The sequence below is a fragment of the Molothrus aeneus genome, chromosome 30 (genome assembly GCF_037042795.1).
Source record: "Molothrus aeneus isolate 106 chromosome 30, BPBGC_Maene_1.0, whole genome shotgun sequence".
Lineage (NCBI taxonomy): Eukaryota > Metazoa > Chordata > Aves > Passeriformes > Icteridae > Molothrus > Molothrus aeneus.
Window position 1 is genome coordinate 3,261,773 of NC_089675.1, and position 132,085 is coordinate 3,393,857.

The following is a 132,085-nucleotide window of genomic DNA, read 5'->3' on the forward strand; positions in this document are numbered from 1 at the left end:
ACAGGCAGCTGGGCTCCAGCCATGCTCTCAGATCTCTTGCGCAAGGAGCTGTGCACAGCAGAATCATCAACACCAGAGAAAATGTGAACTCGGCAGAAAACATGGATGAAGACTGAGCCACACTCCGGCTTCGCATCTAACCCAGCCAGGAGCACGGAGGAGGTGTCGCAATGACTCTTCTCAGCAGCGCTACAACGCCATGTAAAGTTTGTTGTAAAGTTGAGAAGAAACAGGCCCTTAAAATTATACACCGAAACAGGTGATTAAACACCAAAACAGGTGACTCTTGCCCCAAGCCAAACCTCAAAGCGCTCCTGGCACAACACCAGCTTTGCACAGGCATTGCCTACTCAGCATCTTTATTTGGGCCAAACCCAGCCACAATTCCAGCTCCAGCACCCTTCAACGTGGGGAGAACCCCCTTTTTCAAGAGCTCACTGCCTTTCCTGGACCTCTTTCTCGGTCTACAGCTTCCTGTCCCACTCTAGGAACATCAGCAACTCCCAGAGGCTGTTGTGGGACTCCTGAAGCACCACTGACAGCATTTTCTGTCTCTTTGATCTCTCCAGGTGGTGGAGAAACCACAGATCAAACACTCTGGACTCCCCTCTCAAACCCTCGTGTAGGAAAGACATTTTTGTGCTGTTCTTGTGAGCCAGCAAAGGCTTCCCGAAGATAAGGAAAGCGTTGTATCTCCCTCAAGGAAGGTACCAAGGCTATCACCATGACAATGTGAAGAAAGAGAGAAAATCAAAAGATAAGGACTTTAGTTGGCTCACATGGCTCCTTTTCACCTATTGAGAGTTTTGTTTTGTTTTCATGACCAATGGGCAGTGTATGTGTTTGTTAAGCAAATGTAATTATCCTGTAAAACTATAAAGGCAACCTGTTGCTTTAATAAATAGCCCTATACAGCCTTCTGATCTGAGTCTTGGTGCTTGCACTGTGTCGTGCTCTATAGCAACACCCCCGCCTTGAGCTCCTCCAGATCTGTCCTGCTCTTGGAGCAAGGATGAGCCGCTGGGGAATTAATCAGCTTCTCAGGGAGAGGATGGTACCTGAGCTCATGGATGGGGATGAATCACACCTTCCCAGCCCGTCGTGTTCCCATGGCTGGTCAGGGATGGTACATGGCTCTCCAGTGCTCCCTCTGCTCTTGGGTGCCAAGCTGTGCATCCCACCTGGCCATCCCGCAGCCCAGGTGTGCACCAGAAGCAGGCGCTTGACCAACATCCTGATCCATTGTTACCCATGTTCACCAGCTCCCCCACCCAAGGGGCTCCTACCCTGCCACTTCCTCATCACAACTTGAAGACCATTCAGAGGCAGAAAACTCAGATGACTCTTATCCAGTGTTGGCTCCCACCTGCTACTGCTGATTCTCATCATCCATCAGCCCCTGTGGGTCTCTACTGGTCTGGCAACAGGGCACTGGGAATGTTCCTGACCAAGTCCCAGGGCACAGGTTTCGGCAGACCCTTTGCAGAGCTTCCAAAATCCAAGAGGGATTGAGAAAGTCCCTTTCCTAGAGCTTCAGGAATTGGAGTGTTGCCACATGTGGAGAGATGTGACATGGGCACCAAGGCACTGAGTGCCTCTGTGTGCCTAAAGCTGAGCCCAAAAAAACTGGGGCAGGGCAGCTTGTATTAGCTCAATGACTGGGAAGATACTGGAACTCTTTGTGCTGGAGCTTTCCAGATGCAACAATTGCAGAAATCTGCTGTGGGAGTAACTCTACAGGATTCTAGGGATGAACTGGATGATTCACTATGTCAGGAGATGCCTAAAAATTGAGCAGGCTCCTGTATTCCTGTTTGGTCTTCTGCTGCCTCAGTTACTGAGTGTTGTGTGAGCTGAGCATCCAGCATCCAGCACCCAGCACCTGGACTTGTGCCCTCAGGTGAGAGTCAGTCATCACTTGAGCTGTGATTGCTGCCCTGGTCCACCCTACCTGTTCACCTCCATCAAAGAACAGGTACGACACATTGAGCAGAGAATGACCCCCCCAGCTTCACAACAAGCTGCTTCCCAAAGCATGAACCGCCCTTCCCAGAGTGGCTCCCGAAGCATTGACACAACAACATCATGAATGTTCTCTGCAATTTATTGGGAATGGCAACATCCTAGGGAAGGAGGGCAGGACACACACACAGAGGAAGGGAGCTGGGGACGCAGAACAGGAGGAGAGAGGAGGAAAGAGGAGTTTTATACACATTTGCCAAAAGAAATGTACAACACAGCAAGGAAGGCAGGGCAGCCCCTCCTGCCGGGCAGCTCCCGGTGCCGGGACACCCACGGCATCGCCACCAAACCACCGGGTGGGACCAGGATCTGGGACAAGCTGGGCAAGAGGGACACAGTTCATCCCATTGCAGGACACCAGAGCTGGGCTTCAGGAGGCTGGGCTGCTGCCAGGGGGAGAGAGGAGGTGCTTCTTTCCTTGTCAACCTTCGGGGCTCAGAATCTCACTCCCGAAGATTTGACCGAGGTGGTGGTGACGCATCTCCGCACGGAGGAGGATCCCCCGCCAGAGCCGCACATCCTTCCGCTTCCAGAGGAGAAGCCACCAGAGTACATTCCTCCCCCCATCCCACAGCTGCCGCCCATGCTGCCTCCTCCAAAGCTGCTGCCTCCTCCGCAGATGCCGCCTCCTCCCATTCCTCCTCCCATGCCGCTGCCGCCTCCGAATCCTCCTCCCATTCCACAGCTGCCGCCTCCGAATCCTCCTCCCATGCCGCTGCCTCCGAATCCTCCTCCCATGCCTCCTCTGCCTCCAGAGACAGTCGTCCTGCCTACCACAGCTGGAAGAGAAGCACAGGTTACTCACCTGTTGCCCAAAAGAACAAGTTCTACCACTTCTGAAGGACCCCAGGGCAGATACTTACAGACATTGACGTTGGACATGCTGTCGTTGCACAGCCTGTGAGGGAAAATGGGACCAGTTATTCCTCTGGGAAGTGCACGGCTCTTCAGCTAAGAATTTCCTTTTCTTGTACAAGTTTATGTTTCTCAATTATTCTTTAAAAAAATCAGCAACCTATTCAAATTTTTTTCAGAATTTTCCAATTATTCTTTAGAGAAACAAGCAACATTCTTTTAAGATGGAAAACCCACTCAAGTATGTTTAAGCCTAATATAATTAATATATACTTGGGAATTAGAGCATGAATGACACAAAATCAGTCTTTAGTGTGGGTTCAAAAGTTTTAGCCACACATCTTATAATCCGTCAAGAATTTAGTCAAATAGATGCCAATTAGCTACCTGTTCTCCTCTCCCTCCAGCAGCTTCCTGTACATGGCAATCTCAACATCCAGTGCAATTTTGGTGTTCAGCAGTTCCTGGTATTCCTTCAGCAGGCGAGCCAGCTCCTCCTTGTCCTTGTTCAGGGCACATTCCAGCTCTTCCAGCTTCCTCCTGGCATCCTTGATGGCCATCTCCCCTCTCTCCTCAGCCTCAGCAATGGCTGCCTGAAGCTGCTGGTTCTAAGGAAGAAAAAACCAGTGTGTGAGATCCCTTTTCCCACCCTCTACTGGAGCATCCTCATGGCACAAACAAGAAGGAAAACAGACAGACATAATCTATCTTCTCCAAAGGGTTTGAATTTTCGTGATTACTTTCCCTCTCACCACCCAGCCCCATTCTGACCCAGCACACAGCTGTTACCCAATGAGGAGCTGATGGTCCCTTACCTGCTTCTTCACGTTCTCAATCTCAGCCCGCAGCCTCTGGACATTCCTGGTCAACTCCTGGATCTCAATCTTGGTGTTGCGGAGGCTGTCCCCGTGTTTTCCAGCAGTGTTCTGGAGCTCTTCGTACTGGAGAAATGGGGACAAAGACATCCATTAGGACCAAAGCTGACCAAAAGCTCAGGTGGTTCAGACAGTGGGGACTGTCCCAGGAGCCTCGAGCCCTTCCCAACTCACCCGGCTCTGGTACCAGGCCTCGGCCTCAGCCCGGCTGCTCTGGGCGATCTGCTCATACTGGCGCCGGACCTCCTCGATGATGCTGTCCAGGTCCAGGTGACGGTTGTTGTCCATGGACACCACCACGGACAGATCCCGGCTGATCGTCTGCATCTGGGACAGCTCCTGCAACCAAGACATGAGTCAGAGGCACCATCTCTTGAGGGGAGAGAAGAGCAGTAGCTCCAGGCAACCTCTCCAGATCAAATCCACAAAGACGCTCAGTCCAACCTCAGTGACTTTGGTCACCACACCCTCATTAAAACTTCACCGAGGGGAAGAGAGAGCTCCTACCTCCTCGTAGATGCACCTCAGGAAGTTGATTTCGTCTGTCAGAGCTCCCACCCTGGCTTCCAGCTCAACTTTGGTCATGTAGGCACTGTCCACATCCTAAAGGAAAGATCTCAGAATTAGACCATGGCTTCCGTTCATCGCACAAGAGCTGTTGGCTCTTCCTGTTGAGATCTGCCCATCTTGGAGCTGAGTCCTTCCCATGTCTTTACCTCCTGTCCCCCCTCACCCTATCCCTGCTGGTGTCTTCCAGACTCACCTTCTTCAGCACCACAAACTCGTTCTCAGCAGCCGTGCGACGGTTGATCTCCTCCTCATACCTGTGGCGGGGCAGGACAAAGTGAGACTCTGAGACCCCCTCGGAGACCCCTGGGGGTGCTCACCTGCAGTGGTCACTCCACTCACGGGGTCTCCTCATCAGCTCCGCTCTCCCCGCTCGTCCCTCCCCATCTGTCCCCGCACTCACTTGGTTTTGAATTCTTCCACGTACTGCCTCATGTTCTGCAGCTCTGATTCCAGCTGGCCCCGCTGTGCCAGGATTGATTCCAGCTGCCTCCGCAGGTTCTGGATGTAGTTCTCAAAGATCACATCCAGGTTCTTCCTGGGCCCTGATGGCCCTTGCTGCTGGAGCAGCTCCCACTTGGTGGAGAGCACCTTGTTCTGCTGCTCCAGGAATCGGACCTATGGCCAACAAAGGGTGTGTGAGACATTCACCAGAGAGACATCCCACTCCTAGGAGATTTGGGAGCCCAGGGAATCATTCCCCATCTATGTCTCATTCAAGTACTCAAGCTCCTGAGGTGCATGAGAAGCATTATTTAATTTATTTGTTATTAGACAATTAATTTTGAGTCATTCTGAACTTCTCCTCTGGGGACAAAGCAATGTTCCCCGTAAAGACATCATCCCAATTTTCCATAGCATCAGGATTGGACTTTGTCATTATCTTTCCAGCACTGAAGTCAAGAAAGATTAAATTTTTATTCCCTAACTGGCCATGCATTCTCTTGGGAGGGATTTTCTATTTCTTTGGCTTCTATTTGAAATTAAAATAATCCAAGAGTATTGAAAAGGGGTTTAATGCTCTGCAGTTTCTTGAATCAGTCTTTGAGAAGAAAGTTTCATCAAAAAGCAAATCCCAGCAATGAGAACTCTTAGGACAATTAAATTTACAGTCATGACTTTGCCCTGAATCACCCAAAATGAGGCTGCAGAAGTGCCTTGGCTAGACAATCCCCAGAATATCCTGCAGATGTTCTCTTTAATCTTCCATTAGCACAAAATCTCCTCTATTGTTTAGTGTTACTTATTAAGTAAACCTGACTAATTACAATTTGATGTTGAGGCATTGGTCTGACAACTCCAACAACTCTTCATAGGTGAAAAAATTCCCTGTCCATAGCCCAAGGAAGTTGTTTGACATTCCACCTCCAAAAAGACCCTGTCCTAAACTCTCACCTTGTCGATGAAGGAGGCAAACTGGTTGTTCAGGGTCTTGATCTGCTCCTTCTCTTGGTTTTTGACTTGCTGGATCTGGGGGTCGATCTCAACGTGGACCGGACGCAGGAGGCTGGGGTCAACTTGCACCGGCTGGATGCCTCCAGAGAAGCCTGGACCACCAAAGCCGCCCATTCCGCCCATTCCCCCACTGCCCATTCCACCACCAAAGCCACCCATTCCTGCCCCACCACCCATTCCACCACCAAAGCCACCCATTCCCATTCCTCCACCGCCCATTCCACCACCACCCATCCCTCCACAGCTCATTCCTCCACCAAAGCCACCCATCCTGCCACCGTATCCACCACCACCATAACATCCGCCCATGGCAATCCTTCTGCTGCCCCCCATGCTATGGAGGCTCCGGCTACTGAACCCCCCACAGTGTCCTCCTCCGCTTCCTCCCCGGGATGAGGAGTACGAGCTGTAGCTGATCTTGCTCCGGCCACCACCGCCTCCAAATCCACCACCAACAGCAGAGCAGGAGCTGAATCCCTTTCTTCCCCCGACTCCAAAGCTCATGCAGACAGACTGACGAGACATGGCTGGTTTCTTCCAAGCAGAATCAAAATCCAGAAGAGAAGAAAGACCAACAGAGTTGATGAAGGCAAAAAGAAGTCTGCAGTCTTCTCTGGCTCCAGCAGCTTCGGGCATTCCCTTTTATCCACTGCTGGAGGTGGGCTGGGACAGCTTGGGCGTGAAGGTGGAAAGCAATTTAGTATTTTCATCAGCACGGGGTTGTTGACAGATTCTCCATGAGCTTTGCCATATTTGGGACTTCCCAGAAACACACCCTGTAATCTAGAGGTGAATAAAAAAAGAGCTTCGAGACACGTTTCCATGACTAAGTGGACTCTCATATCTTTATGACATCTTGGAAATCAATTTTATTCATAAACCCCTTTTCTAAAGCCCCTCATTGGCTATCCAGCTCTCATTAGTAACTCCCAATAATTCCAGATAGAGATCTCCCTATCAAAGCTCCACAGAAAGACAAAAGTTTTGATGAAATCCCAGCTATAATATGGCTTTCACAATTCCTTACACACACCCTTAATCTCCTTTTTATATGTTAAATTGCATTTGCGTTTCAGGAGATGTTTCCCAATCCTGAATGGGAATTCATGACACCAAAATTTGAGGAGACTCAGCATATTCTCCTGCTAGAGAGGAAAAATATCTCCTTGGAGCATGTGGTGTCACTACTGTGGGAGTGTCTTCTGCCTGTAGACTGAATTCCCTCCACTTGCAACTCCGCAAATCTGGGACAACCAGCTGGGGCTTTGGATGATGCTGAAGCAGAGGGAAGAATGTGACTGGAATCATCCCACTCTCCTCAATGTTCTGAGGGTGACAGAGAATGACAACTTGAGGAAGAATGAAGGGACACATTGGGAACCCTTTGGCGACAATGTCAGGGACAGACAAACAAACACTATGGAGAAGGAGCGACAGATGAACAATTTGAAGTGGTAAGGGGTTCCTGCTACTCTGGTGAATCCCACGACCTCTGAATTACCTTTTTTTTTTTTTTTTCCCAAAAAATGAGATGACTGACATGGAAAAGCCTTCTGAGAAATGAAGCTGTTACAACCCCCAAGGCACAGTATAACCTTTTGCTTCCAAATAACTTATTGGGAAAGGAATGTGGTTTAGGAATGTGGTTTAGAAATGTATTTTATAGAATGTCTCTGAAATAAACTCTTTTTTGTGTGTGTGTTACACATAAATGAAATTTAATTAATTACAGAAAATACAAATAATATCAGTGGGTTCGAAAAAAAAGTAGATTTTAGTTTAAAAGGAAGCCAAGTCTGTAAATACTATATAAGAGGCGTTCTAAAGGTTTTATCTATCTGGATATTATCAATTAAATACTGGAATAATTTAATGAATTAAATAGAAAATGAATATTCACATTTTCCTAGAAAACAGCACAAGTAATGAAAAAATTACAGAAAATGCACATTCTAGCCCTTGAAACATGAATTTAAGGCCATTCAAAAGACCCATATATGAATGCAGAACTTGAGAAGGAATTTTCAGAGTCCCCAATGAGATCTAGGTAACTAAATGTGGTTTGAAAGTAACAAGAGGCATCAAAAACCGAAATGTCCCTGACTGTCACTGGGACAGGGGTACTGAGCCCCCCGGTCAACCTGGAACAGGGAGGAGAGAACATTCCCCTTGAGGGAGTCAATAGTTAGCCAAGGGTTATCCCACCCTCGGGAGACTCAACAGCTGGCCGAAGTTATCCCATTCCTGGGGGCTCAGTAACACTTGAACAGAGTTGTCCCACTCCTCGCTCCTGGTTGGTCAAGATTATCCCTCTCTCAAGGGATTCAGGTACGAGTTGGACAAGGATTGTCCCACCCTTGAGGGACAAGGTTATCCAGATTTGAGAGGGACCGATGGTTGGCCAAAGGTTGCCCAGGTGTGTGTTCCTGCAGCTGGAGAATGGACAGCACCCCCAAAGCACAGAGGGGACACCCTCCTTTCCAAAAGCAGGTGCAGTCAAGACGGGCTGGTTTCTCCATGGTCATCTCCCAGATGGACATTTAAGCTCTCCAGACCATCCTGCAGCCCAGCTCATTTGCTCATGACGAGCAGCCTGGGACAGCTGCAGAGTGGCTCGGGTTTAGGTGGAGAAAGCAGGTTGTCCCTTCTCCTGGCCTCCCTCCCAGCTGCCAAACCCATGGTATGAAGGCACCAGCACTTCACTGGAATATCCCACGAGGAGGTTCCACAGCAAGGAGGAAGATCTGCAAAGTCAGCCAGATGCCTGGGTGCTGACCACACTCAGCTCCTGCAGATAAGATGCCCAGACTGAGTCACTCTGACGTCTTCAGACAAGATGTGCAGATTATTCCAAACCTGGAGTCACTTCAGCCTCCTTCAGGTGAGACTCAACACCAAACTGATCCTTCAGATCTCTCACACAGGGAGTTGAACATGGTAAGATCAACACCAGGGAAAATGTGAACTCGTCAGAAAACATGGATGGAGACCAAAGCCATGCTCCGGCTTCGCATCTAACCCAGCCAAGAGCTTCCGTCATGGATCTTGCACAGAAGAGATGTACAACAACTCCTCACATGGCACTACAATGCTGTGTTCTGGATTTTAAAGCTGAGAAGAAAGAGACTCTTAAAATTAAGCACCAAAACAGGTGACTCTTTCCCCAAGCCAAACCTCAAAGTGCTCCTGGCACAACACCAGCTTCTTAGAGCCTTCTCAGCATCTTCTTGTTGGGCCAAACTCAGCCACGTTCCCCAACCCTGGCACCCTCCTGTTGGGCTTCCAATGGTATAATTGTCTCTTCCAAGAAGCCTGTAGTCATTCCCTGTTGCCTTTCCTGGACCTCTTCCTCAGTCTGCAGCTTCCTGATCCACTCTGGGAACATCAGCAACTCCCAGAGGCTGTTGTGGGATTCCTGAAGCGCCACTGACAACGTTTTCTGCCTCTTTGATCTCTCCAGTTGGTGGAGGAACCACAGCACAGCTCAGATCAAACACTCTGGACTCCCCTCCCAAACTCCAACCTTGAGCTCCTCCAAATCTCTCTCCCTCCTGCTCTTGGAGCAAGGATGAGCGGCTGAGGAATTAATCAGCTTCTCAGGGAGAGGATGGTACCTGAGCTCATGGATGGGGATGAATCACACCTTCCCAGCCCATTGTATTCCCACGCTGAAATCATGGCTCATCCTGGGGCAGATGAGTTTGTGGCTGACTGCAGCCAGTGGCAGGTGCGTCACCAACATCTTGATCCATATTCACCTGCCCTACCACCACTGCACACGGCAACACTGGTGCCATCTCCTTCACCTAATGCAGGTCAAAGTCTCCTGCACCTGGAGATGATCCCAAAGGAACCTTAGAAGCAGCAACTTAATTGCATTGGTTGGTCCAAGGGATGCGACACCTTCTGTCTAGTGGAAGGTGTCCCTGTTCATGGCAGGGGTTTGGAATTGAATGATCTTTATGGTCCCTTCCAATCCAAACCATTCCATTATTCAAAGATTCCAGGTCTCCAACCTGGATTCTTATTTCTCATTGTTCAGCTGGAGGATCCAGACCTCCACCATTCCAGATATAGGCTTGTGCCTTCAGGGGAGAGTCAAGAGCATCATCTGAGCTGGGGCACCTGCCCTGATCCATCCCCAACACTGATCTGCTCCCTCAAAACATAGGGACAGGCAGGAGAAAAACCCCCTCTCCCACCCTGCCCAGAGCAGCTCCTAAAGCAACAACACGACAATCGTGAATATTTATTTATCTGCAATTTATTGGGAATGGAAACATCTCGAGGAAGGAGGGCAGCCCACAGAGGAGGGGGGGAGGTGGGGACACTACACTGTGTCATGGGAGCTGGGCACTGAAGGACAGTTTTGTTCTCCTTAGGAATAGTCCAGGTGTGTGTGCGGTGTCCCAGGTGTCACTGAGAGCTGGGACTAGTGGACTGGAAGCTGTAGCTCCAGGGAAGGTGTGCTGGCAGCATGCCTGGGGCTCCCAAGTAAGCAAAGCTGCCCAGAAGCTCGACCCTGGGCCACGTCCTCCCTCCAGCCACTGCCTGAGATGCCCCCTCCCCAAGGGATGAGTCCCACTTGCCCCATACCCACTCTGACCCCAAAGGCCTGCAAAGGGAACAGCAGGATGGACACACACAGAAGCACCCCAGGGACACAGAACAGGAGGAGAGAGGAGGAAAGAGGAGTTTTATACACATTTGCCAAAAGAAATGTACAACACAGCAAGGAAGGCAGGGCAGCCCCTCCTGCCGGGCAGCTCCCGGTGCCGGGACACCCACGGCATCGCCACCAAACCACCGGGTGGGACCAGGATCTGGGACAAGCTGGGCAAGAGGGACACAGTTCATCCCATTGCAGGACACCAGAGCTGGGCTTCAGGAGGCTGGGCTGCTGCCAGGGGGAGAGAGGAGGTGCTTCTTTCCTTGTCAACCTTCGGGGCTCAGAATCTCACTCCCGAAGATTTGACCGAGGTGGTGGTGACGCATCTCCGCACGGAGGAGGATCCCCCGCCAGAGCCGCACATCCTTCCGCTTCCAGAGGAGAAGCCACCAGAGTACATTCCTCCCCCCATCCCACAGCTGCCGCCCATGCTGCCTCCTCCAAAGCTGCTGCCTCCTCCGCAGATGCCGCCTCCTCCCATTCCTCCTCCCATGCCGCTGCCGCCTCCGAATCCTCCTCCCATTCCACAGCTGCCGCCTCCGAATCCTCCTCCCATGCCGCTGCCTCCGAATCCTCCTCCCATGCCTCCTCTGCCTCCAGAGACAGTCGTCCTGCCTACCACAGCTGGAAGAGAAGCACAGGTTATGCTCCCATTGCCCAGTCACAGGCTCTGTCTCTGATAAAACAGTCTGATGCTTTTTCTGAAGGACCCCAGGGCAGATACTTACAGACGTTGACGTTGGCCATGCTGTCGTTGCACAGCCTGTGAAGGAAATTGGACATTTTAATTACCTAATAAAAGAGGGGTTGTAAAAACTTTAAACTGTGTTTTGACTGTCCAATCATTTTCCTGGTTCACCCTCGTAAACCACTTTGGAATCACTAAAAGATTGGAGGACAGAAGGTGTTGGCAATTCCTCTTTACAATGAGGTTTCTCCAGATTTGAGGTCCATTAAAAACTCAGCAGTGGCAGACATGGGGCAGCAGCTCTGCCACCTCTAGGGAGCCAGTTAAGGGTTCTGACCCCCAGAATATCCCACAAAGTATCAAGCACAACATTTACCCTTTAGCCCAAAGAATTGGTTTTGGATTTCAGTTAATATTCCAGGTGTAGATCACAGCACCCAATGAGAGCTCAGTTGTTTACCTGTTCTCCTCCCCCTCCAGCAGCTTCCTGTACATGGCAATCTCAACATCCAGTGCGATCTTGATGTTCAGAAGCTCCTGGTACTCCTTCAGCAGGCGAGCCAGCTCCTCCTTGTCCTTCTGCAGGGCACTCTCCAACTCTTCCAGCTTCAACCTGGCATCTTTGAGAGCCATCTCCCCCCTCTCCTCAGCCTCAGCAATGGCTGCCTGCAGCTGTTGGTTCTGGGGAGCATGAAGGGAGCTTTCTCAGACCTCATTTTGTCCCTAATGATCAGTCCTCAGACCCCCAAGAGGAGAAATCAGGAGGCAAATGAACATCTGCATGAAGTGAACTTGGGGTGACAGAAGGTTTCTGCCCCACTCATGGTCTTTTGTGATGCAACCTGCTGCCATCTTCCCCTGAGACACCAACCAGCCCCTTCCTTTCTTCATGTCCTCAATCTCATCCCTAAGACATCAATGAATCCCTACCTGCTTCTTCACGTTCTCAATCTCAGCCCGCAGCCTCTGGACATTCCTGGTCAGCTCCTGGATCTCAATCTTGGTGTTGCGGAGGTTGTCCCCGTGCCGGCCAGCCGTGCTCTGGAGCTGCTCGTACTGATGGCACCAAGAGAGAACAACCCTTCAGTGACACATTCCTGGTGCCTCCCCAGTTTCAAGGCTCAGGTGACACTATGAGGACCCACTGCACTGATGATAGCTGCCCAGCTCAGTGGTCAAGGTGGCTCTGGGACTCAGTCATGGGGTTTGAGCTTTGAAATGGATCTTAGTGACACTATAAAGCATCTCTTTGCTTCTGAAAAGTCACTTGGGCTGGAATTTTCTCATTAAGGTGCATTTTGGGCCATTTTTATTGAGAGGTGCCTTAAGTTTTAGTGTTCATATTGTCCAGATTCTGTACTGCATTAGTATATAACTCTGAACTTCATAAAAAGTGTTAGCAAGTTCTCCTCACAGTTTAGTAAGACAAAACAATCTTTTTCCAGCCCAAAAACCAAGCTTCAGGCCCAAAAAGCACAAATAACAGCGAATTGAGGAGCACAGTCTGGAAGGATGGGACTTCATAACCTGAAGCTGTAATTGGACAATTAACCTCAATATGTAAACGGACCAAAACCTGTAAAAGTGAGAAAACTCATGACCCGTTGTCCATCTTGGGTCCACCTTGGTAGCCCTGGCTGGGCTCTTGTACTGCCCAAGGTGTATCGTTTGAAGGCCTTTTTAATAAATACCTACTTTATTCCTTTAACAGTCTGGCCTCTGTTCTAGGCAGCCTCCCAAGGCATCAGTTTGTGCCACACACCTTGGTGAGTTTGGGACGCATTGGGAACAGTGAGTCAGATCCCTCAAAAGCAGTTCAATCCCTCTGGACCTTCCTTGCACCACAAGCTCCAGCCCCGTTAGCTTAAAAAGGTGTCTCACCCAGACATAAATTATTGTAAATAACCCAGCCACACCCAGGAGTCTCGACTGCTCCCTGACTCACCTGGCTCTGGTACCAGGCCTCAGCCTCAGCCCGGCTGTTCTGAGCGATCTGCTCGTACTGGCGCCGGACCTCCTCGATGATGCTGTCCAGGTCCAGGTGCCGGTTGTTGTCCATGGACACCACCACGGACAGATCCCGGCTGATCGTCTGCATCTGGGACAACTCCTGCAACCAATACATGAGTCAGAGGCACCATCTCAAGCCTAAATCCACCCAGACACCCCGTCCAACCTCAGTGTCCTTGGCCACCACACACCTGATGAAAATTTCAGCCCCCCAGGAGAAGAGAGAGCTCCTACCTCCTCGTAGATGCACCTCAGGAAGTTGATTTCATCTGTCAGAGCTCCCACCCTGGCTTCCAGCTCAACTTTGGTCATGTAGGCACTGTCCACATCCTAAAGGAAAGACCCCACAGAAAATAATATTTTTCCTCTTGGGAATCCTTCAGGCCTGTGGGAATCGCTGTCTGTGCTGAGGGTTTGATGTTATTCACTGGGACATCATTATGTTTATATATAATTCAGTAACCATATATGCAAATAATTAAAAATAAATAATGTTATGGTGTCATCCACTTATGCAAATTGAATATAAGGAGTTCCAGATATCAGCTGGGACATCTTAAAAACTCCACGATTCCCATTCAAGCAGAGGTAAAGCGAAATATTGAGGGATTATTTTGTGATGCCTGTGACTCACCTTCTTCAGCACCACAAACTCGTTCTCGGCTGTTGTGCGCCGGTTGATCTCTTCCTCATACCTATGGAGAGGAAAAGTGCAAATTGTATTCCTGGACTTTCCTGCCTAAGGCCATTAGAAACAAACTAAAAGGGAAAAAATCACTAAATTAAAATATTTAGGCTGAAAAACTATCTCCACTATCACCATAAAAAGCGGTGGGGGAAAATTAAAGTGACCAAAAGGCTGCTTGAGCTGCTCCTGGCTCTGCACTCACTTGGTTTTGTAATCCTCGACGTACTGCTGCATGTTCTGCAGCTCCGATTCCAGCTGGCCCCGCTGTGCCAGGATTGATTCCAGCTGCCTCCGCAGGTTCTGGATGTAGTTCTCAAAGATCACATCCAGGTTCTTCCTGGGCCCTGACGGCCCTTGCTGCTGGAGCAGCTCCCACTTGGTGGAGAGCACCTTGTTCTGCTGCTCCAGGAATCGGACCTACAGCCAAGACACAGAGGACCCACCATCATACAGGAACAGCTCCCACCAAAACATCTCTTGGATCACTCACAAAGATTTGTGTGGTGATCAGAGAACCAATAAACTCTGTTTTTTTAAACTTTCTGTTGGTGCCTAAGCTGCAAAATCAGGAAAAGAAGGAAATTTCTAATATTTTTCTACTCAAAGGAGTTTAAACACATTGCCCTTACTCCAAGTCTGTCCCCATCACAGGTAGTGTGGAAATCTGATATCCAGGCTAGATTTAAAAGCCTGGAGATTTGAAAGAGAAAAATATATAAATTAATACTTAAATGGGAGGTTGTTTGGGCAGAGAGTGGTGGAGGAGGGAGAATCTGTGCCCGAAACCTGCGGAGGTTGAAGGTGTTGAACCTGCTTGAGAGTGTAACCTCAGAGTAGAGCTTGGTGCAACAGGACAGATGAAAGCCCTGGAGACACGGCTTTGATCTTGTGTGGAGGAGAGATTCCCATCTCTTCCCTTAATGAAAAGGCTCTGCTCAATCTTCTCTGCCTGCTGGGATTTAGCTCCAGAAGGACATTTCTGCGCAACTGTAAAGTTCCTCCTAATTTTGGCCTTAATCAGGCACAATCCCCCCCTCTCACCTTGTCAATGAAGGAGGCAAACTGGTTGTTCAGGGTCTTGATCTGCTCCTTCTCCTGGTTTTTAACTTGCTGGATCTGGGGATCAATCTCAACGTGGACCGGGCGTAGGAGGGTCGTGTCAATCTGCACTGGCTGAATCCCAGGACCACCTCTCCCAGGTCCACCCATGCCAAAGCCTGGGCCACTAAAGCCACCCATTCCTCCACCACCCATCCCACCACCAAAGCCACCCATCCCACCACCAAAGCCACCCATTCCTCCTCCACCCATTCCTCCAAAGCCACACATTCCTCCTCCTCCTCCACCCATTCCTCCCCCAAAGCTGCCGAGACCCCCGTAGCTCCCACCAAAGCCGCCCATCCTGCTGCCGTACCCGCCACCATAGCACCCGCCCATGGACATCCTGGCGCTGCCCCCCATGTTGTGGAGGCTCCGGCTGCCGAAGCCCCCGCAGCGTCCTCCACCTCCGAATCCCCTGGACACGGAGTACGAGCTGTAGCTGCTCCTGCTCCGGCCACCACCTCCAAAGCCACCGCCAATTGCAGAGCAGGAGCTAAAGCCCCTTCTGCTCCCCCCTCCGAAGCTCCTGCAGACAGACTGACGAGACATGGCTGGTTATCCTCAAAAGAGCCAAGAATGGAGAAGCTGAGGAACTCGATGGGGTTGTGGGTGAGGAGGTGGATGGAAGAAGGGAAGTCAGTCCCTCTGGCTGGAGGGCAGCAGACGCTCCCTTTTATGTGTTTGTGGAGGTGGGCTGGGTCTGCATGGGCGTGAAGGAGGAGACAGGTCCTGTCTTCATCAGCGTGGCGTGGCTAAAGATTTCCATCTCCAATTTGCCAAACATTGACCCTACCCAGAAACACACCCTCTAATGCAGGAGAAAAAGCAAAAAAGATCCAAATGGAGCTCCCAGCACTCCATGACTAAGGAATCCTACACCTTGTGGAGCAGCAAGAGCCTCCCTGGGATATACAAGGCATTTTTTTCCACCTTTCATCCACTGGGGTTGTTTCCCTGCTTGTGTTTATCTTTAAATCTCTCACTCCAAAGCCCCATTGCAGGCAGGCATTGCGGTTTATGCCAAGTTGTAGCCCGACTTTCACAATTCCCAAAACACACCTAAGTTACACCCTCAGCCTTCTTTTTACTTGGAAAATTGCCTTTGGCTTGGAGAATTGAGTTTCTCAATCTACAGCCAGAGCTCAGCAAATTGCATTTTGATGAGGCTCTGCACCTTTTTGATAAATAAAACCTCACCAGTGACGAGACGTCGGTGTTGGCACTGGAAATTCATTTATTGTTGGACTAATGCATGTCCCACTGTCTTCATGCCAAGATAATCTCAGCACTGGTGAGGAAATACCCTATCCGGGAAACCTGTGTAAGATTTTCTGAAAGCTTCAGGACCATAAGGAGACACCAGGCACCGGCTGCCATGGTGGGACTTGCAGAAAAATGGAGGCACAGCCCCGGGAGTTCAGTGGGAGGAGGGATCCCAAACTTTGCTTCCCACATCACATGCCCTGGAACAATTTAAATGCAATTAATAGAGCTCAACTCATTTATAGAGATGTGAAAATCCGGAGAGCACAGGGCTTGGAGGAATCACCATGCTTTTCAGCCGTTTGACTTATTTTGGTGTTTATATGTAAATATATCTTTGTCAGATGTAGATTTTAGAAAGGCAGGAGTTTGTCGGCATCATCCAGTTCAGATCCCCAGCTGAGGGTGGATTCAGACTATGATCCCTCACAGAATTCCAGAATGGTTTGGGTTGAAAAGGACCTTAAAGCCCATCTCATTCCACTTCCTGCCGTGGGCAGGGACACCTTCCACTATCCCAGGTGGCTCCAAGCCCCCTGTCCAACCTGGGCTTGAACATTTCTAGGGATGGGGCATGCACCACCCTTCACAGAATCATGGAGTGATTCAGGCTGACTCTGTAAGTCATTTAATCCAAAAATCCATCACAGATCCACCCTTTTGCCTTGCTTGTCAAACAGCAATTAGTCTCATTTTCTTTTTTTGTAGAAAAAATAGATTTTTTTAATTACTTTTCAACATTTTAAAGCCACCTAGGCCATACTGAAGTCCAAACCCACAGCTCTGGAGACACCTAACTGTGCTGGCAGCCATCTGGTGCAGGTCTCAGAATTCTCACAGGACACATGTTAATTAAGAGCTTCTGGAAAATCCACACCAGCAACTTCTGGTATCATCAGATGTTTAAATACCTCTAAAAATATTGCCCTGACACCCATTTCCAAAAGTGCCTTGGGACCTGGATATGCAGCTAAACTGGCATTTCCACTGGAAAACATGACATTCCCTGTGTTTATCCCACCTCCAGGACCTGTGTGGGTCTGGGAGGACTCAAGGAGATGGATTAGGGGGGTAGATAAGGCTAAGAAAAATCAGGGAATCCTAGAATTGTTAAGACTGGAAAAGACTTTCAAGGTCATCAAGTCTTACTTTTGAAAAAATATATAATATCAAAACCTCACTGCGAGAGCAAAGAAAGAGAGGGGCTGTGGGTTGGACAGAGGTTTTTATAGGCAATAAATCAGAAAAATAGACAAGAAATCAATACACAGACAATAAAAATGGGGGCTGGGGCACTGCCCAGCCAAGACCCATCTTCCTCAGTGTTATCAAACCTCTGGTTATGCTTTCCTGGGGGATTTTTGTTGGGATTTTTTTCTCCTTCTGTGGGCGGGATGACACGATTTGAAAGTTCTCCTGTTCCCAGGGGAAGAGAGTTCCCGAGTCAGCAAACGGCAGAGCCCCAAGCGCCCATGGAGAGATAACGCAGAGCATTGAGTCACGGCCCTGGCTCCAGCCAAGCTTAGGAAATCGAACTGGAATTTGGGTATTGATATCCCCTCCCGGGTTCAGACATGATGGGCAGAGCTGGAATGGCTTGGTGGGAAAGGAGTGGAAAGATCATCCCATCCTACCCCTGCCATGGGCAGGGACTTCTTTCAGTAGACCTCACTGTTCCAAGCCCCATCCAGCCTGGACCTGGGCACTTCCAGGGATGCAGCAGGCACAGCTTTTCCAGAAAATCCATTCCAGGGCCTGACCACCCTCACAGGGAGGAATTCCTTACAGATATCCCATCTAATCCTGCCCTCTTCCAGCTGGAAGCCATCACCCCTTAGCCCACCATTTCAGGCCCTTTCCAAGTCCCTCTACAGCTCTCCTGGAACCCCTAGTGCAGGAAAATGACCTTCAGAGGTCACTTCCCACCCAAACTGTTCCACGTTGCTGTGAAAATAAACAGGCCTTGAATAACTGAGAGGAAACCGTGAAATCACAGAATCATGGAATGGTTTGGGCTGGAAAGGACCCTAAAGTTCATCTTGGTCCATTCCCTGCCATGGGCAGGGACAAACCCTGATGAATCCAATCCTATTTTCAGACCATGGAAAACATTGTCTCTCCTCCAACCAGAGGCAGGAATTATATCACCCTCTGTGTCCAGCCTGGGATAATTTTTCCCTAATTGCTGGTGCAATCCCAGGAACAAAAAGGGAGGGACTTGTAAGTATGTTTGTTGTAGCGACAGCCTTTGTGCTCCAGGAGAAGCCCTTTGTCTCTCCTCAGGCAGGAGTCACTGCTGGAAGCGACTTTGGATTGGGGTGACTCCGAGGGAAGTCAATGCCTTTTCATTCAACAGCACTTCAGGTCACTTTTACAACTCCCTGAATGTTTAACCACCACTCAAACCATGTCCCCACCCAAGCAGTGACAAGCCCGTGCTGGCAGCATTGTGACATTCCATTGTGACATTCCGCCTGTCACTGCTGGTACTGGATGTCTTCAGCCTTCACCAGCTCAGAATGGAACATGGGAGAAATGGGATGAGTCACCCCAAGCACAGGCTGTGGTTGGCCAGGGATGTGATTCAAGGTCTCCTGAGCAAGAGGTCAAACCACAGCAGGAGTTTGGGGATCGAAATTCATCCAAATACTCTGCTTTTGGGGAGAGGTGTGGTTTGATGGAGCAGGGGGGGAAGGTCTCCTCCCATGGTCTCAGTTACCTTTTGGAGATGCCTTAAGAGCAATCCATGGATCCTGGATGAGTGCAGACAGTAGGAAAAGCTGCAGGGCTGGCTCCAAAATAATGTACACCAAGGAATTAACTCCAAATTATTTGGAGGGGTGATGATTGCTCTTCCTTCTCCCACTTGGAGTGCACACAAAGAGTGTCCTGGGAGCTCCAGCTGTGGCACCCCAAGCTGGGGCCACCTCAGAAGACAGGATGGGCAGTTGTGTGGTCAGGCACAGTGGCCAGGGAGAGGTGGGATAGCTGGGGAACATCCCAAATTGGCTAACTCCAGCATGGAAAGGGCTTAGGAAGAGAAGGAAGGGAAGAGTCTCCTAAAATCTACAGAGTCTGAAAGTCTGCTCAGACCTGGTGGGGACAAGGGTGAAACAACAATCTCTGCCATGTCCAGGGATCCTGCAGGATACATAGGAGGATCCAGGGGCTGCTTCTTTCTCTCTGCTAGGAGTAGGCTCATTCCCAGGGCTGTCACCAAAGTCACCCCCAACTGTGTCACTGTCATTTTGTACCCAACATCCCTTCAGCCTCCCTGGTGAGACCCTCCTTATTCTGCAAAACTCACAAACTCCCCACATTTTTGGAGACAGAGGGGCGAGAGGAGACCCAGTTGCCCCTTCACCTGAGTTCCTTTAAATTCAGACTTCAAAGGGCAGGAGAAAGTCAGGAAATGTTTTCAGATCTCATCAGAAGATGAGACTTGTTACAACATGAAACTCTTTGGTCGGGGAGAAAACCACACCAGGTTTCTGCCTCTTATGTTTATTGGGGGATGGCACATGCCAAGGAGAAAGGCTTAAGCAAACACACGTGATTTTTCCCATGGTCCCAAGGAAAAGGTGAACCCTGAGTAAAAATAAACATTTTACAACAGGACGAGTGAAACTTCCAGGGGAGCAAACTAAAAAGTCAGTTGGGTGAGAAACATCTTCAGCCAAGGCACCAGGAGGAAATTCCTGTTTTGGAGCTCGAGCTGCGGCTGATGAGTGACATTGATTAAAGTTGCACCATGGCTGGATCCAGCACAAGAGCTTGAAAGAAGCCAAGGCTCCCCTGCACACTCGGAGCTGCGCTTGGATCCATCCCCGCTCCTGCCTGTGGTCGGGCGTCTCTTGCTTGGAGGGTGCTGGGCTCATCCCAGCCAGGTTTGCGGCTCCCCATGAATGGGCAGGTCCCGCTCCCAAAGGAGAGCTGGGCACCTTGATGTCCAGCAGCTGGATGGGAGCACGAGGGATTGAGCTGTTCTTGGCTGCTGTTGGGAATCTCAGTCCTTACCAGGTGGTCACTGGGGGGGTCATCGTGCAGTTTGCTCCCTTTCTCCTCTGGCTGCCGCAGTCAGGGGGTTGATCCCTTTCCTATGCCCTCCTGGTGGGGCCACTGTTCTTCAGGATGGTGCCAGATCCCCCCACCACCACTGAGTTAGATCCCCCACCCAGGGAGCCAAATCCACCCCCAGCACCAAATCCACCCCCTCCCAGGCTGAAGCATAAACCAGCACCGCCCGTGTTGCAGCTGCCTTTCCCGCTTCCAAAGCCAATTCCTCCTCCTCCAAGGCACAGTCCGCTGCCATATGCACCTCCCACAGAGCTGCTGCCGCCCACCACAGCTGCAGAGAGGAACAAAAGGACCAGGTTACCTCTGATGCCACCAAGAAGTGTGGGAGCACCAGTCCCAGCCCACCACACTCCTGTGGGAACAGTACTTACAGATGCTGACAGAGCTCTGGCACTCTCCAGACATCCTGCAAGGAAACAAGATGGAGTGTCAAATCCAGCCAGAGCATCTGGAGTGGTTCAACTCCATGAAGTCAGGATTGGTCCACTGACACAGCCACAGGACCACGGTCCACAGCTCATAACAACACTATTAATGTTTATGAAGACAATGGTATACATTTTTCCCATTGACTGATCAGGATACAGGGAATTCCTGCTGTATCCCACCCACCTGCACTCCTCGCCCTCCAGCAGCTTCCTGTAGGTTGCAATCTCCACATCCAGGGCCAGTTTGACGTTCATGAGCTCCTGGTACTCCCGGAGCTGCCGGGCCATGTCAGCCTTGGCTTTCTGCAGGGCTGTCTCCAGCTCGGCCAGTTTATCCCTGGCATCCTTGAGAGCCACCTCCCCGCGCTGCTCTGCATCCGCAATCGACGTCTGAATGGTCTCACACTGGAGGGCAAGGCATGGGGGGGATGAGTGGGGTGGGAGCAGCCAGTGAGAGATGCAGCCATAATCCCAGATCAGAGAAACATGTAATGGTTTGGGTTGGACAGGACCCTAAAGAGGATCTGGAGCATGCACAGGAACACCTTCCACCATCCCACTTTGCTCCAAGCCATGTCCTACCTGGCCTTGGACACTTCCATGGATGGAGCATCCATAACTTCTCTGGGCAACATGTGCCAGAGCCACTTAGGCTCAGCTATTCCCAGGTCCCTCCCATGCCCAACAATTCCCACCACACTTATTTTCCTTCAGGGAAGTTTCAAAAGGCATGACCAAGAGGTCCTCCCCATTGCTCCAAAAACATAACCCCCACCTGCTTCTTCACACTGTCGATCTCAGCCCGGATCCTCTGGATCATGCGGTTGAGCTCTGAGATCTCGGTCTTGGTGTCCTTGAGGCTGTCTCCATGCTTGCCTGCGGTTGCCTGCAGCTCCTCATACTGGTGGGATGAAGCAGGAGGAGCATGTTGAGTCCACTGTAACCTCACAGCTGCTCCCACATCACCGCAGAGAAGCCAAGGAGAGCAAATCGGTGCCAGGTCCACTCTGGATGGACCAGCACCAGCAACGTTCCAGATCTTGCATGGCCAGACCTGCTACCAGTAGCTCTCCCACCCCCTTGGACACTGGAGAGCCCCAGCAGAGTGTGCCACCCTCACCTTGCACCGGTACCAGGACTCGGCCTCAAGCCGGCTGCGGTTGGCGATCTCCTCGTACTGCGCCTTCACCTCGGCAATGATGCTGTCCAGGTCCAGGTTCCGGTTGTTGTCCATGGACAGCACCACCGAGGTGTCGGACACCGTCTTCTGCATCTGGGCCAGCTCCTGCAGGTAATGCCCAACCCGGATTTAGCCCTTCCAGAGCTTCCTTATGGTGCCACAACCCTCCCCCATCCCGGTTGCCCCACAGTACTCACGGCCTCGTAAAGACACTTGAGGAAGTTGATCTCATCCAGCAGAGAATCCAGTTTTCCCTGGAGTTCCACCTTGGCCATGTAGACTCCATCCACATCCTGCAGCAGAGATGGGATGAGAAAGGCTGCTCATCACACACCAGTTAATCTAAAATTTCATGGAACAGTCTGGGTTGGAAGGGACTTTAAATGCAATTCCACCCCCTTCCATGGGCAGGGACACCTTCCACTCTCCCAGGCTGCTCCAAGTCCCATCCAACCTGGCCTGGGACATTTCCAGGGGTCAGGCAGCCACAGCTTCTCTTGGAAATCCATTCCAGGGCCTCCCCCCCCTCACAGGGAAGAATTCCTTTCCAGTATCCCATCTATCCCTGTCCTCTGGCAGTGGGAAGCCATTTCTTGTGTCCTGTCACCCCAGACCATTGTCCAAAGTCCCTCTCCAACCCTCCTGGAGTCCCTTTAGTTAAAAAGCAAGGATTGACCTTCTTCAGGAGCACAAATTCATTCTCAGCTGCCGTTCTTTTGTTTATCTCCTCCTCGTACCTGTGGATGGGAAGGAGGGAGATGGAATCTGGCTGCTTGTTTTGGCTCAGGCTCAGGCTAATGAACATTGTTGGCCTCAGACTCATAAACCCAGCAAAAATAGATCTGCCATGAGGGAGATTTATGGACAGGGAATTGCACTTTGCCTTTCAGGACAAGCCCTGGCTCCTGCACTTCCAGCACCTGGGTGAGGAAAGCCTGGAAAGAGGAATTCTGGCTCTGCTAAAGGGAGTCCTGGTGCTTGCAGCCACTCCAAACTCCTTCTAGGAGATCCAAGAACCTTCAGCTCCTCACAGGTATTGTAGAATCTCCTGATTTGGAAGGGGCTTACAGGGATCATCGAGTTCAGCTCCTGGCCCTGCGCAGGACACCCCAGAATCCCAAATGGACTCAAATTTTCCAGATGCTTGTCCCCAAATATAAAGTCAATTTTCACTCAGCCTCTGGTTGATCCCAGGTCTTGTGGATTCCCATGATTCCCAGACTTCTTTGCCCAATGTTTTTTGTAATTCCTCAAGTGGATTCCTTTCTCCAGTCTTTGTTCTACTTTTTCAAACTGGACACATTTTATGTTCATATTTATAGACTAAAATAAATTATATATTATAATATTATAATAACTAACAGCAGGAAAATAGTCTTTACTTTTCCTTTTTTTTTTTTTAACTTCTTGTCAGCCTTCCACAGAAACCCTCAAATCCTGAATGATATTATGTGAAAGAATCATGAGGAAATCCATAAGGAAATTAGAGCTGGATTTAGAAACTGATTAATAAATTAAATCATAATGTCACTGATTCTTAAGGAATTCCTTCTTGAGGAGGACAAAGAGTGGAGGATCCTCCTTCAGGAAGAAGCACAATTCAAGCAATATATTGAGAAAATCTGAGAACAGTTGAAAAAAACCTTGAAAAAGCACCACTTTTCATCCAAACTCACTTTTCCCAAAACATTTTACATTTTCTAACCATCGGGGAAAAAAATCAATATTGATAAATATTATCAATATTTTTCATTTTTTCACTGTTTGAAGTGAGTTTTTCTCTCTGATTATTCACCACCAGACACTTCAAGCAACTTACTTTGTCTTGAAGTCCTCCACCATGTCCTGGAAGCTCTTCAGCTCTGTGTCCAGCTGGTGCTTCTCACTGGAGAGACAATCCAGCTGCTTCCTCAGCCCACTGATGTAGGTCTCAAAAAAAGGGTCCAGGTTCCTGCCCCCCGTTCCTGCGCCGCCCTGTTCCTGCAGCAGCTTCCACTTGGTCTCCAGGACTCGGTTCTGCTGCTCCAGAAACCGGACCTGAACAGGTGGGGAAAGAGTCAGATGCTCCCTTCAAAACCCCATCTTTTTATTGATTTTTCCCCCCATGTGCTTTCCATATTTTATTCCCATTTAATGTTTGATAACTCCCCAGTCCTACAGGACAGGTAGGACCACAGTGAATGGGGCAAGTGGGCAAAAGGGGGTCACATCCCCTTCCCAATTTTGGAGCTTCTAAACAGGAGAAACACGATGAACTTCATGGGTTTGGCATCTTCTTGCTCAAAATAGCCAAAAAAGTCGCAACATCTTCAAAATGGACCAAAACACCCAAAAAGTCCAATCATCTCCTTAAAAAAAGCCTAAATCACTACTTATCCCATCTTCTCCTTAAAAATAGTCCAAAACACCCCAAATCCCAACATCTCCATGAAAATATTAAAAAAAAAATCCCACCTTCTGCTTTAAAATAGCTCAAGTCACCAAAATCACATAATCTCCTTAAAAGAAGCCTAAGGCATCCAAAATCCCATTAAAAATAGCCCTAAACACCCAAAAAATTTCACCTACTCCTTCAAAGTAGCTCAATGTTCCCCATAAAATAGCCCATTTTCCCCTTAAAAACAGCTCTGAACACCTTCAGTTTATGGTGATCTGGGCAACTGCAGCTCTGGGTGCCGCTGGATGAGCATCTCCTGGTCATTCCCACCCTCCGGAGCCCATCCTGGAGTGAAGCCCCTCCAAACCTTGTCGATGAAGGAGGCGAATTTGTCATTGAGTTTCTTGATCTCCTCCCGTTCCTGTGTCCGAACCTTCTGGATCTCAGGGTCAATCTCCAGATTGAGGGGGGCCAGCAGGCTCTGGTTGATGGTCACCTCCCTGATGCCACCCGGGGGGCACGGCGGGAAGCCCTGGCCCCCCATCCCACCATCAAATCCTCCACCAAAGCCACCAAAGCCACTGCCAGGGCCTCCACCAAAGCACCCTACACCATAGCCCCCCCCAAATCCTGCTCCGGCCCCGAAGCCGAAGCCTCCTTGGCCACCAAAGCCTCTGCAGGCACCACCAGCACCCCCAAATCCTCCCAGGGAGGTGCTTTTACTGCCCCCCAGGGAATAGAGGCTCCTGCTGCTGAAGCCACCGGCAGTTCCCCGGCATCCTCCACGGGGCATGGAGCCAAACGTGACCTTGTTCTTGCCCCCGAAGCACACAGAGCTGGAGCTGAACCCCTTGCCAAGAGCACAGGACTGGCGAGACATGGTGAAGGGTCCCCAAAATTCTGAGCAAAAAGCTGAAGCTGGGGCTTGAGAGGCAAGAGAAGCCAAGTCTGTGGGAGCAGCTGCTGGGGCCCCCTTTTTATGGGCACAGGGAGTTGATCGGTGCCAGGGGGGAGTGGAAATGTCACCTTTTGGGGATTGTTTCATTCTCTTCATTGTTTTCAGGTTTGAAAGGACGCCCTCCTCACTTTGGCACAACCGTGACCTGCCTGCAAACACTCCCCAGAGTGCAAAGAAAAACAAAAGTATTGTTGGTGTTGGAGGCGAACTCCAACCCAAATTCCCTGGGCCATGGCCAAAGCCCCGTGAACTCTCTAATGTATCACACCCTCGAGGGAAACCCTTGTTTTAGCTAAATCTATCACTTTCGGCCTGACTCCAGTGGCTGGGTTCACTGAATTCCAACAAAAACCCAGGCTCCCAGGCACACCCTCAGATGCACTCAGTTTCAACCTCCTGCTCCGAGGAGGGGTGAGTGGGTTGTCCAAAGTGTTTCACAACTGGGAGCATTAGTGTTGGGCAGGGTTCTAAAACTACTTTTATGTCAATAAAGGTGATTTTAAAATCTTCTTAAACCTTCTGAAAGCATTTTGAAGTCATTCTGGATCTCTCTGAGTGATGGGTTGAGCTGGGTGAGACACACTGGGATTTGCAGAGACTGAAATATCCCAATATATCTGTGTTGGGCACACCCCAGCAGCATCAAGACTGTTCCCTGACCCACAACTTTGACAGGGGATCACATCCCTCCTCTGAGGAACCCTCCAGGGATTTTGTGATGTTTCCTGAGGGTCCCTGTGGATCTCCAGTCCCTCCATAGCACGTCAGCACATGGTATTCAGCAAAGCCACTCCCAGCCTACCCCATTGTTAAAACAACACAATTTAATTGCTTAATTGCTTTAAATTTCTATTTAAATGAGGTGTTGAGCTGCCTCCATTGAGGATCCCGGTTTATCCCACTGTTAAAACAAATAAAAAGCCTCAAAACTTCCCCCAACTCCACACTGCCAATAAAATCCAGCTCTGGATTATCCCGTTTATTGGGAGGGGTTTGTGGAACCAGTTTCAGCTGCAAGACTGTTTACCCCGGCTTTTTATTCACTGAAAAGATGTAAATCTAGGTCTGGGTGCATGTCCCGGTGTTTCCTCCTGAATCTCATTGGGGATTCCTGAAGCTCCAGGATTTTCAGCCCCAGGGAATTTGCAGTGCAGGGAACAGGGAAGTTGATGCTCTCCTTGAACAATGCGCGTCCTGCATGCCCCAATCCCACCTGGAAACCCCCTCCCACCCTCCGGGGTTCCCCAGCTTTCCAGCTGGAGAGGAGAAGCGGTTTGAACTGGCGGAAGAAGGCGGAGGCTGCATCTCCTCACCTTACGCAACCGGCAGATCAGCCCCAAAACCGAATGAACCTGTTGGAGCCTGGGCGGAGAGCATTCCTGCCAGGAGTTCCCAGGGTGGCTTCAGCAGCAGCTCCTGGCCCAGCTGCTGCCCTGCGGCCAGCCCAGCACTTGCCCAAGCAGCTGCTGGGCCAGCAAAGCCCTGCCCCACCCTGCCACCAAGGGGTGAAGACACCTCACTGGGACATGGGATCAGTTCCCAAATCCCTCCTGAACTCCAAGGTGGAGCATCTCAGATGCTCCAGCACTTGCCGGGATAGGAATGCATCAGGAGTAAAGCTGAGGGTCCAAGGTTGGCCACTGTCACCCAACCAGTGCTGGCCACCATCACCCACCCAATGCTGGGCAACATCACCAGCCAACATTGGCCACCATCACCCACCTAACACACTGGCACCCATGGAGGGCCATGCCCCACTCAGTGTTGGCCACCATCACCTACCCAACGTGGGACACCATCCTCTGCTCAGTCTTGGCCACTGTCACCCACCCAACACTGGCCACCATCACCCACCCAGCAGCTCAACTTCCCACCTTCCCCGTGTATCCTATGGGACAACCGTGCCCAGCAGTCCCAACCAGGGCAATGTGTAGCACAACCAGAGCCCAAATACAGCCATTTTCACCCCAGAACTGTGCTGGGACTGGGTCCAACTGGGAAAACCTCAGATCCGGAAACTCCTGGCTGCTCCGTTGGCAGCCACCGAGCTGGGAAATTGCAGGGCTGGGAGCAGGAGTGGTGGCGGCTGGAACAAGATGGAGTCCCGGGAGATCAAAGCAGGTGTTGCAGAAGACGGGCGGCACCTGGCACTGCCGAGAGCCCCGGGCGCCCCGGGATCCACGGCGGGTGCAGAGCTGGCAGCAGGAGCTCATGGCACCCCCAATCCCAGGGGTCACAGCCCCCAGGGGCGGGTTGGCTCATGCCTGATGTGGGGCCATTGGGGTCACCTCTCCTGCTGTCCCACTGCCAGGGGGGGACCCCACACCATGCCCAGCCGGAGGGAAAGCTGATCTGAGCCCCAGCGCTGGGAAACAGATCCCAGGGAAGGAGGATTGGGATCGTCAAGGAGGCAGCCCCAGGAAGGAGCACCCACTTGGACTTGACAGCCCCCCATGATCCCCATGAGGGGGTGAGGACCCTTCTGGGGGTCACAGGGTGGGGGTGGGCGCCAGACAGGGGCAGGGCTGACCCTGGGGATCCCACAGGAATCCACGTGAATATCCCATGGGAATAAAGACCCACGGGATACACAGGTCCCCCTGCATGGGCGGCAAACAAGGACACCAAAATGGGGTGAATTCAGTGTTAAAAGGGTCAGGGCAGGTGCTCAGGGTGGGGGGGAATCCCGTGTTTTTGAGGGAAAAACATTGGATTGGGGGGGTTGAACCCAGTAGGCCCCCCAGCTGCAGCATCACCAATTCCTGAGGGTGGGAAACAGGTGGGCTGCACCCCAGGCTATTCCTGCATCCATCCCTGCATCCATCCCCACCCTTCCTCCATCCCTCCCTCCCCAAGCCCTTGGGATCACAAATCCAGAACCACCCCTAAAGGGCCGGAACGTGCCCCAAAGCCCAACCAGGGTCCCAAAAACGAGACCACACCCCAAGCTACCGCCCCAGGCCCCATTCCTGGGGGTTCCCCAGCTCCGAGGGCACTGCACATCTCCCCCCAGGTAAAAAGGCAACACTGACTCCAAACGTGCTGAGTCTGGGGGTGCAGAGTCTCAGGGGCTGCGGGGGATCACAGGGAGGGGACGGGAGGAGGTTTGGGGTGCCGGGAGGAGAGGAGTGCAGGGGTGTGCGTGTGAAAGTACTGAGAGTTTGGGCGGCTCCTCCCGACGCTAATTACACAGTTAATTGCCCCAACAGGCCCCAGCTTGTCACTGCACCCCAAAACCCCACCCGGGTGGCAGCCAAGGGACCAACCCCCAATACGGGGCATGGATACCCCACTGTGGGGCAGAGACCCCCCCAAAAACACCCTGGACACATCTGTGTGAGGAGGTGCCCACCTGAGCACCTGATTTTGGGGGTCCTCTCTGTGGAGAGTTGGGTTTTGGGGTGAAGGAGCCCGTTCAGCAGGTGGATCTCTGGAGGGCTGAGCTTGGGGGGGGTCCCCGTAAAGACAGAGATGGGGGCTGAGGACTCCCTGATCCAGGAACACTTGGGGGGCAGGAAGTGTCTGTCTGAGCCCCCAGATTTTGGGGATCCCCTCCATGGGGAGGTGGTGTTTGAGGAGAAGAAGCCCATTCGTGGATTTGGGAGGTCTGAGCTTGGATGGACCTTCAGGGGTGGAAATGGGGGTTCAGTTTCCCTAGCAGAAAAATCTGGGGGGGGCACAAACCCCCAAGTCCCCCGGGCCTGACCTCATCCTCAGACACAGGGGGACCCCCCCAGAGGGCAGGGTCCCCCACATTTCCTCCATCACCCCTCATGAGGCCCCAGAACCACCCCCAACGGTTCAGCACCCCCAAACCCCTCACCCCACTCCCCCCATCCCAAGAGGAACCCAGGTGATCCCAGAAGGAGCAGGGACCTCCCAAAGCTGCGAAACCCAAACACCCTGAGCTCGACCCCAGACGCCGGAGGACTCCCATGTCCCCCAGAACGCCTCGAAGGCCCCGAGAATGGGCCCTAAGGGACCCCAGGGTCCGGGTCCCCTCTCTCGGCTCCTTCTCAATGCCCTGAAAGGCTCAGGGACTCCCCCAAACCAAAGAGGGCGCCCCCGGGCGGGTGAGTCACGGCCCCACCCATGGGATGAGCTGGGTCAGGTCTCCGCCTGCCCCACCTCCCCCTCCCCCCCCCCCGGCCTGGGGGGTCCCGAGGTCTCGGGCATGAACCCCCAGGGTGGGTTCGGGGTCAAACCCTGCATGGGGAGGGATCCCCGAGATGTCCCCGTGCCTCAGTTTCCCTCCCCGGCCACCTCCAGCACCCGCAGCTCCAGCGCTGGCAGGTTTGGGTGATGGGGGGGGATCAAATCCCTCCCCAGGACCCTGTGGGTGCCCCGGGACCCCCGAGGGTCCCCGCAGTGTCCCAGCGGGGAGGGGTGAGACCCCCCTGCCCCCAGAGACCCGCCCATGGTTGCCCCCTCCCTGGTTTGGGGTGCCCCCCCGTGGGGAAGGGGGCGAAGCGAGCAGGGGATGCTGGCACTGAGGGGGTCATGGGAGGGGTCCTCTCCCACCCCCCGAGTCCAGATGGCGCTGAGGGTGACACGGGGTGACATCCCGGGGGTCCCACCGAGCTGGAGGGCTCCAGCTCCCCCCCCACACAATCCCTGCCTCAGTTTCCCTGCAGGGTCCCCGTGACCCCCAGTTTCCAACCAGGAGGGGTCCGTGGGGCTCAACCCCCCCAGAACCACCCAGATCCCCCCCCCTCCCCACCCCCGAAGCCCCTGAGACCCCAGACCCCCGCTCGGCCGCACCCCCCCCCACCCCCCCCATCTACTTCTAGACCACCGCAGACACCCCCAGACCCCCCCCGACCCCCAGCTCCCCCCAGCTCCCCCCAGCCCCGCAGCCCCTAACACCCAAACCCCTCCGGACACCCCTAAACCCACCCCCTGCCCCCCCCCCCGGCACCTCCAGGTCCACCCCAGAGTCCCCCAGACCCTTCCCGACCCCCCCATAACCCATCAGACTCCCCCCTAACCTCATCTGCCCCCAGATCCAGCCCCTGGTACCAAACCCCCGCCCCCAAATTCTCCGTGGAGCCGGACCTGGCCGGGGAACCCCATTCCCAACGGGGACCCCCCATTCCCGACTCACCCCACTCGAAATTGGGGGGTCCCAACGCCCGGCTGCCCCCAGCCCCGCCCGCGGCTCCATTCCCGCTCCTCTGCCGCCCTCCAGCGCCCGCGAACCCCAAAATCACCGGGCCGGGAGGGCCGGGGGAGCTCTGAGGGCTGCGGGGGAGACCTCGGGGGTCCCCAAACCAGCCCTCCCCCCCAAAAAAAAAACCCGACACGGGGTCAGGGGGGCAGGAAGGGGGTGCAGGGAGGTGACCCCAATTTAACCCCCCGGTTAAATTGGTTTTTTAAGGGGGGGCGGTGTCAGCCCCCCCGCGAGCCGGCGCCCCCCGTCACCCCAAAGGCCCCCCAAAAGCTCAAGCCCGAATCCCAGGGACCCCGAGTGCCCGACCCTCGGACTCCCCAAATCTGAGGGGCTCGCGGTGGCTCTGAGGGAGCCCCCCCAGCTTGGGAGCAGCCCTCCCCTGCCCCCCAAATCAGGGAAGGGTCCCCAAAACCCCCGGGGTGCGAACTGGGGAGCCCTGAGGGCTCCGTGTGCTGCAGGACTGCAGCGCCTCCCCAGCTCCTAAATTAATTAGTGCTTAATTAATTAACCCTCTGCTGGCACTAATTACGGACACCAGGTGTCACCCCCCGGCCTGCGGATGGAACGGGGGGGGGGGGACACCCCAAAACCTGCAAGGCCGCCAGACCCTGTGGACACTCCCACCCCCCCAAGCCATGGAGGGACCCCCAAACCCTCCCTCCCTCCCGGGCCCCGAGGGCTTAATGATTAACGGGGGGGGGGGGGGGGCGGGGGGGGTCCCCCTTCCCCCCATGGCGACCCTCCAGGGCGGCTCCGAGCCCCCCAAAACGGCTCTGAGGCCCCCAAACCATGCCTCGTACCCCCAAATCTCCACCACACCAGCCCAAACAGCCCAGGGCACCCCCCCGACACCCCTAAACCAACTGGGGGGGCCCAGGACCCCCAAACGAGGCCGCTGCCCCCCCCCTCCCCGCTGCTCCAAAATGGGGGGGGCTCGGAGGGCAGCCAGGGGTTTTGGGGTGCGGTGGCACCCCGAGAGAAAAGGGCCCCACAAAGGCCCCCCAGAAGGACATGGGCACCCCAAAACAGACCCTGGTACTCCTGGATGAGCCCAGGAAGGGACCCAGGCACCCCAAAATGGATTCTGATGTCCCAGAAGGGGTCCTGACACCCCAAAACAAGCCCTGGCATTCCAAAACAGACCAAGGCACCCCAAAATGAGCTCTGAGGGCCCAGGGTAGGTGCTTGTACCCCCAAACTGACCCAGGTACCCATGAACTGGTTCTGGCACCCCAGAGGGTAACCAGGAACCCCAAAACAGACCCCAGCACCCTGAGATGGGCCCTGGCACCCCCTGAGGGAACTGGCCACCCCCAAAAAACCCTGGCACTCCAAGATGGGTCCTGGAACCCCAGAAGGGGCCATGGCCCCCCAAAACTGGGATGGGTTCTGAGATGCCAAAACGGTCCCAGGCAGCCCAGGATGGGCACAGACACCCTAAAACTGCTCTAGGCGTCCAAGAAAGGACCCAGGCACCCCAAAACAGGGATTGCTATCCCAAAACAAGTCCTGGCACCCCTGGAAGGGTCCTGACACCCCAGGAGGGACCCTCGTACCCCCAAACAGATATTGATAGCCCAGGATGGGTCCTGGCACCCCAAAGCACAGCCAGACATCCAAAAAGGGACCTGGGCACGTTGGCACGGTCACAGACACCCCAGGAGGGATCCAGGTGCCCCAGGATGAGTCCTGGTACCCCAAAACAAACCCTGGCACCCACAAATGGGTTCTGGCCCCCCAACACAGCCCCAGGCACTCCAAGATAGGTCCTGGCACCTGGGAGAGATCCAGGCAACCCCAAACAGGTATTGGCACCCTGGGATGGGTCCTGGCACCCCAAAACTGGTCCTGGCACCCCAGGATGGGGGCTGGGCACCCCAAGATTGGTCCTGGCAGCCACAGATGGGTCCTGGCACTCTAAAACAGATTCTAGGACCCCCAAACACACCCAGAGACCCCAAAACTGATCTGGCAACACCAAGACTTGTCCCAGTCTGCTAAGAAAGTCTTGGGAACCTCAAAACAAGACCAGGCACCCCGAGATATGGATCCCACCACACCCAGATTGATCTGAGCACCCCAATATCGTCCTGGCACCCCAAAACACCCCAGGCAGCCTGGGATGAGCCCTCCCCCACTCCCCTTCCCCCTCAATTATCAACACTCCCGAATTTCCAAGGTTTTATTCCAGCAGCAAGCAGAACACCCAGGGGAGGCCCAGACCTCCCAGTTCCCACCTCCCCGTCCAAGAGGGGACAATGGGGGGGGTTGGAGCCCCCCGGGGGAGACTGGCACTGGCTCAGGTCGTCAGCAGAGGGTGCCTGGTGTCCTGTCGGGAGCTGGGGACCCCCGGGAAGGGGGCCAGGATGGAGGGGGGACACACCAAGGGCGGGGCTCAGCAGGTCAGGACATGGGGGACCCCCCCAGGAAGGGAATGGGCTCAGCTGGCCTGAACGAGGGGGATGCCCCACCAAAGATCCCCCCAGGACATGGACAGGACCCCCCAGGAAAGGGGACTCAGCCTGGACTTGGGGGGATCCCCGGGCAGGAAAGAGGGGACCTGGGGGAGGGCTCAGAATGTCAGGACATGGGGGACCCTCCCCCCCACCTCAGAAAAGGGGGTTCAGCTTGGGAGGATATGGGGGAACACCCTGAGAAGGGGAAGCCCAGGGGTCTCAGCTGGGCTGGACATGAGAGACCCCCAGGAAAGGGGGAGGGCTCAGCTGGGCTGGACATGGGGACCCCCTCTCGGGAAAGGGGGTTCGCTTGGCCAGGACTTGGGGGGACACCCTGGGGGGGGCAGGGAACATGGAGGAGCCCCCTGGGAAAGGGGGGGTTTGGTTTGTGTGGGCATGGGGGACACCCCAGAAAGTGGGGCCCGGGGGGGGGTGGTCAGCAGGTCAGGATTTAGGGTTTGCTCAGGAAAGAGGGGGGCTCAGCTCAGCCAGCCAAGCCAAGGCCTAGGGGTCCCCCAGGAAAGGGGGTTCAGCTTTCCAGGATGTCGGAGGACTCGGACACGAGCTTCCCATCGCGGGTCTCAATCTTCTTGATGACGATAGCCCGGGATTTGAGGGGGGCCGTGCTCTCGGGGGGTGGGGGCGGCACCGAGTACCCTGAGCTGACCACGGCCCCCCCAAACACCCCCCCAAATCCCCCCCCAAAACCTCCCCCGAGTCCACCTGTGGGGAAGAGGGAGCAGCTGTGAGGAGGGGCACAGGGGGGCACCCAAAATCGGGGGGTTCTGGGGACCCCCCAAACTCACCCAGGTACCCTGAAGGCTTGGTGTGGATGCTCAGGTTCTGCACAGCAGCCTCCAGCCTGGGGGATCCGCCAGATAGGATCAGTGACGGGGTGGGGGATAAAGGACATGGCCTGGGGGGAAATCTGGGTGGGGGGAGGGTTGGAGGGGGTCCCCCAGACTGAGTGGTTTTTGTGGGAATCCATAAAATCTTGTCATAGCAGCCCCATCCCGTTTGTGTCTGTATATAAACTGCCAGCGCACAGTTTTGGGGGGAGAGGAATAAGGGACATGGTCAAGAGGGGGGAATTTGGGACGTTCATGGGATGTGAGACATGGGACATGCAATGTCCGTGGGACATGAGATACCCACAGGGTATGGGATGTGGGATATGGGATGTCCATGGGATATGGGATATGGGACGTGGGATGCCCTGGAATATGGGATCCTCGCAGGATATGGGACACGGAGTACAGAATGTTCATGGTATCCAGGATGAAGGGCATGGTAAAGGGGATGCCCATGGGATTTGGGATGGAGCATGGGACACCAGGTGTGAGATATGAATGCCCAGAGGTTATGGGATGTGGGATGCAGTGGGTTATGGGATGTGGGATGCCCATGGGATCTGGGATTTGGGACTGGGGCTTCCCACCTGCTCTCCTCGCCCTCCAGCAGTTTCCTGTAGGTCGCAATCTCGATGTCCAGGGCCAGTTTGACGTTCATGAGCTCCTGGTACTCCCAGAGCTGCCGGGCCAGGTCCTGCTTGGCCTGGGCCAGGGCCCCCTCCAGGTCAGCCAGCTTGGCCCGGGCGTCCCTCAGTGCCAGCTCCCCGCGCTCCTCAGCCTCGGCCACGGCCGCCTCCAGCCCAAAGCGCTGTGGGACAGGACACTGAGCCCAGCATCCCCCCAGACCAGTGTCCCCATCACCCAAAATCCCCAGTATCCCAATGTCCCTCGCCCCCTCAGTGTCCCCATGTCCAAGTGCACCCAGTGTCCCAGTATTCCATGTCCTGTCATCCTCTGTGGTCCAGTGTCCCTGTGTCCCAGTATTCCTCACCCCCCAGAATCCCTCATATCCCACTATGCCTCACCCCCCTTTTCCCACCAGTATTCCCAGCCCCCCAAAATCCCCCACATCTCCGAGCCATCGCTCTCTCCTCCCGTTTCCCGGATGACATGCCAAGGGATCCTCCGGAATCCAGTGTGGGGGTTCCCTGGGGGTGCTGGGGGATGTGTGGGGGAGGGGCAGGCCGTGTGCTTCCAAATTTCCATCCGAGTTGGACCCCAGACCTGGTTTTTCAGAGCTTCAATCTCTGCCTGGATCCACTGGATGCGCCGGTTCAGCTCCTGGATCTGGCTGCGAGTCTGGCGCAGGTCGTCCCCCTGCTTCCCAGCTGCTGTCTTCAGCTCCTCGTACTGGAGACACCAGACAGGGGTGGCAATGTGGGGCATCCCCCAAACCCACCAGTGCCCCAAAACGGGTAGGAAAAAGCTGGGATGTGGCCAAACTTGGAGGGATAGTCCAGGGTGGGATGCAGTAGGTCTGGCTGGGTTTGGGGCTGGGATCTTGGAGGGATGGAGATGGGGGGACCCCCCCTTTTTCACCAGCACCCCAAAAAACTGGGATGGAAGAGCTGGGATGCAGTGGAGACAGGAGGGATGCCCTGACAGGGATGTGGTAGCTCCAGTTGGAATTTGGGGGGTCCAGCTGGGTTTGGAACCGGGATCCTGGGGGAATGGAGATTGGAGGGACCCTTCTTTTCCCCCAGCACCCCAAAATTTGGGAAGAGCTGGGATTTGCCTGTATCAAGAAGGATGTTCCAACTGGGATCTGGGATCTCAGGGGATGGAGATGAGGGGACCCCTCTCTTCCCCTACACACCAAAACCAGGGTAGAGAGAGTTGGGGTGTGGCCACGCCAGGAGGGATGCTCCAGCTGGGATGCCATGGGTCCGATTTGAAGTCAGGGTCTTGGTGGGATGGGGAGGGGGGAGCCTAATTTTTCTACCAGCACCCCAAAAATTCAGCGGAAAGAGCCAGGATGCAGCGCTACTGGGAGGGCTGATCCAGCTGGGATATGGCAGCTCTCATTGGGATGTGGTGGATCTGGCTGGGCTTGAATCTGGGATCCCAGTGGGATGAGGCCTCCCACTTTCCACCAGCATCCCAAAACGGAGGATGAAAGAGCCTGGGAAGTTCTGGCACTGGGATCTGCACCAGGAATGGAGATGGGGCCCCTCCCTGCCCCGTGGCTCCCCAGGACTGGGATGATGCCAGGGGGAACACTTCAGGCTGGATGTGGCAGCTCCGGTTGGGTCTCAAGCCAGAATTTCTCCCATGCAGCAGCTGCTTCCTCCAGGGCAGGGAGGAAGATGAGGAGGATGAGGAGGAGGAAGAGGAGGAGGAGAAGGAGGAGGAAGGATTTGGGGCAGGGAGGAGGAGGAAGATGCAGCAAGGAGGAAGAGGAAGGTTCAGGAAGCAGGGAGGAGGTGACAAGGAGGAAGAAGGATTGAGGAACAGGGAGGAGGAGGATGGGGCAGGGAGGGAGGAGGATGAAGGCTTGGGAACTAGGAGTAGAATCGGGGAGCAAGGAAGAGGATGAAGACTTGAGAAGCAGAGAGGAGGAGGAGGAAAAAAGCTCAGGGCAGGGAGGAGAAGTAGGAATAAGAGAGGATGGGGCAGGGAGGAGGATGAAGGCTCAGGGTGTGGAAGAGGAGGAGGAAGTTTTAGGGAGCAGGAAGGAGGAGGAAGTGTCAGGGGGAGGAAGAAGAGGAAGAAGAATTAGGGAGGAAAGAGGAGGAAGATGAAGGTTTGGGGAGCAGGCGGAGAGGAGGAGGATTACTGGGTAAGCAAGGAGGAAGAAGGTTTGGGGAACAAGGAAGAGGAGGAAGAGGAGGAGGAGGAGGAGGAAGATAAAGGCTTGGGCAGCAGCAGCAGCGGGTGCTGTCCTGACCTTGACCTGGTAGAGGCCTTCAGCCTCAGCGCGGCTGCGGCCGGCGATGTCCTCGTACTGCGCCCGCACGTCCGCCAGGACCCCGGCCATGTCCAGCTGGCGGCTGTTGTCCATGGACACCACCACGGCCGTGTCCGACACCTGCGCCCGCAGCTCCTGCAGCTCCTGCACACACAGGGGGTGCCTTTAGCAGGGGGGCACCCCCTGAATCCAGGCACCCCAAATCCCAGGCACCCCCAAACCTCCTCATAGAGCTGCCGCAGGAAGTTTATCTCGTCCGTGAGGCTCTCCAGGCGTGATTCCAGCTCCACCTTGGACATGTAGGCTTCATCCACGTCCTGCAGGAACACCCCTGTCACCCCCTGTTCCCAGCACCCCAGGGACCCCCACAGCAACCCCTTGGTCTCAGGGACTCCCCCTATGTCGGGGTCCCCCCTCAGTGTCGGGGTTCCCCCACCTTTTTGAGCAGGACAAACTCGTTCTCCTTCTCCGTGCGGTGGTTGATCTCCTCCTCATACCTGGGCAGGGGGACACAAGGATGGGGGGAGACAGGGGCACATGGAGAAATGGGAATGGGGGACATGGGGACAGGGGGAACGTGGGGATATGGGAATGGGGGACATGGGGATATGGGAATGGGGTGACATGGGGACAGGGATATGGAGACAGTAGGGAGGGGACATGGTGACAGGGGGGACATGGGTCTATGGGGACATTGGGACAGGGAGGGATATGAGGATGGGAGGACATGGGAACATGGGGACACAAGGGGATGGGAGGACATGGGGAGGTGGGGACAGGGGGACAAAGGGACAAGGCGATGGGAGGATGTGGGGACATAGAGAGGACTTACACCAGGGATGTGGGGACATGAGGATACAGGGAGACCCAGGGACATGGTGGGGACATCGAAGGCCATGGGGACAGGGGGACACGGGGATGAAGGGACATGGGGGTGAGGGCACACAGGGTGGGGACACAGGCATATGTGGGGGAACACTCGGGGACACAGACGTGCCCTTGAATTCCTCCAGGAGGCTGCAGGTGTGGCGTGGGTGGCATCAGCAGGCACAAGGTGGCATTGGGGCGTTGTGGAGGGGTCTGGGGAGACATGGGGGTACCCGGGAGATTTAGGGGACATTTGGGGACACTGACTTGGCCTTGAACTCCTCGACCAGCCCGCGGACGTGGCCGAGCTCTGCGCGCAGCCGCTGCCGCTCCTGCCCGAGCGCCTCCAGCTGCCGCCGCAGGGTCCCCGCGTAGCCCTCGAGGAGCCCCCCCAGGCTGCTGCGGGGAGGGGGCTGTGCCCGCAGGAGCCCCCATTTGGTCTCCAGGAGTTTGTTCTGCTGCTCCAGGAACCGCACCTGCGGACAGGGAACAGCACCCCAAAACCAGCCAAAATCACCCCAAAATCACACCTGGGGGAAAGCAGGATCAGGGGCACTCCCATACCTCAAAATCACCCCAAAACCACCTCTACCCCCAAATCACACCTGGGGGAAAGGGGGTCAGGGGCACTCCCATACCTCAAAATCACCCCAAATCACCTCCACCCCAAAATCACACCTGGAGGAAAGGGGGTCAGAAGCAATGCCACTCCCCAGAATCACCTCAAAATCACTCGACATCCCAAAATTACCCCAAAATCACCCCTGCACCCCAAAATCCCACTTGGGCAAAAGCAGGATCTGGGGCACTCCCATACCTCAAAATCAGCCCAAAAACACCTCCACCCCCAATTCATACCTGGGGGAAAGGGGGAAAAGGGAATCAGAACCCCAAAACTACCCCCAAATCACCTCTGGGGGAATGGGTTGGGCTGGAGAGGGGCATGGAGTGGAGGGGGCGGGGGGGGGGCAGGGGGAAGATTTGGGGTCCTGGGGCAAGCTGGAGTCTGTGTGTCCTTGGGTAACTCAGGAGGGGGTTCAGAGTGTCCCCAAAAGGGGGTGTCACTGTCTCTGAGGGTCTCAGAAAGTCCCCAAAGGTGCTCAGGAGGTCCCAGCTGATCCAGAGGGTCCCTGAAGGGCACCCAGAAGGGCTTCTCAGTGTCCCCAGGGGTCTCAGGAGGGCCCCAAAGATGCTTGGGACGTTCCATCTGAGACTCAGGGGGTCCCAGAGAAGGTCTCAAGTCCCCAAGGGTACAGAAGTCCCCAGAGATGTTCAGGAGGTCCCAGGGTGGTCTCAATGTCCCCAGGTGTCCCAAGACGTCCCAGGTGCCCCAGGAGGTCCCAGAAGCCAGTCCCCAGGGTGGTCCCACCCCTCCTCGGGGTCCCCCCAGCCCCACCTTGTCGATGAAGGCAGCGAATTTATCGTTGAGGGTCTTGATCTGCTCCTTCTCCTCCCGGCGCAGCTCCTGCAGCTCGGGATCCACGGCCACGTCCAGCGGCGCCAGGAGACTCCGGTTGATGGTGACGGCCGTGATGCCCGCGCCCGGCACCCACGAGGGTCCCCCGAGCCCCCCGGAGCCGCCCCGGAGCCCCCCGTAAGGGCCGAGGGCCGGGGCCGTGCTCATCCTCAGCGCCGGAGCGGCCGTGAAGGAGCGGGATGAGAAGGAGCGGCCCGGAACGGCCGAGCTGCTCCGCAGCGGCTCCCGGGGGATGGAGACCGACATCTGAGAGGGGAGAGTGGGAACAGAGGCTGCAGAGAGCCTGCCAAGTGCTCGGGAGGTGCGAAAGGAGGGCGGCTGGAGGATGAGGAAGCTGGAGAAGATTGGGAGGAGGTTGGAAGTTGGGAAAGGAGATACGAGGGAGTTTGGAAAGAGGTTGGAAAGTGGATGAAGAAGGTCGGGGATGGTTGGAAGAGGGTTGGAGGAGGCTGAGGGGGATGAGGAGGCTGCAGGGAGGATGGAGAAGGTTAGAAGGAGGATGAGGAGATTGGTGCAAGTTTGGAAGAGGGTTGAAGAAGGTCCTCAGCTGAGCAGGACGAGGACGACTGGAGGAGGCTTAGGACGGCTGGAAGAGGCTGAAGAGGCTCAGGATGATGAGGACGGCTGGAGCAGGTTGGAGAAGGCTGAGGAGGGGAAGGCCGAAGGCCGCGCTCGGGGCAGGGAGGCTCCGGCGGCAGCCCCGGCAGGACCGGCCGGACGGGTCGGGGCAGGACGGGCCCGGCCGGGCGGAGCGGCCGGGCGGGTTCCGGGCGCCTTCCCGGTTTGGTTCCCGGGTTGGTTCTCGGGTTTATCCCAGAGCCGGGGGAGGAGAAGCGGGGGGAGGGACCGGAGCTTTAACCCCTTCGGGACGTGGGATTGGCGGGATCACCGGGATCCACAGGCATCGGGACGGGAGGGTACGCGGGGGTGGGCTTACCCCAAAATGCGGGTCCCTGTGCTCCCCATCCCCCTCTGTGCCCCTTCCCGAAGGAGGAGACCCACCAAGACTCCCTAGGGAGTGTCCCCAGCCCTTCCCCACCGTGTCCCCACACCTGAGTCTCCTAATCTGAGTCCCTGACTCCATGTCACCAAGTCCTGTCACCCAGTTTGGGCCCCCGACCCCAGTCCAGATCCCCCCAGTCTCAGCCCCCAACCCCTGACCCAAGCCCATGTCCCCAGCTTGTCCCCCAGCCTGGGTCTCCAGACCACTGTCACCACCCTGTGTCCCCCAGTCTGCATCCCCAGCACCACATCCCCAATCTGTGACCCCAAACTATTCCCACAACCCCTGACCCCAGCCCCTGTCCCCAAATCACAACATGGGACTCCAGTCACATCACTCCAAATCTAGCCTCAGACCTGTCCCCAGGCCTCACCAGGGCCTGTCCCCAGTGCCAAACTCAGCAGCAAAATAGGAAAAACATCCCCAAAATGGCATGGGATGGATGGATGGATGGATGGATGGATGGATGGATGGATGGATGGATGGATGGATGGATGGATGGATGGATGGATGGATGGATGTGAGTTCAGGTGAGGTCAGGTGTGTGCAGGTGGGTCTGACAGGTGCCATTGTGTGCAGTGGTGTCTCCTGCCCAGACTTGCCCGGCACGAGGGCGGCACACGCTGGGCACTGGGAGGGCGGCACCCACGGGTTTGGGATCCCGCAGCTGGGATCTAGAGGGAGGGAGCTTCCTTCCTTCCTTCCTTCCTTCCTTCCTTCCTTCCTTCCTTCCTTCCTTCCTTCCTTCCTTCCTTCCTTCCTTCCTTCCTTCCTTCCTTCCACCACTTCCTTCCTTCCTTCCGCCACTTCCTTCCTTCCTGCCTTCCTTCCTTCCTTCCTTCCTTCCCTTCCTCCCTTCTTTTCCTTCCCTCCCAAATCCATCCAGATTCCACCCGGGGGGGGTCAATAGGTCTGAGCAGCCCAGCCCTAGAGGGAGGGTCTCAAGCCCCCCCAGACCTGCAATGCCCAGGAGGGAACACGATCTGCTCCCCCCTCTGCCCCCCCAGGGGCTCCCACCACCTCCATCTCCCTCCCTAAATCCCGCCCGTCTTATCAGGAAGGAATTTCCAGAGATAACCCTGGAAGGGGGGGTAGGGTAGGTCCCAGACCCTGCAGGACACTGCCCCAGACCCCCAAGACCACCCAAGGAGCAGTGGGGACCCCTTAAGCCCTTGACGGCCCCAGCTGAGCCCCCCCTCACCATCAGATGGGGACACTGAGGCACGGAGGGACACGGGGGGAACACGGGGTGGCCGTGAGGTGACGGGGGGATGGGGGACGTTATGGGCATGAGGGGGACTCAGGGGGACACGGGAGGACACGAGGAGTGGACACTGGGGGATAGCGGGTGACACGCGAGGGACACACTGGGGGGATGTGGGGGACACCGGGGGCTCACAGGGACATGGGGGACATTTGGGGCAAGTGGGAGGGGGAACACGGCGGGGCGGGGGGACACGGGTGGGACACGTCACCCACCCGGAACGCCCGGAATGTTCCTGATAAGGCCCAGGGTGGGAGCAGCCCCGACACCCCCGCCCCTCCCCCATGCCCTTCAGGGGGTCCCAGGGGGTCCCCAAAGAGGGACGAGGCCACTGCACCCCGGGCGGGACCCCCTGGGACCCTTGGGTCCGGCACCTCAGGGACCCCGCGGGGAAAATGGAGAAAAAATAAGGGAAACGGGGCAAAAAGGGGGAGAAGGGGGAGATGGGGCAGAACAGGATAAAATTGGGCATAAGTGGGGGAAAATGGGGAAAAATTGGGCAGGAATGGGGCAAAACAAAGGGAATGGAAGGGAAGGAATGGGGCAAAGCGGAGAAAAACATGGGTGAAAAGGGAAATTGGAGAAAAAGGGGAAGGACAAAATGGGCAGAAATGGCAAAAAAAATGGGGTGGAAACCAGCAAAACTGGACAGAGATGGGGCAAAATCGGGCAACAAGGGATAAATGGGACATGAATGGGATAAAACAGGGCAAGATCAGGCAAAAAGGGTTAAAGCGGGACTAGAACGGGATAAAATGACAAAATAGGGCAAAAACTAGTAAAATGGGACAGGAATGGGGTAAGACAACAAAATGAGGCAAAACAGCAAAATGGGAAGATTTTGCATAAATGGAGTAAAATGAAGCAAAAAGACAGGAATGGAGGAAATGGGGAAAATGAGAAATGGGCAAAAATAGGACAAAAAGAAATAAAGCAAGGCTCAAAAGTGGGCAAAAATGAGTAAACGGGATATGAACAGGGCAAAATAGGACAAAATGGGGCAAAATGGGGAAAACAGAGCAGAACAGGCCAGGAATAGAGTAAAACAGGGGGTCTCAGGTCAGGCAGGGGCTGCAGCAGTGCAAAGATTAGTAGGGTGATGTGGGGCTGGCTATGGTGACCTGAAAAGGTGTGGGGCTGACCCTGCCCCACATCCCACAGTTCTGGGGCCAAGTCCTACTCCTTCGTCCCCCACCCCACAGTTATGGGGTCGATGCCATCATTCTGAACACACATCACAAATTCTGGGTCAGATACCCATCCCTCCAACCCTCATCCTACAAGTTCTGGGGCTGATTCCTTTCCCTCTGCCCCCCACCCCACAGTTCTGGGTCATACCCCTTTCCACCCACCCTGCACCCCACAAGTTTTGGAGTTGCTTCCCTTTCCCTTGCCCTGCATTTCCCATTTCTGGGTCAGACTCCCAAACCTCTGCCTCACATCCCACGAGTTTTGGGGCTGATTATTTTCCCTCACACCCCACTCCTCAGGTTTTGGGGCCGGTCTCCGCCGGAACAAAGCCCTGGGCTGGCTCCAGCCGCACCTTCCCTTCCCGGGAGCGAGGCCGTGGGGAGGTGCCGCGGGGCCGCTCCCGGCTATAAATCCCGGCCAGAATTCCCGCCCGGAATTCCATCCGTGCGTCCGTCCGTGCTACTCTCGGGCTCCCGCCGTCGTGCCGCCGTCCCCATGAGCTTCTCCCGCCGCACCGTCTATTCCAGCTCCGTCCGCTCCGGCGGGATCGGGACCCTCGGGACCCCCGGGATCGCCCCCGGCCGCCGCTTCGCCCCCCTGGGCAGCGCCGCGAGCGTGTACGCGGGGGCGGGGGGCGCGGGGTCCCGGATCTCCGTCACCCGCACCCTGAGCAGCGCCGGGGGCGCCTTTGGGGCCGGTTATGGGGCCGGCCTGGGGGGCAGCGTCCTCCTGGGGGGCTCCGGGACCGTGGCCAACGAGAAGGAGGCGATGCAGGACCTCAACGACCGCCTGGCCACGTACCTGGAGCAGGTGCGGAGACTGGAGCGGGAGAACCGGCGCCTGGAGACCCAAATCCGGGAGTTTATGGCCCAAAAGGGACCCAGCGCCCACGACTGGAGCCCCCAGTGGGAGCTGATAGAGGAGCTACGGGACAAGGTGGGCGCGCGGGGGGGGTTGGGGTTAAACATTAACTGGGGAGGGAGAGGGAAAGAGCTGAACTTTGTATCTGTGGGAGGTCTGTACGTCCCTGGGAGGGCGTAGGGGGGCTTGGGGAGGTCTGTAAGTCCCGTGGGTGGGGGGCTGGTGGGGGGGGGGGTTCTCCCCACGAGGGGAGCGAAGGGACGTGACCAAGGCCACCGCGGTGGGGCAGTGTCGAAGGAGTCCCCCCCTCCATTCTTACTCCGATTTTTGGGTAAATTAGACCCCCCCGTGTCCCCAAAGCCCCTCCTGGAGCCTCCTCAAGGTGACCGGCACCCCTCCCCCCCACACACACACCTAGGCCCCCCCCCGCCCCACCCCCACCCTGGGCTATCGCATTTTTTCCGGGGCGAGGCCCTGCAGGGAAGGGGGGCCGGGGAAGTCACCCTGCCACGGCGACGGTGACACGTGTCCCTGTGTCCCTGCGTCCCTGTGAGTGTCCCTGTGTCTGCGTGTCCATGTGTCCCACTCACCTGTACCCCCCATATCCATGTGGTCACCTGTGTCTGTGTCTCCGTGTCTGTGTGTGTCCACCCGTGTCCCCTCATGTCCGTGTGTCCCTCCACACGTCCCCCATCCGTGCACCCCCATGTCCACGTGTGTCCCCCTGTCTGTGTCTCCCCATGCCCCCCCCATGAGTCCCCATTTCCCCATGTCCACTTGTGTCCGTGTCCCCATGCCCATGCGTCCATCTGTCCCTGCATGTCCGTGTGTCCCCATGTCCGTGTGCCCCCTGTATCCACGGGTGTCCTCATGTCCCCATCCCAGATCCTGGAGAGCACAGTGGAGAATGCACGCACTGTGCTGCAGATTGACAACGCTCGTCTGGCGGCCGATGACTTCCGGGTCAAGTGAGGGAGGGATACTGGGGATACTGGGAATACTGGGAGTAAATGAAGGTGGGAACATGGTAGGAGTGACATGGGAATGAGGATGGAGTGAGAATGGGGATGGAAATGGGGGTGGGAATATGATGGAAAAGAGGGTGGAGATGGGGTGGAAATAGGGGTGGGAATGGGGATGGGGTGGAAATGGAGTTGGAAACAAGGTGGGAATGGAGATGGGAATAGGGGTGGGATTGGGTAGGAATGGGGATGAAGATGGAGGGGGGATGAGGGTGAGGATGGGGGTGTGAATGAGGATGAGGATGGGGACGAGATGGGGATGAAGACAAGGACAAGGATGGAAACAGGGGGATGGGAATGGGGATAAGGATGGTGAGGGAGATGGGATGGAGACCAGCATGGAAACAGGAGTGGGAATGGGAATAGGGTGGAAATGGATGGAGATGTGGATGGGGATGGGGACTAGGGAGAGAACAGGTGGCAATGGGAGTGAGGATGAGGATGGGATGGGGACTGAATGGGGATGGGTGGGAAGGAGGTGGGTACAGGGATTGGAATGGGGTGGAGATGGGACAGGGAGTGCACAAGGACAAGGATGGAAATAGGAGTGGTAATGGAGACTGGATGTGGACAGGGACAGGGATGGGCTGAGGATGGAAATCAGGATGAGGACAAGGTCAAAGATGGAAATAGGAGTAGGAATGGGGATGGGAAACTGGATGGGGACAGGGAAAAGAACAGGGATGGGGACAGCTGTAGGTTAGAGTTGGGATGAGACAGGAATGGGAACATGGATGGAGACAGGGATGGGACAGAACTGGAGATGAGGATGAGGAATAGGATGAGACAGGAATGGGAACGGGAATAGGGGATAAAAATGGGGATGAAGACAAGGAGAAGAATGAGAATGGGAACAGGAACAAAGATAGGATGAGTGGAGGTGGCAGAGGAGATGAGACGGATAAGAACATGGATGGAGACAGTGATGGGATGAGGTCAGGTGGGGCTGGAGATGGAAATGAGGTGAGGGTGGGACAAGGAGATGGGATGGAATTGAAAATAGAGATGAGGACAAGGATGGGAAGGGAAATGGAGAAGGAAATGAGGATGATGGGAATGGGATGGGGATGGGACAGGGATGGGGAGAAGGGTGTGTTGGGGATGGAAACGGGGCTGAGGATGATGGGGATTGAACGAGGATGAGGAAAAGGCTGTGTTGGGTTGGGGATGGAAATGGGGCTGATGATGGGGGTGGGGGACAAGGATACATCAGGGACAGAAACAAGGACAAGGACAAAGTAAAGAACGGGCACAAGGCTGGCTCAGCTCCGTGTCCCACCCTGGCTCTCCATTCCTGCGGCGTGTCCAGGTTCGAGGCAGAGCTGGCCATCCGCCTGTCGGTGGACAGCGACATCGCCGGGCTGCGCAAGGTCCTGGACGACACCAACATGACGCGGCTGCAGCTCGAGGGGGACATCGAGGCCCTGCGTGAGGAGCTGATCCTGCTGCGCAAGGACCATGACCTGGTGGGTCCAGAGGACTTGGGGGGCTCGGGAGGGGCTGTGGGACCCCAAACTGACCCATGCTGCCTCCAGGAAGTGCAGGACCTGCGGGTGCAGGCCTCGCAGTCAGCGCTGACGGTGGAGGTGGACGCTCCGCAGTCACAGGATTTAGGGAAGGTCCTGGGAGAGCTGCGGGCTCAGTATGATGCCCTGGCCCAGAAAAATCTGGAGGATCTGGAGAAGCAGTGGGGGCAGCAGGTAAGGAACCCTAAAAAACCTCAAATCCCACCCAAAACCAGCCCCGAAACGATCCTGGGGGAGCAGTGGATCCAGGACAATGGTCCTGGAGGACCTGAAGAAGCAGAGGGGGTGAGAGTTGGAGACCCCAAAGCCCTACCAGTCCACATCCAAGGGTCCCCATAGGGGTGTCCCCAATGAGGGGCCACTGGGGGGGGTCCCAAAAAAGGGGAAACCCCTTTTGGGGGGTGTCCCCAGGGTAGCATGGGAGGTCCCCAAAGAAGCCCCACAAAGCCAGGGGGAAGAGGGGTGGCACACCCAGGAGGGGCCTGGGTGGACACTCGTGACATTTTTAGGGGGAGTCCTGGGGTGAACTGCTCCAGGAGGTTCCTGGTCCAGCCTTGGGGACACTTTTGGGATGGCCTCTGTCCAAGGTGCAAGTTTGGAGCCCCTCCTAGGGCACCCACACAATGTGGGATCCCCATTAGGGTCCCATGCCTGAGTCTGGCTCTTCTTGGGATGGTCTCACTCCCCCACCTCCCCTCCAGGACTTGGGGTGCTCCTGATGGGTGGCACCAAGGCTGCTGCCCCCTAGACCCCAAGGTTGTCCCCAGGCCCCCCCAGACCCCTCCTTTCCCTCCCAGATCACAGAGACCACCCTGGAGGTGACGCAGAGCACGAAGGACCTGGACGTGGCACGAGGCACTGTTGGGGCCCTGCGTCGCTCACTGCAAACCCTCGAGATTGACCTTGAGGCCCTGCGCAACCAGGTACCACAAAATTCTCCAAACTCCCCAAAAAAACCCCAACCCGCCCCCCAAATCCCTCAATTCACAGCCTCACATTCCCAATTCCCCCTCCAAAAAACCTAGCTCCCCTTAATCCATGGCTCCAGAGCCCCAAAACCCCTCCAACCCCCAAGCCATAACTCCAGCCACACAAAGGCCATTTTTGAAGTCTTGACCCCCTCCACCAACCCCAAACCCTCTGAATTCCCCAGAACTCGGGGCTGGAGGTGGCACTGCCTGAGCCTGAGGCTCAGGGTATGGTGAACCCCCATAAGACGCCCTAATCCTCCCCTGATCCCCCCCAGAACACAGGTTTGGGGTCTGCATCAACCAATGCTCAGGGTAAACCCCCAGGATTTGGGGTGAACCCCTGCAAAACCCCTACATTCCCCTGAATGTGGGTCTGGAGTCACTGGCTGAGCCCAAGGTGACTCACCCCCCCATTTTCTTGGTGCAGATCCTCCAATCCCCCCATTTTAGGGGTTCTGGCTGCCCCAAAACCCCCTAATTCCCCCACGAACACCCCATAACACAGATTTAGAGGCTGCCATGGTCGAGGCTGAGGCTCAGATCAAAGTCAACTCCCCCAAAACCGCGTTAACCCCCCAATCCCTCCAGAACTTGGGTCTGGAGGCGGCGCTGGCTGAGGCTGAAGCTCGGGATGAACTCGGGGTGCTGACTCCCCCGAACCCCCCTAATCGCCCGGATTCCCCCAGAACGCGGGTCTGGAGGCGGCGCTGGCCGAGGCCGAGGCGCGGGCCGGGGCTCACCTGGCGCAGGTGCAGCTCCAGGTGAGCGCGGCCGAGGCAGAGCTGCGGGACGTGCGGGCGCAGCTCCAGCGGCAGAACGAGCAGCACCGGGAGCTGCTCGGCCTCAAGGACCGGCTCGAGGCGGAGATCGCGACATATCGGCAGCTGCTGGAGGGCGACGACGGCTTCAGGTTAACAGAGGGGGAACTGGGGAAGGGATCGGGTACGGGGGGGTTCAGCTGGGGGGAGGGAATTCAGATAGCGCCGGGGGGGGAAGTTCAGGTGGGAGGGGAAGTTCAGGTACAGGGGCGTGAGTTCAGGTCAGGGGAGGTTCAGGTGAGGGGGAGGAGTTCAGGAGTTCAGGGGGGTTCAGGTGAGAGGGAAATTCAGGTATGAGAGGGTTTGGGGGGGAGTTTGGTGGAGAGGGAAGGAATCCAGGTACGGGGTGTTAGAAGTTCAGGTGAGGGGGGAATTTGGAGGTATAGTTCAGATATGGGTGGTTTGGGTGAGAAGGGGAAGGAAGGCAGGTACAGGGGGTGGGACTTCAAATCAGAGGGGAGTTCACGTACAGGGGCTCAGGTGAAGGGGGGGAATTCAGGTTTTGGGGGAAGGTGAGCAAACAGAGCTCAGGTGAGGAAGTTTGGGGGGTGAGTTCAGGTATAAGGGCTCGGGGGGGGAAAATTCAGAGGGATGGAAAATGAGGTGAGGGGGAAATGGAGACAGAGGGGGGAGTATATGGGCTGGGAAGGGGATGGGAAGGGGATGGAAAAGGATAATTCCAGGAATTGAGTGTCCAGGTGCCGTCCCTGGCATGGGGAGGGGACACCCAGGGCAGATGAGACCCCTGTGATGAGGTGTCCAGGTCCCACCCACCAGTTACAAGATTTTGGGGACGGCCAGGGGACAGCAGTGACATCCAGGGGGATGATCCCAGGAGATCACATATCCCAGGTCTGTCCTTCAGGATGGCCTGGGGATGGGGACAATGGTGACATCAGAGGGGATGAGCCCCAGGTGTCCCAGTGTCCGGGTCCCAGCAGTTACAAGATCTTGGGAACAGCCAGGGGACGGGGTGACACCCAGAGGGGACAATCTCCAGGGTGCTGGGACACCCCAGCCCATCCCACTGGACATGCCATCTCCGTCACCTGTTGGGTGACACTGAGGGGGGGACACTACCAGCATGGGGAGGGGACCCCTGCGTGCCCCCACCCCTAACCGCCCCCCCCCACAGCCTGAGGGATGCCCTGGACAAGGAGACCACGGCCACCACGGCAGGGACAGGGCCCACCAAGCGCGTGATCACCGAGACCAGGGAGGTGAAGGTCCGCACGTACTGAGGGGGTCACCGGGGATCCCGGGCCCCCAAAACCCGGGGGGGGTCCCCGAGCTCCCCCCAGATCCAAATAAAGTGCTGATTCCCATGAATAGGAGATGGGATGTGTTGGTGTGTCCTTCCAGAGGGGGAAAACGGGGGTGGGGACATGGGGCTGAGACCGGGAGGAAACTGAGGCACGGGGTGTGGGGAGCTGTCGGGGGAGGGATGGATTCTTGTACCCCCTCCTTGTCACCATCCCGACAACGACCCCCGGTCGCCCACGCCCCCCCGGGACGCCCCTTTTGCCCCCTGCTCATGTCGGGGTCCCTGGGGGCGTCGACCTCCCAGAACCAGCCGGGAGGACCCCAAAACGTCCCTGTCCCCGCCGGCCCCGGGATCAGCCCCGAGCTCCGGGCGTCGTCCTGTCCTGAACCGCTCCCGGGGGGACACGGGGGGAACGGGAGCGGGGATCCCGGTGCGGTAGCCGAGGGTCCCGGTGCAGTACCCGAGGGTCCCGGTGCGGTACTCGGGTGTCTCGGTGCGGTGATCAGGGGTCCCGGTGCGGTGCTCGGGGGTCGCGGGCATCCTCGTGCCGAGGAGTCCCGGCGTCGGGAGTTCCTCGGGCGTCGGTGCCCGGGGATCCCGGCGCAGATGCCTGGGAGTGTCAGTGCCCGGGGGTGGCGGTGTCCGGGAGTCCCCGGGGTGTCAGCAGACCGGGGGTGTTGGTGCCCAGAGGGTGACGTGCCCGGGGATGCCGGGACTGGGGGTCTCGGGGCGCTGCCACGGGTGTCGGTGTGCGGGGCATCGCGGTGCCTGGGGCTGTCGGTGTGGGTGGGAGCCTGTATGCGGGGCTCCCAGTGACCGGGAATCCCGGGGCTGTCAGTGCCGAGGGGTCCCAGTGTCCCGGGCTCCGGGGAGTGACGGGGTCGGCGCGTCTCGGTGTCCGGGGTGTCGGTGCTCGGGAGTTCCGAGCAGCCCGGGAGGTGCCTGGGGCGCCGGGAGCTGTCGGTGTCGGCCGGTGCCCGGGGGTGTCAGTGCCGGGGGTCCCGGCGGTCCCTCCCCCTCCAGCCCCTCCCCCGAAAAACCAGCCAGCCCCAGGCCCCGCCCCCGGCCCAGACCACGCCCACGATTTTCGCCCCGCCCCCTGACAGGGCGCGACGCTCGTGGTCACGTGACGCCGCCATCCGGGTCCTTTGCCTTCTCTGCCTCGTCCCAACATGGCGGCCCCAGGTGAGCGCTGCGCCGCGGGCCCGGGCCGCGCCGGCCCGCGTGGAGCTCCGCGGGCACTGATGGCGGCACCGATGGCGGTCCCGGGGCTGCTCCGAGCGCCGTCGCTTCCGGAGATGGTGCTGGGGGGGAGGCGGTGGCGGGAAAAGCGGGGGAAGCGGCGGGAAAACCGAACCCCCCCCCCTTCCTCCTCCGCCGCGTCCCCTCAAGGCGGGCGCGCGCCCTTCCTCCCCCCTCCCGCCGCTTCCCATTGGCGGGGGTGCGCGCGCGGCCTGTGATTGACGTGCGCGCGCCGGGCCCCCCAACACCCCCCCCCGTCTCCCATTGGCGGGGGCGCGCGCGCCCGGCCGGTGATTGACGTGCGTGCGCCCAGCCAGTGATTGACGTGCGCGCGCCGGGCGCGGCCCGGCGCGTGCGCGCGGAAGGGGGGGAGGGGGCGACGCGCCCACGTGGCCGCGAACGGGGGGGGGTCGGAGGGGCCCCGGTACCGGGAGTTTGGGGGGAGAGGTGGGATCAGGCTCCTCCCCCTCCATTTGCCCGCAGGGGCTTCACCGGGACCCCCTTCCCGGGCCCGCGGTGCCCTTGAGGCTCCTCGGGGTCAATTACCGGGGAGGCGGGGCAGGATGTGACCCCTTCCAGCCCCTTCAGGGGTCGGTCCCGGCGTGAGGGAGCACACCAGACGCCCCCCAGTTCCAACCCGGCTCTCCCCTCCATTCCCGATCCCGCAGCATCTCCCGGGATCCCCGGCTCTGCTTGGAGCGGGAGGTGGGGTCCCGGTACCGGGGTGAGCACGGGGGGTTGGAAGGTGCCCCCACCCCACCTGGATCCATCCCTGTCCCGGCTTTCCCTGGGCCTCAGGTGCTTCCCGCATTCCCAGCAGTGTCCCAGGCTAGTTTCCTGCGGGAGGTTGGGTCACCCTGGGGCAGCTCTGAGCACCTTGGCGCTCCTGCATCCCAGGCTGGGATTCCCATAGGAGTCCAGGAACGGCCCCACACTTCCCTGAAATCCATAGTGCAGAGGGAAGAGATGGACTGGGAGAAGATGGAGCCATCCCGGGGGTCTCACACACCACCACCCCCTCCCAGTTCCCATGGGAAAACACCGGTGGTGGTGGTTCTCTCCATGCTGGATTTCCATGGAATAACGATTTCCAGGCCATTCTATGAGCAATCCGACCTCCATCCTTTTTATCCTCGTTAAAGCCCTTTGGTTGATTCATTAATTATTATTACCTCTGGTCAGGGATATCTGACTAGAAGCTCTGGCCATCCAAAAATTCATGATCTCTCCTTAAAAAAAAAGAGGGGAATATTTTTCCATGCCTTTCTCTTTCATGTCCTTGAAACCCATCAGTTTTGCTTCCCCTGGACCACTATTGACCTCCCCAAAATCTGATGGGGGAAGGAGGTGACTCCACCATTTCTTTGGGGCTCCAACCCCCCTGGCTCCACCCAGAGGGATTTTTCCTGGCAAATGCAGCAGTTTTTGCCAGGAAAGGTCCCAGATTCAGCGACAGAGCCACATGAGGGCAGCAGTTCCTCCCAGAGGGAGGGAATTGTAAATCCAAAGCCGCCTTCCAGGAAATACCCAGGTTTTCCAGGAGGGTCACAGCTTGTGCCTGGGTGTGTCCCCACAAGGGGTGGGATGGGGACAATGTTTCCAGTGGGAATAACAAATAAAGGGGGCTGGGAGGTGGCTCCTGGCCCCTGGTAGGTCCCCTCCCAGTGGCTCCTGTCCAATTCTGGTGTCCCCTGTCCCAGTCTGGAACCCCATCCACCCCTGTGTCTCCTGTCCCTATCCTGGGTCCTCATGTCCAGCTCCTCGTATCCCATCCCATGTCCCATCTTGTGTTCTATTCTGTCACTTCCTGTCCCCTCTTGGCTCCTCCTGTGCTGCCTCCTGTCCCATCCCAGTTCCTCATGTTCCATCCTGGTGCCCCACATCCATTCCTGGTTCCTTCTGTCCCGTCCTGGTGGTTCCTGTCCCACCCTGGTGCCCTCATGGCACATCCCAGCACCTCATGTCTCTCAGTGCCATATTCCATGCAAGTGCCTGTGTCCCATCCTGTGTCCCCTCCCGGTGCCTTCTGTCCCATCTCAGTACCTCATGTCCCATTTGTGTCCCATCCTGGTGCCTCATGTCCCATCCCACTGACTGCTGTCACATCTTGGTGGCTTCTGTCCTCTCTCAACTCCTTGTGTCCTATCCTGACACCTCCTGTCTCCTCTTGACTCCTCCTGTCCCATCCCAGTGGCTGCTGTCCCATCCTGGTGCTCTGTGTTCCATCCTAGCACTTCCTATCTCATCCTGGTGCCTTGTGTCCCATCTCATGTCCCCTCCTGGCACCTCATGTCCCATCCCAGTGGCTTCTGTCCTGTTCCAGCTCATCCCATCCCATCCCATCCCATCCCATCCCATCCCATCCCATCCCATCCTCATCATCCCATGTCCCCATCTGTCACCTTGTGTCCCATCCCAGGGCCTCCTGTCCCATCCTGGTGCTCCATGTCCTCCTGTACTGTTTCCTCCTGGCTCCTGCTGTCCTGTCTCATGTCCCATCCCAGCTCCTCCCATTCCATCCCAATGTCCCGTGTCCCATCCTGTCACCTTGTGCTCCATCCCAAGGCCTCGTGTCCCACCCTGGTGTCTTCTGTCCCATCCCATTGTCTCGTGTCCTATATCCTGGTGCCTCATGTTCCATGTCAGCTCCTCATGTCCCATCCCAGTGTCCCATGTCCCATCCCCATGTTCCATCCTGGTGTCCCCAGTCCCATTCCAGTGTCTCATGTCCTACATCCTGGTGCTTCACGTTCCATGTCAGGTCCTCGTGTCCCATATCCCATCCCTGTGCCTTATGTCCCACCCTGCTGTCCCCACTCCCATTATTCCAGTGTCCTGTGTCCCACCCCAGTGTCCCCAGTCCCTCTGCCCCCGCCCTGTTCCTGTCCCTGCTCTCATTCCACCTATTCCCACTCTCCTTCCCTCCCATTCCCACCCATTCCTGCTCTCATTCCCTCCTGTCCCAGCTCTCATTCCCACGCATCTCTGCTCCCATTCCCGCTCTGATTCCATTCTCATTCCCTCCCTGTCCTGCCCATCCCAACTCCCATTCCCACCATTTCCATTCTCATTCCCTCTCTGTCCTGCCATTCCCACTCTCATTCCCACCCTTTCCCTGTTCAGTTCCCCCCGTCCCCACTCCTGTTCCCGCTCTGATCCATGTCTCCGCTCGCTCCTGCAGCGGCAGCGAAGAAGAAGCCAAAGAAGGGGAAGACGCTGACGCTCACGGATTTCCTGGCTGAGGATGGGGGGGGCGGGGGGGGCCCCACCTACATCCCCAAACCTGTGAGCTGGGCCGACGAGACCGACGACCTGGAAGGTGAGCGTGGCATTCCTGGAGCCAGGATGGCATTCCCAGCCCTGGGGTTGGCATTCCCAGCCCCCAGAGCCAGGATGGCATTCCTGGAGCCAGGATGGCATTCCCAGCCCTGGGGTTGGCATTCCCAGCCCCCAGAGCCAGGATGGCATTCCTGGAGCCAGGATGGCATTCCCAGCCCCCAGAGCACCATCCCCAGGGCTAGGATGGCATTCCCAGCTCTGGGGTTAGCATTCCCAGCCCCCAGAGCCAGGATGGCATTCTTGGAGCCAAGATGAGGATGGCATTCCTGGAACCAAGACAGCATTCCCAGCTCTGGGACTTACATTCCCAGCCCCGAGAGCAGCATCCCCAGAGCCAGGATGGCATTCCTAGAGCCAGGACAACATTCCCACCTCTGGGACTTACATTCCCAGCCCCCAGAGCAGCATTTCTGGAGCCAGGATAGCATTTTTAGTCCCCAGAGTGGCATTTTCAGCTCTGTGATTGGCATTCCCAGTCCTAGAAGCAGTATTCCCAGAGCTGGAACAGCATTCTCAATGCCTGGGCACCATTCTGAGCTCTGAGGTTGGCATTCCCAGCTTCCAGACTGTCATTCCCAGGTCCTGGAACGTAATTCCTGCCTTCCAGATTGGAAGGCTCCAGGATTGGCATTCCTAGCTGCCAGTGGCATCCATAACTGGAAAAATCCACTGGCTATTCAGTTTTTGGGGAATAATGAAGCTGGGAGAGCCGTGCAAGTTTTCCTTAGGGATGGGACTCAGTGTCCAGCCAAGTGGGGGAGCAGCAGTGGGATATTGAGGTTTTGGGGACCGGATTCACCAGAGCTTCCCACTGAGCCAGGCTGGAATCCAAGCTGGAATGAACCCTGGAAAGCCACTCATGGGATTGTCTGTCCCTGCCTTGGGTGCTCTGGATGGCTTCAGGGCACCTTTTCCGTGGATTTACCAGTTGCCTCTGGGTGCCTCTGGATGACTCCAGTTTCTTCCCAGTGCCTCCGGTTGCTTCCAGCTGCCTCCATCTGGGTGGGCTGTGGGATGATTTGCTGCCTCCAGCAGCTGGCCAGCTCAGGATGGCCCCAGTTGGCCCCAGTCAGCTCCAGCTGGCTCTGGCCGTGTGTCTGTGCCCACATCCCGGCTTTCTCTGCAGTCTCCACCACGTGGCACAGCAATGACGACGACGTTTACCGGGCACCTCCGATCGACCGCTCCATCCTTCCCACGGCCCCGCGCGCTGCCCGCGAGCCCAACATCGACAGAAGCCGCCTCCCCAAATCCCCTCCGTACACGGCATTCCTGGGAAACCTGCCCTACGATGTCACGGAAGAGTCCATCAAGGATTTCTTCCGAGGACTTAATGTGAGTGACATTCCAGAGGGCAGAAATGCTGCTCTCTCTCTATCGGGCACCCGTATTCCATTGCCATGGGGCGTTTTCCTGGGATGTGGGTGTCTGTAGGTTGATCCTGAGAGAATCCCTTGATTCCCCAGCCATGGATCAGCCATTCCCGCTCTTCCAGGGGGATTGAGGAGCCTCCAGTGGGGGGGTTTCCCTGTGGAATCGGGTGGAGGTTAGACTGGGGGGTGGGGCAGGGTAGGGCAGCTGGTTTGCTCCCAGGTGGAAAGAAAACAGCATCAGGAAGCTCATGGATCACACAGAGGTGTTGAAAACCACAAATTGGGAAAAACCAAGTTTATTCCCATTTGAACCTATCCTCTTTTCCCTCTCCAGCTCTGTACCTGACCTTGGCCTTCCTCATTCCTTTTCCCTATTTCTTGGCATTTGTCATTCTTTAAATATAATTCCATGGACGTGTTGTGGATTCTCCTTTGGTCCAAGCAAGATCCTGGCTTTGCAAGAGGTTTCCCATCAGGAAATCCACCCCAGAAAAATCTAAGGGATGCTTTGGGGACCCTATGACCCCCTAAGATGTCATTTAGGAATGTGGCTCCTGACATTTCTCAGGGCTCCGATCAGTAATGAGCAAGGAGCTCCCACACTTTGGGAGCCAAAATCTAGGAAAAGGAGGTTGTGGGCTACCCTGTGTCCACGTGGGACTTGTGCTGGACACATCCAGGGCTGGTTTTCCACTGGAATGAGCTTTGAGATGGCTCCTGCTTCCCTGAGCCCGGGCAGGAGGCTGCAGAGCATACCTGGCCCTTCCCATTGTTCCCAGTGCAGCTGCCAGAGCTGGGATTCTCTTCCCAGTCCCTCAATCCAAAGATGTTGGAACGTTCTGCAGTGTTTAGGGTGGGACCCCTGTCTTCCTCTTTGTGCACGAGGAGCCCCCTCAATCCCTCGATATCCATGAGTTGCTCCATCCCAGCCTGCCACCCTTCCGCATTCCCCTTTTGGAAGCCAAGATCCTGAGGTGAGCTTCCCTGCCTTCCCTCCCTTCGCAGATCAGCGCCGTGCGGCTCCCACGGGAACCCACCAATCCCGAGAGGTTGAAAGGTTTTGGATACGCGGAATTCGAGGATATCGATTCCCTGTTCCAGGCCCTGAGCCTCAATGAAGAGGTGAGTCCAATCCCAGCTTCCAAGAGCACATCTCAGGGCCTAAAGGGGCTCCAAGGACCTGGAGAAGGGTTTGGACACGGGCCTGGAGTTGGTGGGAAAAGGGCAAATGGCTTCCAGCTGGAAGAGGGGAGGGTCAGGTGGGATATGGGGAGGGAATTCCCAGCCCAGCACTCACTTCCCATTGTTGTTCCCAGTCTTTAGGAAACAGAAGGATACGAGTGGATGTGGCAGATCAAGCTCAGGATAAAGGTGAGTGTCCAGCTGAGGACATGGGTCAGGCAGGGTAGGGATTCAGGGAGAGTGGCCAAGGGCCCAGCCCTGACCCTGCCCTGTTTCCTTCCTTTCCTTTTAATCTTCATTCCCTTTCCCACTCCTTTTGCCTCCCCTTGTCCCTGTCTGTGTCCCTGGCTGCCAGCAGACCGGGATGATCGCTGCTTCGGCAGAGACCGAGATCGCTTCCGGGACTCAGAGCGGTTCGAGAGCGACTGGCGCGCGCGTCCGGCTGCTCCCGATGCCTTCGATGACTTCCCCCCACGCCGGAGCGACGATGGATTCGGGGACAGTGAGTGAAGAGAATGGGCCCAGCGTTCCAGGCACTCCCTCCTTCCCCTGTGTCCTGGCAGCTAGCATTGTCCCAAGATGTAGGGGCAGCTGACACTGCTCTGCCTGAGATTAGGAACCACCTGAGCTCATTCCCACCCTGAGTTTGTTCATTTCCATTTGGAGCTCAGTCCCACCCTGAGCTTGTTCATTCCCCATTTGGAGCTCATTTGTTCTCAGCTCTCATTCCAACTCCAAGCTCATTCATTCCCAAAACTCTTCATTCCTACCTGAGCTCATTCCCAGTTTGTAAGGATGAATGGGGCCTCCTCCTTTCCCACATGGAGCACTGGGATTTTCCTCCTTCCTCGTGGAATCTGTGCCTATCCCAGTAAAACCCCATCCTGCTTCCAGGATATCGTGATCGCTATGACGACCGGTATCGGGACGGGCCACGGCGGGACATGGATCGTGGTTTTGGGAGCCGGGATCGCTACGACGACCGCAGCAGGGATTACGACCGAGGTGGGAATTCCCAAGGGTTCTCACGGGCAGAGAGAGTGGGAGCGAGACCCCGCCATGGCCAGCGAGTAACTGGGAATCCCCCAAATTCCCAGACTGTTGTCACTGGGAATCTGGGCTGCATTATCCCTAGTGACTCTCAGATGATCCGTCTCCATCCCCAGGCTACGATTCCCGAATAGGCAGCGGCCGGAGAGCCTTTGGAAGCGGGTACCGCCGGGACGATGACTACCGTGGCTATGAGGATCGTTATGACCGGCGGGATGACCGGATGGATCGGTGGAATTCCCGGGATGATTACGGCCGGGATGACTTCCGCCGTGAGGACAGAGGTGGGGTGGGACTAGGGCCGTTCCTTTGGGAATGGTGGGATATGATGGGAATGATCCCGTGGAAAAGGTGGGAGCAATAGGGAGTGGTCCCTTGGGAATGGTGGGATATGATGGGAATGATCCCTTGGTAAAGAAGGGATGGGGGGAGAAGGGTTCCTTGACAAAGGCAGGATGGTACAGGAATGATCCCCATGGAAAGGTGGGAAGGACACGGGATGGTCCCTCAGGAAAGGTGAATTAGGATAGAAATGTTCCCATGAAAAAGTGAAAGAGAATGGGAATGATCCCTTGGGAAGGGTGGGCTGGGGAAGGGGATGATTCCTTGGGAATGGCAGGATGGGACAGGGATTATGCTGTCAGTCTCAGCACTGTTGCAGGTGGGATCAATGCCCACCTGGATCTCCTGGCTCGTTCCCAGGTCCCACCCAGAGACCGAAGCTCAACCTGAAGCCCCGGAGTGCTCCCAAGGAAGAGGAAACTTCAGCAGCTCCCGCTGCCCAGTCCAGCCGGGCTGCTTCCATCTTCGGGGGGGCCAAGCCTGTGGATACAGCGGCTCGGGAGCGGGAGGTGGAGGAGCGGCTCCAGAAGGAGCAGGAAAAACTCCAGCGGCAGCTGGAGGACGACAAGAGGATCGACAGACGGCCCCGGGAAAGGTGGGAATGGTGCCTTGGGAAAGAAGGAATGGGATGGGGATGGTCACTTGGGAAAGGTGGGAAGGGCTGGGAGTGGTCTTTTGGGAAACATGGGATGGGTAAGGAATGATCGCTTGGTAGTGATGGTAGTGATGGGATGGACAAAGAATGATTTGTCACCCAAAAGGTGAGGGGATATGGAATGGTCTCTTGGGAAAGGGGGTATTGGCTAGGAATGATCCAGTGGCAAAGCGAGGGATGGGCATGGAATGATCCCCATGGAGGGGTGGGATGGAATGGAAATGATCCCTCAGGAGATTGGGGCTGATCCCCACAGAGAGATGGGAGGGACAGGGAATGGTCCCCATGGAAAAGTGGGATGGGTGGCAGTGATCCTTGGGAGTGGTTCGGGTGGGATGGCGTTCATCCTATGGTAAAGGTGGGATGGGGCAGCCCTTTCCCAGTCCCCTGATCCTATTTCCACCCTATCCCAGGCATCCAAGCTGGCGAAGCGAGGAGAACCAGGAGCGATCCCGGACAGGCAGCGAATCCTCCCAGAGCGGCCCCGCGGGACCCCCGGGAACGTCCACGGGCTCTGGCCCCACCGGCCGGAGTGAGTCGGGGTCCGGGGCAGCCGCAGCGTCCCAGCCCGGGGCGGCCAGCAGCTGCCACACGGGTTTGTGTCCCCCCAGCCACACGGAGGAGGGAGAGCGAGAAATCCCTGGAAAATGAGCCCCTAGGAAAAGAGGAGGAGCCACCCTCACCGCCCCCCAAATCCCGGGAGGAGAAGCCAAAGGTGATGCCGGCACCGCCTCCCAAGGAGAACGCCTGGATGAAGCGGAGCAGCCAGAACCCCCCCGGCAATTCCCAGAGCTCTGACTCGGAGCAAGCCTCCCCAACCAGGTGAGTGTCCCAGGAAGGAGTGGCCTGGGGGGTGCTTTTCCAGCCCTAATCATTCCATGGGTCCCTGCTTTTCCCTAGTGGAGGACCCCAAGGGCCAGGAGTAGGGGACCCTGACATTCCCAGGGATGATCCTGTAGTGCATCTCAACATTTCTGTTGCCTATCCCAACCTTTCTAAGGCCCATCCCAACACCCCTTTATTACAGAGAGGTTCCTGTGCACCATCCCAGTGTTCCTGTGGCCCACTCCATGGACTCACTGGCACATCCCAACATTCCTGTGGCCTGGGGATGCTTCTGCCACACATCCCAATATTACCGAGCCCCATCCCCGTGTTCTGTGGCACATCCCAACATTCCTGCAGCCCCTGGAGACTCTTCTGCTCATCCCAACCTTCCTGGGTTCCATCCCAGCATTCTTGTGCCCAATCCCAACTTTCCTGTGGCTCAGATATGTTCCTGTGCCCCATCCCAACATTCCCAGGAATTCCCTGTGGACAGACCATTCTAATACTCGTCCTCCACTCCAGCATTCCCAGGCCCTATCCCAACATTCCCATGCCCCATTCCCCCATGTCCCTTGATTGGGGCCATTCCAGGGACCCTCCCTGATGCCCCTCCCCCCTTTTCTGTCTCCCCAGTGGGGGCCCCTCTGGCCCCACCCCCCCTGGAGATGATGCGGGCCCCCCCAGGACCACCCAGAGGAGAGGTGAGAATGGGAGGAGGGGATTGGGAAGGCTTGGGATGGGTTTTGGGGAAGTCTTGGGAGCACTTGGGGGGCTCAGAAGGTGTTTAGGGGGGCTTTGGGGGATTTTAGGGGAGCTCAGGGGGGCGTGGGGGGGGGCTCGGGGGGAGGTTGGTATCAGGGGATCTGGGAGGGTTGAGGCATTTTGTGGGGGGTTTTAAAGGGGGTTGGGGGGTTCCAGGGATGTTGAGGCCTTGCTGGGAGGCTCAGGAGGGCTTGGGGAGCTCAGGGGGTTCTGGGGGCTGTGACCCCCCCACCCTTTCCCAACAGAGGAACTGAAGCCTGAAGGGGGTCGGGAGAGCAGCTCCAAGGGCCGGAGCTGCAGCCGTGGCCCCGCAGGAATGGGCGACCCTGAGAGGTGAGACCCCCCCCAAAACCCCCTCAGGAACCGGGAAACCCCCCCCCCCGGGCACACGGAATTTCCTGGGAATTGACCTCTGACCTCTGTTCCTCAGGAGGGACCCCCGGAAGGAGCACGAGCCAAAGAAACTGGAGGAGAACCCCCCCTCTGTAAGGATCCAGGGGGACCCAGAGAAAGGGGAGGGACCCCCCTCAAATCCCGGGTTTGGGGGCTTTTGGGGAATTTCACCATAACTGATGCCCCATGCCTCCAGTTACCAGCAGGGGCTGTGACCCCTCTTGGGGGTGACTGAACCCCCAGGGGACTTCGACCTCTCAAATCTCATTTTTTGGGGTATTTTGGGAAATTTCTGCTTTACTGTCCCCCTCCCTCTGCCCACCCCCACAGTTCAGCCTTGGGCAGTCTGAAACCCCTTTGGAGGAGGCTGTGAACTCCCCTTTTTGGGGTGCATGACCCCCTGGGGGTCTTCACCCCATTCAAATCTTGGTTTTTTGCGGGCTTGGGGATTTTTTTTTTCAACAATGACCCCCCTGGCCCTCCCAGCTCAACCACCCCAGCAGTTTTGGATTTCTCTGGCCCCTTTTGGGAGGCTGTGACCCCCTGGTTTTGGGATGTGTGAGTCCCTGGGGATCTTTATTCCTCTCAAATCCCATTTTTGGGAATTTTTCCTGGTTTTTCCTGCAGTTCAGCCATGCCAGCAAATACGCCGCGCTCTCCATGGATGGGGAGGATGAAGGTGATGATGAAGAAGGAGCTGAGTAAAAGCTTCCTCCCCCTCCTCCTCCTCAGCTGCCGTGGGAACCTCCGGAGATTCCCAAAAATCCCAACCTTGATCCAGGCGAGATGGAAATAAAGCCTAAAACTCATCAATTCCCTCAGCTACGGCTTCTTAAATCCCGAAAAAAAACCCCACCATGAACGAATGGGAATCACCCCAAAATCAGCACGGGGGGCGGGAGGGGTAATTCCAAGAGTTTTCTCGAAAGAAAAGCCCCCCTCTCTGTGTTTTCCATGGAATAAGGGGTGAGGAAGAGCTGGCCTTCCTCCCACCCCCTCCTCACTGGAGCCCCTCCAAAACAGGGATTGGGAGGCATCCAACCCCCCAATCCCCCCTCCTGGGATCCCCCTCTGCCTCCCATTTTCCTCACCTCTGGAATGTTGATTTCCCCCTGGACACCTTCATCATCCTCCTGCTCACAGGTGTCCCCCCAGTTCCCCCACCCAATTTTTGGGATGCAAACCCTGCCCTTTACACAGGAAAACCTGGATTTCCACCCCAGAACCTCAAGATACTCTGAGATTTTGGGATTTGGGGTGGGCTGTAAAAATGTGTAAAAAGAACCTTCCCAGGGGTTTTGGGAGGTCCTGGGGGAGTTTTGGGGTTCTCCCCCAGGCTGGGGGCTGTTTGTCTTCTCCAATAAAATGAGCTGAAAAAGATCAGAAAGGCCCCAAATCCTTCTGCCCTTCTCCTCCCCACCTTGGAGGGGAGCGGGGCAATTCCCAAAGCCCCCCAGGGGGAATTTCCTGTCCTGACATTGGTCTTCCTTTCTCTGGGCTTCCTTTTTCCTTCTTGCATCCTTCTCTTCCCTCATTCCATCTTTCCTCCTCCTTCCTCATCCTTCTTCATTCCTTCTTTCTTCCTGCCTTTCCTCCTCCTTCATCCTCCTCCTTCCTTCCATCCTCTCTAGCTCTTCCCCCCTTTCCTCTTCCACTTCCTTATTTATTCCTCCTCTCCATCATTCCATCTCCTGTTTCCCCTTCAGCTTCCTCTTTCCACCTCATTTTCTTCCTCTTTCCTTCTTTTTCCTTCTTCCTCCTTCACTTTTCTCCTCCTTCCATCTTCTTCCTCCTCATCCCTGATTCTTCATCCTCTTCCTCCTCCTTTTTCATTTTTACTCCTTCACCTTCATCCTGATCCTTCCTTCTCTTCGTCCTTCCATTCCTCCTCCGCCCCCGTTAATTAACGGTAATTAACTGGGGGCACGGGCACAGCACCGAGCCCCGGGATGCCGCCCCCCCCCACCCTTCCTCTTTCCCGGCTCTTCCCAACCGCTGGAATGCTGGAACCGCCTCCCCCACCGCTGGAATGCGGCCCCCCCCGCGGCGGCTCCGGCCCCACAAAGGGGGGTCTGTCCTGGCCGGGATGGGGGCGGGGGGAGGACCCCAAGGGCCGGGAGAATGGGATCCTGCCAACCCCAGCCGGGCTGGGACCTGATCAGGCCCCTCAATCCCCTCTGCACTTCGAAAACCTCAAACCCAAATTCTCTTCTTGCACCCCCAAAGGCCCCTCCCCAATTCCCCTCCTGATCCCCATTCCCCTCCCTGCACCCCAACGCCCCCTGCACAATAACCTGCACCCGAAACCGGCCCTGCACCCCAAAACCCTCTTTGCACCCTAATTCCCCCTTCAATAACCCCCACCCCAACGCCCCCCAAAACCCCTGTACACCAATTCCTCCCCTTGAAACGAGCTCCCCCCGCAGGGGCCTCGCAAGGGAGGGGTTTGGGGTCCCTGCAGCCCCTGGGGAGCCCATCCCGAGACTCCGTGGGGTCCCTTGAGCCCCTCCGAACCAACATCCCCCGGCCCAAGTTTGGGAGTTCCGTGTGCTGAGGATCCCCTTTCCCACCTAATCTGGGGGTTCCGTGGGGGGGTCTCAGCCTCCCCTTTCTCCTTGACTTTGGGGGTCCCCATGGGGTGGGTCTAGCCCCCCCTTTCCCCCCGAGTTTGGGGCTCCCGGGGGCCCGCGGGAGCGGGTTAACGGGGAGGGCGATAGGAGGAGGAGGAGGAGGATGAAGAGGAGAGGGCGGGGGCAGCGCCAGGAAGGTGCCGGGGGGGGGCTCGGGAGGAAATTTGGGGGATCCTGGAAGTGAGAAAGGGGGAAACTGAGGAACCGTCAGCAGAGGGAGGGTCACCCCGCGTGTCCCCCGTGTGTCCCCCCTGTGTCCCTCCCCTTGTGTCCCCTGTGATCCTCCCGGTGTCCCGTCCCCGTGTCCCCCCCGTGTCCCCCCGTGTGTCGCCTCTGTGTGTCTCCCGTGTCTCCTCCTTGGCTCCCGTATGTCCCTCCCGGTGTCCCCTCCCCGTGGCCACACGTGTCGTTCCCGTGTCGTCCCCCCCGTGTCCCCCCCGTGTCCCTGTCCCCCCCCGGCACGGGAAGCGGCTCCGGGCTCGCGGAAACGGCCCCTCCCCGCGCGCCTTCGGCCACGGAGCCGCTCGCGGGACCCGCGGGGAGCCCCGAGAGCCCCCCGGGAGCGCCTGGGACCCCCCGAGGTCCCCGCGGAGCCCCCCCCATGAAGCCCCCCGGGGCTGTGGGGACGCTGCTGCGCGCGCTCGGCCGCCGCGATGGCCCCGACACGGTAGGAGCGGGGGGAGCTCCCCGTGGGGGGGGGTCCCGCGGGGTGGGGACCCCCTCGGCGGGGAAGGGGGGGCTGGGGGCGTGGGGAGAAGCGGGGGGACCCCCCCGTGGCGCCCCCGTGGGGTTCCCGCTCCAGCCGCCCCCTCCCCACGCGTGACGCTGGGTGACCTCGGAGGGCGGGGGGGGGCAAAGTCGAGTCTGACCCTCCCCCTCCCCCTGCCGCCCCTCCCCATATTTTCCCACGCTCACCCCTCGCTTCCACTTTCCCTTTTCCCCCATTTTCCCCCATTTTCCCACTTTTTCCCGTTTTTCCCACGCCCCTCCCTCCCCGCCCACGCCCCCCCCGCTGCCCCCCCCCCCCGCACACGCTCCGACGCCCCTCCCCCTCCGTGGGAACGGCGGGGTCGTCCCAGGGGTCGCCGTTTCCTGGGCTGGTCCGGCCCCGCTTCCTGCGGGACGCGCTGTCCGTGGCCCGAGGCCAGAGGGGCCGGGGGGGACACGGGGGGGACACGCGGGACGACACCGGGGGGGGGACACGGGGAGGAAGGCGAGAGGACCCTGGCGGACACGGGTGGGACATGAGCGACCTGGGGGGGACCCGGGGGGACACGAGAGAGAGCGGGGCTGCCGCGGGAGGGACCGGGAATTCCGGGAGGGGCAAGCGGGGGGGGACGCGGGGACACGGGGAGTGACATGTGGGACACGAGGGGCTCACGGAAGGGACATGGGAGACACGGAGGTGGCACAGGGACGACGTGGGGGGACAGGAGCGGGATCCGAGAGAGGACACACGGGAGGACGGGGGAGGGCACGGGGGAATATTGGGGGTGACTAGAGGGGGACATGGTGGGGACACATGCGGGGACACGTGTGGCGCCATGGAGGGGACACGGGTGACACGGAGGAGACGCTGAGTGGTCAATGGGAAGTCATGGAGGGAACATGGGGGACAGAAGGAGGGACACGGGTGACACCGAGGGGACACGGGGGTGACACCTGGGGACGCGTGAGGGGTCAGAGGAGGACGGGGGCTATGCTGGGGGGCGACACGAGGGGACACGATGGGAACTGGGTGGGACTGGGGGCCGTACACGGGGGGGTCACCGAGGGGACCCGGGGAGGACACGGGGGGGGTTCACGAAAGAGACACAGAGGGTGACAAGGGGGGAGGACAAGGAGGGGACACGAGAGGTGACATCGGGGAGGACATGGGGGGACAAAAATGGGATCCGGGAGGGTCGTGAGGGTGACACAGAAGTGACGCGAGAGGTCGTGGCAGTGGCACGGGGAGGACGCGGGGGACAAGCGGTGACCCCCCCGTGTCCCCCCAGCCGAGGCCGTCCCCAGCCGCCCCCCACGCGTTCCGCGAGCGGAGCCTGCGCCGGGGGGCGCCCTGCGGGGGCTGCGGGACCCCCCTTGGACCCCACGGGCTCGTGTGCAGAGGTGACACCCCCGGGACACCCCCGGGACACCCCCGGGACACCCCTGGGTCACCCCTGGGACACCCCTGGGTCACCCCTGGGACACCCCCGGGACACCCCTGGGTCACACCGGGGGGGCTGGATGGGATGGTGGGGGGTTACTGGGGCCAGTGGAGGTACTGGGCAGCTCCTGGGGGCACTGGGAGGGCACTGGGAGGGCACTGGGCAGTTACTGGGAGCACTGGGGGGGCACTGGGTAGTTACTAGGAGCAATGGGGGGTTCCTTGGGTGGTTACTGGGGGCACTGGGGAGTTCACTGGAGGCAGTGGGCGGTTACTGGGGATACTGGGAGGTTGCTGGGGCAGGGGAGGGTGGGGAAGGGGGGGGTACTGGGGGCCCTGGGGGTCCCTGATGTCGCCGTTGTCCCCCCACAGTTTGCAAAGTCGCCGCCCACAAGAGATGTGAGAGCAAGGTACGACGGGGGGGGGCGTCACTCATGGGCGGGGGGGGCCCTTTTGGGGCTGGGGTCCCATTTGGGACGATCCCCGTGTCCTCCTCCAGGTGACGTCTCCGTGCCAACCTCTGCCCCCGCCTGAGCTGGTGAGTGGGGGGGGGCCGCGACCTCCCCGAAGCCACCGGGCAGGAACCGAGACCCCCCCAAATCCCCCTCGAGACCCCCAGACCCCTCGGACACGACCCGAACTCCCGAAGCATCCCCGGGCAGGACCCCCCGCACTCCCCTCGGGACCCCCAAACTCCCCAGGCAGGATCGGGGACCCCACGGAAGGGGTGAAACCACCCCAAGCCCCCCCGAGCAGGAGACGGGACCCCGCACCTCGGGAACCCCAAACGCCCATGTCAGGACCCGGCACCCCCGATATTCCCGCTGAACCCTAAACCCCCCAAATCGCCCTCGGGACCCCCCGGGCAGGACGCTGCCCCCTCCCCGGTGCTCGGGCCCCCCCAGACCCCGCTGTGTCCCTGCAGAGGCGGAACACGGCCCCGGTGCGGCGCAGCGAGCGCGTGGTGAGAGCCCCGAGACCCCCGGAACCCCAAAACCTCCTGGACTCACTGAGCCCCTCGTGACCCCTAACCCCTCCCTGTATCCCCAATCCCCCTCCCGGGAACCCCCCAATAGCCCCCCCGGGACTCCCAAAACCCCCTGACCCTCCCCAGGAGTTGGGGACCCCCGACCCCTCCCCCCCTCCCACCCCTGACATCCCCGTGACCCTGCGGTGTTTTGGGGACCCCTCTGACACCCCCCTTGGCCCCCCCTTACCCATCCATGACCCCTCCCGACCCCTCCGGACCCCCCTCATGTTTTGGGGACCTCCCTGCCCCTCCCCGTGTTATGGGGACACCCCAGGTCCCCTCGACCCTCCCTTGATTCCCTCAACCCCTCTCTATTTTGGGGACCCCCCCGACCCCCTCCTTTGTCCCCCCTTCCCCACCCCCGTGTTTGGGGACAGCCCTTAACTCCCCCCGTGCTTTGGGACCCTTCCTGACCCCCTTTTGCCCCTCCTCGTTTTTGGGGCTCCCCCGGGACCCTCCAGGGCTCCTCGCTCGACAGCGCCCCCCAGCGGAGCACCCTGCCCAGGTACAGGGGTTTGGGGGTGCTGGGGGGTCTGGGGGAATTTGGGGCGATCCCAAGAGGTTTTGGGGTGCTGGGCGGGTCTGGGGGAATTTGGGGGGATCCCAAGAGGTTTTGGGGCCCTGGGGGGTCGCGGGGAGGGTTGGGGTGCTGGGGGGGATTTAGGGCGCTGAGGGTGAGGTTCCCCCCGGCGCGTTGGGGGTTCTGGGGGTGCCCCCCCCCTCCTGAGCCGCTGCCTCCCCCCAGGACCCCCCGCGCCCCCAGCCCCGAGGCCGCGCCCCTGCCCCCGCTGGACCTGGCGTTCGTCACCGAGCGGATCCTGAGCGTGGCCCTGCCGGGGGGCGAGGGGGGGCCCGGGGCGCACCTGCGGCACCTGGCGCGGCTGCTGGGGGCGCGGCACGGCCCCAACTACACCGTGAGCCTGGGGGCCACCTACGGGGGACCTGGGGCTGCTGGGGCCAGAGTACTGGGGCTGCTGGGGGGGTACTGGGGCTGCTGGGGGGGTACTGGGGCTGCTGGGGGTAACTGGGGCTGCTGGGGGGGTACTGGGGCTGCTGGGGACAGAGTACTGGGGCTGCTGGGGGGGTACTGGGGCTGCTGGGGGGGTACTGGGGCTGCTGGGGACAGAGTACTGGGGCTGCTGGGGGGCAACTGGGGCTGCTGCGGGGTAACTGGGGCTGCTGGGGGGGTACTGGGGCTACCTGGGGGCACCTGGGGCTGCTGGGGGGGCAGCTGGGACTGCTGGGAGGTAACTGGGGCTGCTGGGGGGTAACTGGGGTGCTTGGGGGGCAGCTGGGACTGCCAGGGGGGTACTGGGGCTGCTGGGGCTGCTGGGGGCAGCTGGGGCTGCTGGGGGGTAACTGGGGCTGCTGGGGGGGCAACTGGGGCAACAACTGGGCCAACTGGGGCAAATGGGGCTGCTGGGGGGGCAAGTGAGGCAACTGGGGCAAGAGCTGGGGCATCTGGAGGGCTCTGGGGGCACTGGGAGCCCTGGGGGTGGGATAGGACACGGGGGAGCCGGGGGTGGTGGGGGCTGGGATCTGGGGGTTCCAGGGCAGTTTTGGGGCGCTCCCGGTGGGTCCGGGCTCCCCCCGACCCCGCGGTGCCCCCGCAGATCTTCAACCTGGCCGAGAAGTGCCGCGACCTCCCGCGCCTGAACCCCAAAGTGAGGGGGGGGTCCGGGGGTCCCGCGGGTTTGGGGGGTCCTGGGGCCGGTCCCGCGGGGTTAGGAGGGGGTGGGGGATGGTGGGGGTTCCTTGGGGAATTGCGGGGGTCTCGGGGGGTTGCGGGGGTCTCGAGGGATGGAGTTGGGGTCTCGGGGGCCTCCCGGTGGGTTTGGGGTGCCCCCGGTGGGTATGGGCTGTCCCGGTGGGTTTGGGGGTGTCCCGCTGGGTTGGGGGTCCCCGCGGTGTTTGGGGTGTCCCGCTGGGTTGGGGGTCCCCGCGGTGTTTGGGATGTCCCGGGGGGTTTGGGGGTGTCCCGGTGGGTTCGGGGTCCCCGCGGTGTTTGGGGTGTCCCGGTGGTTTCGGGGTCCCCCGCGGTGTTTGGGGTGTCCCGGTGGGTTCGGGGTCCCCGCGGTGTTTGGGGTGCCCCCGGTGTTTGGGGGTGTCCCGGTGGTTTCGGGGTCCCCGCGGTGTTTGGGGTGTCCCGGTGGTTTCGGGGTCCCCCGCGGTGTTTGGGGTGTCCCGGTGGGTTCGGGGTCCCCGCGGTGTTTGGGGTGCCCCCGGTGTTTGGGGGTGTCCCGGTGGTTTCGGGGTCCCCGCGGTGTTTGGGGTGTCCCGGTGGTTTCGGGGTCCCCGCGGTGTTTGGGGGTGTTCCGGTGGGTTCGGGGTCCCCGCGGTGTTTGGGGTGTCCCGGTGGGTTTGGGGGTGTCCCGGTGGTTTCGGGGTCCCCGCGGTGTTTGGGGTGTCCCGGTGGGTTCGGGGTCCCCCGCGGTGTTTGGGGTGTCCCGGTGGTTTCGGGGTCCCCGCGGTGTTTGGGGTGTCCCGGTGGTTTCGGGGTCCCCGCGGTGTTTGGGGTGTCCCGGTGGGTTCGGGGTCCCCGCGGTGTTTGGGGTGCCGGCTCTGAGCCCCCCCCGCCCCCAGGTGCTGGATTTCGGGTGGCCGGACCTGCTCGCCCCCCCCCTGGAGCTGCTCTGCTCCGTCTGCAAAGCGCTCGAGGGGTGTCTGGGGGGGCACCCCCGCAACGTGGCCGTGCTGCTCTGCAAGGTGCGGCCGGGGGGGGCTGGGGGGGCATCTCGTGGGGTCGGGGGGGCTGCGGACAGCGGGGAGGGGGAGGGGCACGGGGGGCACTGGGGGGGGCACTGGGGAGGGGCATTGGGGGCAGGGGGGGCACTGGGGGGGCACTGGGAGGCACTGGGGAGGGGCATTGGGGGCACGGGGGGCACTGGGGGGCACTGGGGAGGGGCATTGGGGGCAGGGGAGGGCACTGGGAGGCACTGGGGAGGGGCATTGGGGGCACTGGGGGGGCACTGGGGGTCCCTGGGATGCGCTCGGGGCTGTGGGGGGCACTGGGTGGTGCTGGGGAGACTCTGGGAGACACTTGGGGGGGCTCTCGGAGCCATGGGGGGGTACTGGCAGGTACTGGGGGGTACCGCGGCGTTCTGAGGCTCCTCCCCTGTCCCGTCCCGTCCCCCAGGGCAGCAAGGCCCCGGTCGGGGTGGTCGTGGGGGCGTTTCTGCACTACAGCGACGTGTGGGGCAGGTGAGGGGGGGCGGGGGGACTTTGGGGGGGCCGAGGGGGGTAAGGGGGGACTTGGAGGCTTATGGGGATAATGGGGGCTGGTGGGGGTTTATGGGGGGTTGGGGGGCAGGGCGGGGGTCCCGGGAGGGGGGGGAGTGCAGGGTGTCCTGGGGGCGTAAAGGGGCCGTGGGAGGATTGGGGCTGTGGAGAAATCCTGCGGGGTTTGGGGGAGTCTTGGGGGTCCCGGGGGGGTCGCGGGGTCTTTGGGGGTACCTTAACCCCCTTTTCCTGCCCCCAGCCCCGAGCAGGCGCTGAACGCGCTGAGCATGAGGAGATTCTGCGAGGAGAAACTGGGGGGGGTCCTGCAGCCCTCCCAGCGCAGGTGGGGGGGGCGGGGGCCATGGCGGGATTTGGGGTGTTTTGGGGGTGATTTGGGGCAATGGTTTTTGGGGTGGTTTTGAGGGGTTTTGGGGGGTGTTTTGGAGTGGTTTTTGGGGTGTTTCTTCTGGTGACTTTTGGGTGCTTTTGGGACGGCTTTTAGTGTTCTAGGGGTAACTTCTGGTGTGGTTTAGGGTGATTTTTGGGATGGTTTTAGGGTGATTCTTAGGGCTGGTTTGGGGGTGGTTTTGAGGTTATTTTTGGCGTGGTTTCAGTTGGTGTTTGGGCTCGTTTCGAGGGGATTTTTGGCATGGTTTTGGTGTGGAGTTGGGGCGGTTTTGGGGTTCCACCTGTGCCCCATCCTCCCAGGTACACGGAGGATTTCGGGGCGCTGCTCTCGGGGCGGCTCCGCCTGAACAGCTCTCCCCAGTTCCTGCACCACGTCCTGCTGCCCCCCCTGCCTGCCTACGACCCCCCCGACGGTCAGTTTGGGGTGGGGGGAAGGACTCCAGCACCCCCCCAGGGCCGCCAATAATCCCCCCGTGCCCCCCCTAGGTTGCCGCCCCTTCCTCAAGATCTACCAATCGCTGCAGCTCGTCTACACCTCGGGGGTCTAGTGAGTGACCCCCCCCCCCAAACCTGACCTCCCCTGCACCTCGGGGGGGTCCGGGAGCCTCCCAAACCTCCCCCCCCCCTGCCGTGCCTGCTGGGGGCGTCACGGCCCGTCCCCCACCCCTCCCATCCCCCACTGTGCCCGTTTGGGGGTCCTGGGGTGCCCCCAAAGCTCACAGCCCCGCCCCCCCAACCTGACCTGCACACCCGACCCCCCTCTTTGAGGGGTGCAGGGACTCCCCCCAATTTCCCCTAGTGCTCTGTGGATGCTGAGGTTTCAGAGGGTACCCGCAATCCTGACACACCCCCCCAAAATGACTGCCCCAAACGTGCCCCCCCGAACCGTGCCCCCCCAATGCCCCCCCTTTTCCCCAGCAGCCCCCCCAAACCGTGACCCCCCAAACCCTGACCCCCCTTTCCCCAGCAGCCCCCCCAAACCGTGACCCCCCAAACCGTGACCCCCCCTTTTCCTCAGCAGCCCCCCAATGCCCCCCCTTTCCCTGCAGCCCCCCCAAACCCTGACCCCCCTTTTCCCCGCAGCCCCCCCGCCTCGCAGTCTCTCTGTGTCACCCTGGAACCGGCGCTGCTGCTCAAGGGGGACGTGATGGTGAGGGGGAGCCGCGGGGAGGGGGGACCCCCGCCCTCTGTGTGTGACCCCCGCCCACCTGTGCGAGCCCCCCGCCCACCTGTGCCCCTCCCCGCCCCAGGTGCGCTGTTACCACCGGCGGCGGGGGGGGCGCGAGGCGATTTTTGGGGTTCAGTTCCACACGGGGACCCTGCGTGGGCCCCGCCTGAGGCTGCGCCGGGACGAGCTGGACCTGGCCTGGCAAGGTAGGGGCACGGGGGGGGCACGGGCCGGGAGAGCCGGGGCGGTGCGGGGCTGGGGGGGCGCGGGAGCACAGGGGGGTTTGGGGTGCTCAGGGGGGGTTTGGGGTGCTCAGGGGGCTGGGGGGGCTCGGGGTTGGGGTTGAGGTTTAGTGTTTGGGTTAGGGTTAGGGTTAGAGTTTGGGTTAGGGTTAGGGTTTAGCGTTAGGGTTAGGCTTACGGTTAGGTTTAGGCTTAGGGTTTAACATTAGGTTTAGGGTTGGGGTTAGTGTTTAGGTTTAGTCTTTGGGTTAGGATTAGGGTTTGGGTTAAGGTTGTGTTAGGGTTAGGGTTAAGGTTCGGTTAGTGTTAGGGTTTAGTGTTAGGGTTATGGTTAATGTTAGGGTGACTCAGAATTTATCTGGAGGGTTGCATGGGTGGATTTGGGGTCACAAATAACAGGAACGCCCCCAGTTCCCCCATGCCCCCCCGATGAAAGCAAGCAGGGCGGTGCTGGGGAATTGGGGTGTGCAGGTTGGGGGGTGAGGGCTGGGAATGGCACCACCGGGGATTTGGGGGTGCAGGTTATGAGGACCCCCCCTCCTCCTCCCTGCCAAACGCTCCTGCTGATCCCCCCAGACCAGCGCTTCCCCCCCGACGCCACCATCGAGTTCATCTTCTCCTCAGGCCCCGAGAGGGTCGAAGGTGGGTTCCGGGGTTTTGGGGGGCAGAGAGCAGCGGGGGTTCCCCACTGTCCCCCCCTGACCTCTCACCCCTTCTGGCCCTCCCCAGGCTGGGTCGCCCCCCGCGGCCCCCCCACCACCCCTATTGATTATGGGGTGCAGGACCCCGCAGTGCGGCGCGACTCCTTTGAGGAGCCCTGGGACAGCCCCGAGGGTGAGTGGGGGTCCGGGCAGGAATTGGGGTACGCGAGGAGGGACCCTGTGACTGGGGGTTTTGGGGGGTGCAGGGGGGTCTGAGGGTGCTGGAGGATGCTGGGGTGTCCTGGGGCGTCAGGGGTGGGTGCCTAGGAGGGTTTGGGGGGCCGAGGGGACTTTGGGGGTGCACGGGGGGCTTTGGGGGAGGCCGGGGGGTCCCCCCTTCAACAGCGGAGTTGAAGGCCTGGAGAAAATGCCAGTGGGTACTGGGGGTGCCCGTGGGGCTCTGGGGGGCAACGTGGGTGTACGGGGGGGTGTCCCCATGGCCTGAAGGGGTGCGGGAGAACACGGGGGGTCCCGGGGTGTTCTGGGGGGTCTCGTGGGGGTTTGGCGGTCCGGGTGGAGGGGGGCTTTGACCGCCCTTCTTCTGCCCAGAGCCCTCCCACACCTGGGGTCCCCTGGATGGCAGCCCCTACGCCCGTGTGCAGAAGAAGGGGGGTCCCTCCTCCCACGGGGGGGACTCTGACTCCTCGCCCCCCCCCGGAGCCCCCCACGGCCCCCCCCCGCCCCCCACGGCCGCCGAGCGCCGGGAGCTGGAGCAGCTGCTGGGGGGGTTCGGGGTTCGGGGGGGCCGCGAGAGCCCCGGCCCAGGGGAGGAGCCCCCCGACGCCCCCGAAGCGCTTGGGACCCCCACAGCCTATGGGAGCCCCGAAGCACTCGGGAGCCCAGCACCCTACAGGAATCCGTTACCCTACAGGACCCCGATATCCCACGGGAGCCCCCCCTTCCATGAGACTCCCGTATCCCACGGGACGCCCCCATCCCACGGGACGCCGCTGTCCCATGGGACCCCCATATCCCATAAGACCCCCCTATCCCACGGGACCCCCCCATTCCATGGGACCCCTGCTCCCCACAGTCCCCCTGGGACCCTGACACCCCACAGCTACCCCACATCCTGTGGGGCCCCCAAACCCCAGGGGTCCCCCACACCCTATGACCCCTCAAAGCCCTACAGGACCCTGACACCCCATGGCCCCCCAGCACCCCAAGGGTCCCCAACTTCCTTCGGGATCCTGGCGCCTCATAGCCCCCCAGCATCCCCCGAGACCCCAGTATCCCACGGGGTCCCCGTGCCATATGGCACCCCGATATCCCACAGGACCCCAATATGCCGGGGGTCCCCGACATTCCACGGGACCCCACTTTCCCAAGACACCCTGTTGCCCAACAGCACCTTGGGATCCCAGGGTACCTTCACATTCCAGGGCTCGCTGCTGCCCTACAGCCCCCCAGCGTCCCACGGGACCCCCACATCCCTGGACACCCCAACTCCGTACGGCACCCCAACATCTCAGGGGTCCCCTTCACCCTATGGGACCCCAAAATCCTATGGGACCCCCCCATCTCATGGATCCCCAACACCCCAGGGCCCCCACACTCCCCAGAACCCCCCCCCAGCCCAGAAGTCCCCGGTGTCCTACAGCCCCCCAATAGCCCACGGGACCCCACTGATCCACGAGACCCTGACACCCTATGGGACCCCGACATCCCAGGAGAGCCCAGCCCCCCACAGCCCCCCGACATCCTACAGCCCCCCAAAACCCCACGCCACCCCGGCATCCCCCGGGCTCCCCATCTCCCACATCACCCCGATATCCGAGGGACTCCCAGCCCCCCACGGGACTCCCATGTCCCATGGCCCCCCCGCATCCCTCAGCCCCCCGGGAGCCCACGGGACCCCCTCACTGCACAGCCCCCCCGCATCCCACGGGATCGCAGCACCCCAGAGCCCCCCCTGTGCCGCTCACAGCCTCCCGGTGTCCCCGACCCCCCCGAGCCCTTGGGCCCCTCCCAGCACCTGGGCCCCCCCGTGCCCCCCCCTGTGCCGCCGGGCCAGCCTGGCCTCCTCCCGGGACCCCCCAAAACGGGGGGTGCAACGCTCGCTGTCCGAGGGCTTCCCCCCGTGGGGAAGCTACGGGCGCCCCGTGGCGGGGGGGTACCTGCTTTTGGGGGGGCTCCCGCCCCTCTGTCCCTGCCAGGACTGCCAGGGCTGGGGGGGCATCTCCCCGCTTCCCACCCGCCCCATTTACGGCGGGCACGGCTGGGGGGACCCCGCCGCGCCGCCTCCCGAGCCCCCAAATTGCCCCCACTGCGGCCGCCCGGGGCTGGGACCGGAGCGGGACCCCCCCCCCGGAAAAGGGGGCCACGACCCCCCCGCCGTGGGGGAGCCCCAGGAGCCGACAGGTAACGATGGGGGCGCGAAGGGGTTAATGGGGGCGCTGGGGGGGTGTTTGGGGTTTGGAGGGATCTAAAAGGGCTTGGGGCGGGTTATGGGGCATTAAAGGGAGTTGGGGGGGGGGGGTCTTGGGGGGGATCGTGGCAGGTCAAAGGGTCCGTGGGGGGGTCTGGAGGGGTCGAGGGGGGATTGAGGGAGGGTCTGAAGGGGCTGGGGGGTTCTGGGGAGGGGTCGTGACCACTGAGGGGCTGGGGGGGGAGGAGGGCTTGGGGGAGCTGAGGCGTGAACTGAGGGAGGCTGGGGGGATTTGGGGGGATTAAAGGGGTACCCGGGGGAGTTGGGGAGTGCCGGGGGAATGGAGCCACGGGGGACAGGTCTGTGGAGGCCCCCCCAGAGGGTTTTTGGGGGTCTCCCCTCTCTTTGTGCCCCCCCAGGACGGCGGAGCCCCATTGAGGGGACCCTCTGGCCGGGCCCGCCCCGCGCCCCCTCCCCCGGCAGCGGCACCCCCGGCTCCCCCCCGCCCCCGCAGCCGCCCCTGCCCGAGAAGCGGCACCCCCCGGCCCCGGGGGGGCCCCGGGACCCCTCCTCACCCCAGCGCAGCCCAGGGGGCACCCAGGGACCCCCCTCGGCGGGGGAGGGGCCGGGCGGGACCCCCCCCGGGGGCACCTTCGTGCAGGACACGAGCAAGTTCTGGTACAAACCGGGGCTGTCCCGGGAGGAAGGTACGGGGTGGGGGGGGGGCGCGGTTGGAAGGGATGGGTTTGGGGGGGGTCTTGTGGGTTTTGAGGGGGGATTGAGGGGGATCGGGGGAGCATGGGGGGGTCAGTGGGGGGGTCAGCGAGGGGAGGTCAGTAGGGGGGGTCAGTGGGGGGGGTCAGCGAGGGGGGGTCAGTGGGGGGGGTCAGTGGGGGGGTCAGTGGGTGCTGGGGGTGTCTGTGGGGAGCACCGGGGGGTTCGGGAGGGATCTATGGGCGGAGTCATGGGTGAGGTCTGTGGGTGGCTTGGAGGGTTAAACAGGGGGGTTGGTGGGGTCCCCCCCGTGTGACCCCCCCGTGTCTCCCCAGCCGTGGCGCTGCTCAAGGCGGCCCCTCCCGGCTCGTTCCTCGTCCGCCGCAGCAGCAGCTTCCCGGGGGCCTTCGGGCTCGCGCTCAGGGTGGGGGTCCCGCCCCCCCGCGCCACCTCCAGAGCGGGTATGGACCCCTCCGAGCCCCCCCGAACCCCACAGACCCCCCTGCATGCCCCAAATGCACTTCCTCCCTATGGAATACTGGGAGGGGTGTCTCGGGCGTCTCCCAGGGCTCTGACACCCCCAACATCCTGGGACCCCTGAAAATCCCCCCAAATTCCCCACCAGCACCCCCCAAATCCACCCAGAGACACCCCCCCCCCCGCAGTTCTGGGGGGCCGTGGGAGGTTGGACACCCCCAGCACCCCCTGAACCCTCCCGGACCCCCCCATGGACACCCCCTGGAGGGGCGGGGGGGATCTCGGGCGTCTCGCTGGCGTCTGACGCCCCCCGATCCCCCAGGGGACCCCCAGGAGCAGCTGGTCCGGCACTTCCTGATCGAGACGGGCCCGCGGGGGGTCAAAATCCGGGGGTGCCCCGAGGAGCCCTACTTTGGTGAGGGGGGCTCGGGGGGGTCTGGGGGGTCTCGGAGGGTCTGGGGGGAGGGGGGAATGGGGAGGTGGGTGGTGGGGGCTGTGGGGGTCAGTGGGGTCTCAAGGGGAACTCGGGGGGGGCTCAGGGGGTTCGGGGGAGGGGGGGGTTGGGGTCCGAGGGAATCTGTGGGGGCTTCGGGCAGTCCGTGGGGGTTTTGGGGTGCCCTGACCCCTCTTCCCCCCCAGGGAGCCTGCCAGCGCTGGTACTGCAGCACTCCATCACCCCCATCTCACTGCCCTGCACCCTCCGCATCCCCCATGCAGGTAGGCACCCCAAAAACTGCGGGAACACCCCAAAACCCCCACAGGAACCCCCCCTCCAACTGCGGGTACACCTTCCCAACCCCTTCCCGGGACACACCAAAAGCCCCCGGGAGAAACCCAAAGCCATGGGACGCCCCAAAAACCCCGCGGAGACACCCCAAAACCCCAGGGAACCCCCCCAAAAGCTCCCCAGGGAACTTCCAAAACTTCCCTGGGAAACCTCCAAAACCCACGAGGGAACACCTCAAAACCCGCGGGGACACCCCAAAACCGCCACGTGGACCCCCTGAACATCCACTGGGACGCCCCAAAACCGCAGGAGCCCCCAAAATTGTGGGGACACCCCCAAACAGTGGAGACCGCCCCGAAAAGCTGATGGGACCCCCCAGAGACTCCTCCAGCCCCAAAATCCCCCCAGAGTCCTCCCAAACTCCCCCAGCCCCTCCATTTCCCCAGCCGCCCCCCCCCACCCTGAGCCTTCCTCCCCAGAGCTGCAGGAGGAGCCCCCGGAGCCGCCGGGACCCCCCAATGTCAGCACGGCCGGAGCCCTCCTGAGGCAGGGGGCAGGTGGGGCTGGGCACTGGGGGCACTGAGGGCACTGGGATGGGAGGGGCACTGGGGCACCGCAGGCACGGGAATTGGGGCACCATGAGGGGTTGGCATCGGGACAGGGGGTACTGCGGAGGCAGGTCCTGGTTTTGGGGTGTTGGACCCGGTTTTGGGGTGCTGGTCCTGGTTTTGGGGTGCTGGTCCCAGTTTTGAGGAGTTTGGTCCCAGTTTTGAGGAGGTTGGGCCCAGTTTTGGGGAGCCTGGTCCCGGTTTTGGGGAGGTTGGGTCCGGTTTGGGGGCGCTTATCCAAATTTTGGGGAGGCTGGTCCTGGTTTTGGGGTGCTGGTCCTGGTTTGGGCAGCTCTCCCCGTTGCCCCCCAGCCTGCTCCGTGCTGTTCCTGGGCTCGGTGGGCACCGAGGCCCTGACTGGGCCCCAGGCCGTGGCCAAGGCCGTGGGGTCCCTCCTGGAGGGGGCCCCAAGCGCGGAGGGGTCCCCCCGGCCCCCCCCCAGCCCCGTGCACTTCAAGGTGTCGGTGCAGGGGATCACCCTGACGGACCGGCAGCGCAAGTGAGGCACCCCTGAACCCCCCCCAACCCCAAACCCAGACCCCTCTGACCCTCCCCATCCCAAACCCAGACCCCCCTAATTCCCCCCAGCCCAAACCTAGACCACTCTGACCCCCCCACCCCAAACCCCGACCCTCCCCAAACCTCCCAGCCCCCACACCTGGGCCCCTTCAAACCGAGATCCCCCAAACACCGACCCCCCCAAACCTCCCAGCCCCCCAAACCCCAAAACCTCAAACGCCCCAAAGCCCCGTCCTGAACCACCAACCCCTGCAAACCCCGAATCCCCCAAACCCCGAATCCCCCCCAAACCAACTCCGGCGTCCCCCGGAACCCCTCGGCACCCACCGACCCTGCCCTGCCCCCCACGCCCCCCCTCACCCCGTGCTCCCCCCGGTGCCCCCCCCAGACTCTTTTTCCGCCGGCACTACCCCGTGAGCAGCGTCACCCACTGCGGCACCGACCCGCAGGAGCGCCGGTGAGTGGGGGCACGGGGGGGGCACGGCGGGGAACCCCAACCTCCCAAACCCTCTCACACCTCCCAACCCCTCCAACCACCCCCAGGTGGGCGAACCCCGACGGGACCACGGCCAGGTAGGCGGGGAGACCCCCAGAACTCGACCCCCGGGAAGGAGAGGGGGCACAGCTCTAACTCTGGCTCGCCCCTCCCCCCCCGCCGGCCCCCCCAGGATTTTCGGGTTCGTGGCGAAGCAGGCGGGGGCCCCGGGGGGGGGCAACGCGTGCCACGTGTTCGCGGAGCTGGACCCGGAGCAGCCAGCAGGGGCCATCGTCACCTTCGTTACCAAAGTCCTGCTGGGGACGCGGCACTGAGGGACACTGGGGACCGCCCCCGCACCCCAAAAACCACCTGGGGACTCCCAAACCCCCCCGAGGCAGGGGGGGCTCGGGGGCACCCTCCAAACCCGGCGGGACTCCCCCTGCCACTCTTCACGGAGGTCCTGCTGGGGACACGACACTGAGGGACCCCCAGAATCCCCTGGGACCTCCAAAACACCCTGGAGTCCCCCGTGCCAAGGGGGGGGACAGGGGGACACACATAACCAACCCCCCCCCCATCATCACCTTCATCACCATGGTCTTGAACACCCCCAAACCCCCCCAAAACCACCCCTGGCTCCCCCAAACCCTCCCAGACACCCCCGATTTGAGGGAGCACAAGGGGACCCCCACCCCCATAATTGTCCTTCCCACCATCTTAAGCACCAAAGTCCTACTGGGGACCCCCAAACTCCCCCTTAAACCTCCCCCCACACCCCTCCAAATACTCTCCAGACCCTCCAACCACCCTTGAAGGACCCCAAACACCCTCAAGTGAAGAAGTGGAGGTTGGTAGAAAAGGAGGCACAGGGACATCCCTTGCAATTTGGGGGGTCCTGGAGAAACCCCAATAAATCCACATTTATTTTGGTGTAAGAAATTGGTTTATTTGGTGGGGGGGGTGGCATGGGGACCCCCGCCCGCCATGTGCAAACATCAAAGGGGACCCCAAAACCAGCCCAGCCCCCAGCACAGAGCTGGGGACTCTGGGGTTCCATGGAATTGGAAGGGTCTGGTTACATTCATGATGGGGGACCCCAAATCCTGCCCCCTGGAACCCCCCCAGGAATGGGGAGTGCTGGAAGAGATGAGGGGGTGCAAGTGTGATTTGGGGGGCACTGGGGGTCAGTGGAGTGGGAGGGGTTGGGTGGGCTGGGGAGGGTCAAAGGGGGGGGCACGAGGGTCACCCATTGTGGAAGGGGCAGGACTGAGACCCCCAAACCCACCTGGGGGGTCACTGGGATAACTGGGGGGGGCAGGAATGAGTCCCCCAAAAATGGGGGGGCCATGGCTGAGACTCCCCAAAAACCATCTGGGGGGGGCATGGGTGGGGTACTTTTGAGGGGGGATTCAATGAGGGGAACCCCCCTCAAAGAGGCCCCATAAGAGGGACATTATGGGGGTGGGGGCAGGAGTGAACCCCCTAAAAACCACCTTGTTGGGGTCTCCACTGCCGTGGAAACCCCCTAAAGTGCACTGGGAGGGCCTGGGGGGGCACCAGGAGCACCGCAGAGTTTCAGGTTTTGGGGGGGCCCCACGCGGGCCCCCCCTTTATCCGCTCAGGGGGTGCAGGTCCACCTTGACCCTCTCGCCAGTGCTGAGCATCCCCACGGTGGGGAAGAGCCCCCCGGGGGGGACCCCAACCTCCCTGCGCCCCACGACCATCCCGTTCCGTGTGAAGAACACCTGAGGGGGCACAAACCAGGGGGTTCACCCTGAGACTGGGGGGCAGCGGAGACCCCACCCCCCCAAAATAACAGGGGTGAAGGGGGGAGTAAGGCAAAGAAAGATGAGCCAAAAGGGGGGTATAGGGGGATTTTTGGGGTGAGAGGACACAAACACATGGAGGGGGGTTCAGGGACACACAGCAGAGTCACCCCAAAATATGAGGGGGGGGGCGGGGAGGCCCCAATCTCCAATGAAGTGGGGACAAAGGGGGTGACCCCAGAGTGAGTCACTGTCAAGGGAACCCAAGGGGGCTGCAGGGTGGATTTTTGGTGTGATGGAGGGTCCAGGGGTGGGGCACAAATACGTGTGGGGATTGTAGACAAACCAGGGGTCACCCTAAAATATTAGGGGGACGGGACACCCCAACCCCCCCAAAATCCAGGTGTTGGAGCCCCTAGACTGATTCAAAAGGATCCCAAAGATGGACAAAGGAGAATTTTGGGGTGAAGGAGAAGCTTTTTGGGGGCTTTTTTAGGGCACAGATTTTTTTTTTTTTTTTTTGTGGGGTGTCCCCACCCTTACCACGACCTTCCTGCCCTCCTGCTCCTGCTCCATGTCCTCCCCATCCTCTTCTTCCTCCTCCTCTTCCTCCTCCTCCTCCTCCTCCTCCAGGTACATCACGTTGCGCACCTTCACCTTCACCTCGGGGGGCTCCGAGGCGTCATCGCTGTCACCTGGGGCGGGGAAAAGGGTGAGGGACCCGCCCCGAGCCCGCCCGGCCTCGGGGGACCCCGGCCCCGCGGTACCTTCGCTGTCCCGGCCGTAGTCCCGAGGGAACATGATCCCACAGCCCATCACGTCACCCTTGTAGCAGCGGGGGCCGAAGGGATCCCCGACCCCGCTGCCATGGAACAGCTTTCCGTCGTCTGGGGGGGAGACCTCGAATTAGGGGGACCCCCCCCCAGTTTGTGGAGAAAACCCCAAGATACCTTCCATGGGGGTGCACCCCAAAGAAAGGGGGAGAAATGGGCAGAGAAAGAGAAGGAGGAAAGGAAAGGGAGAAGGGGACAGCTGGGGATGGGGGTGCATAGAGGGATCCCCAAATCCCACCGTGAGGAGGAGCCCTCCCATGGGGCTGCATCCCAAAAATAGAAGAGAAATAGGCCCGAAGGAAGGAAAGGAAGGAAAGGAAGGAAAAAGAGGGTGAAGGAGGTGAAAGGGAAAGGAGCTAAAAGGGTCGAAAAGGGGGAGGAAGAGGCCATAGGGCCCCCTCCGCCCCAAGGAATTGGAAACCACCCCTCAGACCTCCCCACAGAAGTGCACCCCAAAATAAGGGAGGATACTGGGTTGGAAACGGAAGAGGATGAATAGGAAAAAGATGGAGGAAAGGAGAAAGGAGGAGCCATGGGGACCCTCCAAATTAGGGGGGACCCCCGAGGTCATGGGGAAGACCCCCAGACCCTCATTATAGGGGTGCAACATAAAATAGGGAGGAAAAATGAGAAATGGGTTTTCAGGGGCAGAAAGAGTAGGAGAAGTTGCCACTATTGGGGTCCTGTGTTTGGGGGGGTTCTGGAATCTGGGGGGGGGGGGTCCTGGCCATTCTGGGGGTCCCCCCCACTTTTGGGGGGCTCACCTGCATGGTAGGCCACCGAGCCCCTGCTCCAGCCAGGGTGACGATTTTTGGGGTAATCCTGAGGGCATGCACAGGGGAAGGAGGGAGGGAGGGAGGTAAAGGCAATGTGGGGGGGGGGTCAACTCATAGACCCCCAACTCATAGACCCCAATTTTCCCCCCCAAACCCTCATTTTTGACATCCTGCCCCCATCCTTTCAGCCAAGCCCCAGCCCGGAGGAGAGGTCCAGCACCCCCATACCCCAAACCTGAGCCCCCTCCCCTCCTTCCTGGGCCACTCCCAGCCCTAGAGGAGGCTCCAGCCCCCCTTTACTCCCTCTGTAACCCCCAGACCCCCATTTTTGACCCACATCCCCCCACTTCCCTACCACCCCCAGCTCCATAGGTGTCTCCACCCCCCTCAGCCCCCCCCCCGTACCCCAATTCCGAGCCCCCCGCGCACCTTCCTGGCCACACCCAGGGCGATGTAGCACTTCTCGCCGGGGTCCAGGATCTCCAGCTCGAAGTAGTGGCTGCGGGGGCTGAGCGGCCGCCGGGCCTGGGCCAGCCCCACATCTACGATGCTCTTCCCCTTCCCCACGTACTCCAACACCTGGGGGGGCGCGGGGGGGCTCAGACAGGGGGGAAAGGGGGTACCCCCCAACCCGGACCAGCCCCAGATCCAGGAAATTCATTCCCTTCCCCACCTAAAAACAGCACCTGGGAGGGTTTGAGGGGTGCTGGGGGAATTGGGGGATCACAGGGGCTGAGGGGGGAGCCATAGAGGGTTGGGGGGGCACACACAGGGGATTTGAGGGGCACCCAAGAACCCCCAGACTCCTGATGTTTCTGCTGGGACCTCCTTACCCCGGCCCCGTGTCACGGCCCCCCTTTTCACCCTCCCCAGGATTGGGGACCCTTTTTCTCCCATCCCCAAAACTGTCCTCACCCAAACTCCCAAAGCCCAATTCTTCTCACCCCATAACCTCAATTTCTGACCTCCCAACCCAGGAAGGAGGTCCAATCTCATCCAACCCCGCTCCCCTGCACCCTCATTCTGAGCCCCCTCCCCACCTCCCTGGGCCATCCCCAGTCCTGGGGGAGGCTCCAGCCCCCATTTCCCCCCCGGGTGCTCACGGAGCCGTAGAGCCGCACGTCGTGGAGCCTCCCCCACTCCTCCTCCAGGCTGTCCACCAGCATGGCCCCCCCCTCATCCTCGGGGGGCCCGGGTGGGGGCAGGTGCAGCCGAACCTCCTCGCCCAGCGAGTGCAACCCCACGGCTGGGAACAGCCCCGGGGGCGACAGGGGCACCCCCAGACCCCCTACCTGCAATTGAGGGAGTCAGGATGTGAGGGGGGCTCAGGGACACCCCCAGGCCCCCTATCTGGGATTTAGGGAAACTGCAGTAGGAAGTGGGGGGGGCTCTGGAAGCTTTGGGGTTTCAGAAGCTTTGGAGATCCCCCCATCCTCTGTCCACTCTTTGTGAAGAGCTGGGGCAGGGGTAGAAGGAGCCCAGTTTATGGGGTCCTGAAAGGTTTGGGGGTGCCCCAGTGAGTTTTGAGGGTGCTCTGGGGCAGGGTGGGGATCCCCTCACCCTCTGGCCGTTCTTGGTGAAGAAAACCTGGGCTGGGGGGGCTCCGAACGAGCCCCTCTCGACGCCGCAGCCGATCCGGTCCCCAGAGCTGCACTTGGAGCCGAACTGGCGCCCCTTGGCCCGGCCACTGTAGAGCCTGGGACACCCCAAAACCGGGAGGGACCCCGAAAAGGGGGGGTCAGATTGGGGAGAGTGTCACTAAGGGGGGACCTCAAACCTGGAGCAGACCCCAAATATCGTGACAGGCCCAGGTGCCCCCCAACACCTCCCAGACCTCCTGCCCCCCTGGCCCCCCCTCCATATCCAACACCCCTAAGGTCCCAGCACTCCCCAATATCCCAACAATCCTCAATATCCAACATGCCTAAGCTCCCCAATATCTGACACCCCTGAGGTCCCAGCACTCCCCAATATCCAAAACCCCCAAGGTCCCAAAACTCCCCAATATCTGACATCCCCAAAGTCCCAACACTCCCCAATATCCCGACATCCTCCTGCTATCCCAATACCCCTGACATCCCAAATCATTCCATCCTTCATCTCACATCCTGACATCTACCAGCGTCCTCAAATTCCTTACTATCCCAACACCCGCAATTATCCCAACGCTTCTCCGCTAGCTATCGCGACATCCTCACTACCCGAACAATCTCCGCCCCCCCTATCGCGACACTCACTTTCCATCATCGGCGTGGTAGGCGACGGAGCCGGGCCCCCATCCCGGGGGGTGCTCGAGGCTGTGGCAGTGCGGGACCAGCCCCACGGCGATGGTGCCGCGGACGCCGCTGTCCACGATGGACACCTGGGCACGGCCCGGCGGGGTCAGGGCTCCGTGTCCCCCGGCACAGCCCCGGGCACAGCCCCCGGGACAGCCCCGGGCACAGCCCCCGGGCACAGCCCCCCCGGCACAGCCTCCTGGCACAGCCCCCCGGCACAGCCCCCGGCACAGCCCCCGGGCTGGCCCGCGCCCCCCGCACCCCCGCTCACCTCGAAGTAGTTGCTGTCGCGGGTCAGCGGCCGCGGGGCCACGTAACAGCCAACCTCGCCCGAGGGGCCGCGGTAGCTGCGGGGAGCGGGGGGGGGGGGGCTGAGACAGCACCGGGGGCTGAGACAGCCCCCGACCCCCCCCGGGTACCCTCAGACACCCCCCAGGTCTGTGGGTGCCCCCAGGCCCCCCCCCATCCCCCTGGGTGCATCCCCCCCACCTTCCTTCCTTCCTTGGGCCCCCCCAGGACCCTCCCACACCCCCCCTTGGGCCCCCTCAGCCCCTTTTTGTGGGTGCCCCCAGCCCCTCCTGGGGCTCCCCCCGGGTACCTGAGGGTGTCCCCGTCCACCAGGATGTGTCGGGCGCGCTCCTGGCAGCGCAGGCCTCGATCCCGATCACGGTCCCGGTCCCGGTCCCGGCCCTCCCGCACCTCCCGGATCTCCCGGATCCGCCGGCGCCAGTTGAGGAACCTGAAGTGCAGGTTCAGGTCATCCATGGCGGGGGGGCTCCTGCGGGGAGGCAACGCTGGGACCCCCGAAAGGACGGGTGGGACCGACACACCCGAAACTGACACCCCAAATCGGCCAGGAACCCCCAGAACCCGAGATCCCCCAAAACCGCCCCCCAAACACTCACCTGACACCCCAAACACACACCTGATACCCCAAAACCCACACCCGACACCCCAAAACCGCCCCTAAACACTCACCTGACACCCCAAACACACACCTGACACCCCAAAACCCACACCTGACACCCCAAAACCGCCCCTAAACACTCACCTGACACCCCAAACACACACCTGACCAAGCCAAATCCACACCTGGCACACCCAAATCACACCTGACCACCCAAATCACAACTGACCCCCCCCCAAAAACCCACACCTGACCCCCTCCCCCAACCCACACCCGACCACCCCAAATCCACACCTGACACCCCCAAACCCACACCTTGCACACCCAAATCCACACCTGACACCCCCGCATCACACCTGGCATACCCAAATCACACCTGCCAACCCAATCCTGATCCCCGCCCCACACCAAGGTCCCCCCATGCCGGGGGTCTCCCTTCCCCAGCACCCCCTGACCCCCCCCGTTCCCCCCGCACCACGGCCGCCCCCCACCATGCGACCCCCCCACCTCCCCAGTTCCGCCCAGGACCCCCAAATCGCTGCCATACTCTCCAGCCCGGGCTCTCCCCGTCTCCCCAGAGCTCCTCAGGACCCCTCCCCATCTCCCCCAGAGCCCCCCGGCCCCCAGCGACCCTTACCGGGGGTCCCGCCCCCTCCATGGGCCGCGCTCACATCCGGGTCCCACTCGCTTCCGCCTCCCTGTGCCCGCCCACTGTGCCCCGCGGACTAATCGCCACCCGCTGCGCCCCGACTGACGGCTCCCTCAGCCAATCGGAGCACGAAACGGGAGGAAGGCGGAGCCTACCCAGGAAAACGGGCAGTGTGCGTCATGACCACGTGACGTTGCAGGCATGGGGCGAGAGGCGTAAGGGCGCCCCCTGCAGGACGGGAGTGGGGGACCGTGGGGAATGGAGGGAACTGGGGAGAACTGGGGAGAGAGTGGAGGGGAACTGGGGGGGACCGTGGGGAATGGAGGGAACTGGGGAGAACTGGGAGGGATTGGGGAGGACTAGGAAGGACTGTGGAGGGATTGGGAGGAACGGAGGAAACTGGGGAGACAGGTGGGAACTGGGAGGATGGGGGGGTTACTGGGAGGACTGGGGGAACTGGAGGATAATGGGGGCACTGAGGGGCTCAGCCTGGGGACAAACCAGCGCTGTGCTCGCACTGAAGATGTGGCTGGATTGGGAGTCACTGGTTTGAACTGGGGCCGCTCAAGGGGGGTTTCAGGGTCCCCCAGACCCAGAGGGGAGGAGGAGGAGGACTTCACAAACACCTCTACTGGGTGGGTTTATTAGAAATTAATTAAGTAATTAATACACCCCCACACCCATGACAGCACATGGGGTCGGTCACAGGTCACAGCTGGTCTGGTGTCCCCATGTCCCCTCTGCTGTGCCATGGGGGAGGTGGCACTGTGACTGTCACAGCCCAGGGGTTACCTGGGGGTGCACCAGTGTCCCCATCCCCTCGTTTTGGGGGTGACACCGTGATCTGTCCCAGCTCAGTGTCACCTCGGGGTGTCCCCATGTTGCCACCCAGAGCTCGTTGTGGGGATGGCACTGGTAATGGGTCACCAGCAGAGCTCTGTGTCACCATCAGAGTGTCCCAGTGTCACTGTTACCCACAGCTCAGCCATGGGGGTGACACCATGACCTGTCACAGTTCCTTGTCATGATCGGGGTGTCCCAGTGTCACTGTCACCCAAAGTCCATCATGGGGTGGCACTGTGACCCACTGCAGTTCAGTGTCCTCAAGGGGTGTCCCAGCCACCCACAGTCCATTGTGGGGTGACACTGTGACCCCTCACCACTCAGTGTCCCCATGGGGTATTTCTGTCACTCACAGCTCAACACGGGTCACACTGTTGACCCCATCACCGCCTGGTGACCCCATGGGCTCGTCCCGTGTCCCTGACCCTGTCACATTCTGGTGTCCCTGTTGAGCTGTCCCAGTGTTCCTGTCCCAGATAGGTGTTACTGTCCTTGTCCCCGTAAAATCCCAGTGCTCCATCAAGCTGTCCCTGTGTCCCTGGTGTCCCCATTGAGCTGGCCCGGTGCTCCTGTCACTGTGACATCCCAGTGTCTCTGTCCTTCTCATATCTCAGTGTCCCTGTCATACCTTGGTGTCCTCACTGAGTTGTCCTGCTGTCCCTGTCACACCCCAGCATCCCCATTCCTATCACACCCCAGTGTTCCCATCAGGCTGTCCTGCTGTCCCTGTCACACCCCAGCATCCCCACTCCTATCACACCCCAGTGTTCCCATCAGGCTGTCCTGATGTCCCTGTCACACCCCAGCACTACACCCCTATGTCCCTGTCAAGCTGTTCCAGTGCCCCTGTCCCTGTCTCAGCCCGGTGTCCCCACTGAGCTGCCCCAATGTCCCTGTCATACCCCAGTGTCCCCATGGAGCTGTCCCAGTGTCCCTGTCCCACCCCGGTGTCCCCATCGAGCTGTCCCAGTGCCCCTGTCCCCATTGAGCTGTCCCAGTGTCCCTGTCACAGCCCAGTGTTCCTGTCACACCTTGGTGACCCCCTCAAACTGTCCCAGTGTCCCCATCAGAGCCAGGTGTCGCTACTGAGCTGTCCCAGTGTCCCTGTCCCAGTGTGCCTGTCACTCCCCAGTGTCCCCCTCGAGCAGCCCCTCGTCCCCCACCCTCAGCCCCTCGTCCCCACGGCTGGTGCCCAGGACCCCCCCGGCTGCCCCCAGCGCCACCAGCGCCGCCAGGGCGGCGGCCCCGAGCACGGCCCGTGTCCCCGCGGGGTCCCCGGGCAGCGCTGGCAGTGCCAGCGCCACCCCCAGGCCTAGGGGCAGCCGCAGCCACCGCGCTCCTCCCGCCGCATTACCCCCGCCCTCCAGGCGGCGCCGCAGGAACGCCATGGCCGGGAAGTAGATCCCACAGGAGAGCTGCAGCAGCAGCACGGCGAAGAAGTCGCCGGGGGCGTCCAGCGGCAGGGCCAGGAGCACGAGCGCCAGCGCCAGCAGCAGCACGGAGCCGGGCAGGAGCCGCAGCGGCTGCAGCCGGAGCCTCCCGGTGGCACCGCGCCGGAACAGCGCCGAGCCCGCGGCGCTGGCGGCCATGAATGCCGAGAAGGCGATTCCCAGCGGGATCCCGTGCGGCTCCAGGACCGGCGTCCAAAGGAAGGCAAAGATGAGCAGGATGCTCTCCACCAGGGCCTGGACCAGCCCCAGAAGCAGCGCCCGGGGCTCGGACACAAGGCCCCGAAGGCCTTCCCCGCAGGCCTTCCCACAGGGCCGGCTCTTCCCATAGTTCTCATCCCAGTTTTTCCCAGTGAAGATCCCCGAGAGAGCCAGGAAGGGCAGCGCCGCCAGGAACGGGGCCGCGGGGCCCAGCAGCAGCCCCTCGGCCAGCAGCCAGGCCAGCAGGCCAGCTGCCACGGCCAGGCCGCTGTTCCAGAGCGCCACGCGGGAGAAGGTGTCAGGAATCCACTCGGCAGGGAAGTCGTGGCGCTCCAGGTGCTCATGGAGGTACCAGGACTCAAAGGCGGAGAAGAGCAGGGAAGTGCCGAGCCCTGCCAGGACCCGGGCGGCCGCCAGGGCCAGGAAATCGTGGGAGAGCTGCAGCAGGCAGGACACGGAGCACAGCACCGAGGACAGCACACAGGACTTCTTCCGGCCCAGCCGGTCCACAAAAACCCCGGAGACGAGGCCGAAGGCGACGTTGGAGGCGAAGCCGCAGGAGTAGAGGGCGGCGATCTGGCTGCGCAGGAAGCCCCGGCTGTGCAGCAGCTGGAAGAGCAGCGGGCCCTGCAGCCAGTCGGCGGCCAGTGCCGGCAGGTATCCCAGCAGGAACTGCCGCTGGAAGCTGCGGAACGCGGGGTTGGAGGGCGGGGGACGGCGCGGGGCCGGCTCCAGAGCCAGGCAAGTGAGGAGGAGGAGGGCGAGGGCAGAGCAGGGCAGCAGGAACATGGTGGGGAGGGGGCTCAGGAGGGCCTGGGGAAGGGAAAAAGGGAGATCAGCACTAGGAGGAACTGGGACAGTCCCGAGGCACCACCCAGGTGCCCCAAATTCCTCAGACAGCCCATGGGTTCCCTAGGGACCCCCCACCACACAGGGACTCCCAGCATCACTGATACGCCACACAGTCCCCCACAGCTCCTCCACAGGCCACCCCTCCAAGGCCACACAGACCCCCCCCCCCCCAGGCCCCACAGAACCCCCACAGACCCCAAACCCCCACCAGAGTTCCCCACAACCCCCCACAGACCCCCATACCCCCTACGCTCCAGATTCCCACGGGCCCCACATAGAACCTCCACAGAGTCCCCATAAGACCCTCATAGAACCCCCACACCCCCCCACAGGACCCTCGCACCCCAAATCCTCCTTAAGCCCCCCACATATACCCCCTACAGAGCCATACAGGGCCCCCTCCACTCCCATAGCCCCCCCCCCCGACCCCAGAGTTGCCCAATAGGATGCCCCCAGACACCTCTCAGACCCTCCAAACCCCCTCCATCCCTTCCGGTAACCCGCGGGTCCCTCAGGGTCCCCTCCATACCCCCGGGCCCCACTGGCGTCGCAGCTGCTCCGCGGCGCCTCTGCCGAGCCACTTCCGTTTCCGGTCCCATGGGCGCCGCCATGTTGGCCCGTGTCACGTGACACAGGCCCCCCGCCCCCCCGCTCGGGCCCCCCAGGTGCCCACAGAGACACCCAGAGACCCGCGGGGACCGGTGGGGCCCCCCCGAGGGACCCTCAGACAGCACACGGGGGATTGCGGAGACCCCCGAGTGTCCCCCACTGTACCCCCCGTGGGGGGTGTGCGGCATCCCAGCCCAAAGAGCCGCCCCCTGACTCGCCGCGGGGGGTTTGTGGGGACCCGCGCCCTCAGAGAGCTCGTGCGAAGAGCCTCGAGCAAACCCTCGGGAAACCCCCGAGCAAACCCCCCTGGTGACCCCCCCGGTACCCCCCGTACCCCCGGAACCGCCCGGAACCCCCTCTCCGTGTCTCGGTACCGGGGGCTGCCCTGCCCGCCCCTCACTCACCGCTGCCTCCGGGGGTCCGCGCTGCGGCGCGGGGGGGCCGGGCCCCCCTCACTTGAGGCTCAGGCGGGGCCGGGGGGGGACGCGGCGCGGGGGGGGGCAGCATCGGGGGTGACACGGGGGAGGACAGGCCGGGGCTTGGCACTGGGGACAGGCGGGGGGGCGCAGCAAGGGGGGCGGCAGGGCGGGGGGTGATATTGGAGGCAGCAGGGAGGGGGGTGACACTGGGGGGGGCAAGGAGGGGGGTGGTAGGGCAGGGGGGGACACTGGGGACAGTAGGGCAGGGGGTAGCACTGGGGGAAGCACTGGGGGAAGCACTGGGGTGGGGGGTGACACTGGGGACAGGGGGGTGGGGGGCACCAGGAGGGGTGGCAGGAAGGGTGACAAGGCAGGGGGCAGTAGGGGGGGGCGCAGCAGGGCGGGGGGTGGCACTGGGGGCAGCAGGAGGGGGGTGAGCAGAAGGGGCAGGGCGGGGAGCAGAAGGGGGGGGCGCAGCAGGGCGGGAGGTGACAGGGGGGGTGACAGCGCGGGGACGTTCCCCCGCGCCGGCGGGGCCGGGGTCGCGGCCAGCCCAGCCCCATGGCCGAGCCTCCCCCCCCGCAACCCACGGCCCCCCCCGGGGATTTACCGGGCAAAGCGGCTGAGCGGGGGGAGCGGGGGGGGCACGTGGCGGCACCCGTGGGTGAGAGACACGGGGACATAAGGACACGGAGTGGGGCACAGGGGACATGGGGACACCGGGGACATGGGGAAGATGGGGGGTGGGGGGACACGGGGGACATGGGGGGACCTGGGGATAGGGGGAATGAGGGGGGTGCAGTGGGGTGGGGGATATGGGAGAGCACCGGGGACACGATGGGGCACAAGGGATACGGGAGAGCACAGGGGGACACAGGGGTTATGGGGGTGCACAGTGGATGCAGGGGGGCACAGGGGATATTGGAGGGCGCCGGGGACACGGGGGGCACAGGAGACATGGGGGGACACACAGGACATGGGGGACATTCGGGACATGGAGGACATGGGGATGTGCGGGGACATGGGGAACACAGCTGGGGGGACACAGGGGACATAGGGGTGCACAGGGGACATGAGGAACATGGTTGGAGACACGGGATTATGGAGGCATGGTAGGGCACAGGGGACACCGGGGAGACACGACTGGGGGAGGAAGGGGTTATGGGGCATGCAGCAGCATAAGGGACACGGGGGCCATGGGGAGACACACGGGACCCTGGGGACATGGGGAGGTCACAGGGGACACGAAAGACATGGGGCAACGCGATTGGGTGGACCCAGAGTTATGGTGACTTGGGGGTCACGGGGATTACGGGGGGATGCTACTGAGGAGACACAGGTTGGGGACATGTGGGACACGGGGGACACGATTGGGGCTCACAGGAAATTATGGGGCCATGGGGGCTGTGGGGAGACATGGGGGGACAAACGGGAGAACAAACGGGGGGACACGGGGGTTGGGCCAGACACACGGGGGGGTCCCAGCGTGGCAGGGGCAGGGCCGGGGCTGCACAAAGGGGCCATTGAGCTGCAGTGGGGGAGGGGCGGGGAGAGGAATTTCCACCCAAAACATTTTCCATGAGCCCATTCCTGCCCCTCCCCCACTCCAGCCCTTCCCCTCCCCTTTTCCCGGCACGGGGGGGAGAGGCGGGGGTGGGTTACACGCATGTCCGGACATGGGGACACGCGTGTGCGTGTGTGTGACGTGCAGGGACACACCCTGCACATGTGTCCTCATGCCCAGACATGTGTGTGCTCACTGGAGGCTGGGTAAAGGTGTGTGACACGTGCAGTGACATGTGACCGTCGCATGTACAGGTGTGTGACACATGACCATCCTGTGTAAAGGTGTGTGACACATATAGTTACATGGGATCATCCCATGTACAGGTGTGTGACACGCACAGTGACACCTGACCATCCTGTGTTCAGGTGTGTGACACGCGCAGTGACGTGATCATCCCCACGTACAGATGTGTGACATGCCTTTCTTTACATGTGATCAACTTGTGTGCAAGTGTGTGACACATGCAGTGACCTGTGCAGTGATCCTCTGTACAGGTGTGTGACATGTGCAATGATCCTGTGTGCAGGTGTGTGAGCTGTGCAATGATCTCGTGTGCAGGGATGTTGTTACAGGTGTGTTACTCCTGCAGAGCCCCAGAAATGCAGTCGGGCAGGCGGTGCTGGCACAGCCCTTGCACACCCAGACATAGCTGCGCACACCCACTCATACCTGTGCACACCTGGATATGCTCACACACACCTGGACATGCTGGCACACACCTGTCCACAGTGCACACACTGGGGGAAGTGACAAGGGGATTGGAAGGGACTGGGAAGGACTGGGGAGATGGCGCGGGGGACTGGGAGAACTGGTAGGACTGGGAGGGATTGAGGGGTGACAAGGGGACTGGGAGGGACTAGGAAGGGCTGGGGTAGTGACAGGGAACTGGAAAGGACTGGAAGAACTGGGAGGACTGGGGAGACGGGTGATGACATGAGCACTGGGAGTGCACGGCGTGGAATTGGGAGGGACTGGGGAGGGCGTGACGACGCGGGGACTGGGAGGACTGGGAGGGTTTGGGGGAGACAGGGGGCGGGGCCTGGGTGCCCCCCAGGGAGGGAGGACACACGGAGGGAACAAACACGCCTGATACCGTGTGACACATATGACACGTGTGTACGAGACACCGCGTGCCCGCGCCCCAGGCCGCGCCCAGTGCTCCAATACCCGCCCATTCCCCGTCCAGCCCCGCCCATCCCTGAGGCCACGCCTCGTTCCTGCTCAGCCCGGCCACTCCAGGCCCCTCCCCTTCCAAGCCCCTCCATCTCAACCCCGGCCCTGTTCCCAATTTAGCCCCGCCCATTTAAGCCCCGCCCATACTCCAGCTCTCACATTCCAAACGACCCCGCCCCTCCAGGCCCCGCCCCGTTTCCCGTCGCCGTTCACAACCTCCCACCGAAGCCCCGCCCAGATCCCGCCCCATTCCCCGCTCGCCTTCCAGCCCCAGCTTGTTCAGGCCCCGCCCCTCGCTCAGGCCCCGCCCCCGCAGCCGCACCCTCCGGGGCCGCTCGGGGCCGATCGCGACCGGGGCCGATCGCGACCGATCGCGGCGGGCCCGGGGGGGGCCGGGCTCGCCATGTTCGGCTGCGTGGAGGCGGCGGCGGCGCCGCGGCGGCTGCACGACGTGACGAACCGCGGGGGCTGCGCCCTGCGCAGGGTCCCGGTGCCCGCCGGCTGCGGGGGCCCCGCCCGCAGAGGTACCGGGGGGGCCGGGGGCGAGGGGTGAGGGGGATCGGGAGCGCTCGAGGGGTGGGAGGGTTCTCGAGTGTGTGTGGGGCTGGGGGGGCGGGGAAGCGCGGCCAGGTGTGACCTGAGCGTGCAAACGAGTGTGAGAGCGAGTGCGGGCGCGCGGTGGGTGCGTGGGGAGTGTTCGTGTCGCGAGTGGGTGCTCGGGGCGCTCGGGAGACCCTCTGGGCGTGTGAGTGCGTGTGTAAATGAGCGTGAGCGTGCGCTGGCTGTGCCCCCGCGGGGGTGACTGCGCGGGAGAGGCGGGGGCGCGGCTGCGAGTGGGTGTGGGGAGCGTGGGGGGGTCGGGGCCGTGGGGAGGGGTCTCCGAGAGTGAGCCCGGGTGTGCCAGCGAGTGCCCGTGTGCGGGAGGCGGCGTGTCGGGGCGGGCGTGGGGTTGGCCCCGTGTCCGCGGGTGGGTGCGTGGGTGTGCCGGGAGCTGGGGTGCGAGCGTGTCCCAGGGTGTGAACGCTCCTGAGGGGGGGTGAGGGTGACCCGGGGGTGCCGCGGGGGTGGCGGGAGTGACGCGCGTGGGTGCCGGAGCGGCCTGGGCGTGTGCGGGAATGACGCGAGGGGGTGGCCGGGGGGGCGTGCGCGCGGCGGGGGGCGAGTGACGTCCCCAAATTCCCCCCAGGAGGGACCCGGGGTGGCGGGGGGGGCACAGGGACGCGGGGACCGCACTGGGGGAGCCCCTTTGGGGGCTCGAGGGACCTGGAGCCTGTTTTTGGGGGAGGTCGCGGTGTCCCGGAGCCCTTTGGGGGTCAGAAATGGGGACCCGGTATTGGAGGGGCACAGGGACATGGACCACGCAGGACACTTTTGGGGAGGTCGGGGGTCCTGGACCCTGCTTTGGAGGGGCTCGGGGGCCCCGAACCTTGTTCTTTTCGGGGAGTCGCAGACCCCTGTGTGAGGGTAGAAAGAGGCACCCAGTTTTGGGGGGGCCCACGAGGGGGGTCCTGGGGGCCCCACAGGAACCCTACCGTGTACATCTGGGCACAAACGGAGTGGGAGGGGACAGAATCCCCTAAAACGCCCCTAATTTCCCCCCTTCCACCTATGCCAGTGGTGCATTGCCCCCTCCTGTATCCTCCCCCCCTCCCAGTTCCTCGGCCTAACTGGTTCCAGTCGTGGCCGCGCCCGCGTCCCCCCGCGTCCCCCCCGCGCTGCCAATGTGGCACTTTAACCCCTGCGGGGCTGCCCCAAACCCGCCCGAACCCCACTTGGCGTGGGGACGGGGGGGAGGGGGCCCTTCTCAGCAGTGGGGGGGGGGCGTCACCCCCCGGGTTTTGAGGGGAACCCCCGTGGCCCCCCCAAATTCCACCCTGGGCGGAGGAACTTCCCCCCACCTCCCCCAGTTTAAGGCCTGGTGGGAGACTGCCCCTTGGAGCGCAGAGACCCCAGAAAACTGGGGGCCCCACAGAGTCGTGGTCCCCGATTTTGGGGTGCTGTTTTTTGGGGCGCTGTTTTTTGGGGCGTGGATGCTTTAATTTGGGTTCCTCCCCCTTCAAAAATCAAACTTTAAGAGAAAACAGGCACGGTGGGGTCCCCCAAATGTGCACCCCGCAAATGAAACCCCCTCCCCGCCTCAACCCTCCGCGGGGAATCCCCAGTATTGATGCGGGGGGGGGGGGGGGTCAGAGCCAGCCCTCTCCAAACCTGGGGTGCGCCTGGGTGGGTCCCCGTGACGGGGGCCGGAGTGTGATCCCCAATTTCAGCCTCGTTTTTTTAGGGTGGGGTCCTCCCCCGCCCCCCCGGGTTATTTTAGGGTGCCCGTGGCACGCGCTGGGCGGGGTCCCCTCGCTCCCCCTTTCCCCCGCGGTTACAAACGCGCTGCTCGAGGCCGGAATTTCCTCAATTTCAGCAATTTTGGGGTTTTTTTAGCAAAACACACAAAACCTACCCAAAAAAAAAATCTGAAACCAGCCGCCCCTCCCCCACTGCCGCCCGGGCTGCGCGTCGGGGGGCTCTTCCCTCCCCCCTGTGTCACCCCCGGCACTGCGAGGGGGGGAATTGAGGGGGCTGGGGACCCTTCCCCCGGATTTTGGGGTTTGGGGAAGCTGGGTACCTCCCCACGCCAGGTGTTGGGGATCAGAGGGGAGAGGGTGAACACTGATATGTCCCGCACCCATGGTGGAATCCCCGGATTTCAGCCCCCCAGCCCCGATTTTGGGGATTTGCAACTCAGGTTTTAGGGCCGTGGAGGTGACAGCGAGATCCCCAAAATCACACTGAAGCCCCCTGTGCTTCAGTTTCCTCCAGCCCCTGTTGTGGGCTGGGGCCCCTTTGGAAAGGGGTTGAGAGGGGCTGTTTAACTCCCTCCATCTTTTGCCCCCGCAGCCCTGGAGCCCTCCCCTGGGCGGGTTTTGGGGGACACGGGCCCCCCCTCGCCACCGCCCCCGCCCCGCGTGCACAAGCCTTGCTTCGTGTGCAGTGACCGCAGCTCTGGCTACCACTACGGAGTGAGCTCCTGTGAGGGCTGCAAGGTGCGGGGGAGCCGGGGGTCCCGGGACCCCCCGGGCAAGGGGACCCCCGAGACAGTGGAAACCCTGGGGGTGGGGGCAGTGGGGACCCTGTGATGGGAGGGGGGGCACTGGGGACCCAGCACTTGGAGGAGGGGGCATCACTGGGGACCTGCCCCAATAAAAGGGGCTCACCGCAGGCAGTGGGGATCCACCTGAGGAATGGTGACCCCTTGGGAGAGTGGGAATCCCCCAAGCACTGGGGAGCAGTAATGGGGACACTTGGGGACATCACAGACCCTGTGGAGCGAGTGGGACCATGCCTGGGGGATGGGGACTCCTCCCTAGGCCAGTGGGCACCCCCTGGGGAAGTGGGAGCTCCCCAAGCCCTGTGCCCCATCCTGGGATACTGGGGAGCCACCGAGGAGCTCCACCCCAAGCACTGGGGAGCCTTACTGGGATCCCTGGGGGTGTGATAGTGGTGCCCCCAGTTTGGGGGTGCCCTGACTCCCCGTTTTCCCACTGCAGGGGTTTTTCCGGAGGAGCATCCAGAAGAACATGGTGTACACGTGTCACCGGGAGCGCAACTGCCAGATCGACAAGGTCACCCGCAATCGCTGCCAGTTCTGCCGCCTCCAGAAGTGCTTCCAGGTCGGAATGTCCAAGGAAGGTGCGAGGGGGTCTGGGCCGGGGTCCCCCGAAGTTGGGGACCCTCCCAAACATTCCTGAGGGGCCCTGGTGGTGTCGCGGTGGGCCTGGGGATGTTCCTGTCCTTGGGAGGGACTTGGGGAGGATTTGGGGCTGTGGAGGGGACTGTGGGTATGAGGCTTTCCCTCCTTGGGTGTGAGGCTTTCCCCCCTTGGTCTTGCAGAGGAATTGCCTAAAATTGAGAACCCCTCCCCCAAAGCCTTGCTGAGGGGTCCCAGGGTTCTGGGGATGCTCATGGTGGGGATGTTCCTGTCCCATGGGGGATTTTTGGGGGAGGAAACCCCACCTGAGAGGGATCTGAGGGGGCACACCAATGCCCCCAACCCCCAATCCCACCCCCCCCAGCCGTGCGGAACGACCGGAACAAGAGGAAGAAGGAGGTGAAGGAGGATTTGGGTGGGGATGAGCTGAGCCCCGAACTGGCCGAGCTGGTGCGGAGGGTGAGCAGAGCCCACCAGGAGACCTTCCCCTCCCTGGGCCAGCTGGGCAAGTACACCACGGTGAGCAGGGCTGAGGGTCTGGGGGGACCAAGGGGGGGCCCCAACCCTCCCCCAGCCCTTGGATCTGGGGCAGGGTCGCTGCTCCCTCCTGATCCTCCCAAACATGAGCACTGGTGGCAGCTGGGGCTGGGGACATGTTCAGAGGGAGTGGGGCACCAAGTTTCTGTGCTTAGGGGGTTTTGGGGGTCCCTTTGGGGGTGGCCCCAACCCCAGCCCTCACACCTACAGTTGGGTCCCTGTTACCTCCTGATCCCTCCAAACCATAAGTGCTGAGCCCTAGTGGGGGGGGGGGGGGGGGGCTGGGAACAAGTTCAGGGGTAGGGGGGCACTGGGACAGCACTGGGGGTCGTGGGTGGTGTTTGGGGGGTTACTTGTAGGAGGGACTCTAATGCTGGAGCTCAGAGCGGGGTCTCTGCACACCCTGACCCCTGAAAACTCAGCTGCTGAGTAAGGGGGGCAGCTGGACCTGGGGCTGGGGGTCACTGAGTGCCAGCACTTTCCAGGGAGTCCCAGCAGGTCCTGAACCCCCATAACTGAGCCTGTGTCCCTCATAAACTGAGCACTGACCACATAGTGCAGCTGGACCTGGGGCTGGGGGTTACTGAGATTGGGGGTCTCAGGGGGTCCCAGTGGTCTCAGGGAGTCCCAGTCCACCCTGAACCCCCATTACTGAGCCCATCCCCCCCAAAATCTGAGCACTGACCACTGGGTGCAACTGGACCTGGGGCTGTGGGACAAGTTCAGGGTGCTGGGGTTGGGGTCCCAGAGGTTCCAGGGGGTCCCAGGGGCTCCTGAACAGTCCCCTAACAGCCGTGGCCCCCCCTGTGCCCCCAGAACTCGAGCGCTGACCACCGGGTGCAGCTGGACCTGGGGCTGTGGGACAAGTTCAGCGAATTGGCCACCAAGTGCATCATCAAAATTGTGGAGTTTGCCAAGAGGCTCCCAGGCTTCACAGGGCTCAGCATGGCCGACCAGATCACTCTGCTCAAGGCTGCCTGCCTCGACATCCTGGTGAGGCTTGGGGGGAGCTCCTCAGGGGGCTTAGGGGCTCCTTGAAGGGGCTTGGGGTGGCCCACGATGGTCCTGACCTCGCCTCCCCACAGACAGATATCCTGGAGAGGGGCTGGGAGGTCTCCTGGGAGGGCCTGGGTGGGTTTGAGGATCCCTTGGTGGGAAACTTTATGGTCCCTTAGGTGCTTTTTGTGACCTTGGGCTATTTTGGGGTGTCCCTGACCCCGACCCTCACCCAGTGCTGTGTCTGTCCTGTGGCAGAGCCAGAACAGGACAGGACAATGCTCCAGGATGGGCAGATCATGGGTGGATTTTGGGGTCCCTGCCCTGCAGATGCTGTGGATCTGCACCTGCTTCATTCCAGAGCAGGACACAGTGATGGGATGGGCTGACCCTGAGTGGATTCTTGGTGTCCCTGGACGTGTTTTCAGGCCCTTCTGTGGATTTTTATTGTCCCTGTGTGGATTCTATTGCCCTTGGGTGATTTCAGTGACCCTGGATGGATTTTTGGTGTCCCTGGATGTATTGTGGTGCCCCTTGGTGATTTTGGGGTCCCTGCCCCACAGATGCTGCGGATCTGCACCCGCTACACGCCAGAGCAGGACACGATGACGTTCTCAGACGGGCTGACACTGACCCGGACCCAGATGCACAACGCGGGGTTCGGACCCCTCACCGACCTCGTGTTCGCCTTTGCGGGGCAGCTGCTGCCGCTGCAGCTCGATGACACCGAGACCGGGCTGCTCAGTGCCATCTGCCTCATCTGTGGGGGTGGGGACATGGGGGACATTGCAGGACACGGGGGGGACAGGGGACTGAGTCAGGGCTGCTCATCTGTGGGGTGGGGACATGGGGGACATTGGAGGATGGGGGGGACAGGGGACTGAGCCAGGGCTGCCCAGTGCCATCTGCCTCATCTGTCAGGGTGAGGTTTTGGGGGACATTGCAGAGATGTTGGGAGCGTATCAGGGCTATGGCAGACATGGGGACGTGGGACTGAGTTGTGGCCGCTCAACTGCGGAAGTGGGGACATGAGGGGATACTGGGGGGAGATGGGGATCTCCAGAAGATGGGCATGTGGGGACATGGGGACGCAGGGACAGGGGAAATGGGGACGATGTCTATGCAGGTGGTGTCTCTCTCTCCCCAGACCGGATGGAGCTGGAGCAGCCCCGGCGCGTGGAGCGGCTGCAGGAGCCACTGCTCGAGGCTCTCCGGGTCTATGCCCGGCGCCGGCGCCCGTGGCAGCCTCAGCGTTTCCCTCGGATGCTGCTCAAAATCACTGACCTGCGTGGCATCAGCACCAAGGGTGAGCAACCCCCAGATCCCCGGGGCCCCCCAAACTGCAGCAACCCTGCCAGGACCCCAGAACCCCCCAAACCCCCTTGGGATCCCCCCAAAACCCCCTAGCCACAGTGATCTTCCCAAATGCTGTTCAAAGTCACCACCAAAGAGGGCAACCCACAAACCTTCCCAGGACCCCAAAACCCATCAGGACACCCCCAAACCTGCCCCTGGCACCACAGGATTTGAAGCTCTCAGGGAGGCACAGTTGAGGGTCCTGGGGGTGTTTCAAGGTTTTGGCAGTGCGGGGCGGGGGTGGGGGGGTGGCGGGGTCTGAAGCTCATTTTGGGGTTGTTCAGGGTATCTGGGGAGGTTCAAGGTTTTGAAGGCGTTGAAGCTTTTGTGGGGTTTTGAAAGTTGGGGACTGTTGACATTTGGGAGGGCACTGAAGTTCATTTTTGGGTGGGATTCAAAGCCTCAGGGGGAGATTCAATCTCTTGTGGGGTTTGCAGCAAGGCTTTGCAGCAATTGAAGCTCATTTTGGAGGTGTTCAAGGTCTTGGAGGTGTTCAAGGTCTTGGAGGGGTACAAGGTTTTGCGGGTTCAGGGTTTTGGGCGGGAGTTGAAATTTGAGAGGGTGTTGAAGCTCATTTTTTGGAAGGGGGTTCCATCTCTCAGGAGGGGCCCAAGGCCTTCAGGGGTGTTGACATTTTGGCTCCCCCAGGGGCAGAACGAGCCATCACCCTGCGCACGGAGATCCCGGGGCCGATGCCCCCCCTGATCCGGGAAATGCTGGAGAACCCCGAAATCTTCACCGAAGTGGGGGGGGATGCACCCCCCCCGCCCCCAGAGCCTCCTGCCGCCCAGGACAGTCCCCCTGGCCCCCCCACATCCCCATAGCCGCCCCCAGCTTGGGGAGGATCTCCAAAACCCATCCCCAGTGGGGTGGGACATTCAGAGCTGCCTTCCAGGGAAGCTGCCTTCCTCCTCCCTTTTGCTCCAGGGAGGGGGAGCTCCCCAAAGTGCCCCCCCCGAATTTGGGGAAGGGGGCAGAGACTGACAGAGCAAAGCTATTGCCTTAAGCTGGGGGAGTCTGGGGGCACCCCCCAAACCTCAGCTTCACGCCAAAACCTCCTCAGACCCTGCTGCCACCCTCCCCTTGTACTGGGGGGGCTGTGAGGGGGGGGAGAGTTGGGGGCCCCAGCATCTCCCCACCAAATTAATGCCTGGCACTCCCACGGTGCCCCCCCATGGTTTATTTATTGGACACAGGGTGGATTTGCGAGGGGGGACACACCCCCCTTCTCCCCCAGGACATCCTACCCCCCAACTCTGGGGGCACATTGTTTGTATTGGTGGGGGGCTGCTTGTGGGTTTTGCTTTTTGATGCTGTTGGGGTGAGGAGGGAAACCCCAAAACTGCCCTCCCCTGGTGGCCCCCCAAACACTACAGAGACCAAAGATGGGGGACACAAGGTGACCCCCACAACCTCCCCCCATTTCGGGGTGGGCTCAAGCCATAGGGTGACCCCAAAATCCTGGGGGTCCCCCCAGACCCAACTGCCCTCCCAAATCTCTGTTACCCCCAGCCTGGCTGGATTGTAGGGTCTGGCCTTACTGGCCCCCCTACAACTGCCCCCCTGAATGTGGGGGTGCAGAGCCCTCAAGGGGAGCCTGTTACACTACACAGAAGGGTACCCCCCCCGGGGGCTGCACTTTCACCCCTATTTATTCCTCTGCGTTTACATCGGGCCCCCTCAGAACAGGGCCCCCCCCCCGCTGCTGCACCCTGCTAACTCCCCCCTTTTTGGGGGGCCCCCCTGCCATGTTTACAGCCCACCCACCCCCTCCCGCGCTCAGGGGGGACATGGGACTTTTCTATTTTTGCAAAATAAAGTTATGGAAATTTTGGGGGGAGTAATGAATTTGGGGTGGGGGGGCTGTAAAGGTGACTTGGGGGGAGAGGGGAACCTTGGGACCCCCCCCCTGAGGTGAGGGGGCACCCCTGGGGTACGGGGGAGGGGGGGGTACCTGGGGTCCCTTCTGACTTAGAGACTCCCCCAGGGACAAAGAGGCTACTTGAGGACCCCTCCCCAATTGGGAGGACCCCCCAGAATAAGAGGGTCACCCGGGGACTACCCCTAGCTATAAAGAGGGGACACCTCTGTGCCCCTCCCCAATTTAAATCCCCCACAGTCCCAATGTAACCTCCCCTGACTTTGTTTGGCATGAGTGGGTTCTGGGGTCCCCCCTCGCTCCCCAAAGGACTTAAATTTGGGGTTAAAAAAGGCAAAAACCCAAGTTTTTATTTAAATAAACCCTAAAGGAGGAGGGAGGACACACAGTGGAGGGGGAAACTGGGGGGACACAGTGGAAAGGGGGGACACAAAATTTGGGGACCCTTAGAAAAATCTACAGTTTAAAAGTGACCCCCCCCCCCTCCCCCCCTCCCCCCCCAGGGCTGCACCCCGCTTCCCCCCCATAGCAAAATAACTGTATTAAACCCTAAATCCCAACAAAACACCCCAAAAATGAAGCCAGGGGGTGTGAGGGAGCTGGGAGCCCTCGCAGCTGGGGGACCCTGGAGTTCCCCCCCCCCCCCACCTCTCCCACCAGAATCCCCCAACCTCCCCCAGCACCCCAACCCTGCCGGAGCCCCCGAACTGCCCCCCTGGGCCCCACAAATTTGGGGGAATGGGCTCAGCAGAGCCAAAGTCCTTCTTGAAGTGTCATTGGGGGAGGTCCCCAAAATTTGGGCCCCTCCAAAAACTCCTGCAGGCCCAGAAAGGGGGTTCAGGGCACAAAAATGGGGGGGCGCAAACTCATCTGTCTTGCCCCTTGGAGCAGTCTGTGATGGGGGGAGAGGGACCCCCCAAAATGGGGGGAAGAGCAGGGCCCACCTCGTGGTCTCTGGGGGCTGCTCCTGCCCCCCTCACCTTGCCCCTGATCCAGGGGTTTTCCTTTCCCTTGGAGCAGGGTTTCCCCAGAAACTGGGGTCTCCTTGCCCCCCTTTCCTTGCCCCCACCTAGGGCGCAGACCTCCCAGCATGGGGGGACATAGGCAGCACCCCAAAACTATGTGGAATTAGGGGAAGCCCCCCAAAATCTGAAGGAGTTCCAGAGGAAATGGGAAGTGCTGCTGAGTGTCCCACAGGATGCGCCACTCAAGGGGGACCCCAAATTCCTTTTCCTATTTTCCAAAAAAAAAAAAAAAAAAAAGGGGTGTACCCCCCCAAGCTGAGGCACTCCCCAACATCTTCAGTTTTCCTCCTTTTCCCAAAGAAGAGAGGGATTGATGCTGCTGTTCCCAGTGGGACCCTCCTACCTGTGCACAGGCATCCCGGATCCGCCGGGATTTCAGGCAGTTTGGGGGTTCCCAGTCTTTCCTAAGAGGGGGAGGGGTGGATTCAGGGGTATAACGATGGCGGGGGGGGCACTTGAAGATTCCAGGAGGATTTTTGGGATCATAATCCAAGTTTTTAGGCCGGAGGGCAGGAACGATCCAAGTTTTTTCATGCTGGCAGCACTCGCGTTCTTCCCCATCCTTAGAGGGGTGAGAAATCCAGGTGAGGCAGAGCATGGTGATGTGCGGGGGTGCAGGAAGAAACACCCCCCTCCCGCACCCCCTGAACTTCCCGGTATTTCCAGATTTTCACAGCAGGAGCTGGGAGTCGGGCGGGGTCTTGGTCTGGCAGCCTTGGCACATGCGCTTGTGTCGGAGCAGCCGGTCCGTGCGGGAGAAGCTCTGCGGGGACAAGGCGGGCTCAGGTCTGGCGGTGGCGCTGGGGATGCCCCGCCCATTCCCACGGGAATTCTCCGGGAATACCTGCATGCAGCGCTCGCACTGGTAGGGCTTCTCCCCGCTGTGCACGCGCTTGTGCCGCTCCAGGTGGTACTTCTGGATGAAGCGCATGTCGCACATATCACACTCGAACGGCTTCTCCCCTGGAATTCCGGCCGGGAATTAGTGAGGGAAGGGCCGGGGAGACTGGGACTGCTCATTACCGAGGGTTCATTAGCGGTGGAGGGAGGGGGTGGGGGGGGCTGCTCATTAATGAGGGCTCATTACCGGTGTGGATGAGGATGTGCCGTTTGAGGTGGTAGCTGCTCCGGAAGGCGCCGAAACAGTGGTCGCAGATGAAGTTCTTGAGCTGGAAGGAGCCGTTTTGCTCAATCACCACCATCTGAAATGGGGGGGATTTGGGGGTTCAGAGCCGGGGGGACCCCCAGCAGCCCCCCCAAATCCCCCCCCCCGGCCGTCCTGCGCCTGCCGGAGTTTGGGAGATTGTCTTCCTCCTCCTCCTCCTCGTGCGGCGCGGCGGCAAACCTGGGATCCTCGGCGGGAGGAGCTCGGGGGTCCCTCGGCGCCGGGAACCCGCTTGCGGCGCTGCCGGGGGGGCGAGGGGGTGTCAGCGGCCCCCGAGATGGCCCCCGACCCCCCCCAGACCCCAAAATCGAGGGGGGACCCCCCGCTGGGGGAGGGGACCTGCCTTTTTCATGGATTTCTTGGGGTTGGAGGCCTCAGGAGCATCATCGTCCTTGCGGGCACGGGGCTTGTCGGGGTCCTGGCGGAGGGACTGGGGGGGACAGGAATTGGGGTGGGGGTTGGAAAGGGGGGTTTGGGGAGCAGAAGTTGGGAGGGGTTTGGAACAGGGCAGGAATTGGGGAGAGGGGATTGGGAAGAGGGGATTGTGGGTCCAGGAATTGGCAGGGAGGGGTTTGGGAAGGGGTGATTGGGGGGCAGGAATTGGGATGGGGGATGGCGAGGGGGGAAGTTGGGACGGGGGAAGAAATTGGGGGGCATTTGGGAAAGGGAGATGGAAGGACCAGGGATTTGGAAGGGGACAGGAATTGGGGAGGATGGATTGGGAAGGGGGGATTTGGCAAGCAGGAATTGGGGCAGGTTGGGGGAGCAGGAATTGGGGGACATGAATTGGGATGGGGGGATTAGGGAGGGTAAATCGGGGCAGGAAATTGGGGAGGGGGGTTCGGGATGAGCAGGGAATGGGGAGGTTGGGGGATAATGGAATTGAAGGGGAAACAATGGAATTAGAACAGGAAAATCCGAGGCAGGAAAAGACCAAATAAAAGAGGAAAAATCCAAATGAAGGAGAAAAAGTCCAACAAAAGAAAGCAAAGGGCAAGTGAAGGAAGGAAAATCAAGTAAGGGCCGGAAATAGGAAATGAAAGGATGAAAAACTCAATAAAAGCAGAAAAAGGTCAAATGAGAAGTGGGAAAATGAAACTAAAGTAGGAAAACTAAAGGAGGAAAAAGCCAAATAAAGGCAGGAAAAAGCCAAATTAGAAGTGGAAAAGGTCAAACAAAATATAGAAAAGGATGACTAAAGGGAGAAAACCTCAAATTCGAGGAGAAAAAATTCAAATTCAAGGAGGAAGAGGCAAATTAAAGGTGGAAAATGCCAAATTTGGGGCAGAATAGCCCAAGTTAAAGCAGGGAAAAAAATTAGTTGGAAACCCCCCAAAAAAGTCAGAAAAAAAGAAATTAAACATAAAAAAAGCAAATTAAAAGTGGAAACCCCCAGATTAAGTGTGGCAATACCCAAATTAAAGGTGGAAAACTCCAAATTAAAGGTGGAAAACTCCAAATTAAAGCAGGGAAGCCCCAAATTAAAGGTAGGAAAAGCCAGACTGACGGCATAAACCCCCAAATTAAGGGCAAAATCCCCCAGTCAAAGGTGGGATCCCCCATGGAAGGTGCCAGATCCCAGCCAGGGCGTCCCACTCCGTACCAGGAGGTCAGGGCTGGAGCCCCGTTCCCGGTTCCCGTCCTGTTTCCCGCCGGATTTGGGCATCATCTTCTTGCTGGCGACGGTGGGGACGAGGCAGACGCCCGAGAGCCCCTCGCAGGCCAGGAGACTCGCCTGGAACAGGGAGGGACCCCCAGGATCAGCCCCCAGCCCGGGAACACCGGGGGGCACCCTGGAGGGGGGTGGGGCAGCAGCCCCCTGCTTCTGGGGCCCTGATGGGAGCTTTGGGATAATCTGGGGAAACTCTGGGATGATCTCGAGGGAAGTTTGGAATAATCCTGGGGAAACTTTGGGATAATCACGAGAGAAATTTGGAATAATCCTGGGGAAACTTTGGGATGATCTCGAGGGAAATTCTGGGGAAACTTTGGGATGATGTCAAGGGAAGTTTGAGGTAATCTGGGGAAGCTTTGGGGATGATGTCAGGGGAAATTTGGGATGATCCCAGAATAGTCCTGGGAAGACCCCCAAAGTGGGACAGAAGGGGTTGAACCCTCTTCTTTCAGCCCAATGAGGATTTAAAGTCAAATGGGAAAATTCAAGGGAATTATGCGCAACTTTGGGATAATCCTGTGGAAAAGTGGGATAAACCCATGGCAAAATGGGAAGACCCCAAAACTGTGAATGGAGGAGGATGAACCCCCTTTTTTGAGGCCTGTTGGGACCTAAGGGTTAATGGGAAATTAGGGGATAATCCCAGGGAAAAAATGGGGAATTATGGGGAAAATCTGGGGTAATTCCTGAATAATTTTGTTAAGAGCCCCAGAGAAGGAGGGTTTAGGGGGGGGTTAGCCCTAAATTTGATGCCTGACAGGACCTAAATGCTACCGGGGAAATTTGGGAAATCCTGGAGAAAACTGGGATAATCACAAGGAAAATTCAGGATAAATGTGAGGAAATATTGAGAGAATACCAGGGAAAACTGGGATAATCCTGGGGTAACTCTGGGAAGACCCCAGGGTGTGTTTGGGGTTGGAAAATCTTCTTCCAGCCCAGAGAGGATCTAATGGATAACAGGAAATTTCAAGATAATCCTGGGGAAAATTTGGATTATCTCAGGGAAAACTGGAACAATCCAGGAATAACTCTGGAAAAACCCCAAAAGTGGGGAGGGAAAGGTGGGGCGAGGCAAAGACACTCCCAAACCATCTACTGAATGACTGACCTGCCTTTATTGGGGCCCTAAAGGCTACTGAAGAAATTTGGGAAATCCTGGGGAAAACTGGGATAATCAGGGGAAAAATTTGGGATAATACTGTGGAAGTTTGGGAAGAATCCACATGTTGAAGGGCGGCTTGAACTTCCTTTTTTGAGGCCTCACAGGCCCTCAGGGCTAAGGGGAAAATTCAGGGTATTTCTGGGGAAAATCAGGATAATCTTGAGGGGAACAGGGATAATCCTGTGATATCCCCTGAAGCAGGATGGGGGGATGGGGAGGCACCCCCCACCCTGGCGCAGGGGGAGGGAAGCTCCAGCTCTCTCCCCTCTTCTTTCCCTTTTCCCATTTTTTTGGGGCCATTGTTCCCCCAAATTCCTGGGCCTGGGGGTGTCAGGATGCAGGGGGTGGGGGCTCATTACCTGAGCCATGCTGTGGGAGCCTTTGGCCTTACTTCTTGCCCAGGTAAAGCTCGTTTGGGGTAAGAAAAGGTGGGATCAGTAAATTTTTATGGATTTTTGGGCGGGCTCCAGTACCCGCCACGGCGCCGCCATTCCTTCTTCTCCTCCTCCTCCTCCTCCTCCTCCTCCTCCTCTTCCTCCTCCTGAGGGGGCCACTGGGGCAGGAAGGGGGGGGAGACAGGGCCGGGCTCTCCCCCAATGCCGGGACCCCCCGAGCTGGGCGGGTGCTGGATCTGCAGGGACGGAGCTGAATCCAGAGGGATCCGCCTGGGGGAACAGCAGGAAAAGGGGTCAGAGGGGGGGTCGGGGGAGGGGGGGAACAGAGGGGGGGTTGGGGTGGGGTCAGGGGGGAACAGTGGGGGGGCAGAGGGGGTCAGAGAAGGGCCTGAAGAGGACCTCGGGGTGGGAGCCGGGGGGGAAACAGGGACACCCCGCGAGGAATGTGGGGGGGTGTCCCAGGACCGGATGGCACTGGGGGGGGAAATTCCTGAAACAGGGGGCGTCCCAGGGGAAGAGGGAAAATGGGGGTCCCGAGGGTGGGTGACTCTGGGGAGCGGGAGGTGGGCGTGGGGACGGTTCCGGGGATCCCGAGAGTGTCTGTAACCTGCGGGGGTTGGAGGAGTCGGGGGGTGACACAGTGGGGGATCACCAAGTCTCGGGGGGGGGCGTCACGCCCGGGGGTGAGCGGGGAGGGGGGGAGCACGGAGGGGGTGGGACCACCAGGGAGACCCCGGGGACAGCAGAGATACCGGGGCTGTCCCAGCGGCTGTGTCCCGGGGAGGGGTCACAACCGGGGAAAGGCCTGGGGAGGGTCACGCCGGGAGGGGCCGCACCGGAGATCGGGGCCGCCTCTCTCGTTAGGGACCTCCCCTCAATCCTTCCCCATCCCCCTCCCACCCCGAGCCCGTTCCCCTTCCCTCATCCCCCGTGGGAACGGCCCCCCGGTGCCGGTCGGAGTCCAGGCGGCCCTCAGGGTGCCGGAGAGTCTCGCAGGGGGTGTCACGAGGGGGTCGATCCGTACCTGCCGCGGCCCCTCCGCGCTCCGACCGCCCGAGCCCGGCCCCGCCGCCCCCCCGCCGCCACCGCCACCCGGAACCGGAAGCCCCCGCCCCCGCCGCCGCTTCCGGGGCCGCAGGGCGCCGGGCGGAAGTGCGGGCTTCCGTGCGCATGCGCAGAGCGGCGGCGTGACGGCGAGTGCTGCGCCGCCATCGTGGGGGGCTGGGGGGGGAGTTACCATGGCAACGGCGCGGCCTGGACTCCTCTGAGAGCCCCCGACCCTCTCCAGGGGAGGGACCTACCCGGGGAGGGTCGCACCCCCCGTCGATCCCCCCTGACTCACCGCGAGCGGGACCCACTACAGCCCCCTACATGTCCCCCCATCCGCGACAGGGACCGAACCCTCCCACCCGCCAATCCTCCGCCGGCGCCACGCCCCGCGGCCCCCACTCGCGACAAACCCTTGGGGACCCCCCACTACAACCCCGCTTTGGGCTCCCCCCCTCACTCCCACCCCTTCCCTTGGGGTGTCCCCCGTTACTCCTTTTGGGGGCTGGTCCGCCCCTTTCCTCTGCCCCCCTTTTTGTCCCCCCACACTCCCCTGGGGCCGGTACTGGCTCTCCCCGTGGCGTCTGGGAAATGAGGGGGATACTGGAAATGGAGCACTGGGATTTGGGGTACACTGGAAATGAAGGGCACTGGGAATGGGTGTGGGGACACAGGACATGGGGGACACCAAACACTGGTGGGGGGACACACTGGGAGTGATGGGAGGACACTAGGAACAGGTGGGCTGCACAATGGGGACAAGGGGGACAATGAGAATAAGTTTGGAGACCCTGGGAATGGGTGGGGGCCACACTGGGAATGGGTTGTGGGGACACTGGGAGTGGGAGGTCATATGGGGTCACCACTCTTCCCATAGATCCGGGGACATAGTCCTAACCCTGCCCCCTGTCCCCAGAACCCTCCGGGGTTCCTTCCCGAGTCCTGGACTTTGCTCCTTGCCCCCTGGCGACGTGACCAGAGGAAAATTCCATCCTGGGGAGGGAAGAGAGAGGAGCTGGGAAAGCCTGATCCAGAGGGGCCTGATCCCAGGAAAAGCTTCTCCTGGGAGCACCTAATTCTAGGATCCCCTGGTCCCAGGATCACCTAATCCTGATCTTGGAAAATTGCAGCTGGCAGAAGTGAGAGGAGAGGTGAGTCCAGAGAGCCTGATGCCTGCAGAAACCCATCCTGGGAACACCTAATTTTGCAATCATCCTGTTCCAGAACTACCTCATTCCAGAAGAACATCATTCTGGAATCGCCGTATCCCAGGAGAATTTAATCCTGAGAGAGCCTTATTCCAGGAGCACCTCATCCCTGGGGGAAGCTCAGCCTGGGATCACCTTATCCCAGGAGAGCCTTGTCCCACAATCACCTTGTTCTGGGACCACCTTATCCCAGAAGATCCTTGTCCCGGGATCACTTTATCCCAAGATTATCTCCTTCCAGGAGAAGCTCATCCTGGGATCCCCCACTCCTGCCACCTGCTGCCAATTCCAGGGTCCCTCCCGCTGCACTTTGGGGTCTCCCTGTGTTCTCCTGCCATGGCTGAGCCCTCTTGGTCTGGGGACAGCATCTCATTGGAATGTCCTGGCCTGGACACAGCCGCTGGGGAGGAATTCCTGCAGGAAGTGTTCCAGATCCTGCTGGAGGAGGGCGTGCGGAAGAGCACAGATGTGACACAGAAGGTTGGGACACTGGGGCACTCGGGAGAGGGGGGGGTCCCCAGTCCCATCCCTCCTATTCCTGTTTCCAGTACCATTCTCAATCCCAATCCCATTCCTGTCCCCACAGGTATGTGACTGGAAGGAGCTCCCTGGGAAGGGGTGGGGTTCCCGATTTGTCCCTATTGCTTGTCCTGTTCCCAGTCATTCCCTGTCCCAGTCCCAATCCCATTCTCATTCCCAGTCATTCCCAATCCAATTCCCAGTCATTCCCAGGCGTGTGACTGGAAGCAGACATGGAAGGGGATGAGGGTCACAATATTGCTCCTTTCCCAGTCCTATTCCCATTCTGAAACCCAGTTCCAGTCCCATTCCCAATCCTGTTCCTAATACAAGTCCTGCTTCCAGCCCTGTTCCAACAGCTAGTCCCATTCCCAGTGCCATTCTCAGTCCCGTTCCCATTTCAAGTCCTATTCCCATTCTGAGTCCCCTTCCCAATCTTATACTCTGAACAGGACTGGGAGTGGCACTGGGGCTGGGAATGAGAGTAAGTCCCAGTTGCAGTCCCATTCTCATTTCCAGTCTCGTTCTCCATCTTGTTTCCATTTCCAGTCCTATTTGCAGTCCCACTTCCAGCCCCATTCTCATTCCCATTCCCCATTCTGTTTGCAGTTCCGGTGCCAGTCCCATTCCCATTCCGTTTCCTGGTTCCAGTCCCAGTCCCATTCCCAGTCTTGTTTCCATTCCCAGTCCCATTCTCAACATCATTCCCAGCCCATTCCCCCTGCGGTTTCCAGTCCCGTTCCCAGTCCCTCCCAGTCATTCCCAGCACTTTCCCAGGTGTGTGACTGGAAGGAGCCGCAGGAGCTCCGGGACCTGCTGGATCTGGAGCTGCGGAGCGACGGGGAGGGGCGGGAGCGGCTCCTGCAGCGCTGCCGGGACGTGCTGCGCTTCAGCGTCCGCACTGGTGCGCTCCCAGTACACACCAGTGCACACCAGTACAGCCCCAGGGCAGGCCCAGTGCCTCCCAGTTTAGCTCTGCACAAACTCCATTTGGCACGGCAGCTCTCACTTCAGCCCAGCAGTTCCCAGTGTGGCCCTGGTGCCTCCAGTGTCAAACACTGTGGCCCCTGCCACGTTCCCCTCCATGAACCCCCGATCTTCTGTGTCTCGCTTGACTGCCCCCGTGCCCCCCCCCATTTCCCCCTGCATCCACTCCCTGACCCTCCCCATGTGCCCCCAACTCCCCCATGTTCCATCTGTTCCTTCCCTACCCACCCTCGATCCTTCATGTCCCCCCATCCTCCATGTCCCTCTTGTGTCCCCCCTGATTCCCCTATATCCCCCCTGCCCCCTCATTTTCCCATTTCCTCACACCCCCTCATTCTGCCCTCCATGTCCTCCTCCTGTCTCCCCAGTCTCCTTATGACCCTGCTATGACTCCTCTGAACCTCCCAGGTCCTTCCCTTATCTTCCCGTGTTCCACCCCCCACGTGCCATCCCAAACTCTCTCATGGTCCCCCCCATTTCTCCCTATCCCCTCCCATATCTCTCTCTGTTCCCCCCTCTCCCCCCGCCCATGTCCTCCCCTGACCACCCTCTGTCCCCAACATGTTCCCCCAGGTCACCCCCGCTTCTTCAACCAGCTTTTCTCAGGGCTGGACCACCACGCCCTGGCTGGCCGGTTCCTCACCGAGACCCTCAACACGAGCCCGTGAGCCCCCGACACTCCCAAAGGGGGGCTGGCGGGTGGGGAGACCCCTCAAAAACCTGCTGTGACCCTCCCCTCCCCCAGATCCACCTGCAAGGAGCTCCTGGTGCTGATGGAGTGGGGGGAGGATTTTGGGCTGCTCAAGTTTGGAGGGAGGGTTTTGGGGGGATTGAGGAGCCCAAATGAGGAAGTACCTGCCAAAACCCTTTGCTGACTCCCCTGATCTGGCCCCCAGTGTTGGTGCTGATGGAGGGGGGGTTCTGGGGGGAGGGTTTTGGGGTGCTGAGGCTCTGGGGAAAGTTGTTTGGGGTTCTGAGGTTTCAGGGGGAGAGGAACCCCCCAACTCCTGCTGGGCCCTTCCAGGTACACATACGAAGTGGCCCCAGTGCTGGTGCTGATGGAAGAGCAGGTCCTGGCCAAGCTCCGGGAGCTTGTGGGGTGGAGCAGCGGCGACGGGATCTTCGCTCCCGGTATCCCAGACCCTTCCCGAGGGGTATCCCTGTCCCCCCTCTGCCCCTGGCAGCCTGTCCATGGTGCCCTGGGGGTGAAACAGAGGTCCCTGTCCTGGGCAGGGGGCTCTATGTCCAACATGTTGGCCATGAATGTGGCGCGATTCCGGCGTTTCCCGGAGAGCCGGAGCAGAGGGAACTGGGACCTGCCTCGCCTGGGCCTGTTTGCATCCCAGGAGGTGGGAGTGGGGGCTCGAGGTTACCCCAAAACCTAATCCTCAGAGTAATCCCAATTCTAATCCATGGGGTCATTCCAAACCTTATTCCTGGGGTCACCCCAAAACCTGATCCCTGGGGTCATTCCAAAACCTGATTCCTGGACTCATCCCAAATGTGGCCCCCTGAGGTCACACTGAACCCGATCCTCTGGGTCACTCCAAATCTGATCCCTGGGATCCCCACAAAACATGATCCAGGGGGTCACCTGGAGTCATCCCAAAACCTGATCCTGCTGTTGCCCCAAAGCTGATCCTTGGAGGTTGCCCTAAACCTGATCCATGGGGTCACCCCAAAACCTGGTCACAGGTTACCCCAAAACCTGGCCCGTGGGGTCACCCCAAGTCTGATCCCTGAGATTACCCAAAATCTGGGGTTACCCCAAGTCTGGTCCCTGAGGTGCCTCCAGATCTGGTTCCTGGGGTCCCCCCAATCCCAGTCCTGTTTTCCTGCCCAGAGCCATTACTCCATCCTAAAAGGAGCTGCTCTCCTGGGAATTGGCACGGACAATGTTCACCTGGTGCGGACAGATGAGAGGTAAGTGCTGGGAGGTCCCGAGGGACCCCAGGTTAGGGGATTCCTGCATGTATCCATCCCTATCCCTTCCTTTCAGGGGGAAGATGATCCCGGAAGAGCTGGAGAAGGAGATCCAGAGGGTGAAAGCTGAGGTCAGGAGAGGCTGCACACCTCAAAGCCCCTCAAACTCCCCAGTGCCTCTGCAGTATCCCCAATGGCCTTCCCAGGGTTCCCAAAGCTCCCTCAAAGTCCGTGTGTCCCCCTCTAAGTCCCCAAAGCCTCTCCAATGTTCTCAAAGCCTTTCCCATGTCCACAAACCACCCTCCATGTCCCCCAATGTCTCCTCAAACCTCCCCAATGTCCCCCCAAATAACCTGAATATCCTCCAATGCCCCCCACTGTCTCTTCAACTCTTCAATCCACCAAAGTCCCCTGTCCTCCCCAGACCTCCTGTCCCCCCTTAAAGTCAGTCTCCTGTCTGCCCCAAAGTCCTCTGTAGCCCATTTCCTGCACCCCCAATGTCTCCCTGTATCCTCCAGCACCCCCCAGCCTTCCTCCTGAGCCCCCTCAAAGTCCCCACAAATGCCCACCCAGGGCTCAGAGCCCCTTCTTTTTCTGTGCCACCATCCTGGCCACTTTTGACTCCCTGTGCTCCCCTGCCCTCTACCCCCTTCCATGCCCCCTGCACCCTCCAATACCCCCAGACCCCTCCCTAATCCTCCCCCCAGGGCTCGGAGCCCCTCTTCGTGTGTGCCACGAGTGGCACCACTGTCCTAGGTGCCTTCGACCCGCTGGATGCCATCGCCGACGTCTGTGCCCGCCACGGGCTATGGCTGCATGTGGACGTGAGTTCGGGGGTGCTTGGCTGGCGGGGGGCTCGGGGGTCCCCCTGTGGGTGCTGATCCCTCTTTTCCTGCAGGCAGCATGGGGGGGCAGCGCCCTCCTGTCCCCCCGACTCCGTCATCTCCTTGCCGGCATCCACAGGTGTGTCCCTCCCCCTACCCCTGCAAAAGACTCCCACCCACCCTCTGAGCTTTTGGGGATACCCTTTTTCCCCACAGGGCCCCCCCAAACTCTGCTGTTCCCCCCCACCAGAGCTGACTCAGTGACCTGGAACCCCCACAAGCTGTTGATGGTGGGGTTGCAGTGCTCGGCATTCCTGCTCCATGACAGCTCCGTAGGTGCCCCCCATCCTGAATTCATGCTCCTAGGATGCCTTCTGGGCCCGCTCATTAATTTTGGTGCCCCCTGCTCCTTCCAGGGGCTCCTGCAGCGCTGCCATGGTGTGGGGGCCTCTTACCTGTTCCAGCGGGACAAGTTCTATGACGTGTCCCTGGACACAGGGGACAAGAGCCCCCAGTGCGGCCGCCGTGCCGATGGCCTCAAGCTCTGGATCCTCTGGAAAGCCGTGGGGACCCGGGGGCTGGCACAGCGTGTGGAGCGGGCGTTCAGTGCCACTCGGTGAGCCCCAGGATCAGGGGGACCCTCCACCCTCCCAAACTTGGCTTCACCCCTTTGCTCTCCCCAGGTACCTGTTGGAGCAGGTGAAGAGGAGGGAGGGATTCCAGCTGGTGATGGAGGTAAGGGTGATAGTGGAATGTAGGATGGGGGATATGGACACCTAAGAGTCCTGGAGGTTGGAATGCCACAGGTTTAAATCATCCTGGAGCTTTAACTCCCTGGGGGTTAATCCCAAAGTTTGAATCCCCAAAGTTTAAATTCCAGAGTTTTCAATCCCAGAGGCTGAAATCTCAGAGGTTTGAATACACATGGCTGAATTCCTGGCATTCCGAATCCCAATCAGATTCTGAGAATTGGGTGAATGGCCATGATCTCCTTCTTCTTCCTCTTCCTGCAGCCGGAATTTATCAACCTCTGCTTCTGGTTCATCCCACCCAGCCTGCGGGGCCAGGAGAACTCCCCGGAATTCTGGGACAAACTGGGAAAGGTGAGCCCAGAATTCCAAATTCCCCCACCACCAACAGCCTTCCAAATCCCCAAAAATCACCCAAAAAGAAAAACAAAATCCTCCTGAAATGGTGTTTCCCCCTAGGTGGCCCCAGCCATCAAGGAAAAGATGATCCGGAGGGGCTCCATGATGGTGGGATACCAACCCCAAGGATCCCACGTCAACTTCTTCCGGCAAATTATCACCAATCCTGCTGTCACCCGCCAGGACCTGGACTTCTTCCTGGATGAGATACAGGAATTGGGATGGGATCTGTGAGCACTCCCCAAAACCCCTGTGAAAGACCCCAAAACCTTCCCCCCATCCCTGAGGAAGAGGAACAGAGCCTTGATTTCCTCCCCACATCCCAAATTGGAAATGACCCCAAAATTCCACACTTATGGAATAAAACAGCATTTAATGGTCCTGATCTGACAATAATTTGATATAACCCCACCCTCAAAATAGGGTTTGGGGTGTAGGGGGTCCCTTAATTCCCCTGGAAGCTCCAGAGGAGGTTGTGGATTCTGGGAACAGCATGTAGTGGCCTTGTGACTCTCCTGACATTCCCACGACTTCTTGAAGCTCCAGAGGCTGGAACTTGTAGGGAAGAGGATCTGTTAGTACCCAAAAAAACTCTTGGGAGAATACTGCAAAACCTGCTGCGTCCATCCCTGAGGAGGTGGAGCAGAGCCTGGACTTCCTTCTGGGATCTTTAAATCAGGAGTAAAGATGGATGTTCTCCGCGCTTGATCCTAAAACTCAGCACTCATGGAATAAAAGAGCATTTAATGGTCCCAATTTTAAATTAATTTGATATCACACTCCCCTCGCCCAGAAATGGAGTTTGGGGGTCCCTCAATTCCCCTGGAGGCTCCGGAGGAAGTTGAGGATCTCGAGATCAAGACGATCAGCATGCTCAAGGCAGGCTAGGAGCTGGGACGCCGTGGCTTCGTGTCGCTGCCGCCGCTGCCAATCCCGCAGCATCTCAAAACTCCGCAGGATGGAATTGTTCGGATTTTCCTCCTGGATCTGCTCCAGCCGGCTCCGCTCCAGCCCTAGATACAGAATTCCCACCTCCTGCCACTCTCTTCCCAATTTTCGGGCGACTGTCATCAAATCCTTCTCTGTCAAGCGTCGGGAATTCACGGGTGGAGCTGGAATCCCTCCAGGATGCTGTCCTGAAGTGGGGTCCCCGGTCACATTGGGGGTGTCCCCATTAGGTTCCCTGGGGGTTTCCTCCAGGATTTGCTCTTCCAGGGGCAGCTGGAAGCGTTGGATGAGGTCGAGGCGGCCGATCTGCCGCAGGATCCTAGCGGTCACATGCAGGGAATTCCCTGGGAAGCGCTGGAGGAGGATCTGGCACAACTCTGGCCGCGATGCCTGGAGCACAAGCCCGGCAGGAATTTCGCTTCCCAGTAGGTACTTCAGGTCCTGGAACTGCTCTTCCGAGAGCGCCTGGTGCACATCCAGCAGCACTGCCCGCTCGTCTCTCGCCATCGGGGCAGAAAATCCCGCAGGGAAATGGGGTCACTGCTGGGACACAAGGGTTTGGCTAGAGGAATCACCATGCAGCCCAAAAAGTGGGGGATAAAGCGGGTGACCCCTGGGCCCAAAAAATTCGGGGTGTGAGTGGAAAGGGGTCACCCTGTGCTCCATAAATTGGGGATAGATGGGTCACCACCCACCCCAAGGGCTTTCCTGGTGCCCCCGGGGCTGAACCCTCCCAGCGTCCCCCTAGAGCAGACCCTGCCCTGGGCCTGAGACCACCGAGCCTCCCCCCAGTGGCCCCCCAACCCTGGGGCTGGGTCCCCACTGTGCCTCCCCATCCTTCCTTGGGCCTGGGACGCCCAATATCCCCCCAGTGCCCCCACTCTGTCCTGGCTCCCCCCGATGTCCCTCCCGATGTCCCCGCCGTGTGCCTAGTGCCCTTCCTTCCGGGTCCCCACGATCTCGCGGCGCCCTCGGTACTTCCCTAGCCCGGATTCCCACAGTTCTCTCCCTCAAGCCCATCGTTCTCCCCCCGCCGCCGCCCCGCTCTCACCGCGCTCCGTTCCCGCCAGGGCAGTTCCGCATCTGCGGAGTGGAGGCGCGGCTTCCTCTCCCGCCACAGCGGAGCGGGGCCGCTTTGAATGGACGGGGCGCGTCCTGCGTGGGGCCGTCCGGAGCGGAGGAGTCCGGAGCGGAGTCCGGAGCGGAGTCCGGAGCGGAGTCCGGAGCGGAGTCCGGAGCGGAGTCCGGAGCGGAGTCCGGAGCGTCGTTTGGGGGCTCAGGGGCGGTTCGGGGGTGCGGGTCGTGAGTTTTGGGCCCAGTGTCCAGCCCCGAGTGCGGCCGCGCGGGAGCCCTTCCCTTCGCCCGGCCTCGTCCGGTGCCCCTGAGCCCCCGTGCTCCCCAACAGCGGTGAGTGGCCACCGGGGACAACCCCCCCCAAACGGAGAGTGAGCAATTCCCCTCGCCCCCGCCGTGTCCTTTCTTTTTTCCGCTTCCCCTTGCGAGAGCTCCGCCGCGATTGCTGAGTTGCGGGAGGAGGGGCGAGAGGGAGCGACCCCCCCCCCCCAGATACAGGGGTTCCTCCATGGGGGAATGGGAGGGGCTGTGGGGTGGGACGAGGGCAGTGCCATCATGTCACTGTGTGTGTGACCCCAGCGTCAGGAGGGGCACGGAAAGGCTTCGGGCAGGACGAACCCTCCCTTGGGGGCGGCAGCGGCCCCCCCGTGGGGTGTCCTCGGGTCACCCCAGTTCTCTCCCTGCCCCCTCTCTTCCCCCCTGGTCCTTCCGTCCAGGGGACAGCGGCAATGGACGCTGGGGGGGGGGTCGGCCCCCCGGGATCCCCCCGGCCCCACGGATCCCCGGGAAACCCCACTGCTCGAGGGCCCCCCCACAGGTGAGACCTCTCCACCTCCTGCCAAAGAGGCCTCTGGCCACGGCAAGAGGTTCTGAGGGGGAATCGTGGAGGGGGGGTGGGTGCTTTTTCTGGGGTCCCTTAACGACCTGCAATGGGGGAGACCCTGCCCTTCTGGTACAGGGAGACCTCAAACCTCAGGGAGGGTCCCAGGGGGTCCCAGGGATGGGGGGGCTTGTGGTCCCACGGTGTGGAGGGACCCCGATCCCAGAGTATGGAGGTGACCCCACCCCAGAGTAAGGGAATCTTAGGAATGTTGGGGTAGCCCATTCCCATGGCACAGGGGTACCTCAATTCCAGGGTAAGGGGGGACAGAGATGTGAGAGTATCCTGCACCCATCGTGTGGGGGTAGCCCAGTTCCAAGGTATTCCCCTTTTCCATGCCAAAGGATACAGGGGTGTCACATTCCTGTGGCCTAAGGGTACACCAGTTCCACGGTCTGGGGGTGCTTCAGGGATGTGGGGATGTCCCAGTCCCATGGAATGGGGTACCCTGATCCTGGAGTATGGGGGTTCCCCAATCCCAGGATATGGGAATCTCAGGAATGTGGGGTTGTCCTGTGCCCATGGTGTAGGGTGCCCTGTTCCCAGGGTATGGGGCTGTCCCAATTCCAGGGTAAGATGGTGCCCTGATCCAACAGCCCAGGGGTGCCACAGTCCTGGGGTGCAGCAATGTCTCGTTCCCATGGAATGGGGGTGTCCCAGGGTTGGGGTACAGGGATGTCCCATTCACATGGAATGGGGTACCCCAATCCCAGGGCATGAGGATGCCCTGATCCCAGGATATGGCAGCACCACAATCCCAGAGTTAAAGGTCAATATCACCTGATTTGGGGGTGCAGGGTTCTAATCTCATGGCATGGGAATGCCCCAATATTGGGATGCAGGGATGTCCCAGTCCTGTGGGATGGGGGTGCCCTGATTTTGGGGTGTGAGAATGTCCTAGTCTCACGTATCAGGATGTCCCAGTGTTGGGGTGCAGAGTTACCCCAAACCCATGGCATGAGGGTGTCCTGATTTTGGGGTGCAGGGGATTTTCTGGGTACCCCAAGTTCATCCCTGTTTTCCGGAAGGAATTTGTCTGTTCCAGCCCCTGGCCCCCCTTGCACCCCAATCCCAGACCCTTGTTTGGGTGGCAGTGCAGAGCTGGGGGAAGTGAACTCTGGCTTTGGAATATGATAGGGATGGGGGTAGGAAAGGGGAGGGAGGAGGTGGCAACAGGTATGGGGAAGAGGGAAAAGGGATGGAGAAGGCTCAGAGGAGGTGGAGAAGGGGAAGAGGGGATGAAGAATGCAAAGAGGGGATGGAGCAGATAAGGATGGGAGAAGGAAAGAGAAAAGAGGATGGGAAAAGGGGAAGAGGAGTTGGAGAAAGGTGGGAAAGAGGATGGGGAAAGGACAGTGGGAATAGAGAAGGTAGAAATAGAATGGAGAATGTGGAAAAGGAATGGAAAAGGGGAAGAGAGGATGGAAAATGGAAAGAAGGATGAAGGGACCAGTGGGACCAAGCTGAGACAGAGGACCTGGAGCAGGTGCCAGTTGGAAAGGGCAGGTGTCATTGGGATGGAGCAGGCGGCAGGGGGCCCCAAGCCCCTGTCCTTGCCCAACTGGTGCCCACCCTCCTCTTGCACAGCCCATCCTGGCCCAGCCTAGCAACACCGGAAGCCCCCCAGGCCCCCTGTGGGGGGACCAAGTCCCCTGAAGGAGCTGCTGAGGCCAGAAGGGGCTGGGCTGCACCCCACTATCTGTGGGGAATGTGGGAAGGGCTTCAGCTGGAGCTCGGGCCTGGCACAGCACTGCATCACCCACACTGGGGGACAACCGTTCACCTGCAGCGCCTGCGGGAAGGGCTTCAGCCAGAATTCCAACCTGGCCACGCACCGGCACATCCACGCCGGGGAGAACCCCTTCGGCTGCCAGGACTGCGGGAAGCGCTTCGGGGAGAGCTCGGCGCTGGTGCAGCACCAGTGGATGCACACCGGGGAGCGGCCGTACACATGCAGGGAATGCGGGAAGAGCTTCAGTGTCAGCTCCAACCTGCGGCAACACCACTGTACCCATGGCCGAGAGCAGCCTCACCTCTGCCCTGAGTGCAGGGGCACTTTCTGGAACCCTGGCCAGCTCCGGAGGCACCGCAGGGGGCATGGGGACAGTGACACCTGGATGAGCATCAGGACACCTGGATGGGGTTGGGACACATGAATGGGGATAGGGACATTGTGATGGGGACACTAGGATGAGGATGGGGAGGAGGGGATGGGATGGGGACAAGGACAGCAGGGGTGGGGCACAAGGATGGAGATGTGTTGGTTTGGCCTGCAAGGCCAGCGGCGAGCCCTGCCCGTGTGGCTGCCCCGAGCCAGCTGCACTGCCAGTGGAAAGGGCAGGGACAGTGGCAGTAGCGTCCCCTTCCCAGCACCCTGCATGAGGGGAGGCGTTAAATAGTGCCAGCACCACATTGGCCGCCACTGCCCTGCAATGGCAGCAGGGCTGTATGGCCAACAGTGGAAGCACAGCGAGCAGCTCCCTGATGCAGAACCTAGACAAAATCAACTTAGTGCTGTGTTGGCAATGGAGAGAGACAGGGACACTGACTCAGTGATCAGAATCTGATTTTTTTGTGGGATACAAACGCTTATATACTATTTCAGGGAGACTAGTAATGTGTACTACAATGATTAGGTTTAAATCACATACACATACTTAGGCATATAACATCTCTTGCTTGCAGAGTTTAATGGTGTTGGAATTAAATCCAATATAGCTGGATGGAACGTGCCTGGGCTTGTCCAGCCCTTGCTGCTTGACCAAAAGAGGCAACTGTGGTGACTTCACCTCAGAGACACCTCTGGCTAGCTGGATGTTGCAGCTGGGTACTTGGGACAAGTCCAGGAATGCAGGAGCTCAGGTTTACCTCTGGCAGAGAAGCTTTAAGGCGAGGTGAAGGAAAAGGTGTCGGGTTCTGCTAGAGGGTTTCGATCCAGAGCTTTATTCCTGGCCCACAAGCCTCTGAATCCAGCAACAGCTCTAACAGAACTTCCTGAACCGTGTGGTTGCTGTTCCTTTTAACCTCGGGGAGAGGGGGAGGGAAGGGATAGGGATCCCACCAACCAGGTAAGGGGGGTGAAGTCTCAGGGGACAAATGACACCTGGATGTCCCAATGTCCCCCAGGGCTGAAAGGCATCTTTTGAACTCTGCCAATCCCTCAACGCCCTTCTGGAATGCCAAGATTGACAGACAGCACTCAGCAGGGGGCAAGGGAGAGGGAAGGGAGTGGTCATTGGCACCTAGGGAAGGACCGGGAAACTGAGGCAAGCTATGACATCACACCACAACATCTCCCCCTTGTTTTGTTTAAAATGAAGAGGACTGGGTTTGGGGCACAGAATTCTTGCCAAACCACGACTGGTAAATCGGTTCCTCCTCTTCAGGAGGGTCAGTGTTTTCCACTGAGGCTTCCATGTCATCCATTGGAGCACTAAGGGCTTCCAAATGGTAGACTTCAGGAGGGGGAGATGAGCTTGAAATTAGCTTGTGAATCATGCGCTTGATTAGTCTGAAAACAATGCTAACGACTACAACAACAATAACTAAAATAAACAATACTAAAATTACAGTTTTCAGAATAGATCCCAACCCGCCCGAGAGACCCCAGCCCTCGAACAGTCCACTCAGCCAGTCATCAGTTTCTTTCTTGATGTCGTAATTTGAAGGTGGTCCATACATTTGCTTTCAGCTGAGAGGCTATCCAGGAGATCGCTGGTGGAATGATTGCGAGTAGGACAAGGAGCAGAGTCGCTCTCATGGCGTCTCAAGACTGCACACTAACCGTGGGATCTAAACTGGTACAAGGAACTTAAGACAAACATATATTACAAACTATTCCAGATAGGAGGCTTAAATGGAATTTCCTCCAGGGAACGCGTGCGGCGATTCCTTTTCCAGGCAGCATTGGCAACCTGGGGCGCTTCTGTAGACTTCCCTGAGACTTTGGGGACATAGGGCCTTACCCATTTAGAAGGAACCCACTTTAAACCAGAGGAGGTGAACACACAGGTGTATCCTTGTCCCCATGTAACAAATTTTTAAGGTCCCACTGTCTTCCAAGTCTCAGAGTCCTTTACTAAGACCGGAGACTTTTCTATCATTGACATCTGACTGCTCCCCCTAAAGTGGCGTAGGATGGGCGGATTCAGGCTGTCAAAAGAACAGTTCAGAAAATTGATTTTGAACATTGCCCTGGACAACCGGATTTGGGGAGGCTCCACTTTCAGGACCTGATGTTGCTGGTCTAGAACTCTTTTGATATCACGGTGAGTCTTTTCTACTACAGCTTGACCTGTAGGGGAGTAGGGGATGCCAGCTTTGTGCTCTACTCCCCATTGCTGCAGGAAGCTCCTGAATTCCTTGGATTTGTAAGTGGGCCCATTATCAGTTTTCAACTCCTTGGGCATGCCTATGAAAGAAAAGGCCTGTAGGATGTACTTTCTGGCATTGGAAGATGATTCTCCTGTGTGGGCAGAGGCATAGATTGCTCCAGAAAAGGTATCTACACTAACATGAACATATTTCTGCCATCTGAATGACTGTATGTGTGTTACATCTGTTTGCCACGGTTCACAACTGTTCAACCCCCTAGGGTTTGCTCCCGTACTCACTGTAGGGAGCGCATGTTGTTGGCAATTTGGGCATGTGGCCACAATGGCTTTGGCCTGTTCTCGAGTGATGTGAAACTGACGATCCAGGCCAGGTGCATTTTGGTGGAAAAGCTGGTGGCTGATTTTTGCCTGTTCAAAAACATTTGGGAGAGGGGCCATCTCTGCAGGCACAGCGAGAGCATCTGCCCTTCTGTTGCCTTTAGCTATAAACCCTGGCAAGTCGGTGTGTGACCTGACGTGCATCACATAAAATGGTTGCTCTCGGTGAGTGACTAACTTTACAAGTTTTGAGAGCAATTTGAAAAGTGTGATGTTAGACACTTCTTGCAGTATTGCTTGATCTGCCCTGGATACCACTCCTGCCACATATACAGAGTCTGTAATCAGATTGAATGGTTCTGAGAACCTTTTGAAGGCCCTAACAACTGCAGCCAATTCAGCAACTTGAGTTGAACCTTCCACCTCAGCAATGTCCGTCTCCCACTGCTGGGTTTGAGGATCCTTCCAAGTCATAACAGACTTGTGGGATCTCCCGGACGCATCTGTAAAGACGGTCAGAGCCTTTTTTAAAGGTCTCCTACTTTGAATACCTCCCAATTTCAGGGTAAATTGGACTTTTTGTTTGAAAAGTTTGTGGGCAGGCAGATATATAGAAATTTGTCCTGGGTAGGAATCTAGACCAAACTGCAAAGCCTTGTTTTCCTGAAGCAAATGTTCTAACATTTTCTTAGTAATTTGGCCCTATTTTAACTTGATTGGAATGTGAATGCACTCAAAGTCACATCCTGCCAGCTCTCTGATCTGGGTCCTAGCTTTCCAGATCAGTTCTGCTACTAGCTCTTGGGGGTTTGTCATTCTCTTGGACCTTTTGTGACTGAGGAAAACCCATTCTATGATCAAGAGAAGGTCCCTCTGGTCCTGGCCCTTTTTAGGTGTTTTCTTTGTCTAGGTGTTTGTTTTTTCTCCCACTGGAAAATGATTCCATGGAGGTGTGGCAACTTATCTGAGATGATAAATTTGAATGGCAGGTCAGGCTGACATCGGTGGGCCTGTCTTGTGGACATTGCAATCTGAACCTTTTCTAGAGCTTTCCGTGCCTCTGGGGTAATAGACCTAGGAGCACCTGGGTCCTCTCCCCCTTTCAATAAATCAAAAAGAGGAAAAGGTCTTTGTTGGTGAGACCCAGCCACAGCCTTACCCAGTTTAAGGACCCACACAACTTGTGGACATCTGCAAGGGTCTTGGTCTTCGTTTTATTTCTAATTTTTGAGGAACAATGGTCCTATTTCCAATTTCTAAGCCCAAATACTTCCAAGGTGGCATCTTTTGAATTTTCTTTTCCTGGAGCTCGAACTCTGCAGCAATCAATGCATCAATCGTTAGGTCAAGTGTGTGGGTGAGTAAATCATCATTGGGGGCACACACAGGGATATCATGCATATAATGATAGATGATGGCCTTTTCTGCAGCTGCATGCACTGGGGACAGCAGGGAAGAGACATACCACTGGCAGATCAATGGTGAGGCTTTTAGTCCCTGAGGAAGAACTGTCCAATGGTACCTTTTCATAGGGGCTTCCCTGTCGATAGTGGGGACCGAGAATGTGAAACGCGGTGCATCGTCAGGGTGTAGGGGAATTCAGAAAAAAACAATCTTTTATACCATTAACAGCCAATTTCCAATCTTGGGGAAGCATTGCTGGGGACGGCATACCAGGTTGGAGAGAGCCCATATCTTCAATGACATTATTAATTTGTCTGAGGTCGTGGAGGAGCCGCCATCTCTTTTTGTCAGCCTTCTGGATGACAAACACGAGAATTCCATGGAGACGTGGTGTCCACAATGTGACCCTTTTTCAGTTGCTCTTCCACTAGCTCCTCGAGTGTGATGGTGTTCACAGGGGTTTTCAGGTGAAGGAAGAGACGAGAATGTTGACTCCATGTTCAGAAGGCTTGATTTATTATTTTATGATATATATTACATTAAAACTACACTAAAAGAATAGAAGCAAAAGTTTCATCTCAGAAGGCTAGCTAAGCTAAGAATAGAAAGGAATGAAAAATAAAGGTTTGTGTCTCAGACAGAGGGTCCAAGCTAACTGGGCTGTGATTGGCCATTAATTATAAACATCCAAGATGGGCCAATCACAGATGCACCGGTTGCACTCCACAGCAGCAGATAACCATTATTTACATTTTGTTCCTGAAGCCTCTCAGCTTCTCAGGAAGAAAAATCCTAAGAAAGGATTTTTAATGAAAAGATGTCTGCGACACTCGAGCACCTTCAGTTTTTGTTTACTGAGTGGCCACTGTTCTACCCAAACTGGTGTGTCTGTCTTCCAATTCAGTTTTTGGGTAGAGTGCTTTTCAGTGACTGTTGCCCAAAAATCCTGTGGAGAGTCTGGAATATCAATTGTGACACCCCACTGGGCCATTAAATCTCTTCCTAACAATGATTCCAGATAATCTAACACAAACGGACGTATATTTGCCAATTGTCCATTTGGCCCCTCAATTTGGACAACGCTCTTGGATTGTCTTGCCAATTGCATGCCCCCTACACCTCGAACTTGACCAGCCACATTTTGCAAAGGCCAATGTGCTGGCCAGTCTTATGCTGGGATCACTGTGCAGTCTCCACCCGTGTCTACAAGCATCTCAATGCGTTTTGACTCCCCACCCCCACTGACATTACACCAGATTTTGGGTTTGTCCTTCCCAATAACTTGGACCCGGGCAACTGTGGGCCCTTGTTTTTCAGTGTCTTCAGGTAAACTTGGCACTGTAATGGCTTGTGCAACAATTTGTCCTTTGGGAAGAAACAGGAGTGGGTGGAAACAGTGCAGCCCGAGAACGAATTGCTCAGGATCTGATGTTGTCATTCCTGGAGCAATTTCAATCTCATGTGGTGTGTGTTTGGTGTCCCCAATGACGATGTACTTACAGCGAATTTGGTGCCAAGTACCCTGCTGTTGTGGGTTGATGGAGACAAAATGCCACTCAGTGTCTTTCAGGTGGAGTGGTTCTGTCAGCTGCAATCTGAAAGGCTCATTAACAGAAGTTGTGGTTAACATAGGTTCACCTAAGTCATAGTAAAGGTTATTTGATTTCACTTTCAATGGTGGACCAGCAGAAGTGGTCCTTGAAGCATCTGCTTCACTTAGAGAAATACGGATATTACCTGAGGGAAACTTTTTTGTTTCCCTCATTTACTTGGCCTGCTCTTTTTGTGTCTGTGAGCCTGGCAGGCTGGCACTCCTCATTCAGTTTTTTCTTGTTGTTGACCCTCTGGAAACGCTTGTAGTTCTCCTCCCTTGCTATTTCTAAATTCATCGAATTGCTTTTTCAGGGGACACTGGTTACTCCAATGCCCAAGGTTGTGGCAAAGCAGGCATGGCTTTGTGGGGTCAACCGTTGCTGGTCTTCACTGCTGCCCAGGGTGCTGCTGTGCTGAGGGAATGGGTGCAGGGCTGGCAACGGTGACACGCTGAGGTGGTCTTGGCAGCAGCTTTGGTCTGGTGTCTTCAGCCACACTCATCAGAGGCACTTTCCTGTTACAAACTAGAAGCATATCTTTTAGTGTAGGGGGAGTTCTAGAGGTAAGCTTAAAATTGCTGCTCGACCCTGTTCATTTGCATTTGTAAATGCCATTTCTTCTAAAACTTCTTCCCCTGCCTTCTCTTTTTTTAACTTGGATTTCAATAGCTCTAGTCAACCTTTCTACAAATTTCAAAAAAGGCTCTGATGGTAGCTGCTTGATCTTACTATATGGTTTGAATGGGCCTTCTGGTTGGAGGGTAAAAAAAGCTTTTTCAGCTGCTTCTTTGACTCTCTCAAGTGCTTCTACAGGAATTACTGCAGCTTTGATTTGGGCTAAGGACCATTGGCCTTCACCGGAGAGATGCTCAATGGTAATTGGCAGGCCATTGGCATCTTTTGCTGTTTTTGGGTCAGCATGCAAGTCTGGGAGAGCTTCTTTTAGCAGTTGTTTCTATGCCAATTCCCATAATTTGAATTCTGTAGAGGTCATGAGGCACGAGAAAAGCTGTTTTAAATCATACGGGACTACTACAGTCCTACCCAGTTCGGCATTTAAAAGGCCACGGAAGTATGGGCTATATGGGCCATACTCTTTGTCTGTTTTGCAGACCTCTCTTATAATTTCTCGTCCAAAAGCTTTCCAGTTAGCAGTTGGGACTCCTCCCCCTTGCCCTGCATACTGATATGTAACAGGAGCGAATGACAAAGGGGGACCCTCTATTGGGTCTGCTGTTCCCTGCCCTGTACCCTCTGAATTGGAAGCATTGGGATCACAGGTACAGCTGTGGGGACAAGCAGCGCTTGTGCCTACACCGTGGGAACCTGGGGAGGGGGCAGGGACACCGTGGGAACAGGGGGCAGGGACAGGGGATCAGTAGGGAGCAGGGACGCCTGGTGACATCACTTTGGCAGACACTCCCTAGGAAGGGTAGAGGGGCGGAGCTGAGGGAGTAGCAGGTAAGGGGGGGGAGGGAAGGTGTCATGAGGATCAGGAGGGGTGGGGGATGAGGAATTTTGGGATGCTTAAGGGAATCATGGGAAGAAGGAGACGAGGTATGGCATGGTATCATGTGGCATCCGCCATTTTCTTGGCTCTCTGGGGACTGGGAGCCATTTTGGTGTTACTGCTCTCCGAAAAGCCAACACGTGCTCTGGGTTACAGAGCTGGGGACACAAGGGTTTGGGGACAATTCCACATGGTCTGGCCAGGTGAACGCAGGTATTTTAGAGTGCTCAGGGAGCCGGCTTCCCTGGGCATGAGCAGAGTCAGCTCTCTTTAAAATACCAAGTTTTGGGGTACAGGGTTCAGAGCTGGTGGGGGGAGAAACAGGAAGAGCAGAGGTACATTCCTTGTTATTTAGGTTTTTTTCCACTTCCCTTTGCTTGAGCAAGGCTGATAGAACTTGTAATCTCCAAAACACAAATTTAGCTGAGGACATGTCCCCGGATTTTCCCAAGGTTATCAATTCATGCCCTACTTTGTCCCAGAATTGGATATTATGGACTTGATCAGGAGAAATTTGTGGGAAGTAAACTGTGTCGATTTTCCTTTAGAGAACATTACATTTCCACTAACTAAAATTCCAACAATCTGATAATACACTCCTTTTTGTGCTGTGCTTAACTTAGAGCCCATTTTAGATGTAAAAGGCACAACACAATCTCCCACTGACCGAAGACAAAACCAAATCAGCTACCAATTTCCAAAAACCGCAGTTAAGAAGCGAAAACATACAGATCTTTAGTCCTTCACAACGCAGCTGCTTGTACTACTTTTAAAAGTGCCACTGGCAGTGGCATGGGATCGGAAGTCACCACACCGTGCTAGGGGATAGACAGAGCCCCCTGCCTGTGCTGCACAGCAAACCTGAGACCGGAGCCGCTCTGCGCCGAGAAAGCCCCCCTGCGCCGCAGTGAGAACTCTCCCGCGCCGCGCTGCAACCCTGAGCCGCACGAGCCACGGCGCCCTGAGAAATCTCAAGAGCTGAGCCGGTGCCACGCTGCTGTGAAGGGGAGGGGCAGGGACAGCTCCCCCACTCCTCTGAGCTGGCACCGTGGTGCAAGCTTGCTGCCGCATGAGTTCTAAAATCGGCGGTGCAGCGCTGCTGTGGGCTATGCCTAACCTGCTATCACTCCCCCTTCCACGTGGCTGCACAGCCTTTTCGTGCTCTGAATAAGAGTGAAAAAGAACAGATCTCTTGGCAGAGACTGTGTTTGAGTTTCTATCCTTTACGGAGCAGATATACTCACCCCGAATCAGTGCTGTCGATACTGTGGTCTGGCAGGGTCTTCTCTTCAACCTGAATAGGACCCCACGGGCAGGAGGGGCTACCCTATCCTCCCTATCAAAAGTCGCTCACCAAAAAGGAGCTGCGCTTTCCAGAGGCGCAGAATGTCCTCGAGGCTCCTGTGGGATAACTCCCAAAGTCTCTGCTGCAGAGCTATGCCGTCAAAGCTCTGCCAGTGAATGCTAAGCTGCCTTAAAGTCTCTATGTGGTCTTCTGAGGTTCCGGGAGCTCTGGAGTGTCTTCTCGGGGCTGCAGGATCGAGCAGCCCCACGTTGGGCACCAATTATTGGAATTAAAAGCCAATATAGCTGGATGGAATGTGCCTGGGCTTGCCCAGCCCTTGCTGCTTGACCAAAAGAGGCAACTGTGGTGACTTCACCTCAGAGACACCTCTGGCTAGCTGGGTGGATGTTGCAGCTGGGTATTTGGGACAAGTCCAGGCATGCAGGAGCTCAGGTTTACCTCTGGCAGAGAAGCTTTAAGGCGAGGTGAAGGAAAAGGTGTCGGGTTCTGCTAGAGGGTGTGGGGAAATATCGCGAGGTCTCGAGATATCGCGAGGTCACGCAGAACCTCTCCCCTTTTACTGTTAACTGACCGTTACCCCCGTTATAAATGACCCTGTCTAACCGTTAATAGAGGCCAGTTACTGTCCACCACATTGGTATATGCATGTGCTTGGCCCATGTGGCAGAGGCGCCGCCACTGAACCGTCCTCGACCCGGGACGCCATGCCCCAAGCGGCGGCAACAAGTGGTGCCGAAACCCGGGAACAATCCGGGAAGCGGGAATCACCTGGGCGAGTGGACGGTGGCTGGAGCAGCAGGACTGTCTCCGGCGGGGAGGACGGTCCCAGAGGACAGGCAAGAGGGACGGGTCTCCCACTGGCATTCAGCGAAGGAGGAGGGCTTGCGCCAGGAGTGGCGAAGGAGGAAGGCTCGTGTCGATAGCCAGTGGTGGAGAGGATGGAGCCCCTTGCTAAGGTCATTTTTAAAATTCACAGAGATTGGGGCATAGATTGTGAGCCGGGAGATTTTGTCCTCGCAGTGTCGAGGCTCCTGCGCGCTGGGGTAATCAGGCATCTGGAGGATATCTTCTGCCCAGAAGTATGGGATGGTTGTACTGGGACCCTAGCGGAGGAGGCTATGTCCTCAGGCTCAGGGCGGAATCTAAAATCATGGGGCAGGGTCATGTGGGCTCTGAAAAAGGCTCGGCCAGTCCAGCGGGAGCGGGGAAAGTGGAAGGCCACCCAGGACTGTTGGCAGGAGGGACCCTGGCAGGGTGCGGACGATCGTGGGTCCACTGAGTGTGGGGATTCGCAGCCGTGGGAGCGCTCTTCGCAGCTCCCGAGCCCAGGCACCCCATCTATGGGGAAAAAGCTGTCATTTTGGGACGGGCTGCTAAAGGAAGCGCGGAACGCGGCCGTTGGTTCAGAGGCGCGGGGTGTGGCTGTTGGTTCAGAGGTGCAGAGCATGGCTGTTGGTTCAGAGGCGAGGAGCCCCACCATTAACTCGGAGCCGCGGGGCCCCTCCGTTGACTTGGAGTCCGAGGGAGCCTGGGCGGGGCCTTCGCCTCATGTGCCGCAGGTTGATGAGCCCCAGAGGGGGGGGTGTCACCATGGCGACCCGTGGCCGGCGGGGCTGGCAGGGCGGCGCGCTGAGGGTTGAGGTGCTGGGCTCCCAACTGGCCGCGGCCAAGAGCCGCCGCCTCCAGCGGCCGTGCCTATGCAGGGCCGGCGGGCAGCCTGGGCGGCGCAGGGCGGCCAGACCCTTCCGTGGGCTGGTAGCGAGCGGAGCTGGGCAGCGCGGTACCGACGTTGGGGCGATGCATCGCACCGGGGAGAAGAGCCGTGCGGGGTGATGGGAGTCCTGCCCCGCCGCCCTCCGCAGCAGCAGCGGCGGCCGGGCCATGCTGGGGGTGCTGATGGAGAATGGGCAGCAGCAGCAGCAGTGGCCCGGCAGTCAGGGTGCTGCTGTTATCAGTCACTTTTCTGGCTTTGAAAACACCGTCACTTCATGTAGAAAAAATGAAGTGCCCAACTGCATCATCAGTGCTGCATCAAAGCAAGGTTTTGCTATCTATAAAGAAAACTACAGCTGCCAAGTGTCTGAAGAGCTGGAATTAAGCCACTGTGAACTGGATACCAGTGCAATGATATCCAGTATTCATTGGCGGCTGGATCTGAGTTCAGGCTCTCCTATGGTAGTGGAAGATGTTGTAACTCTGGCTGTGGGAGAGTATGCAGAAGACATTTATCAGTACCTCCGAGAGGCAGAAGTAAGATTTAGGCCCAAGCCCTACTACATGAAGAAGCAGCCAGATATCACAACAGGAATGCGTTCTATCCTGGTAGACTGGCTGGAGGAAGTAGGGGAAGAGTATAAACTTCGGACAGAGACTTTGTACTTGGCAGTGAACTTCTTGGAGAGGTTTCTTTCCTGCATGTCTGCTCTCAGAGGGAAGTTACACCTTGTGGCAACAGCAGCAATTCTTCTGGCTGCGAACTATGAAGAGATCTACCCACCAGATGTGGATGAATTTGTCTATATAACAGATGATACCTACACAAAGAAGCAGCTGCTAAGAACGGAACACTTGCTTCTCAAAGTGCTGGGTTTTGACCTAACAGCCCCAGCCGTCAGCCAGTTCCTCCTTCAGTCCTTCACAAATTGCTGCAGCAGCCTACTGTTTAACAAACTCTACAGTGAACAGATCTTTCTGGCCAGAAGAACACTTTAACATTGTGACACTGGGCCACCTGAGCACTTGAGGAAGGCCCACAGGTCATAATTAAAAATGAACTAGGGGAATGGGAACAGGGTTGGAGACTGGTACTCACAGTGCAAGGGTACGCAGCCGTCAAGAAAAATAGTAAAATCAAATGGTGGCCGCTTAAGTCAATAAAACCGTACCTTCAGGGCAAAAACTAATGAAATTTGTAAAGTTTGTTTTTGCAGGACTGAATCCTCAGACACCCCCGCGGCCTGTATCTTCCTAAAGGCTGCGATGAATCATCAAGCAGCCCAATGGCAGACCATACCAGGGTCGTGAAAGAACTCAGTGACCAAACTAAAGGAGCGGCTGGCACAGAGAAGGATGGGGGGGAAAACAGCTCAGCAAAAATGTAAAGAGGTATCCATCAAGTAGAGTTCGAGCTCTGGCCAGGTACTTGGATGGAATGCCAAGTAACCCAGAGTTCTTCCCTGTGTCAAAGGATCAAAGGGCGATTTGGAGGGAACATAAGTCCGGACATGGACTCTCCAAATCCTCTCTAGTTTAAGATCAAACAGGTCGCAGACTCTGGGAAAATAATTCGGTCCTAGGAGGTCAACTGAAAAAAAAAAAACCAACAAAAAACTGAGGAGGTCCTACAAAGATATTCAAAGATAGGGTTCAGTCAGCACCATGACTTATCGCCTTACATTTTAAACAAGTTTGTGTTGGTTTTTTTTTAGAAAAAAACAGTTAGAGATAGTTAGCTTTTCATTTGTTAAACATTTGCAGTTACAAGTTTATTGCAGTTGTGTTATGTTGTTCAAGTTAATTGCATTTTGCCAGTTATGCATGTTTCCTACTTGTCAGTTTTGCTTTATGTTTTTAACCGGTCATAAAAGGGGGGGAAATGTGGGGAAATATCGCGAGGTCTCGAGATATCGCGAGGTCACGCAGAACCCCTCCCCTCTTACTGTTAACTGACCGTTACCCCCTGTTATAAAAGACCCTGCCTACCCGTTAATAGAGGCCAGTTACTGTCCACCACATTGGTATATGCATGTGCTTGGCCCGTGTGGCAGAGGCGCCGCCACTGAACCGTCCTCGACCCGGGACGCCACGCCCCAAAAGCGGCGGCAACAAGAGGGTTTCGATCCAGAGCTTTATTCCTGGCCCACAAGCCTCTGAATCCAGCAACAGCTCTAACAGAACTTCCTGAACCGTGTGGTTGCTGTTCCTTTTAACCTCGGGGAGAGGGGGAGGGAAGGGATAGGGATCCCACCAACCAGGTAAGGGGGGGGAAGTCTCAGGGGACAAATGACACCTGGATGGCCCAATGTCCCCCAGGGCTGAAAGGCATCTTTTGAACTCTGCCAATCCCTCAACGCCCTTCTGGAATGCCAAGATGGACAGACAGCACTCAGCAGGGGGCAAGGGAGAGGGAAGGGAGTGGTCATTGGCACCTAGGGAAGGACCGGGAAACTGAGGCAAGCTATGACATCACACCACAAGAAATGGATTTTCTTTTTCCAGTAAACCCATTTGATTTAATCTTCTTGCAATGCTTTTGCCAAGGCATCCTGTTATCAAATCTCTTATGTTAACCAGGTCCAAAGTCCATAATCTGTCTTGTGTCCCCCAACATTCCAACAGTGCTGCGGGATCCTGCAGGAATCTTTGAACTGGTGGAACTTGTTGGCAATGGTACCTGTGGGCAGCAGTTTTTCTTCTAAGCAGAGAAGAGGAGGAAGTGAGGACATGTGAGGTAAAACAACATGGCAGCACCAAGGTCAATGGAAAAAGAGGGGGAGGAAGTGCTCCAAGTGTCAGAGCCGAGATTCCTCTGTAGGCCATGGTGAGAACTATGGTGAAAAAACTGTCCCCCTGTGATGCACATAGTCCACAGGGGATGCAGACATCCACTCGCAGCCTGTGGGAAAAGCGTTCACGCTGGAGGGGGTGGATGCCAAAGAAGGCTGTAATCCAGTGGGAGATCCAAATAGAGAGAGAGAGCCCTTGCTTCCAGACACAGAGAGAGAGAGAGAGAGAGAGACCTTGCTTCCCAACTAGAGCAGCCTATTCTTAGAGGGCTGCACCCCAAGGCCTAGCGACCCATGCCACAACAGTTTTGGGACAACTGTTTGTCAGTGGGAGGGACCCCATGGCAAAGCAGAAAAAAGACTCCTCTCTCTGAGCAAACAGAAGATCTCGAGTGATGAACTCACCAAAACCCCCATGCCCTGTATCCCAGTGCTGTTGGTGGGAAGGAGGGAGGGGAAAAAAGGTATTGTAAGGGCTTATTTTACTTTTCCTTGTCCCCCTCTGACTCTGGTAATAATAAATTTACTTTATGCCTTTAAATTTGAACCTGTTTTGCCCTTAGAGTGTTTTTCTTCCAGTTCTTATCTCAACTCATGAACTCTTCATTAATTCTTTTTTTTCCTCTCTCTCTTCTGCCCAACTGTAACAAAATAGGGTAAGCAAACAACTCTCATGGTGCCATGGGATTTGAACCCATGCAAAGGTTGTGTTACTGGGCATTACCTGCCCAGGGCCCTAGATCATCTGTATATCAAGATACAGCATAGTTTCTTATCTTGTCCAAAATAAATGCACTGCCAAAAATTTCAGAAGACCACCTTTGGGAAGGGGAAATTACATGCCAAATTGCATCTTCCAGGAGACTACCTTCAAAAGATG

At 58.8% G+C, this 132,085-nt stretch overlaps 13 protein-coding genes and 1 pseudogene across 23 annotated transcripts; 6 read left to right on the forward strand and 8 right to left on the reverse strand.

Annotated features, from left to right (window-relative positions):
* Positions 1–2,457: 2,457 nt before the first annotated feature.
* On the reverse strand, positions 2,458–6,299 carry LOC136568031 (keratin, type II cytoskeletal 3-like). The gene is made up of 9 exons (XM_066567874.1): positions 5,715–6,299; positions 4,723–4,937; positions 4,516–4,576; positions 4,260–4,355; positions 3,927–4,091; positions 3,693–3,818; positions 3,265–3,485; positions 2,886–2,920; positions 2,458–2,801 (listed from the first exon to the last, which is right to left on the reverse strand). Exons 1-9 carry the CDS (start codon positions 6,297–6,299, stop codon positions 2,458–2,460), a joined length of 1,848 nt encoding a protein of 615 aa, XP_066423971.1.
* Positions 6,300–10,723: 4,424 nt separating this feature from the next.
* On the reverse strand, positions 10,724–15,479 carry LOC136567856 (keratin, type II cytoskeletal 6C-like). Its single transcript, XM_066567618.1, has 9 exons — positions 14,871–15,479; positions 14,032–14,246; positions 13,776–13,836; positions 13,376–13,471; positions 13,077–13,241; positions 12,062–12,187; positions 11,592–11,812; positions 11,172–11,206; positions 10,724–11,067 (listed from the first exon to the last, which is right to left on the reverse strand). Exons 1-9 carry the CDS (start codon positions 15,477–15,479, stop codon positions 10,724–10,726), a joined length of 1,872 nt encoding a protein of 623 aa, XP_066423715.1.
* A 4,231-nt stretch (positions 15,480–19,710) lies between these two features.
* Positions 19,711–25,135, reverse strand: LOC136567857 (keratin, type II cytoskeletal 4-like). Its single transcript, XM_066567620.1, has 9 exons — positions 24,623–25,135; positions 23,698–23,915; positions 22,555–22,615; positions 22,076–22,171; positions 21,819–21,983; positions 21,474–21,599; positions 20,883–21,103; positions 20,642–20,676; positions 19,711–20,541 (listed from the first exon to the last, which is right to left on the reverse strand). The coding sequence occupies exons 1-9, from the start codon at positions 25,133–25,135 to the stop codon at positions 20,291–20,293; spliced, it is 1,686 nt and encodes a 561-aa protein (XP_066423717.1). The 3' UTR covers positions 19,711–20,290.
* A 7,881-nt stretch (positions 25,136–33,016) lies between these two features.
* LOC136567858 (keratin, type II cytoskeletal 8-like) lies at positions 33,017–39,538 on the reverse strand. 2 transcript variants are annotated; one of them, XM_066567622.1, is made up of 9 exons: positions 38,862–39,538; positions 37,733–37,941; positions 37,035–37,095; positions 36,820–36,915; positions 36,578–36,742; positions 34,915–35,040; positions 34,278–34,498; positions 33,646–33,701; positions 33,017–33,547 (listed from the first exon to the last, which is right to left on the reverse strand). In XM_066567622.1, exons 1-9 carry the CDS (start codon positions 39,186–39,188, stop codon positions 33,369–33,371), a joined length of 1,440 nt encoding a protein of 479 aa, XP_066423719.1. In that variant the 5' UTR covers positions 39,189–39,538; the 3' UTR covers positions 33,017–33,368. The 2 variants fall into 2 exon arrangements, with proteins under 2 accessions (XP_066423719.1, XP_066423718.1); XM_066567621.1 differs by having other exon boundaries at positions 33,017–33,562.
* A 3,021-nt stretch (positions 39,539–42,559) lies between these two features.
* KRT18 (keratin 18) lies at positions 42,560–48,839 on the forward strand. Of its 2 annotated transcripts, XM_066567664.1 has the most exons (8): positions 42,560–42,575; positions 42,722–43,336; positions 44,147–44,229; positions 45,593–45,749; positions 45,819–45,983; positions 46,607–46,732; positions 47,467–47,690; positions 48,734–48,839. In XM_066567664.1, the coding sequence occupies exons 2-8, from the start codon at positions 42,896–42,898 to the stop codon at positions 48,837–48,839; spliced, it is 1,302 nt and encodes a 433-aa protein (XP_066423761.1). In that variant the 5' UTR covers positions 42,560–42,575; positions 42,722–42,895. The 2 variants fall into 2 exon arrangements, with proteins under 2 accessions (XP_066423761.1, XP_066423760.1); XM_066567663.1 differs by lacking the exon at positions 42,560–42,575 and having other exon boundaries at positions 42,896–43,336.
* A 1,114-nt stretch (positions 48,840–49,953) lies between these two features.
* On the forward strand, positions 49,954–60,841 carry EIF4B (eukaryotic translation initiation factor 4B). The gene is made up of 15 exons (XM_066567668.1): positions 49,954–50,047; positions 53,286–53,423; positions 54,570–54,778; positions 55,822–55,938; positions 56,133–56,187; positions 56,357–56,500; positions 56,893–57,003; positions 57,165–57,332; positions 57,751–57,985; positions 58,459–58,577; positions 58,657–58,867; positions 59,507–59,574; positions 59,881–59,968; positions 60,066–60,120; positions 60,656–60,841. The coding sequence occupies exons 1-15, from the start codon at positions 50,035–50,037 to the stop codon at positions 60,731–60,733; spliced, it is 1,809 nt and encodes a 602-aa protein (XP_066423765.1). The 5' UTR covers positions 49,954–50,034; the 3' UTR covers positions 60,734–60,841.
* A 2,398-nt stretch (positions 60,842–63,239) lies between these two features.
* On the forward strand, positions 63,240–78,405 carry TNS2 (tensin 2). The gene is made up of 27 exons (XM_066567579.1): positions 63,240–63,325; positions 64,656–64,767; positions 65,180–65,217; positions 65,307–65,345; positions 65,733–65,771; positions 66,299–66,342; positions 66,583–66,751; positions 67,451–67,501; positions 68,421–68,543; positions 68,974–69,038; positions 69,316–69,399; positions 69,765–69,877; positions 69,951–70,011; positions 70,548–70,614; positions 70,715–70,838; positions 71,451–71,516; positions 71,604–71,708; positions 72,125–73,936; positions 74,363–74,650; positions 74,993–75,118; positions 75,457–75,549; positions 75,774–75,851; positions 76,341–76,418; positions 76,782–76,968; positions 77,377–77,445; positions 77,532–77,561; positions 77,657–78,405. The coding sequence occupies exons 1-27, from the start codon at positions 63,260–63,262 to the stop codon at positions 77,796–77,798; spliced, it is 4,269 nt and encodes a 1,422-aa protein (XP_066423676.1). The 5' UTR covers positions 63,240–63,259; the 3' UTR covers positions 77,799–78,405.
* On the reverse strand, positions 78,345–83,882 carry SPRYD3 (SPRY domain containing 3). 2 transcript variants are annotated; one of them, XM_066567746.1, is made up of 10 exons: positions 83,716–83,882; positions 83,389–83,464; positions 83,079–83,203; positions 82,402–82,537; positions 81,945–82,133; positions 81,271–81,420; positions 80,830–80,887; positions 80,000–80,119; positions 79,782–79,927; positions 78,345–79,211 (listed from the first exon to the last, which is right to left on the reverse strand). In XM_066567746.1, the coding sequence occupies exons 1-10, from the start codon at positions 83,880–83,882 to the stop codon at positions 79,077–79,079; spliced, it is 1,302 nt and encodes a 433-aa protein (XP_066423843.1). In that variant the 3' UTR covers positions 78,345–79,076. The 2 variants fall into 2 exon arrangements, with proteins under 2 accessions (XP_066423843.1, XP_066423842.1); XM_066567745.1 differs by having other exon boundaries at positions 79,776–79,927.
* Positions 83,828–88,658, reverse strand: MFSD5 (major facilitator superfamily domain containing 5). 2 transcript variants are annotated; one of them, XM_066567744.1, is made up of 3 exons: positions 88,547–88,658; positions 86,871–87,978; positions 83,828–83,895 (listed from the first exon to the last, which is right to left on the reverse strand). In XM_066567744.1, the coding sequence occupies exons 2-3, from the start codon at positions 87,952–87,954 to the stop codon at positions 83,870–83,872; spliced, it is 1,110 nt and encodes a 369-aa protein (XP_066423841.1). In that variant the 5' UTR covers positions 87,955–87,978; positions 88,547–88,658; the 3' UTR covers positions 83,828–83,869. The 2 variants fall into 2 exon arrangements, with proteins under 2 accessions (XP_066423841.1, XP_066423840.1); XM_066567743.1 differs by lacking the exon at positions 83,828–83,895 and having other exon boundaries at positions 86,638–87,978.
* Positions 88,659–92,188: 3,530 nt separating this feature from the next.
* Positions 92,189–100,207, forward strand: RARG (retinoic acid receptor gamma). The gene is made up of 8 exons (XM_066567747.1): positions 92,189–92,309; positions 94,675–94,820; positions 95,325–95,466; positions 95,850–96,004; positions 96,839–97,015; positions 97,582–97,786; positions 98,166–98,324; positions 99,023–100,207. Exons 1-8 carry the CDS (start codon positions 92,189–92,191, stop codon positions 99,196–99,198), a joined length of 1,281 nt encoding a protein of 426 aa, XP_066423844.1. The 3' UTR covers positions 99,199–100,207.
* A 1,580-nt stretch (positions 100,208–101,787) lies between these two features.
* ZNF740 (zinc finger protein 740) lies at positions 101,788–106,767 on the reverse strand. 3 transcript variants are annotated; one of them, XM_066567625.1, is made up of 8 exons: positions 106,703–106,767; positions 105,643–105,948; positions 104,047–104,178; positions 102,787–102,873; positions 102,624–102,683; positions 102,366–102,480; positions 102,123–102,241; positions 101,788–102,041 (listed from the first exon to the last, which is right to left on the reverse strand). In XM_066567625.1, exons 2-8 carry the CDS (start codon positions 105,649–105,651, stop codon positions 101,949–101,951), a joined length of 615 nt encoding a protein of 204 aa, XP_066423722.1. In that variant the 5' UTR covers positions 105,652–105,948; positions 106,703–106,767; the 3' UTR covers positions 101,788–101,948. The 3 variants fall into 3 exon arrangements, with proteins under 3 accessions (XP_066423722.1, XP_066423721.1, XP_066423723.1); XM_066567624.1 differs by having other exon boundaries at positions 105,757–105,948; positions 106,703–106,761; XM_066567626.1 differs by lacking the exon at positions 102,624–102,683 and having other exon boundaries at positions 105,757–105,948; positions 106,703–106,761.
* A 794-nt stretch (positions 106,768–107,561) lies between these two features.
* Positions 107,562–113,719, forward strand: CSAD (cysteine sulfinic acid decarboxylase). 4 transcript variants are annotated; one of them, XM_066567726.1, is made up of 15 exons: positions 107,562–107,876; positions 108,175–108,413; positions 109,230–109,356; positions 110,013–110,103; positions 110,464–110,570; positions 110,673–110,788; positions 111,283–111,362; positions 111,439–111,493; positions 112,070–112,186; positions 112,261–112,325; positions 112,437–112,518; positions 112,603–112,802; positions 112,870–112,921; positions 113,200–113,289; positions 113,395–113,719. In XM_066567726.1, exons 2-15 carry the CDS (start codon positions 108,270–108,272, stop codon positions 113,566–113,568), a joined length of 1,500 nt encoding a protein of 499 aa, XP_066423823.1. In that variant the 5' UTR covers positions 107,562–107,876; positions 108,175–108,269; the 3' UTR covers positions 113,569–113,719. The 4 variants fall into 4 exon arrangements, with proteins under 4 accessions (XP_066423823.1, XP_066423822.1, XP_066423824.1 ...); XM_066567725.1 differs by lacking the exon at positions 107,562–107,876 and having other exon boundaries at positions 107,912–108,413; XM_066567727.1 differs by lacking the exons at positions 107,562–107,876; positions 109,230–109,356 and having other exon boundaries at positions 107,912–108,413.
* On the reverse strand, positions 113,688–115,697 carry LOC136567924 (uncharacterized). 2 transcript variants are annotated; one of them, XM_066567730.1, is made up of 2 exons: positions 115,334–115,697; positions 113,688–114,822 (listed from the first exon to the last, which is right to left on the reverse strand). In XM_066567730.1, the coding sequence occupies exon 2, from the start codon at positions 114,787–114,789 to the stop codon at positions 114,148–114,150; it is 642 nt and encodes a 213-aa protein (XP_066423827.1). In that variant the 5' UTR covers positions 114,790–114,822; positions 115,334–115,697; the 3' UTR covers positions 113,688–114,147. The 2 variants fall into 2 exon arrangements, with proteins under 2 accessions (XP_066423827.1, XP_066423828.1); XM_066567731.1 differs by having other exon boundaries at positions 113,688–114,825.
* A 12,800-nt stretch (positions 115,698–128,497) lies between these two features.
* Positions 128,498–130,024, forward strand: LOC136567944 (cyclin-A1 pseudogene; annotated as a pseudogene).
* Positions 130,025–132,085: the final 2,061 nt, after the last annotated feature.

What these genes read in the sequence shown, in the direction of transcription:
- LOC136567857 (XM_066567620.1), bottom strand. Translation starts at nt 25,135, where the DNA reads ATGTCTCGCCAGTCCTGTGCTCTTGGCAAGGGGTTCAGCTCCAGCTCT. An exon ending in TCGCCTCCTTCATCGACAAG is followed by an intron (nt 23,916 to 24,622) that starts GTTTGGAGGGGC and finishes CCACCTGTTCAG; the next exon opens with GTCCGGTTTCTGGAGCAGCA. An exon ending in CCAGAGCTCTGTCAGCATCT is followed by an intron (nt 20,542 to 20,641) that starts GTAAGTACTGTT and finishes TCCTCTCTGCAG; the next exon opens with CTGTGGTGGGCGGCAGCAGC.
- CSAD (XM_066567726.1), top strand. Translation starts at nt 108,270, where the DNA reads ATGGCTGAGCCCTCTTGGTCTGGGGACAGCATCTCATTGGAATGTCCT. An exon ending in GCACAGATGTGACACAGAAG is followed by an intron (nt 108,414 to 109,229) that starts GTTGGGACACTG and finishes GCACTTTCCCAG; the next exon opens with GTGTGTGACTGGAAGGAGCC. An exon ending in CTGGTGCGGACAGATGAGAG is followed by an intron (nt 111,363 to 111,438) that starts GTAAGTGCTGGG and finishes CCTTCCTTTCAG; the next exon opens with GGGGAAGATGATCCCGGAAG.
- TNS2 (XM_066567579.1), top strand. Translation starts at nt 63,260, where the DNA reads ATGAAGCCCCCCGGGGCTGTGGGGACGCTGCTGCGCGCGCTCGGCCGC. An exon ending in CAGCGGAGCACCCTGCCCAG is followed by an intron (nt 66,343 to 66,582) that starts GTACAGGGGTTT and finishes GCCTCCCCCCAG; the next exon opens with GACCCCCCGCGCCCCCAGCC. An exon ending in CCTCCGCATCCCCCATGCAG is followed by an intron (nt 75,852 to 76,340) that starts GTAGGCACCCCA and finishes CTTCCTCCCCAG; the next exon opens with AGCTGCAGGAGGAGCCCCCG.
- LOC136567856 (XM_066567618.1), bottom strand. Translation starts at nt 15,479, where the DNA reads ATGTCTCGTCAGTCTGTCTGCAGGAGCTTCGGAGGGGGGAGCAGAAGG. An exon ending in TGAGGTGCATCTACGAGGAG is followed by an intron (nt 13,242 to 13,375) that starts GTAGGAGCTCTC and finishes TATTGGTTGCAG; the next exon opens with GAGTTGTCCCAGATGCAGAC. An exon ending in CATGGCCAACGTCAACGTCT is followed by an intron (nt 11,068 to 11,171) that starts GTAAGTATCTGC and finishes CTTCTCTTCCAG; the next exon opens with CTGTGGTAGGCAGGACGACT.
- RARG (XM_066567747.1), top strand. Translation starts at nt 92,189, where the DNA reads ATGTTCGGCTGCGTGGAGGCGGCGGCGGCGCCGCGGCGGCTGCACGAC. An exon ending in CGGGGGCCCCGCCCGCAGAG is followed by an intron (nt 92,310 to 94,674) that starts GTACCGGGGGGG and finishes TTGCCCCCGCAG; the next exon opens with CCCTGGAGCCCTCCCCTGGG. An exon ending in AGCTGGGCAAGTACACCACG is followed by an intron (nt 96,005 to 96,838) that starts GTGAGCAGGGCT and finishes CTGTGCCCCCAG; the next exon opens with AACTCGAGCGCTGACCACCG.
- LOC136567924 (XM_066567730.1), bottom strand. Translation starts at nt 114,789, where the DNA reads ATGGCGAGAGACGAGCGGGCAGTGCTGCTGGATGTGCACCAGGCGCTC.
- SPRYD3 (XM_066567745.1), bottom strand. Translation starts at nt 83,882, where the DNA reads ATGGATGACCTGAACCTGCACTTCAGGTTCCTCAACTGGCGCCGGCGG. An exon ending in GCGACAGCAACTACTTCGAG is followed by an intron (nt 83,204 to 83,388) that starts GTGAGCGGGGGT and finishes GGCCGTGCCCAG; the next exon opens with GTGTCCATCGTGGACAGCGG. An exon ending in CTCGGTGGCCTACCATGCAG is followed by an intron (nt 80,120 to 80,829) that starts GTGAGCCCCCCA and finishes TCTCCCCCCCAG; the next exon opens with ACGACGGAAAGCTGTTCCAT.
- LOC136567858 (XM_066567621.1), bottom strand. Translation starts at nt 39,188, where the DNA reads ATGTCGGTCTCCATCCCCCGGGAGCCGCTGCGGAGCAGCTCGGCCGTT. An exon ending in TCGCTGCCTTCATCGACAAG is followed by an intron (nt 37,942 to 38,861) that starts GTGGGGCTGGGG and finishes CCCTGTCCGCAG; the next exon opens with GTGCGGTTCCTGGAGCAGCA. An exon ending in AGTTTGTCCTGCTCAAAAAG is followed by an intron (nt 36,916 to 37,034) that starts GTGGGGGAACCC and finishes GTGTTCCTGCAG; the next exon opens with GACGTGGATGAAGCCTACAT.
- MFSD5 (XM_066567743.1), bottom strand. Translation starts at nt 87,954, where the DNA reads ATGTTCCTGCTGCCCTGCTCTGCCCTCGCCCTCCTCCTCCTCACTTGC.
- KRT18 (XM_066567664.1), top strand. Translation starts at nt 42,896, where the DNA reads ATGAGCTTCTCCCGCCGCACCGTCTATTCCAGCTCCGTCCGCTCCGGC. An exon ending in AGAAGCAGTGGGGGCAGCAG is followed by an intron (nt 45,984 to 46,606) that starts GTAAGGAACCCT and finishes TTTCCCTCCCAG; the next exon opens with ATCACAGAGACCACCCTGGA. An exon ending in TTGAGGCCCTGCGCAACCAG is followed by an intron (nt 46,733 to 47,466) that starts GTACCACAAAAT and finishes GGATTCCCCCAG; the next exon opens with AACGCGGGTCTGGAGGCGGC.
- LOC136568031 (XM_066567874.1), bottom strand. Translation starts at nt 6,299, where the DNA reads ATGTCTCGTCAGTCTGTCTGCATGAGCTTTGGAGTCGGGGGAAGAAAG. An exon ending in TTGCCTCCTTCATCGACAAG is followed by an intron (nt 4,938 to 5,714) that starts GTGAGAGTTTAG and finishes TGTTGGCCATAG; the next exon opens with GTCCGATTCCTGGAGCAGCA. An exon ending in AGGCCTGGTACCAGAGCCGG is followed by an intron (nt 3,819 to 3,926) that starts GTGAGTTGGGAA and finishes CCATTTCTCCAG; the next exon opens with TACGAAGAGCTCCAGAACAC.
- ZNF740 (XM_066567624.1), bottom strand. An exon ending in GCTCCAGCCCTGACCTCCTG is followed by an intron (nt 102,874 to 104,046) that starts GTACGGAGTGGG and finishes TGTCCCCCCCAG; the next exon opens with TCCCTCCGCCAGGACCCCGA. An exon ending in CCAAGAAATCCATGAAAAAG is followed by an intron (nt 102,684 to 102,786) that starts GCAGGTCCCCTC and finishes CCCCCCCGGCAG; the next exon opens with CGCCGCAAGCGGGTTCCCGG.
- EIF4B (XM_066567668.1), top strand. An exon ending in GAGCAAGCCTCCCCAACCAG is followed by an intron (nt 58,868 to 59,506) that starts GTGAGTGTCCCA and finishes CTGTCTCCCCAG; the next exon opens with TGGGGGCCCCTCTGGCCCCA. An exon ending in TGGAGGAGAACCCCCCCTCT is followed by an intron (nt 60,121 to 60,655) that starts GTAAGGATCCAG and finishes TTTTTCCTGCAG; the next exon opens with TTCAGCCATGCCAGCAAATA.